The sequence below is a fragment of the Bolinopsis microptera genome, chromosome 11 (genome assembly GCF_026151205.1).
Source record: "Bolinopsis microptera isolate Bmic1 chromosome 11, MBARI_Bmic_1.0, whole genome shotgun sequence".
Classification (NCBI taxonomy): domain Eukaryota; kingdom Metazoa; phylum Ctenophora; class Tentaculata; order Lobata; family Bolinopsidae; genus Bolinopsis; species Bolinopsis microptera.
Genome location: NC_087082.1, coordinates 6519109 through 6647885, shown reverse-complemented (window position 1 = coordinate 6647885; position 128777 = coordinate 6519109). Strand labels below are relative to the sequence as shown.

At 39.0% G+C, this 128777-nt stretch overlaps 10 protein-coding genes and 1 long non-coding RNA gene across 14 annotated transcripts; 4 read left to right on the top strand and 7 right to left on the bottom strand.

Annotated features, from left to right (window-relative positions):
* The first annotated feature begins 9735 nt into the window (after window positions 1-9735).
* On the top strand, window positions 9736-16246 carry LOC134823588 (uncharacterized). Its single transcript, XM_063835122.1, has 9 exons — window positions 9736-9881; window positions 13106-13218; window positions 13544-13634; window positions 13800-13878; window positions 14172-14302; window positions 14646-14829; window positions 14953-15267; window positions 15610-15690; window positions 16071-16246. The coding sequence occupies exons 3-9, from the start codon at window positions 13617-13619 to the stop codon at window positions 16244-16246; spliced, it is 984 nt and encodes a 327-aa protein (XP_063691192.1). The 5' UTR covers window positions 9736-9881; window positions 13106-13218; window positions 13544-13616.
* Window positions 16247-19529: 3283 nt separating this feature from the next.
* Window positions 19530-21623, top strand: LOC134823587 (spectrin alpha chain, non-erythrocytic 1-like). The gene is made up of 5 exons (XM_063835121.1): window positions 19530-19603; window positions 20047-20170; window positions 20786-20884; window positions 21118-21248; window positions 21449-21623. Exons 1-5 carry the CDS (start codon window positions 19530-19532, stop codon window positions 21621-21623), a joined length of 603 nt encoding a protein of 200 aa, XP_063691191.1.
* Window positions 21624-22625: 1002 nt separating this feature from the next.
* Window positions 22626-30525, top strand: LOC134823586 (spectrin alpha chain, non-erythrocytic 1-like). The gene is made up of 10 exons (XM_063835120.1): window positions 22626-22883; window positions 23150-27105; window positions 27216-27323; window positions 27550-27630; window positions 27737-27879; window positions 28037-28095; window positions 28206-28576; window positions 29319-29537; window positions 29799-29967; window positions 30403-30525. Exons 1-10 carry the CDS (start codon window positions 22626-22628, stop codon window positions 30523-30525), a joined length of 5487 nt encoding a protein of 1828 aa, XP_063691190.1.
* A 3567-nt stretch (window positions 30526-34092) lies between these two features.
* Window positions 34093-36119, bottom strand: LOC134823584 (circumsporozoite protein-like). The gene is made up of 4 exons (XM_063835119.1): window positions 36086-36119; window positions 35146-35580; window positions 34365-34996; window positions 34093-34233 (listed from the first exon to the last, which is right to left on the bottom strand). The coding sequence occupies exons 1-4, from the start codon at window positions 36117-36119 to the stop codon at window positions 34093-34095; spliced, it is 1242 nt and encodes a 413-aa protein (XP_063691189.1).
* A 2819-nt stretch (window positions 36120-38938) lies between these two features.
* LOC134823781 (mucin-6-like) lies at window positions 38939-43732 on the bottom strand. Its single transcript, XM_063835343.1, has 3 exons — window positions 42160-43732; window positions 40617-40747; window positions 38939-39472 (listed from the first exon to the last, which is right to left on the bottom strand). The coding sequence occupies exons 1-3, from the start codon at window positions 43666-43668 to the stop codon at window positions 39283-39285; spliced, it is 1830 nt and encodes a 609-aa protein (XP_063691413.1). The 5' UTR covers window positions 43669-43732; the 3' UTR covers window positions 38939-39282.
* An 885-nt stretch (window positions 43733-44617) lies between these two features.
* Window positions 44618-51255, bottom strand: LOC134823583 (uncharacterized). Its single transcript, XM_063835118.1, has 2 exons — window positions 49708-51255; window positions 44618-44671 (listed from the first exon to the last, which is right to left on the bottom strand). The coding sequence occupies exons 1-2, from the start codon at window positions 51253-51255 to the stop codon at window positions 44618-44620; spliced, it is 1602 nt and encodes a 533-aa protein (XP_063691188.1).
* A 14204-nt stretch (window positions 51256-65459) lies between these two features.
* Window positions 65460-67095, top strand: LOC134822786 (uncharacterized). The gene is made up of 3 exons (XR_010161220.1): window positions 65460-65504; window positions 66370-66492; window positions 66691-67095. It is a non-coding gene; the product is annotated as an uncharacterized LOC134822786 (long non-coding RNA).
* Window positions 67096-67115: 20 nt separating this feature from the next.
* Window positions 67116-70319, bottom strand: LOC134822785 (galactosylceramide sulfotransferase-like). The gene is made up of 4 exons (XM_063834041.1): window positions 70184-70319; window positions 69129-69883; window positions 68786-68899; window positions 67116-68549 (listed from the first exon to the last, which is right to left on the bottom strand). The coding sequence occupies exons 1-4, from the start codon at window positions 70276-70278 to the stop codon at window positions 68395-68397; spliced, it is 1119 nt and encodes a 372-aa protein (XP_063690111.1). The 5' UTR covers window positions 70279-70319; the 3' UTR covers window positions 67116-68394.
* An 8375-nt stretch (window positions 70320-78694) lies between these two features.
* On the bottom strand, window positions 78695-97555 carry LOC134823306 (galactosylceramide sulfotransferase-like). 4 transcript variants are annotated; one of them, XM_063834726.1, is made up of 7 exons: window positions 97487-97555; window positions 96966-97037; window positions 89144-89292; window positions 81833-81974; window positions 80778-81532; window positions 80435-80548; window positions 79907-80198 (listed from the first exon to the last, which is right to left on the bottom strand). In XM_063834726.1, the coding sequence occupies exons 1-7, from the start codon at window positions 97495-97497 to the stop codon at window positions 80044-80046; spliced, it is 1398 nt and encodes a 465-aa protein (XP_063690796.1). In that variant the 5' UTR covers window positions 97498-97555; the 3' UTR covers window positions 79907-80043. The 4 variants fall into 4 exon arrangements, with proteins under 4 accessions (XP_063690797.1, XP_063690798.1, XP_063690799.1 ...); XM_063834727.1 differs by lacking the exons at window positions 96966-97037; window positions 97487-97555 and adding an exon at window positions 92253-92513 and having other exon boundaries at window positions 78695-80198; XM_063834728.1 differs by lacking the exons at window positions 96966-97037; window positions 97487-97555 and adding an exon at window positions 90722-90996 and having other exon boundaries at window positions 78695-80198.
* A 1934-nt stretch (window positions 97556-99489) lies between these two features.
* On the bottom strand, window positions 99490-107261 carry LOC134822821 (stabilizer of axonemal microtubules 1-like). Its single transcript, XM_063834085.1, has 12 exons — window positions 107212-107261; window positions 106883-106970; window positions 106677-106733; window positions 105846-105986; window positions 105323-105428; window positions 105015-105159; window positions 104656-104816; window positions 104060-104179; window positions 102291-102408; window positions 101569-101704; window positions 101101-101211; window positions 99490-100051 (listed from the first exon to the last, which is right to left on the bottom strand). Exons 1-12 carry the CDS (start codon window positions 107259-107261, stop codon window positions 99890-99892), a joined length of 1395 nt encoding a protein of 464 aa, XP_063690155.1. The 3' UTR covers window positions 99490-99889.
* Window positions 107262-107487: 226 nt separating this feature from the next.
* On the bottom strand, window positions 107488-110347 carry LOC134823302 (uncharacterized). Its single transcript, XM_063834719.1, has one exon. The coding sequence runs from the start codon at window positions 110196-110198 to the stop codon at window positions 107829-107831; it is 2370 nt and encodes a 789-aa protein (XP_063690789.1). The 5' UTR covers window positions 110199-110347; the 3' UTR covers window positions 107488-107828.
* Between the last annotated feature and the right edge of the window lie 18430 nt (window positions 110348-128777).

Sequence of the window (128777 nt, the reverse complement as noted above, 5' to 3'; positions counted from 1 at the left end):
GCATCACAGACCTACTATGTACACACAAACCAACTAGCAAGTCATTATCCTACGAACTCCTGGCTAGTCTATAAAACACATGAAAAGCAGTGTGCTCCTTACCCTTAGTTCTCTAGCTTTGTTATCAAAACACGTGATTCCATCACGTGATGTTATCTCATTGTAAACAGGGTTTATTTGTTTGATTACGTGTAGTATGGTAAAATATTAACACAAGTTAAGTTTAACTTATAATATTATGTGTATGAGTACAGATTCGAAGTGGACCATCGAGTTCCGTTCTGGCGAGCTGGGAGGAACCTTCGAGATCGTCTGGAAGGGCTAATCTAAAAGTAAGCTCTGCTTAGTATTTATAGCTAATCTAACTAGCCTAAGGAGCTATTTATTTCAAAATTCAAATAAACTTTACATCAATGTATTACAGTTATATTTAGAAAAGACCACAATATTTGGTATCTCTTCACTTCTTCCAACTTCCTGCGGTGACTGCAACGAATCATATGTTGTTGAATTGGATGCTGAAGAGCCACCCTTATTCGATATTCGTTTGCTACACATGCTTCCGGGGATCTCACATGTGCTTCCGGGGATCTCTTTTTGGAATGATCGGTGAGTTTCGCCTAGGTGCCATATTTGATGGTGCGCGGCTTTTAAGATAAGGTATAGCGAAAGGATAGAGGGTGGTTAAGCCGTGAGATGTATAAAAAAAATATAACCATCATCCAATGATGATTAGGAGACGTCAACTCGTCTCTATTGCCCACTTTAAACAAAACAACATTCATCGTACCTTGTTTTATAATAAAACCAATAAATATATGCCAATGTTTATGTACTTGTAGAGTGTAAACTACTCAAGCATCAAGGTAGCCGTTACAATTGGTTCTATAAGAGTAAGGATATCACTGAAAGTCCTTATAAATATAATAAGTAGTGCGCCATCGACAGTGAGCCGCGCATGCCGACTGTAGGATTGTTTTTAGCGCTAATTTTGGCCAGCACAAAATTCTTGAAACAAATGCGGATTGAGTAATCTTCCCTCGATCCAATTTTAACAAAAATTAGTTAGCTTACTTTTAGACTTCCAAGGAAACTGTCCGAACATTTTTTAGCATATCCAATCATCAGACATTATGTTACAGCTAAAAGCAGCGTATTTTGTCCCATTTTGCCCCATTGTAATCACTATATCAACTCTGATATCCACCAAATTTTTCATACAGTTGTGAAAGCCCTATTGGAAGGTCCTCACAAATTTTCAGAATGATCTCATTCGAGGAGCCGAAGATATGACAGAATAATACGACAAAAATCAACGAATTTCATCAAATTACGCGACTTTTACACCTACCTTTGCTTATAGCGACCATGGTCTTGGCGACTGGCTGCAACAGGTGCATATGATCTGTGACACGAGATATCCTTGTGTTTGGCTTGTACTAACTCTAATTGGGTATTTTGTCACAAGTCATGCGAATCGATACTTATACATAAAACCAATACAAAGTTTAAAGACTTTCGGTTTCATTTTTAAAAGCATCCACTTTGACAAAGCATAACTCATTTATCGGAAAAAATGTTCGCGGACAAGTTTTTCACGGACTAAATTTTTTCAAAAAATTGTAAACATTTTTTGTGATCTTTTTAAAAGCGAGGTAAAATGTAATAAATCGTAACAAAATACTATAGCCATAGGATAAATCCGAAAAAAATCCTATCAGTATCCATGATTAAAAGATCGCAGAAATCGGCCTTCTGAACAGCCGTGAGCTGGAGCACTTGCCTCGGGCTAGTATTTTGAGAAGAAAGCGGCGTGCGCTACTTCGAAGAAATTTATACGAGTATCATCCGTCAAATAGTTGTCTTTTACTAATATTCGCTCGCCCAAAAATTTCACGTGACTTTGGTTTTTATGGTTTTGCAGCCGCACAAAACGGTTTTACAAAACCCAAATCCCAACCCTAACCCTAACCCTAAGGCTAACCCCGAAGCTATTCATAACCCTTACCACAACTCTAACCCTAACCCGAGCCCAAAATAAACAATCGAATTCGTGTTTTACTAGCCTGTCACGTGACCAAAACGGTTTTTTGCCCATAACTCTCCAGGGAAGCATTTTACTTTACAAACTGAAACAGGAAACGTGCATTACAATGAAATAGAATTTCACGTGTTCAAGCTAATTTGTAACTGTGTTCAAATATACACATTTGTAAGCTGTATTTCGTCGACAAATCTTCTGTTACACGAAGGGAAGTATTGCAGCTGATACATCATTGACGAGTTGATACGTTTTGACGAGCAGTGTGCATTGTCTTGAGCTAGTAGTAATAGTAATAGTATTACATTTATCTCACGGAGTTGATCCTTTCATTCCTTTGATTGTTTCGACAAATTTTCTCATGTTTTCCATATAAGTTATGATTCACAAAGAAACTGCTGCTAACTGCTGCTAACTGCTGCTCACTGCTGGCGCTGCTCACTGCTGCTCACTGCTGCTAACAGTAACTGCTGCTCACTGCTGCTCACTGCTGCTCACTGCTGCTATGGGCGCGCGCGACAGCAGCAGTTAGCAGCAGTTAGCAGCCTCGTGAGCAGCAGTTAGCAGCAGTGAGCAGCAGTGAGCAGCAGTGAGCAGCAGTGAGCAGCAGTGAGCAGCAGTTAGCAGCAGTTTCTTTGCTAAAATGCACTATAGTCCTCCTAGACCCGTGGATTGATCACAATATGGTAAATTATTAACGTCACTAATTGAATAACATGATCTGTTCTGAGTTAGACCCAGGATATTGCGGGGGCCGACTTATAGGGGCATGAAACATGAACAAAAGTAGTTTCTAGAAAAATGTTGAACCAGATTTCGGTCCGAGTCATTCTCGATGAACAAGGAAAGTGCCTCAATATATAAGTTACTCTCCTTGTCCATCTTGCATAAAATTTGTTCTTTATAAATATAACTCTTATAATAGTTCTTATATAATAATTTTAAAAATTTTGTATTATCACTAGAAGCATCACAGACCTACTATGTACACACAAACCAACTAGCAAGTCATTATCCTACGAACTCCTGGCTAGTCTATAAAACACATGAAAAGCAGTGTGCTCCTTACCCTTAGTTCTCTAGCTTTGTTATCAAAACACGTGATTCCATCACGTGATGTTATCTCATTGTAAACAGGGTTTATTTGTTTGATTACGTGTAGTATGGTAAAATATTAACACAAGTTAAGTTTAACTTATAATATTATGTGTATGAGTACAGATTCGAAGTGGACCATCGAGTTCCGTTCTGGCGAGCTGGGAGGAACCTTCGAGATCGTCTGGAAGGGCTGATCTAAAAGTAAGCTCTGCTTAGTATTTATAGCTAATCTAACTAGCCTAAGGAGCTATTTATTTCAAAATTCAAATAAACTTTACATCAATGTATTACAGTTATATTTAGAAAAGACCACAATATTTGGTATCTCTTCACTTCTTCCAACTTCCTGCGGTGACTGCAACGAATCATATGTTGTTGAATTGGATGCTGAAGAGCCACCCTTATTCGATATTCGTTTGCTACACATGCTTCCGGGGATCTCACATGTGCTTCCGGGGATCTCTTTTTGGAATGATCGGTGAGTTTCGCCTAGGTGCCATATTTGATGGTGCGCGGCTTTTAAGATAAGGTATAGCGAAAGGATAGAGGGTGGTTAAGCCGTGAGATGTATAAAAAAAAATATAACCATCATCCAATGATGATTAGGAGACGTCAACTCGTCTCTATTGCCCACTTTAAACAAAACAACATTCATCGTACCTTGTTTTATAATAAAACCAATAAATATATGCCAATGTTTATGTACTTGTAGAGTGTAAACTACTCAAGCATCAAGGTAGCCGTTACAATTGGTTCTAAGAGTAAGGATATCACTGAAAGTTAAAATTTCTTACTCCTTATAAATATAATAGGTAGTGCGCCATCGACAGTGAGCCGCGCATGCCGACTGTAGGATTGTTTTTAGCGCTAATTTTGGCCAGCACAAAATTCTTGAAACAAATGCGGATTGAGTAATCTTCCCTCGATCCAATTTTAACAAAAATTAGTTAGCTTACTTTTAGACTTCCAAGGAAACTGTCCGAACATTTTTTAGCATATCCAATCATCAGACATTATGTTACAGCTAAAAGCAGCGTATTTTGTCCCATTTTGCCCCATTGTAATCACTATATCAACTCTGATATCCACCAAATTTTTCATACAGTTGTGAAAGCCCTATTGGAAGGTCCTCACAAATTTTCAGAATGATCTCATTCGAGGAGCCGAAGATATGACAGAATAATACGACAAAAATCAACGAATTTCATCAAATTACGCGACTTTTACACCTACCTTTGCTTATAGCGACCATGGTCTTGGCGACTGGCTGCAACAGGTGCATATGATCTGTGACACGAGATATCCTTGTGTTTGGCTTGTACTAACTCTAATTGGGTATTTTGTCACAAGTCATGCGAATCGATACTTATACATAAAACCAATACAAAGTTTAAAGACTTTCGGTTTCATTTTTAAAAGCATCCACTTTGACAAAGCATAACTCATTTATCGGAAAAAATGTTCGCGGACAAGTTTTTCACGGACTAAATTTTTTCAAAAAATTGTAAACATTTTTTGTGATCTTTTTAAAAGCGAGGTAAAATGTAATAAATCGTAACAAAATACTATAGCCATAGGATAAATCCGAAAAAAATCCTATCAGTATCCATGATTAAAAGATCGCAGAAATCGGCCTTCTGAACAGCCGTGAGCTGGAGCACTTGCCTCGGGCTAGTATTTTGAGAAGAAAGCGGCGTGCGCTACTTCGAAGAAATTTATACGAGTATCATCCGTCAAATAGTTGTCTTTTACTAATATTCGCTCGCCCAAAAATTTCACGTGACTTTGGTTTTTATGGTTTTGCAGCCGCACAAAACGGTTTTACAAAACCCAAATCCCAACCCTAACCCTAACCCTAAGGCTAACCCCGAAGCTATTCATAACCCTTACCACAACTCTAACCCTAACCCGAGCCCAAAATAAACAATCGAATTCGTGTTTTACTAGCCTGTCACGTGACCAAAACGGTTTTTTGCCCATAACTCTCCAGGGAAGCATTTTACTTTACAAACTGAAACAGGAAACGTGCATTACAATGAAATAGAATTTCACGTGTTCAAGCTAATTTGTAACTGTGTTCAAATATACACATTTGTAAGCTGTATTTCGTCGACAAATCTTCTGTTACACGAAGGGAAGTATTGCAGCTGATACATCATTGACGAGTTGATACGTTTTGACGAGCAGTGTGCATTGTCTTGAGCTAGTAGTAATAGTAATAGTATTACATTTATCTCACGGAGTTGATCCTTTCATTCCTTTGATTGTTTCGACAAATTTTCTCATGTTTTCCATATAAGTTATGATTCACAAAGAAACTGCTGCTAACTGCTGCTAACTGCTGCTCACTGCTGGCGCTGCTCACTGCTGCTCACTGCTGCTAACAGTAACTGCTGCTCACTGCTGCTCACTGCTGCTCACTGCTGCTATGGGCGCGCGCGACAGCAGCAGTTAGCAGCAGTTAGCAGCCTCGTGAGCAGCAGTTAGCAGCAGTGAGCAGCAGTGAGCAGCAGTGAGCAGAGCCTCCGCAGTGAGAGCAGTGTGCAGCAGTTGCAGCTGTTTCTTTGCTAAAATGCACTATAGTCCTCCTTGGACCCGTGGGATTGATCACAATATGGTAAAAATATTAACGTCACTGATTGAATAACATTGATCTGTTCTGAGTTAGGACCAAGGATATGGCGGGGGGCCGACTTATAGGGGCCGACTTATAGGGGCCGACTAGGGGCCGACTTATAGGGGCCGACTAGGGGCCGACTATGGGCCGACTAGGGGCGACTTAGGCGGCGACTGGGCCCCTACTAGGGGCCGCTAGGGGCCCCGACTAGGGCGACTAGGGGCAGACTATGGGACGAATTGGGGCCGGTCTAAGGGCCGTCTAGGAGGCGACTAGGGACCGACTAGGGGCGACTAGGGGCCGACTAGTGACTAGGGGTCGATAGGGGTTGAGCCGCCTAGGGGCGGAGTCATCTGTCACATTATTTTGTGGTTGGAACCATATATATACCATATATATATACAACATTTAACTATATAAGTTTCTACTTGAGTTCTTTTTCAGCGGCCTCTTCGAATTTTGGTTAGATTGGTTATAAGATTTATGATGTTGTTATCGTAAAAATTGAAACTAATTTCTTGAAACTGGTCTTTTTACAAGTCGCATGAAGGAAAATTAGCAGTATTATAATACAGTAATATTGTATTTGATAGTTAAATGATCGTATAAAATTCATAACATTCTTACGATAGGTAAAGATAGACGACATATATTAAATATGCAATATACATGTATATGTATATTATATATATATTATATATAAAGATAAAACAAAGTAGCAACAACCAATCACCATGTGGCCGGGTCATGAATATCATTGGAATTAGTGAGTATTATTATAATGAAGTGCAGCCGCCAGCCACTAATTTGTGAGCTGCCCACGTGTGGCTGTAGCGCGAACCTCGTGAGCTCATCACATACCACGACTAGTAAAGTAATCATGACACCATTTTAACACTGGACTACCTGATTACTTTCAGTGTCTTTACCGACCGTAACCCTCACGTCTGCTGTACGGCCCTGTCATGATATGATCATAACAGCAGGTAGACTTGGTCATCTTCACCACACCTATACAATCTGGGGGATACGTTTTAGCTTTTTCTACTTCTCAATTCAGATCTTGATATTTTCCTTTGCCCTTTGTGCTGGATAAAATTCCTTTTGTGCGGGTTAGAATTTTTGTGTGCTTGTTATTTTGTTAAGAATGGCGTTAAACATCACCACCAGTCATCATGTCGTCCAAATATGCAGCATACTGGCAGTATGATACTTTCAAGTGACTCTAGTTAGAGAAATACAAGTTTTTTAGATGCAGTGGAGGGATAAGTTGTGTTGCTACTATTATAGTATTATACTTGTTTAACAGTTTTTAGATGCTTTTTTCTTTCATTTCACGATTCCACGAACCTTACAAATCGCGCGATAAACATGAAAAATACCTGAGGGCTTTAACTTGCCTCAAATTATCACCCGACAGTCGAATCTAGCCCAAAATCCGACATTTGTAATTTACGTATTAAATTACACCGACCTTCTAGTCAGGCGTAGTCATATTTGTGGTGCGTAATTATGTAATGTTTTCTCATCAAATGCATTTATTAAAGATTCCAAGGTGCACAGGAGTGGAGCTTCAACAAAAAAATCAAAAACTGTCATTTCGAAAGCTTGGCAGTTTTGGAATGTTGTGATAAAATTACAACAGACTTAGATCTAATTGCACCTTGATAAATCTTAATACTAGTTTGTTAATTACATTAAAGCTGCACAATTTCCGTACCGGAACTAATATTCTCCTTTGTTCTCTCAAAATTATTAACCGGACGAGGAGGGTTTACTCTTGTCTATCTAACGGTTTTACAGCAGGGTGTCAGAATTATTATTGTTCGAAATTGTATGTGTATTTTATGTTGAATTCATATTTTTCAACGGATCATAACTTTAATCTGAATATAAAATTACAAAATTCAAAAACTGGTCTGTAGACAATTGTTTGAACTTTTTCGTAGGTTCAGAATTTTGTGTTGATGTACCAGCTCACAAATCACAACCCGTACTCTTGTCTATCTAACAATCAGCCGTGAGAAGAGCAGTCTTGGGAAATTGGTGTTGTTAACATTCCACATACCTTATCGTTCGTATCAGGTTTCTTAAATTCTTGTAAAATCTAGTCCCTCATCCAATAAAGCCACGGTTTGGTGACATCGTGCTTTCTACTTTCGTGATGTTTGCGTTATTGAGTTAGAGCCGTGGTTGTCAGATTTTTAACCAAATGAGGACATGTTTTATTCTTTGTTGTTAGTTTTACTGATAAGATTTTCAGAGTTTGTGATTGGTGCGATGTTGTTTCAAATATAAACGTATATCACATACCCTCACACTCGCGAATAAACTTGTTACCAAATTAGGGCATGTGCGTTGTTTTTCTTTATTCTGTCATTACTGATAAGATTTGGCAAATGTTCCAGGTTTGCTCCATATATAATAAACAAGCAATCACAAACCCTCACATTGTCGCTGTAGTTTATGCTACAAACTGGTGCTTTTATTAGCCCTTGGTGCCATCACAATATATTACAAACTTGACTTTAAAACTTGTTTCCTTACACAAAAGAATGTATTTCCTTGACAGGTGCAATTGCATATTCTTTAGTGACCGGAATGCGGTATGAGCCCTATATACTACGTCATATGTACTGGTAGTGACGTCATATGTACTGGTAGTGGACGTATAGTACTGGTTAGTGAAGTGGAGTCATATGTACTGTAGTATAATATACCTGTTAATAGATTGGTCCGGGCGTTTAAGTGACATATATTTATTGTAAACAGATGGAGAATATGACATATTGTAGACAGTTTCCGTAGTTTAAAGTAGGTGTTAAAAGGGAGGGGATAATTAATTACAGAGTTTGCATATAACTGCAGGGAGTTGTTGTTTGTCACTCTCAGTCTCATCGTATGTCGACGAAACTAGGATTTTATTAGCCAAGATAATTTGTCGGTTTTGTAATGTTTTATTTTTGGTTGGCTTTGTAGTATTGATTTCGTTTTTGCTATTCGTTAATCGTTTGAACATCGTGCGATTTCATTCTGTCCATGTCGTTGAATTTGAAATGCATCAGAATATGATGAGATACATTTAATCATTCACATTTGTTCTCTTATTTCTATTTTATTTTAGACTTGTTTTTATTTGTATTAGAGACCGTATACCGAATTTTTTCAGTTTCAGTAGTTACAGTACTCTCTAAATCTAAGAATTCAGGTTTTAACGATGAGACAGAATCTTTTTTAGTTTTTTTATCAATACCTTATCGAACTTTAGTTGATAACGATAAGTCAGGTACCCGACATTATAATGCCTCCTGCAGCTGCTTCAGAGTTAAGTCATGAAATAGGACCCGCCCCACCCACACGGCTGATTAAAAAGGCCCAATAATGTATCCCAGCTATAATATGCTAGCCTACATTTACACTGCTTCAATATTTCTTGCAGCTCTTAACTAGCTCTCGCTAAAATTTTTCTGCCTATTTTCTGCCTATTGAAACCTTGATCTTCTAATAAAATATTCACTTTAGCATTAAGTATTGAAACCTTGATCTTCTAATAAAATCTTCACTTTGCATTAAGTATTGGAAACTTGATATTCTAATAAAATCTTCACTTTAGCATTAAGTATTGAAACCTTGATCTTCTAATAAAATCTTCACTTTAGCATTAAGTTTTGAAACCTTGATTCTTCTAATAAAATCTTCACTTTAGCATTAAGTATTGAAACCTTAATCTTCTAATAAAATCTTCACTTTAGCATTAAGTATTGAAACCTTGATCTTCTAATAAAATCTTCACTTTAGCATTAAGTATTGAAACCTTGATCTTCTAATAAATCTTCGCTTTAGCATTAAGTATTGAAACCTTGATCTTCTAATAAAATCTTCCCTTTAGCATTAGGTATTGAAACCTTGATTTTCTAATAAAATCTTCACTTTAGCATTAAGTATTGAAACCTTGATCTTCTAATAAAATCTTCACCTCAGCATTATGGTATGTCGTTAGAGAATTTACACGTGAAGAATATCTATGTTATCGGGGAGAACCTAAAGAGTAAGATAGGACAGGAGTTAGACAGCCAGTTCAGTGGACAGAAGCTTGTGTCGTGGTTACTGGACAACGATGGACAGGTATAGTACATTTTTATACAATTCTACGATGTACGATCGATACACCAAATGTATGTGACATTATTATTACAATGATGTGACTTACTCATTTAAGATTGTAGGTAAAGTTATATATCGCTAGTGTGTTGCCAGTTGCTCGGGTTATACACACGTATTTGGAAAGCTCCTGCTATATAATTTATATGTTTCAATAGCCCGCTCCAAGAACTGTTTGATACAATTACTTTTGCCATGTTTACCGCAATTTGCGAACCTTTTTAAATTCTTATCTTTTTTATTAAATACTTTTCAAATTTTACGAGTACAGCAATGATGAATAATAAAAAAAATTGAATCGTTCATAATATCGCCCCCATCTGTAAAATTTTGATGGGCACCAAACACGGTATACACATAGTGAACTATGTCCGCAGTACACTTGGAACCATTACATCGGAAATTAATCTAAATCCAAAAATTATGGAAAAAATATTTTAAATAACAAACAATGCCATGGTGATTAACTGTGGTTATATAGTCAAAATTGGTATTTTTCATAGTCAAATTCCAGATACATTAGATACAGGTCTGATTGGTCATTAATGTGTGGAGAAGGTGTGCGGGTGAAGGGTGATATGATGTTGTAAGTAGTTAGAAGGAGGATAAACAAGAATTTTCGCCGCGGTTTAAACACGCACGTTAATTTTCCCCACGATGTTACTTGTACCATTAATTCTTTTGGGTGACAATGTGTGACTGGGAAAAAAAAGTGAAAAATATTTACATACTATGGTTTTTAAATGAGTGGGTATTGTGCATGGTCAAAATTGAGATTTAGTTGACCAATGTTAGCGCTGCGCATCAACAATAAATGAATCCAAAAAATTGCGGAAAATAACTTGCGAAGGAGGAAATTACCTGTAATCAATTAACACATGGCTAGCGTTGCGGCCCGCAGCATAACAGTCGCTTTTCCTATTCACCATAATTATAGGGGAGTGGTCTATATTACGAAGGTGCCAGACTTTTGTCATCAACGTAGGACCATCGGGCCACACATATATCTAAACCCGATTACTTATTCCTAGATCTTTTTGCCTTCGGCAAGAGTAGGGAAAAAAAATTAATAAAACAAATAATAATAATAATATGGGGGAGCAAAGAGACTAGGCTAGGCTGTTGTTTCACTATCCAATAAAATTTCATAGATGCTTTGTGACCTCAGCTTTGGAAAAGACTAGTAGGACCACAATCTGTCTTATCTGTAAAGGGGTCATTCCACGTATATGAGTTCTGTAGAAAATTGATTTTGCCAGTGGGGCTATTTGAGGTACATATTATGGTGGTTTGAATCTGACAACTTAACTTAGGTAAAATTGATGACACAATAGACAGGACTGTCGGGTGGCAAAGTCTTAGTCGAGTAGTTGCCCTGTATAGAAAGAGAGATAGTGAGGCAGCGATACATCGGATTAAATTGTTTCAGAACTTGTGGAAAAAAATAGATCATTCAAGTTCAAACTTTTGAGACAAAGGGGAGAAATGTTCGACAAGCTTGCACTTTTTGACATATTTTGCTCGGTGGTTAACTGCGGCCCTCTTTCAGACAGAATCCATTTAATAGCTCTCTTTTGGTGTCTTTCTAATTTATCTCTAATTGATTTATTACAAGGGCGCAGATTATGGAACAATTTTCGAATTGGCTACGAACTAGGGAGAGGTAAAGCGCCCGGCGAACGTTTCAGATCGAATGACAATATGGCCATCTCTTTCTGACCATACCAAGTTGTTGGCATGGCTTAGTATAAATTTCGTCGCACTGGACTATTCCAACTTAGCTGAGGAGTAACATCGACTCCAAGATCTTTTTCTAACTCTACATACACAAGAGGAGAGCCATCAGATTAATGCGAATGGAGGAGATAAAGATGGCTTTCCTGGAAACTATAAGCCACTTTACATTTGCTGGATGGAATCGCATTTTGTTTCTAAGTGCCAGTCAGAGAGATAGTTCCTATTTCCATTGTAAATTGGTATTTCAGAAGATGAATGTATTTAAGCGATTTTTGTATCATGGCATACAAAACAATATCTGTATTATCGAAGGCCAAGAGGACTATCATTGATATACATACAAAAGTAAGGGACAAGGATCGAGCCCTGGGGGACACCAGAATTAACTGAGAGGGTAGATGACATCTCATTATCAATAACCACTCTTTGGTAACGGCCTTTTGAAGGTAATTGAGTAAGAAATTTGAGAAGTGTACCATCAATGTTATATAAGGTCTTTAGCTTATGAAGATGGATTTCATGATTTACAAATTCATTGCTTAGCAAAATCATTAATACACAACATGGATTAGATTAATGTTTTCGTTTAAGAGACAATGCAAGGCTATCACAAAAGTCAACCTATTGGTTTGTGCATGACGTGTGCCTCTAGAAACAATGCTGCCTGGGATCAGAAGGTTACTTGTCAATGACGCAGTTTACGTTTAACAATGCGCTCAAAACTTTCATGACTCTAACAAGTAAGGGATATTGGTCTATAGTTTTCAACCTCACTTTTTCTTACCTTTCTTAGATATTGGGACAACAATTTGCAAGTTTCCATTCTTGTGGAAGTTAGCCATGTTGTAGGATCACGAAAAATGCATGTTAGAGGTGTATAGCTAAAACCCTCGGAACATTTTTTAGAATTTTACCGTGTATGCCATCTGTCCCTGGGCTTTATTTGAATTAATATTTGAAAGAAGCTTAGGGAGAAGAACATTTCTTATAAACCATGAGGAGATAATTACAAAGAAATGTTTGATGTGGAGCAAGCAAGAAATGGATATAGATAACGTGGGCTGTCATGGAGTATAGAGGAATGAATATTAGATTAGGGGGAATAAAGTGTTCTTGGGACCTAGTCGTGGTGAGAAGAATGGGAGAGAAAGTTCGTCATGATGAGAGAATAGAAGAGAAACATATGAGTATGATAATTGTAGTTGATGTGTGGGGGTTCTTTTGTACATGTATGGAGACTTTAAATGTGTGAATTTTGTTTAGGTATAAAACGTGTTGATATGTAATTAAAATTAAATTATAGTGAATGGTTTTGCGATAACGGTGCGCTCTTTCAAACTAAAAGAGTAAAAGATTCTCTCAATGTTTTCATTTGACGTATAACTTTATATGTTTAATCCACATTTTCTGACACACTTAAAGGTTGAGTACACAGGTAAGCACTTGCACAGGTAAGCACGAGAGAAGAAGGGGTGAAGTTAGGGAAACACCTGGTAGAGTACAGAGTTATCTAGCACATTGACGAGAAATACCACTTTCTAGACGATCCCACTCGCATTTACAGGTTTGTTGTCTTGATAATTATCAGGCATTTTATTCTTTTCCACACCGGATAATATTTCCGATTACATAACTGAGTACCACTTGTCAGTGCCAGTGTCAGTGTTGCTATGCATGTGGTAACATAACATTATAAGGGTATGTTGCCTGGGAACCATACCATATAAGGTAATGTTGCTATGCATGTGGTAACACTATCATATAAGGTAATGTTGCTATGGTAACACTACCATATAAGGTAATCAGCTCTCACACGATCACAACACCGTGTTTACTCGTTAATCAACATAATGTAAAACATAAAGTCTAAAAAGGGGTTCGTGTTACAGTTTCTGCAGTGATAACCACGACTACCCGAGAACAGTGTCCCAGAGACAGATATGGGTCCAGGGTCTATCTATTATGAGGCAGTTTACCCAGGTTAGTCAGGCTCACACTCTGTTGATATCTCTTTTATGAGATTTGATTTGAGGCCTCTCAACTTCCCTAGTTGAGTGTGTCCGGTGTCCCACAACCAAGCTCATTCCCTAGAAGTCCTACATTATATATTATAATGAACCTGGACCAAAACCAAAACTTACCCAGGACATTGCTGGGGCCAAGAAACGCAGGACCAGTTGGATTAACTTCAACAAGGGAAGCCAAAGCAATCCCAATTTTAAAGGTACATTTCGTTTTTGTACGGTTTAAGAGTGCTGGTTATTCTACAAGTTCTTAATCAAGTTTAAGTATCGTGATTGTGTTACAGCTTGGATTCAAGTATGTATCTGAGTTGAAACACAGTTAATAAACTGCGGAGTGACTAGAATGCTATACAGAAAAAAAAGAATAATCCTACCAAACACTCCACCTACTGACCCTAACCGCCCTAACAACTCTCTATCTTTTCATCTCTCTCGAACCTTCCTCCCCTCACTCCTTATGGTGCAACCATAATAATGATCGATAAATTTACAGGAAAACATTTACTGGAATGGCTTGAAAATAACACGGACTTTGAGAGCCGTGAAGATTGTCGGCGATTTCTTAAATCTCTTCTGAAGCTCAATTTTCTGAGGTGCAACCAAAATGATTTGCGGTTCGACCCGGTGAGAAATTTTTGACAAGATTTTCAAAATTAGCGGTTAATATATTACCTACAAAACTATACGAATATTACTAAATTTAAAATGAGGATTTTGTGCCCTATTTAACATGAAGTACAGTCTTCCTCTAACTCTGATAATTGCTCTGATTTGGAAACGTTGTGTGTCTCATTAACTCTAGCTCATTAATTAACATTAATTAACATGCAGCGGGATAATATATAAATATACGTGCGGTAATACCATTCATAAAATCCATGTCCATTATACTATAATATTTACTGTAGGTTTAAAAAAGGACCTTTTGATATGAGTATCAATGATTAACAAAAACCGTTTTTTTCAGTCAAGTGAATACTGGTTCTACCTAACCCGACTGAAGGAAGATGTGTCCAAGACGAGAAAGATCTCGAAGACGCTGATGCCTGAGGGAAGAAAACAATCAGTTCAGGAGAAAACCTTGACGAGGAAACAATCAATAATAGGGCTTACTCCTGATCTTATAGAGCAGCTCACTTCATTTCAATCCAGTAAGTTTATCCGTAGCCTCTTAATACGAAAAATGATCAAACAAATTTGGTATCAGGTGGAAAATAATACCGTAAGTTATTACGTGTGCTACTGTTTATCTGACACTCCCCGTCTTACCACAGGTACAGGAAGTGGAGCAGTCCCCCGAGTGGACCGTATCAAGCTAAAAGACACCTGCGTGGTCCTCCGAAGCTCACTCAGTCGCACCAGTCTCAACATAAGTCGCACCAATCTCTCAGTCAGCCAGTCAAGTCTAACACAATCCAGCGTCAGTTTGTCACAGAGTGCCAGTTTGTCACAGAGTGCCAGTTTGTCACAGATCAGGTGTCAGTCCTCATCAGCACTACCTACCAACTACCTTACTCAGAGCACCACGAGTCTCCCAGCTGAAGTAAGGGCAGATGGAGGAGGGTGTGGGGAGAGGGCTTCGTTTTGTGGTGAGCTTACTTTTCCTTTTAACATCCACACTCTTCTACGATCTAGATTATTCTTAATTTTACCAATTTTCACACATGGACTAGGACTGTAAATTGACGCCGAGAAGTTTCTCAAAACATCTCATATTTACAACTTCCGAAATAAGCTTCATAAATCACAGATTAAATGCGAGGTCGTAAATTTCTAAAATAGCATAATTCAACAGCCCAAATCCTGGCAACACTTGAAAACCGTGACCTTATTTTTACCAATTTTAAACCCATATTTTCGGAGATAATTTTAGAAGTGACCTCCCCTTCGAGCTAGTATTTAATAAGATAATAACAAAGTCTTCTCCGCAGATCAAGATAAGGAAAACAGAGAGCTCAATGCCCAGAGTTATATCACGAGACTCAAGGAGCAGTATTCTGCACACAGTCCTAGTAAGTGAAATATTGTGTACTTACTACTTAGTCTTACAATATTAGTGAAATATTGTGTACTTGCTACTTAGTCTTAACTAATATATATATGAATATTGTGTTACTTACTATTAAGTCTTCAATATTAAGTGAAAATATTGTGTACTTACTACTTAGGTCTTACAATATAAGTGAAATATGTTGTACTTACTACTAAGTCATACAATATAAGTGAAATATTGTGTACTTACTACTTAGTCATACAATATATTTTGTTTGGCCTTATACCTACTCAATTATTTTTTTGACAAAGTAAGGATGATCTTTTCCCAGCTGGCAGAAGTCAAGTTTATCAAATATCAACTTCTAGAATTTTATTAATCATTACAATTTTATTTCAGGGCAGAGATCGACCCAAAGTGAAAGTCAGAATGACCCGACAGTTTCAGATCTGATCGAGAGTCAGGATTTTCAGAAACGCCTTCAAAACATCGGAAAATCATCGTCCACGAAAAACCGTGAGTTAACCGCCTTAGCATCACGTGTCAGGTGGAAATTGAATGACTTCATGATATAAGTTTGCAATTTCACCGTGATTTCATACTAATTATCATCAGCTCCACCAATTTCATTCGAACAATTCCAAACTGAACAAAGAATTTCAAATTATGACACATTCTTATTTTTGGTTCTGCAATCTCCACAATTCTAAATCCATGCACCACGCTCATTAGTGACCGTTGGCTGATGTTGTGGTGATCTGTGACCCAATTCCTGAAAATCAGGAATAACCTGAGATTTGTGGAATATTGAAATAATCGACTCAGACCTGATGAATAATAAGCTCGGTACCATGACATTTAACCCTGCTACCAGGACATATAAACCCCTGTGTACCATGAATTTACCCTGTTACCATGACATTTAACCCTGTACCATGACATTTAACCCTGTACCATGACATTTAACCCCTGCAGTGAAGCATGGGGAAGAGCCAGAGAGGCGTATACTGTACCAGCTGACTGAGCGGAAGTTATGGTTAGAGTATTTACGAGGTGAATGTCTCATTCCAGGCTCTGTCCCAATAATCTGGACTCTCTGTTGAAGAGGGACTACTCTACTGAGTCCCATGCCACAAAATCCTCAGGTACTTACACTCAATTAGTATGTACTTATTCAATGAAATATTGCTAGTTTATTATTTGTGGGGGAACACTGTATACTTGATCTGTTTGAAGCTCGTAATTGGTAGGACTTGTTGTCAACCAATCGCCACTTAAACTGAGAAGTTTGAATCATTCGAGCAACTTAATTATAACGACAAAATATAAGTATCAATTACTTGTTATTTGTTATCGTGATCAACCGTACCGTTAAAAAGAAAGCAATTAACATGTGTTTGAAATTTCAAACTCACGTAATATAAATTAACTAATATGTAACATGTGTTTGACATTTCAAAAAACTCATGTAATATAAATTCTAATATGTAAACCTTGTAAATGTGTGTACTAAATGTATTGATTGAGTGTTACCCATGATTTCAGGATACAGTAGTATCAGAGGAAGGTGTTACTCCGTCACCTCACTCTCCTCCGAAAACCTGTCCGTCTCAGGCGGGGAGTCCGTCTCGTCATCACGTGACAGCATTTGTTCAACCCCTACCTCTCAGAACGGTCAACCAGTCAGTCATTCTGGTACGTTGGGATTGGAAGCGAGCCAGCCGCGGAGCACGGAGTCGCGCGACTCAGACACGAAATCAGTATCAGATAAGGGATCATGTTGTTCAGATAAGGGGTCATGTGGTTCAGATAAGGAAGCAGGTGACCCGGTGCCGCCGCCACGTCGTAGTTTGGAAAGAGAACCCTTAAAAACAGAGTCAGATAACGAAATATCTGTGTCTCGTCTGATGTCGAGTGGAGCTATGAACATCCAAACAGCGCATAGTGCGCGTAGAGCGCGGCTTACCCGCACACGAGCTGTTAGTGACGGAGATGCGAAGACCACTTGAGTTTCGCGCGCTACTGCAAGACCACTCGCTACTGCAAGTGCAAGCGCGAGAGGGCTCTGGTTAGAAGACCACTTGAGTTATTGAAATAACTGGAACTTCAACAAAGACTTGAATAAGATATTCATATAGTGTTAGAGAATTAGCTAGCGAATAAGCTAGCTAGCGCGCTAGTGAATTAGCTAGCTGATAATGACAACTTATTGTTTTATTCTGACAATTAGAGACACGCAAGATAAGCAGAACTTTAATTTTTGAAGAATTTGTAACTTTTATATGAAAGATGATTAATTGTGCTACATTTAAATTAAATGCTTTGATTAACATGAAGATTGATATGTAAATTAATATGTAAATTATTAGACTCGAATCACCACTGTGTGGCAACTTTCCTTGATAATGATAAACTAATATTTAAATTGAATTTGATTGACTTTTATAATAATGACTGATTATAATACTTAACTAACGATAGTTTGTAAATGCAAAATAGCAACATATTTTACCCAGATCATATTTTATACGTTAAGAATAATTCTTTTGATGGCTCTGGAAGTTATCACAGTAATTTTAATTTGACTTGATTTTATTTAACTGATGATTAATTAATGATTATTGATTAATACTTTAATAAATTCGTCTATCACTGACTTAAACGCAAACAAACAATTAACCTATTTCACATTGAAATATACCCAGATACCAACACAATGCAGCGTATTAATAACAGTAAAATGTTTATAAGACGAAAAGTGGCGTTGCGTTAGTTTTTAACATTAATTTAAATTAGTCAACTCCATTTTTTCAAAATCAAAATATTTGTGGAAATTTTAGGAATGATGTAAAATTGCAGTCTCATCTTCTCATAAACACAAAATCGGAATTTCCATTTCCAACCAGAAAACCTTAATTTACCTTTGTAACAGGGGGGAGGGGACCCCTTTGGCCTTTCTGCATCAGAACCATCAGAACCAGAGAAACCATATTAAGATTCTTTTAGTACCAGTGGCAGTAAAACCCCGATATGCTGCAAACCCAGATTTACTGCAAACTCTGATTTGCCGCGGCAATTTCCTTGCCCCAAATAAGGGATTAACATACATAATGCAAACAATAACAACCCCAATTTACCTTTTCCCTTTCTCCCAAACTCCGCTGTATAACTCAAAGTGTTACTGTTACTGTACTAGTAGAGCTGGAGATGATGAAGATATAGGGGTATGCAGCAGGGACAAAAGGATTTCGCGATTTTTTGGCCAAAAATCGCGTTTACCGCGCAGAAATTTAACAGGCTATACATTAAAAATATACATAACATTTGGCGCAAAATAATGGGAAAAGATAAAATCGCGAATTTTCGTACATGCGCGATTTCCTTTTTGTCCCTGGTATGCCAACAATCACAGAACACGAAGCAGTCATAATTCCAACTTCAATTAATTTCTAGTTTATGAATACAATTGATGCAAATACTTGTGTGCGAATGGATTGTACTTGCAACCATGGTTTCATTGTGGCACTACCTAGCGATACATAAGCCATGTACACTTATTGTTGTTTTAAGTTGTATCGGCACATTTGGACGTTTGTTTTTTAATGAAGTTTGCTTACATCGGTAGTACTAATAGAGTAATAGCGATGATTTACATGATTTGATTATGTTTATTCGCGCAAACCAAGCTGCATTTTTTGGCTGAAATTTTGATCCTTAGTTTTTTGTATATTTTATATATTTTGCATAATTTTGAAACCGTTTTGAAATCGTTCAAAAGTGATCATGTAACCTGAAACCAAGCTTGTTCAGACAGAAGTGGTATTTGTACAACAACACCCATTATACCAAAAGAAGGCTATGACAGTCGATAAAGACGTTGGTGTTAAAGATAGGAAGGAGGTCCAGCTCATAAGGAATGATGTGACTGGAAGGTACTGATTATCCACTGGTCATACGTCATACGTCATACGTCATACGTCATACGCCATACGTCATACGTCATACGTCATACGTCATACGTCATACGTCATACGTCATTCGTCATACGTCATACGTCATACGTCAAACGTCACACGCCATACGTCATACGTCATACGTACGTATGACAAGTACGGTCCTAATCTTAGTGATTCTAACTTTCTAAGTACTGAGCATGACCATGGTTACTGAGCTGGTTACCATGGTAACCAGCTCAGTAACCATGGTAACCAGCCCTCCTTCAGCACTGACCAGGTGCCGGGCAGAAATAAAGCTGCCTCGTAATCTTGCTGCTTCTAATTTGGCTTGCTCAAAGTTTTGTAAACCTTCACATTGCATGCACCTCATAATTACGTTAGTTTAGGACTGATTTCCATTTTGAATTTTAACTTTGTAGGTGGGAAGACTTTCGTGATTTAGTTGAAAGCCGGCGAAGAGAACTAGAGGAACTTAGACTGGTTAAGTTTATCCTTGACGAGAAACTGACGGAAGTAGAATGTCAGCTCCACGACTTTAAGACGGTGAGGAAAATACAATTTCACCATCGCAAGTATTAATTTACTTCCCAGCGGTGAGCTATCGCTTCCCCTCTTACCGTTAAACTTATCATTATAACTGGAATTTTATTAGAGGAAAGCTCCTTTATTTTTACTTTCCTTTGTTATATTCGTGTACAAAAAGAAAATTTTCGAATCGTATAAAAAAATTGTGTAAACTGTGTTTAACTCCATTGCAGTGCGCCAGCTTTATCCTTCCCGAATTGCATCAATAATATTAATCGAAATTATGACTGTACAAAGGCAAAGTTGCTATTATCTCTTCCTAGTGTTTATGTATTTAATTTTAAGTGGACAAGTTCAAATACATACACAATACACAATATACATGATAAAAAAGATTATTCAGTTCAATCAATTAGTATTGCCACACCACGTGATACTATAACTACTACTAGGTCGGAATTAAATCCGATCTACGCCAGATAACACCCTCCATATATCCTTGTCCCGCAACAGGGTTTGCAGTTCTCTTTGTCTCGGTCCATTGATAACCAGCTCAGTAACCATGGTACCTTGCTCATGCTATGCTCTACCAAGCACGTGATGTATAAGGAGCTAATACACATACTGTTTAAGATATTGACGGGGGAAGATGACACTGACACCAGCAACATCATGAGCCGACTAGAGCGTCACAACAGAGTGAAGGGAGATATTGAGAAGGTTGCAGATAATGTGAGAGAGATAATATTGTCAGTAACGGTATACAGGACCAGTACCAGACCTCAGTGGCGTCAGGTTATCACACTAACACTCATTTCAAACACTAGGAAATATTTTGTTAACATGAACTTATTTTACCTCTTATCTCTTATCTTTTAACTCTTTCTCTTATGTAGTTATAAGTTTGACGATCATGTCACTGAACAATACTGCGACTGTTTTGAATAAATCAGCTGTTTCACCAGGTATTTACAAAGGTAGAAGAGGTTGAGGACATACTGATTATAGTGATTGGACTGGAGCAGAGTAAAGGTGTTAAGCTTAAAGCTCTGAAGGAAAGCGTCACTTTCCTCCGTGATATAAAGTACATCGACAGGTTTGATACAATTTTTATTATTGTAATAACTTGTGTTTAATACGTATACTGCACGTTTTTGAAAATATTACACTATAACAGGATAATTAATGATAAAATCAAAATCTAATGGCAATTCTGTAATGTTAAGGACTCATCATAAAAGGTTGCAATAAAATGACAGACAGAAATTAGGACTAGCTAATTGAACACGTGTTTAGGTGGCTACGGGAACATGAAGAAGAACTGTTAGCAACAGAAACAGGAGAGGATCTAGACCAGAATGAGGAGTTGATACATGAGTTTGAGAAGCTGATGGAGGAGTTCCGGGTCATCAGGGACAAGCTAGACTTCGTGATCGTGTATTCAGGACAACAATTCAACCCCGAAGATTAAGAAGAACTTGAAAGATCTTAAGGGAAGGTTTGATGCAATGGATGCGGCTATTAAAAAGAGAAATTCTGCGTTGAGGTTTGCGGGAATCTTGCACAAGTTCAATGCAGATGCACATTACATTTTACTGTGGATCAAGGAAAAGGAGGGGATGGTAAAGGATAAGAACGTAGGGAGTGATCTCCATTCCTCAAAAAAACTCCTTAAACCTGTCGAGAACTTAGAACAAGAAATGTCTGAAATGGAGGATAGATTAAAGCAATTGCAAGAATTCTATGACACAATAAAGCTAAATTATCCGAAGCAGTCACCAAAAGCCGCGGAGACTTTAGGAATGATCACTAAACTTTGGCCAGAGTTTTGTAAGAATCATAGCATGAGACTTGATGCTCTTGAGCAAGCTGTGGAGACGTTCAGATGCTTTTTGGACATTGAAGAAATAGAAGATGATTTGAGGAACCTTCACAATCAGGCAGATGACGATAGAGATGGTAAAACTGTCTGCAATTATCAGAACAGTTTGGGTGACTTGGAAATTCTTAAAGATAAGTTGCATCTAGTCAAGGATGACATTCTTGACTTGTCTTTAGCTGTACCAAAGCACCTTGACGTAAACCCCCAAATTGACAATTTAAACAAGAAAGCTAAAACTGTCGATGGGATAATAAAGCAGCAACTCAATAAAATAGAAATTGAGAACAAGCTCGCTACTCTCAGAAACCAAATCTCAAACACTAAAGCGTGGGTCGATCTTGAAAGGAAGAAAACTGAATCTCGCAGCCATAGGAGCCTGACTATGCCAAAGGATGCTGTTGAGAAAGAACTACAAGACAACGAATCAGTCCTGGATACTATCAATACAAAAGACGAAGCCCTGGTCTTGGTAGTAGGTGAGCTAATGGCGGCTCCTCCATCAGGGGACGAGAACTGTGTTCAAGACAAGGATTTGATGGAATTAGAACTTATCAAGAGGAGGTCAGACGAGATTTAAAATCAACTAAAGCAATGAAGAGAGACGATTCTGATAAACTGAACTGTGTTCTGGACTATCACCGTTACCTTGAAGACCAGGAGACGTTGGCAGGTTGGGTTGAAGCGAAAGATGCTGCAGTATTGGCTTTGCTAGATGATAGTCCATCCGAGGTCGATGAAAGTCTTTTGTCTGTTGATATTTGGGAGCAAGAAGTTGTCGCGAGGAAAGATAAATTCGATCAAACTGCAGAAGAAATTTCAGTGTACCTTGATGCTTCAAAACTGCCCATTGTAAGTCGAAGAAACCGACTAGAACTGCTCGTCGATGAAAACAGGAGAAATCTTGATCAGCTATTACTTTTTCTTCGCAACAAAAAAGAGTTTTTACTTCATCAGGAAAAAATACTAAAACTAGACAACTCGCAGCGGATCTAAAAAACTGGTTAAACGAAAAAAAGTCAGTCCAAATCGATAATATTGCTATTTCTCCTGAACTGATCCATTTGCAATCCTGTAGTAAAGCACTACGTGAAATTGGCACTCTTCTTAAACCACAGATAAGTAAACTTGAAAACGTGGTGTCAGATATAGACAATCTTAATGTACCCTCAGAAATGGAAGAAGAGTTCACCAACTTGCTGTCAAAATACGTCCAACTGGAAAGAAAACATAAAGCAAAAAGTGACAGTATATCATCGTGGGAAAATGCCTTGACGGTCAAGAAAAAGTTAGAAGGAGTGGAAGATTGGATGAAGGACCATGAGCATAGCATGCTTTGTGGCTATGTGGGGTCAGACTCCAACGAAGCTGAACGGCTCTTGAATAGACACAACACTTTGGAGGAAGATCTTGAAGTTCAAAAAGAAGATATTGCGAAGTCCATGCAAATATTTGAAGGAATTCCTGATAAGATGAAAGTAAAAGCTCTCCCGAATTTTCAGGAGTTTCAAAGCAGATGGAAAGACTTTCTAGATTTAATGGCCTCAAGGAAAGATGACATCAATGACAGTGTAACTGTTCATGGACTTATTACCGAAGGGAGAGAGTTGAAAAGGACTGGAATTGAAAAACTTCAATTCTTGCTGTCTGTCGGAAAGGAGCAAACCCTGGATGCTGTCCAAAAGACAAAAAAGAAAATCGACGTGATTAATGATTTTAACAAGAACCTTCACGAATTTCTAGGGACAGCAGATCAGCAGATCAAGGATATCAACGGTCAAATTATAATTTGTGACCAAGACATGGCTTTACAATTCGTTCTCACGTTACCATACAAAACTCAAAAATTAGGGCAACAAACTATCGAAATTCCTCGAGGAACAAAGTTAGTCCTCCTTAATGCGAGTCTGGACCCAAGATGGTTATTAAATTACACTCAACCTGGTTATGATGAAGCTGAAGAGTTCTCTCCTGACAACATAGTAAGAACCGCTGAGGTGGAGGAGTACAGAGCCAAATTCATATTAGAAAGAATGTTGACTGAATTGGGAGACCTTTACGTGAAATTGAAGGAGATCTTAAGGAAGACAGAAGATCTTCTCGGAAAACTTTATAATAGTTTGCTTCTGGGAAAGAGCACTGAGGATGAGTTGGAATGGATTTGTAACGTTGAGAAGTGGGTTAAAAGTGAACGCCCAGTGTTGCAAACAAAGTCAGACTTTGATTTGAAGGTGGTCATTGGACTTTGTGATGATTTTATCACCGACGGAGAAAAACGTGAGAGTCTTCTTGGGAATATCGAAAATGAGATCATAACTTCCCAATCAAATCCTAGGCATGATCCAGAGTTTAAAAAGGTAAAGAATATTCTAGACCACCTTCGCGGCAGGTACCACCACTTGGCTACCCTGTTGTACCAGCTCAAGATGACAGCACAGGATCTGCTTAAGTTCTTTGATGTCGGTGAGAGGTTACATGACATCAGGAAAAGTATCAGGGCTATCATAACGATGATAAGTCAATTGAGGCTATCTGCAAAGGGGATTTCTCGATATATTATTGGTCTGTTGAACTGGATTAACGGTGAACATTCTGACCACCTCCGCTCCATCTATGAAATCTACGCAAATGATATACCTAAAGCATTAAATACTGAAATTAACGACAGTAAAAAGGACTTGGACAAGCTAAACGATGCCATTGATAACTTCAACGACAGATGCGATGGCCTCCAAACAGTAGATGAATACATAAAACGAGCAAATAAGCTAAACCAGAAAATAGCTGATCTGAATGAGGACCTGAATGGAATTATTGAACCTCTAAAACTCGAAGTTGAAGATCTTCCCCCAGGTTGGGATCCCGAGGAGGCAGAGCTCATGATTGAAGTGGCCGAAGAAGAAGTTGCAGAAGTTCGCAGCGATAAACAAGCTCATTTAGATCCTCACATGACGCAATTTGTTTTCGATGGTATCGATCTAATCGGCAGTGACCATCTGGAAAAATCAAAAGTAAAATGGGCCTGTGAAGATGTCCAAGACAATTTTGAAAACTTAGAGAAAAGGATGAAAGGAATTAAACTTTCCATTGATAGATCAAAAGAAGGCACATCCCGTGAGCCAGATGAGGTGAATGTGTATGTGAAGTATTTATCAGACGTGCTCTACAACCCTCTTCTGCAACGGAATGCAGATCACACAGACGAGGATCTAAAGAGAGGCAGCCTAATCTTGGAGAAAGGGGAATCTGCAATTGAGAAGCTGCGGGAGGCTGCAAGGAGGGCTGACAACGAGGGGAAGCCCGTGGATATGTTCAGAGATAGAATAAATCAGTTGATTGATGATTATGGGAGGGTGCAGGCAGAAATGAATAAAAAGTTACAAAACAATGAGTTTAAGATCGCTGCCAACAATTTCAAGGAATGGTGTGACCAGACGCATAAAGAAATCTCTGATTCGGTCGACAAGAAGCACATGGAAAGTCTTACCCATTCCAAGAAAGTCGCTGATCTGAACATAGAAACGAGAATGCCAGAATACAAAGCGATTTTGGCAACTGGGAAGTTCTTGTCCTTTAACTCAGACAGCGAAGACCCAGAATTCATTCATATAATTGTTCGATTACTGGAAGAGCTCAAGGAGGCGTGGGAACGACTGGAAGACCTAAGAGATTTTCTGACGAACCTCTGGGAAGGTAAAAAGTTACACAGATTTATCAAATCAGAGGTATTTGATATTGAGCTGTGGATAAAGCAAACAAAAGGTAGGATTAACTCTGACAAATGGGAGCTAGATGTCAACCAGATAAAATCTAATAAAATGGATCAAGCAGATTTTCTGCTCCAGATGGACGCAAATGATAAAAAGATCGGTTACATCCAGGAGGGTTTAGAAAAGTTGACTTTTTTAAACTTTGGGATAACAGAAAAGTTCAAAGCTAGGTTGAACCAGCTGGGCACAAACCTTGCTGAACTGCAGGAGCTGCTAGATGATCGTCAGGACATTCTTAATACATGGGGAGAGGTCATTAATCTCATTCCAATACTTGCATATGAGAAATCATGGATTGAGGAACAGTTGATTCGGATGGATATAGACTGGTTACCAAAGTCATACACAGACACTGCTTTCAAAGTTAAGAAGTTAGGGAAGCTTAAAAGTGATCTTAAGAACAGGGGAATGAACGGTGTTCCTAAGAACATCCCTCTGACACTTGAAAAAATTAAATTAGAAATTGAAGAAATTGAGGATTTGTGGGGGGAGCTTATGGAGAAAATCAACAAAGCAAACATACTGGTCACGAAATATGCAGAGTTCTTCAAGTGGAAGACTTCTTGTGTAGTTTTTGTAGATCAGGTCAGCCAGCTTTTGTCGGAAGTGGATCCAAACATTGAAGAAAACTCTGTTCCTTCTCTAACCTCAAAACAAAAGCAGATGAACTTATTAGTGGTAGCAGCAAAAGAGTTTGGAGCTCAATATGATAAGATAATGGAAGATAAAGAAAAACTCACTGAAAATGAAGAATCAGTCGAGGAGGAAATCCAGTCCAACTCTGTCAAGGTCACGGACGTCTACGAAACTTTAAGGTCGGAAATCGGAGAAAACAAGGGTCTTGTTGACAGTTTACTAGAACGAGCAAGAGTAGTTAGGCGGATCGAAGAAAATATCTTGTATGATTCCACAATCCTGAAGAAAATTCTAGTCATTGATCGGTGCCGTGATTTGAGTATGGCTTCACTAAGACTCAAACAAATACGCCCTCTCGACGAAAAGATAAAAGCCTCTTCTGTAACCATAAATAAGTTATTTCATGATGTAGAAGCAATCCAGGCCAGAGACCCGGCAGTTCTTGAAGAAGTCATCCCACTGAGCCATTCCCTCCAGAGAGCCTTGGACTACCACAACCAGCTACGGAACCAAGGACAGCTGACCCTTAACCAGATAAACACGAATATGGACGTCTATGAGAACCAGTTGGATGTAATGTTCTTGCAGTACAGTAATCTAGCTGGTCAGCTGACCAGATGGATTGAGGATGTGGAAGAGTACTGCACTGACGGAGTCTTTTCCAACAGGTTTAGTTGTTTTCCTAATTACTTTATTGTTGTTGATGGTTGTTTGCTGGGGTGGATGATGCCGATATTCACACTTAATTACCATTCGATAACCTGCAATTCTCACTTAGTCTGAAGGAGGCGAAGGAGTTGAAAACTCCTTTGAAGGACATACATGAGGAGTTGAGTGACAAAAGCGGAGTCTACAAGGAACTGAGGGAGATGGACAAAAACATTAGGTCTCATTTCTTTGCACGTTTTATTTTCTGTTTCGTTTTTTTGAAGATTCATTCTTGTATAATTGTTAAGCCAAGAGTGTTAAGGCTCCCCCTGACCAATTTACGTTTAATTCGATTAATCCGAACATTAGGTGTCAGTTGTCACGGACTAATTTACGTTTAATCCGTTTAATCCGAACATTAGTCCGTTTAATCCGAACATTAGTCTGTTTAATCCGAACATTAGGTGTCACGGACTGTACCAAAACCCTTACACCTGGATTACCTTCCCTGAGATCGACATGCTGTGGAAAAACATTCAAAACCGGTTAGAATTCATATTTTACAAATAACTTATACCTTGTCCTGACATCGAAGTTCATCAGCTATCAACCAAATGTAGCTACTGCATTTGAACTCTTTCCACCCGATAGGATCCGGGAACACGGATACGCACTCTCGAACGACCTCCACCGACAAGAAACACTTGACAGAAACGAAAGAACCTACGCTGATTACACAAACCAAATCCACGATCAAATATCTCACCTCCGAGACGACTGCATGAACCTTATTGGTATCGCACCCTAGAAGAAATATATTTTTACTTTACGTTGCCCTTATACTTGTCTATCAAATTCATATTTTGAATTCTTTTTTAAGAATGGAGCTCAATTTTTGCTCGTTCAAACTGAATTAACAAACAATTGTTTGAACTAAAGCTTTTATTACAGAGGGGTACCCCGAAGAGAAGCTAGGGTTCCTGAAGAAAAGGCAAACAGAACTGAGAAAAGTTAAGGAACATCTTCGTATACTGGAGCTTAAACTTGGTAATAAACACTGTTTTTGTAGTCTAATGCCGACTGTTGGGGTTGAAACAATTGATGATATTAAAGACCCTAGCAAGAGGTTCTAGAGGGTCTAGAGGGTCTAGAGGGTCTAGAGGGTCTAGAGGGTCTAGAGGGTCTAGAGGGTCTAGAGGGTCTAGAGGGTCTAGAGGGTCTAGAGGGTCTAGAGGGTCTAGAGGGTCTAGAGGGTCTAGAGGGTCTAGAGGGTCTAGAGGGTCTAGAGGGTCTAGAGGGTCTAGAGTGTTTTATGTTATCACTCAGACAGAGCCTATTCCAACCAAGGTTCAGATTTGGACGCGATGCAGAAGAACAACTACACAGAACACAGTATTCACAGCCTGGAACAGGATCTGATGTCTGTGGAACATTTGGTCAGAACACTGAAACAGCGGGTCCAGCAGGAGCTAGACCTCATGGATACTGCAGGTAACATGCGCCTCATGGATACCGCAGGTAACCATGGCTACTGCGGGTAACCATGGATACTGCAGGTAACCATGGATACTGCAGGTAACCATGGATGCTGCAGGTAACCATGGATACTGCAGGTAACCATGGATGCTGCAGGTAACCATGGATGCTGCAGGTAACCATGGATACTGCAGGTAACCATGGATGCTGCAGGTAACCATGGATGCTGCGGGTAACCATGGCTACTGCGGGTAACCATGGATACTGCAGGTAACCATGGATGCTGCAGGTAACCATGGATGCTGCAGGTAACCATGGATGCTGCAGGTAACCATGGATGCTGCAGGTAACCATGGATGCTGCAGGTAACCATGGATGCTGCAGGTAACCATGGATGCTGCAGGTAACCATGGATACTGCAGGTAACCATGGATGCTGGCTGCTGCAGGTAACCATGGATGCTGCAGGTAACCATGGATACTGCAGGTAACCATGGATACTGCAGGTAACCATGGATACTGCAGGTAACATGCACCTCATGGATACCGCAGTAAAGATTTTGCATTCATTGGCATAGGGCTATGCAGTAACCAATGTCATTTCAGCCTTCCTGCAAATTTTCAGCGCTGATGTTAGCTTAAAACTTGTTCGATGCACAGAAATGTTGATATCATACCATTACCAAAAAAGCGAAAACACAGCTACCAGAGTACATGGTTAATTTAATGGTTAATTAACAACATGCTACTCATTCCAGCTTTTTAAAACTTTTAATATCACTGTCTGCAGATATCACGCAAGAGGAAATGCAGGAGATTCGTTCATCTTTCTTCAAGTTTGACGAGGATAAGTCTCAGCGACTTGAATACACGGAGTTCAAACGGTGCCTCAGAATATTAGGATTCGACGTGGGACCTGAGGAGGGAGTGAATGATGTAAAGTTCCAATCTATCCTCGACATTATAGACCTTGACAGGTTGGAATATTCCTTACTTATCTTACTGATAACTGATTTTGCCGCGATATATCGTTGAACAAGAGGAAACTGATTTAACATTTTTCATTGGATTAACAGGTGAACTCTCTCCAACTTTCCTGATAAGTATATTGAGATTCGTGTAAGATTAGTGGAGGTGTGATTTACACTCATAAAGTCATAATATTCACGTTAAGTATTCATGTGTTGAGCTGTTTAGCCCGGGAATGCTAACTAGTAGTGTAACCATGGTAACCCCAGGTCAGGATTCATTTCGATAGACGAGTATGTTCAGTTCATGGTGATGTCAGCCAGAAAGAGTACAATCGCTTCAAAATCTGAACTAATTAACTCGTTCAAGTTGATGACGACGACAGGGGGCAGAGATTACATTCTCCCGAGAGAGCTCAGAGACCACCTTTCAGCTCAGGCAAGTGTAACAACAGTATTTACACATTTACAGCATGCACAGATATACTTTTTATTTGAAAATTCAATTAATTATTATATACATAAATTAACCGTTTATACATTTCATCCATGCAAAATTACAATGAAATTATTTTGATGTATTATTACAATGAAACTATTTTTATACATTATTACTTATGGAAAATTGGTACTGCAATATAAATTGCATACTGTGTGGCCGGATGAAAACTAACTAAACTAGAAAAATAAAATTAGTTGGTAGACGAATCAGTTCTGCTCGCAGTGCATTAACGTGTAAAACCGAAAGTTAGTTAAACCCTTATAACTAATAAATAATTAAATTGCTCTTATCCTACCTCTTAATCTTAACTTATTCCAGAACGTATTGTTCTAAGTTTTACTAAAGTGTTTGTTAACTGAAATATAATTTCAGGACGCCCAGTTCTGTATAAAAAAGATTCCACGTTACAGTGGTAATAAAGCCCCATATGAAGCTCTTGATTATTTAGCTTTCTGTAGTGCTTTATTTGATAAAGGAGCAATATTTGAGGGTTAAACTTTATTATTCGGGTATTTTAGAGACATGAGCATGATACGCGTGAATATTGCTCGTTCGTTTGTAAATATTAGTGAATTTAAGCAGTTTCTTTTTATCAAGTAGCTGTTATCATGTATAATTATTAATATTATTAGTTAAAATGTAATTAAATGATTTAACCCTCATTCTGAATGTATGATTTTAATTCTTTAAACCAACAAAAGACATTCATCAAAACAAAACAAAAAACTACTAGACATAAAGTGTAATTGAACCACATTACTAATACATTTTTGGTTATTTTAACTTTATAAATAACCAATCCACTGTCAAAGTATAAAACACAAAAATGTCAATTCCAGCTTTTCTCATGGCCAAGTGACACCAAGCTCAGTAAGTATTAAGTATATCTATTCATGACGATACTGGAAACTTCTGGGGTTTACAAGTTATAGTAGGGCCTGTCGTGATATCATGGATCGCTTAGGTTCCACCAGGATCTGTTAATCCTCATAATTCTGCGACCTCTATGTATCGTCATCTCGCACAACTCTTTAAGAATCTTGTGAATTTGGCATGTGAAAATTTGCAGCCTTTCAGACATTGATTGGGTCAACGAGGTGCCGTACGTCACCTCAAGATCGGGTGACAGGGGGCTGATCAGGCCAGAACCCAATTGATTGGGTATAAGGTCACGTGATTATGAACCTGAGGTCACGTGGCTGTGACGTCACCAGAGCTTGCTCTCCGAACTCGAATTACTCGATCAGGCCTTATATGAAATAATATAGTGTATCGCGTGTAATTGGATCCAATTATAGGAGCTGCGCAATCACTGCTGCATATTGATCAGGTATCACCTTCTGAACCCAGCAGAAATCCGTATTCGTTAATCTTAAGCAAATATTTGGATAAATTTCTTTCGTCTTCTGAAATTGAGATCTTTCCTTCATAAGCCCGATTATTAGCTGAGAACAAGTGACGTCGTTGCTTACAATTACTGAGATTCGGCAGAGAGACTGGTGCCACCCGATAAGCCGCTTAGCTTATAATAATATTTATGATATTCAAATGCAATTTTAAAGCAATTTGCCCTGAAGTATGATAATTATAACCAGTTTTATCGTGTTCAGCGTCCTCAAAAACATAGGACGCTGAACAAATAATCCTTCTATTTTCAAATCTCTTATCTGGCCCAGCTCCATGCTGGGTTTCAGAAGGTAATAATAATTGCGCAGCTCCTATAATTGGATCCAATTACACGCGATACACTATATTATTTCATATAAGGCATGATCAAGTAGCTTGAGACGTTATACTTTATAGCCACGTGACCTCACGATGGCACCTGATACAATACAATATTGTACAATGTACCGGTTACTGCAGTGCTGGTTACCGTGTCAGTTACTGTACTGTTAGTGGTTACCACAAATAAATTGAAAACAATTTGATCAAAACCCATAGTTGGGTAGAGTGGACCGCTGCCAGTGTCTCTCTTTCCCAAACAAAACGAAATGGTATCAATTTGAATAATCAAATGCAAAATAATACCGAGAATGAAATCGGTCGCTCGCTTTTCCCATTCATTTACCCATGAGTATGGGTTTTGGTCAAATACCCAATCGATTTCTTGGGACAATTAACAGTCAAATGTCGTAACGCAATTTATTTAATTTCATTTTAAATTGTTGACACTGAGTTTACTGTTTTATTAGAAATTTCTTTGAAAGAATCATCAGTAGTTGGAATTGTAGTACGTTTCTTTATCAAGTAGATCAGAGCAGTTGGAACTGTTGGACTTTGTGTTACCTGGACAATAAGATTTAATCACAGTTATTTTGTGAACTAACACTATTATATATATATATATATATATAGCATATGGACAGTTTATTCTAAAAATGACTAGTGACCTATGTTTATTTCTTTTTAGCTAATTATTATAACTATGAAGACACTCTCCTTCGAATTTTTAAAACTTTAGAGCATCCATTTTGCCATGAAACCCACGATTTTAGATGCATGATTTTATTGACATTGTATCACATATTTTACAATTAATTTTATTGAAATTACTTCATGCTACGTAATTTACAGGTTTTATTCGGAATCAGCGTGAAAAATAATATACATTGGTAATTGGTATAGCTTACTTTCACAATCCTACAGCTTACTCATCACAGGAGGGCCAAAGTGCAAAGTAACTGCTGCTAACTGCTGCTAACTGCTGCTAACTGCTGCTAACTGCTGCTAACTGCTGCTAACTGCTGCTAACTGCTGCTAACTGCTGCTAACTGCTGCTAACTGCTGCTAACTGCTGCTAACTGCTGCTAACTGCTGCTAACTGCTGCTAACTGCAGCTGTCGCAGCAGTTAGCAGCAGTGAGCAGCAGTTAGCATGAGCAGTAGTTTGCAGCAGCTAACAGCAGTTACTTTGCACTTTGGCCGATCCTGAGCCTAACAACCCTAAAACTTATAACGTGACGCCTTCAGCGGGAGCACGCTACTGCAAGCGCGAGCCGCGAGGGCTCTATTTAGAGCAACCGAGGGATGTCTGTCCAAATTTATACTTATTAAACTAATCGTCCTATCTCACTTACAATCAGAAATCTACCATGTATTTTTGGGCCACTCCATGGTTGAATGATGGTGGTAATAAACTCTTAGCATGTTTCCTGATTACAGCTATAAGATCAGGTTGTCCTCTTCAGGTGCATGTTGAATTACAAGCCCCCTAACTTTAGTTAATTACAGCAGAAATCACAGCTGTGAAGCTATAACTAATTATTCTATGTGGGAGGGGGCATGCTGACCGATTAGATAAATCTCACGTGTATTAATTCAATCCGGGACGAGAAGCAGGTGCAGAATATACCAGACACAGAAGCCTTATATTTATATTAAGTTCTTAACTATTTGTTGGCGTTTTATAAATTCTTTAACTTTAGATTTCGTCCAGAAAGAGAATTTAGTTTTATTGGATAACACAACTAGCCTGTTGTAAAGATCAGTTATAAACGAGGTTGAGCTGGTTTATAAGCTTATAAGTGTAACTATGGTAACTAGGAGTGTAACTATGTTAACTGGGAGTGCAATCATGGTAACTGGGAGTGTAACTATGGTAACTGGGAGTGGAATTATGGTAACTGGGAGTGTAATCATGGTAACTGGGAGTGTAACTATGGTAAATGGGAGTGTAACTATGGTAACTGGGAGTGTAACTATGGTAACTGGGAGTTTGTGCCTTAACCGTGCCTTAACCGTGCGTTAACCGTGCGTTAACCGTGCCTTAAGAACCGTGCCTTATGTAACCCTTGTGCCTTAACCGTGCCTTAACCGTGCCTTAACCGTGCCTTAACTGTGCCTTAACTATGCCTTAACCGTGCGTTAACCGTGTTATGCCACACTACTGGATTGCCTAGTAAAGCTATCACATAGTAATTATAACCGAATGATCTGTATCATATCTTTAAAAGCGGAACAACTTACTTTCTTATTTTGTTGCGGTTGCTAAGAAGTTCATTATGTTCGTCAGGTGGAAGATTTGAAAGCAGAGCACCGTTTAAAATCAAATTATGGCACATCACAGTCTCACAGGGGACATGTTCAGTCTTCGGTAGTATACGTGACAGTGACTGTACTGGTTACCGTACCGGTCACTGTACCGGTTACTGCACCGGTTACTGTACCGGTTACCGTACCGGTTACCGTACCGGTTACCGAACTTATGACTTAGTGACAACAAGATCTCTTGCTCTCAACCTGATGCTACTGATTGTTACCTTGTTAAACACAACGTTATCAGTATCTTGTTACTGTTAAATAGCACAACATTATTAGCTTTGTTAGAATCACAGGTGTGCTGTTATCGTACTGGTTACCGTACTGGATACCGTACTGGTTACCGTACTGGTTACCGTACTGGTTACCGTACTGGTTACCGTACTGGTTACCGTACTGGTTACCGTACTGGTTACCGTACTGGTTACCGTACTGGTTACCGTACTGGTTACCGTACTGGTTACCGTACTGGTTACCGTACTGGTTACCGTACTGGTTACCGTACTGGTTACCGTACTGGTTACCGTACTGGTTACCGTACTGGTTACCGTACTGGTTACCGTACTGGTTACCGTACTGGTTACCGTACTGGTTACCGTACTGGTTACCGTACTGGTTACCGTACTGGTTACCGTACTGGTTACCGTACTGGTTACCGTACTGGTTACCGTACTGGTTACCGTACTGGTTACCGTACTGGTTACCGTACTGGTTACCGTACTGGTTACCGTACTGGTTACCGTACTGGTTACCGTACTGGTTACCGTACTGGTTACCGTACTGGTTACCGTACTGGTTACCGTACTGGTTACCGTACTGGTTACCGTACTGGTTACCGTACTGGTTACCGTACTGGTTACCGTACTGGTTACCGTACTGGTTACCGTACTGGTTACCGTACTGGTTACCGTACTGGTTACCGCGTACTGGTTACCGCGTACTGGTTACCGTACTGGTTACCGTACTGGTTACCGTACTGGTTACCGTACTGGTTACCGTACTGGTTACCGTACTGGTTACCGTACTGGTTACCGTACTGGTTACCGTACTGGTTACCGTACTGGTTACCGCGTACTGGTTACCGCGTACTGGTTACCGTACTGGTTACCGTACTGGTTACCGTACTGGTTACCGTACTGGTTACCGTACTGGTTACCGTACTGGTTACCGTACTGGTTACCGTACTGGTTACCGTACTGGTTACCGTACTGGTTACCGTACTGGTTACCGTACTGGTTACCGTACTGGTTACCGTACTGGTTACCGTACTGGTTACCGTACTGGTTACCGTACTGGTTACCGTACTGGCTACCGTACTGGTTACCGTACTGGCTACCGTACTGGTTACCGTACTGGTTACCGTACTGGTTACCGTACTGGTTACCGTACTGGTTACCGTACTGGCTACCGTACTGGCTACCGTACTGGTTACCGTACTGGTTACCGTACTGGTTACCGTACTGGTTACCGTACTGGTTACCGTACTGGTTACCGTACTGGTTACCGCGTACTGGTTACCGCGTACTGGTTACCGTACTGGTTACCGCGTACTGGTTACCGCGTACTGGTTACCGTACTGGTTACCGTACTGGTTACCGTACTGGTTACCGTACTGGTTACCGTACTGGTTACCGTACTGGTTACCGTACTGGTTACCGTACTGGTTACCGTACTGGTTACCGTACTGGTTACCGCGTACTGGTTACCGCGTACTGGTTACCGTACTGGTTACCGCGTACTGGTTACCGCGTACTGGTTACCGTGTCAGCTTGATCTTTGCATTTCCAGTTGATACCCTGACAGTGATATATATACGTAAGTTTCCAAGTTTGTATACGAATACGACTTTCTTATTTGCTTTTCAAAATTAAATAGAATAATTTAAAAAGCTTTTACAATTTCAAATAATTGATATTATTACAATCGTAGGGTTATGGCAGAGCAAAGGAATCGTCACTTAATCCTAGGTCCGAACTCGAAAGCTATAACTTCAGCAACAGTAGTGATTAATCTACTCGTAGGATCAACTGGGGTTTGCCTCAACACCATCGTAGCCTTATACTATCTCCAAAGACCAAACCGTGGGAAAACCGTGCCGTTTCTCTACACCATAATGTCCATCTGTAACATAATAACCTGCACTCTGGCAATTCTCCAAGCAACAGTCCTCATTCTAGACATGAATAGCGAGGACAACATTCTCTTTGACTACGAAAGCGAAAGTTTGATAGTCAGCGGATACGTGATCTACAGTATAGTCACCAGAGGGTCCATGCTCCACAACCTCGTCCTCTCCGTGGTCAGATCAATCAACATACAGAGACCGTTCCAGAGGATCAGCTGGCGCGTCATTCTCTCCGTCTTTGCGGTGTTTTACGCAGTGTGGCTGACTATAGGGACACTAGACGTGGTTCATCTGGGAGGGGAACACGGGAGTGAAATGAGTCCGATAAAGAGGAAAGCAGACATCCGGGAACTATTTCGTTTTCCTCAGCCAGGTCAGGGTACGTGCTTTTTCTTAAACACAAGAAGCAACATGACTCTTTGTAATACTGACACACACCCTGGTATTGATCAGGAGGTTACGTTCAGTTTGATGATGTTGTTCATGATCGTGCCGGCAGTGATCATGTTTGTAGCGTCTCTGCACCAGTGCTGGGTGATAACTAAAAAAGGACGGAAAAGATGCAAGGTAGCACAAGTACGTGACAGCACTAGTGCCAGGCTGACTGTAACCATCCTGATTCTCTCATCGCTATGTTTCATCACAAAGGGTGCTTACGAGACATTTTACTTCTCCGTGTACGTAGCACCAACATCTCAAAAACACAGATTCCAGGCTGTTCGCGGTGCTAAGGTTGTGACCTATTATTTTAGTACAGTGATACATGTAGTCCACGCAGTTCTGGAACCGCTGGTTTTCATTTCTCGGGGAGAGAAACTTAGGCACCATCTCCTGGCTCTAGTGCGACGACTTGAGAGTGCTAAGTCTAAATCTGCAGCGACAAGAGATCTGCAGTTAAAAGAATTATAGTAGGTAATAGGTTAAGTTACAGGTTGTGATGGACAGCGAATAAAGTAACATTTCCCTCAGAACTACATGATAGATTATATTTTCTCATCCGTTGACATTTCATCATGCAATGGTCCATGCCAATCGTTACAAAAGCGTAAGATCACAACTTTTTAAAATGTTTGGGATTGTTCAGTTATTATTTAAATCAAATTTTATTTATTTTAAACCCCTTGATCCTTCCATTTGATCACAAATGCTAAATATAGCGTTTATGGTTTTCATCATGGGTAATGAATGTATAAATACTTTGTCATACGTTGTATGACCCGCCGCGCACGAAGTGCGTGGCTCCCCCTGTATCGTCAAAGACGATAAAGTGAAGCGACAGTGGGGGTCACCGCGTGATACAATAAATACTTATACTATAATAATTATCTATATTGTTTGCTTACTGAGTTACTCAAATACATCCAACTTTGGATCGACATAATCAATTTGTTTACCATCGCCGAAGGTAGGCGGTGCACGATAAAAATAAACTTGCTCGGATTTTCAAAATTTTGGTACCATCGTTTTCTAGAGACTGTGAGAATTTTCACAGTACCAAATTTATTATACCTTTTTGGAATGATCAGTGAGTTTCGCCTAGGTGCCATATTTGATGGTGCGCGGCTTTTGGAGCAAAATTAGGTGTAAAAGTCGCATAATTTGACGAAATTCGTTGATTTTTGTTGTATTATTCTGTCATATCTTCGGTTCCTGAACATGAATCATGCTGAAAATTTGTCAGATCCTTCCAATCATACTTAACTACCGAACCTAATTTAGTTGGGAGAGATTGGCCTTGATTAAGAGGTCTAAAAATGACAAAATAGGTATAAATTCGTTGATAACTCAAATTCTGAGCATCGAAATTGCTCAAACTAAATTAGGTTCAGTAGAACATAAATGTTTACGTAAGCTGACCAAATTTCAACAAAATTGTTATATGGGAAGTATTATAACTTTTCGATTGTTTCCAAAATAATGTGCTGGCCGAAATAAGAGCTAAAAAACCATTCAATGGTCAGCGCGCGCGTCTTATTGTCGATGGCGCACTGCCTACCGAAGGCAAAAACATCGCAGGGAATATGTAATTAGCTGTGGATATATGAAGTGGCCCAACCGCGCTACGATAAGGACACAAGTCTGCTCCTTCAAAATATAGACCACTCCCCTTATTTGTATGTAAAGGAGGCGTCTGTATTGCTGTGCAACTTGCAAGTCATGTGTTAATTAAACAAGAATTGCGCCCGTTGTTTCGTTTTGGCGGACGCTAGATTTCCATTCACTAGAATTATAAATATAGGCTCCAATCAGCTCAGTGCTCACTTGCACTTCATAATATTAATATTGATACACATCAGTACACTATACTACGCATGCCACGTACAAATTGGGCTTATTACCTAATATTATACATTACATAATACATAGTATACAATATACTATACATTAAAATACACTCGCGCCGCGCATTAATTGACAGGCTAGCTTTATACATCACATCTCCGCAAGCAATACTCGCGCGCTGCACTGCGCGCTAGTTGACATGGTTACTAACGGAAGTACGCACCGACGACATATTTAAACCCACCTACTTCGTTCTCCAAAATCCACGTTTTTCTGCAAAAACGTCCATTTGTAACCTTTTACTATTACCTTTTTACAAAAGGGTGAACGGAAAAAATCAACCACACCCGTAGTTGCTAACTTTGGCGCAATTTCTGGAATCATTTATTTTTTGGTGCGGGGCGCTAAAGTAGGGAAAATTGATCGTTCGTGATACTGGTATAATTGCGGCAACATTCTTGATTAGTACAGTGTTTTAAAAAACTGCATAATATTAATAAAGATAACTGAAAGGTCGTTAAACAAAATAGCAATAAAAGTAACTAAACTTAAAGAGAAAAATTATTTGCGGTTCATTTGTAAAAAGCTACAAACAGTATAATTGACTGAACTATGTCTTCAAAGCTACAATATGTATTGTGCGATGTATGTTATTTCAAAAGGAAAGTAACAACCCTCAATCAATGAGAGATAGTTATAAAAAACTAACGAGTATAAAACAAGTAAAAAATCTGTTGAAATTTAGTTATAAATAGTTCTTTACTACGATAGTTTAACTTTTATATATAGCCTTTCCCACCCTCTCTAGTTCTCAGGAGAAACACACCCCACTTTAAATACTGCCTCTCTCCGACCCTCTCTAGCTCCACACTCCACTTTATCCTCCCACTCACTGTCCATCCTCTCGACTCCACACAAATTAGCTATAGCTTGTCCACTGTAACACACGTTAGAGTAGCCTTTTAGAGGGTCCTCTCCATGACACGCGTCATACCTGCACAATCAAATGTTACTACCTGGTTACTAGGTTACTGCCTGGTTACTAGGTTACTACCTGGTTACTAGGTTACAACCTGGTTACCACTGTAACACACGTTAGAGTACCCCTTTAGAGGGTCCTCTCCGTGACACGCGTCATACCTGCACAATGGTTACTAGGTTATTACATGGTTACTAGGTTACTACCTGGTTACTAGGTTACTACCTGGTTACTAGGCTACTACCTGGTTACTAGGTTACTACCTGGTTACCCCTGTAACACACGTTAGAGTAGCCTTTTAGAGGGTCCTCTCCGTGACACGCGTCATACCTGCACAATCAAATGTTACTACCTGGTTACTAGGTTACTGTCTGGTTACTAGGTTACTACCTGGTTACTAGGTTACAACTTACCACTGTAACACACGTTAGAGTACCCCTTTAGAGGGTCCTCTCCGTGACACGCGTCATACCTGCACAATCAAATGTTACTACCTGGTTACTAGGTTACTGTCTGGTTACTAGGTTACTACCTGGTTACTAGGTTACAACCTAGTTACCACTGTAACACACGTTAGAGTACCCCTTTAGAGGGTCCTCTCCGTGACACGCGTCATACCTGCACAATCAAATGTTACTACCTGGTTACTAGGTTACTGTCTGGTTACTAGGTTACTACCTGGTTACTAGGTTACAACCTAGTTACCACTGTAACACACGTTAGAGTACCCCTTTAGAGGGTCCTCTCCGTGACACGCGTCATACCTGCACAATGGTTACTAGGTTATTACCTGGTTACTAGGTTACTGCCTGGTTACTAGGTTACTACCTGGTTACTAGGTTACTACCTGGTTACCACTGTAACACACGTTAGAGTACCCCTTTAGAGGGTCCTCTCTGTGACATGCGTCATACCTGCACAATCAATAATCACTTATTACTATTTCGTGTTCTAATTATTTTTTAAATCATACCTAGAAATTGTATTTATGACTCATTTCTTGTAAGATTTTTAAGTATTCATAATCTTTACTCATTCAAAATCATTTCTTTTATTTTTAGTACTATTACTGAATTTGGTTGAATAATATTCTTTTAAACTTCAGTTTTGATCTGATGCATGTATTAAATTGTAAAGATCTTTTTAATTTCTTTCTTACCTGCACGACTCGTAGTAAAACTTAAGTTCCTTAATGCCGACACACTTAGCAGAGAGGTTTAGTTTGAACAACTTCCTACACTCCCTCAGAGTCTGCAGCCGGAGGGGGTCTCGGGTGCAGGTGTTGGATACCTGTAATGTGGTTACTAGGTTACTACCTGGTTACTAGGTTATTACCTGGTTACTATGTTACTACATGGTTACTAGGTTACTACCTGGTTACTAGGTTACTACCTGGTTACTAGGTTACTATCTGGTTACTAGGTTACTACCTGGTTACTAGGTTACTACCTGGTTACTAGGTTACTACCTGGTTACTAGGTTATTACCTGGTTACTATGTTACTACATGGTTACTAGGTTATTACCTGGTTACTAGGTTACTACCTGGTTACTAGGTTACTACCTGGTTACTAGGTTACTACCTGGTTACTAGGTTACTACCTGGTTACTAGGTTACTACCTGGTTACTACTGTGCAGGTGTTGGATACCTGCAGTATAATTAGTGGTTACTAGGTTACTACCTGGTTACTAGGTTATTACCTGGTTACTATGTTACTACATGGTTACTACCTAGTTACTAGGTTACTACCTGGTTACTAGGTTACTACCTGGTTACTAGGTTACTACCTGGTTACTAGGTTATTACCTGGTTACTATGTTACTACATGGTTACTAGGTTATTACCTGGTTACTAGGTTACTACATGGTTACTAGGTTATTACCTGGTTACTAGGTTATTACCTGGTTACTAGGTTACTACCTGGTTACTAGGTTACTACCTGGTTACTATGTTACTACCTGGTTACTAGGTTACTACCTGGTTACTAGGTTACTACCTGGTTACTAGGTTACTACCTGGTTACTACCTAGTTACTAGGTTACTACCTGGTTACTAGGTTACTACCTGGTTACTAGGTTACTACCTGGTTACTACCTAGTTACTAGGTTACTACCTGGTTACTAAGTTACTACCTGGTTACTAGGTTACTACCTGGTTACTACTTGGTTATTAGCTGTGCAGGTGTTGGATACCAGTAGTGTAATGTGGTAAGCTGGTTACTAGGTTACTACCTTGTTACTAGGTTACTACCTGGTTACTAGGTTACTACCTGGTTATTAGGTGCAGGTGTTGGATACCTGTAGTGTAATGTGGTAAGCTGGTTACTGCAGTAGGGGATTAGCGTAGTAATCATTTCTTTAGGATCTTGTAGTTTAGATTATACTGAGTGAGTGCAGTGTGTAGTGTGAGAATACTTGTGAACAGGCAGATTTTATCACAGGTACGCCCTTGTAGGACTAGTCTGGTTGGCCGCCCCTGTTTTACACTACCTGCTTGTTGGCTAAACTCTTGATGATGCACCCAGAGTGTAGTGAGGTGTAGTGAGGTGTAGTGAGGTGTAGTGAGGTGTAGTGAGGTGTAGTGAGGTGTAGTGAGGTGTAGTGAGGTGTAGTGAGGTGTAGTGAGGTGTAGTGAGGTGTAGTGAAGGTGTTACCATGGTAACTAGGTTTGATCGTAGTCTGGTTGGCTTATTTTACAATACCTGCTTGTTGGCTAAACTCGTGCTGGTACACCGGGAGTTAGATCGTAGTTTCCAGGACTCCGCGAAGTTCACAACCTCTGCAGAAGTCTGGTATTTCTTCCTCCCTTTCTCTATGTCATTAGCTTTAACACGGTCGTTGTTCCCACAAAGACCACAAGTTTTAGCGTTGTCAGAAACATACACCTGAACCAGGGAATAGCCATCAAATCTGATGTACACCCCGTTTTTAAGAGCCATGGTGAGCTGATCGTCCTGTAGTATTCCGGATATTCCCTTCACCACAAAAGGTGTGTTCTCTTTATACTGGAACTTGTTACCGCCATCATTGATAGCCCACCCTCTGGAGAGAGCAATGTGGTTGCCACTGTCGATAATATCAACCGTATCCAAACATCTGCCTCTGTCGCACTCTTTGTACCTCACGTACACATACCAGGACGCGAAGAAACAGTCCATAGCCAACACATAAGAACAGAAACCATGGAACTGGTAACTCCAACCGTCAAATGTCGACACGTGGGACCCCCCAATAATTGTACAGGATCTCATATCCTCCAGTTTAGGGAGGGTTGTTAGATCAGCTGGTGAGGCTTCAGTTGTTAGGGGTTGAGTTGTAGTAGCTTTATTTTCTACTGTTGTTATTGTCTTAGTTGCCAACTCCGTCGTAACCATAGCTATCAGCTCCGTTAACGTCTCTGTTACCTTGGTAACGGTAACCATGCTGCTCTTCACTCGGCTAGTCAAACAGTTGACTGCCTCCCCAAAATATACCCCTTCCTCGTAGACCCTTAAACTAGCCCCTTCTCCGACTTTAGTGTGGGAGTGGAGGAACTTGTCTAGGATCTTGTACCAGGTAATGCTGGGTTGAGGGTAGCCTCTAGCAGCAGCACTGATAACACCACCCTCCCCGGGTACCAGGTGCACCTGCTTCTCTGATAGGATAATACTCGGGGACATTATCTTACCGTTACACAGTCCTGGGTGCAGTACAGTCAGAGGGGTGTCCAGCTCACAGCTGACCTGTTCCATACGACACTTGTTGAAGTAGGTCTGACAGTCTGACGCACAAACGGGTGAGTAAGTGGAGACACACCCTCTCTGACAGGAGCACTGTCCTTCTGAACAGGTTCTGGGGGGTAAACATGTAGCTTCACAAGGGTCCTCCACTCTAATGTATGCTTCTGAAACTGCAATGCTGCGCTGGTTGAGTGCTATGCAGACGTACCATCCCTCATCTGCTGTGGTGATGGGGTTAAAGACCCTCTTAGTTTTACCAGACCCCTCTACGTCTTGGTGGGGTTCAGGGAAGTAGAGGCCTTGGTGACCTGCTTCTTTCTTGTTGATAACAACCACTGGGGCAGGGGTTCCTGTAGCTGAACATTTCAGCTCAAGTTTATCTCCTGGTTTTACGGTTTGGTTTGATATCCCTGAGATAATCTTAGGCTTTTGATGTCGGTGTTCTTTTTGAGGGTGGCCCGGGACTATCAACAACATCAAAAACAGCAACATAACAGCAACTTGTGTGATAACTAGTAACTGTCGTATGTGATTTAGCAAAAAGTAACACCTATATAGCTATAACAAGGTAGCTAGATACTCTTATAACATAGCCACATCCTCTTTTTAGCCACATCCTCTTTTTCACATCACCCATCGACCAACCACTAACCAGGAGTCACGTGATTTATCTCGACCAATCAGCGGACTGGGTTTAAGTCATGTGGTTTATATCGACCAATCAGCGGGCTGGATTTAAGTCACGTGGTTTATCTCGACCAATCAGTGGGCTGGGTTTCTGTTACGTGGTATGGAAATACAGTCTGCAGGCTCCGTGGCGGATAACACTCGTGTATAAACTAGTGGAAAGCTCCCATCACCTGAAATAGTGCTGATGGAAGAAGTAAGTTACCATGGTTCTGAGCAAGTATGTGTCACGTGCAAGTAGGTGTCACGTGCAAGTAGGTGTCACGTGCAAGTAGGTGTCACGTGCAGAGTGTTTTCAGCCGAGTAGCTCTCCAAGTAAATATGGCATCCACCTGACTTAAAGTTAATTTTGGGTTATAATTCATTCCTTCTCGAACGATCTATCAACCGCATGACATTCGCATGAAATTGTCCATTGTGAGCCTGTGTGTAGTGCGTACTCTAGTGTTAGCTACTACTAACACTACTAGTGTTAGTTACACTACATTGTGTGTAGTGCGTACTCATAAAAAACATGTATAATACAAAGTTGCAGTACACTGCATACTGTTAGATTAGTAATAATAACACTGGTTGGAGACCTGTGTTTAGTTAAAATTCTTTCAATAGTGGTTGCTGATTGCTGAATGTGACCCTTTTAACTTTTTGAGATATTGCAGATACGCGTAATCTCGGCACTTAATCAGTTATCTCATCGGGAGCTACAATGAGCCTCATTAGGCGGTAACGAATAGGTTTAGGTTACCTAACGTTATTAGGCGTTAACGAGCATGTTGGTGGATGACGATCTGATCACCTTGAGTGAAAACTGATAGTGACGTTCCTTAAAACCAAAGAAATTCGCCTTATAGCGCTAACCCGGAAAAGGCTGCAGACAGACGGAAGATTAGTCTTTGGGAATTATAATTCACCAGGTTATAACGGGCACCAATTCGGAGGCATGCTTTTTAACTTTAATCTGTATTCTAAAGAACTGACGGCTACAGAAGTAGCTACCCTGTCTTCAGCTGGATTTTGTGCAGAGATTCCTGAGCAGTTGGAGGAGTACCGGGCACTATCCGTCGTGGAGTAGAGCCTGCGGCGGAGCCGCCGGACTCCGGCGGAGCTCCGCCAAAATGTATTTCGTTTGGACTCGAAACTATTCTGGCGGACTCCGAGCGGACCCGAGCGGACTCCGAGCGGACTTTAAAGTCCGCCGCGGACTCCGAGCGGCTCCGCGGCGGGTCGGTGGAGTGTCCGCCGCGGACTAAGCCACTAGGCGGACTCCGGCCCGCCGCGGACTCCGGCGGAGTGGTCGGCGGACTCCGAGCGGACCTCTCCGCCGGACTTGAATCCGGCGGAGTCCGGCGGAGCTCGGCGGAGTCCACCGGGCTCGGCGGAGTCCGCTCGGAGTCCGCCGGCTTCCAACAGAGTCCACTGACTTCCGACTTCCGACTTCCGACCCTCGGCTAAATTTGTCACGTGACATACAACATAGCATTTTGCGATATTGTGCAAGCGAGAGGGCTATAGTTAGAGCAACACATCGCGCCACAAGCCAAATATTTATCAACATCTTGACTAGCTACGCGGTCCTTTTCCGCATGCGCTCGCGCTGTGCTCAAAAATTGACGTTGTCAATCAATCAACATCAAGATTTTAGTTTTACATTTGACCTTTATGTCAAAAAATCTCTGAATCTTCAATCGGTGGTCGATGTTACCTGAGGACCTCAGGCTTCGTCCTTACTTCGTCACAGGACGATCGGAGCTCGAAGAGCGTAGAGAGTGCTCATGGCGTCGTTCTGTAATGGTCGACGTATTTTTGCTTGCTGGGATCCGGCCGAATGACGCCACATGCAACGTGCAGTAGGGTAAAACTAAAAACGCTTCCCTATATGAGATAATATGACAACAATTGTTTTGGTCACGTGATCAGTCAATAACATTGATATTTCGCTGCTGACGGTTTGGTGGAGGGTTAGGGTCAACGTTTATACATTATAGGGTCAAAGTTAGGACTAGAGTTGTACACTATTGACATTGTGAGGGTAATGGTTAAGGTTTCTCACTAGCGACCTTTTCATCTGACCACAATATCGCAAAATGCTATGTTGTATGTCACGTGACAAATTTAGCCGAGGGTCGGAAGTCGGAAGTCGGAAGTCAGTGGACTCTGTTGGAAGCCGGCGGACTCCGAGCGGACTCCGCCGAGCCCGGTGGACTCCGCCGAGCTCCGCCGGACTCCGCCGGATTCAAGTCCGGCGGAGAGGTCCGCTCGGAGTCCGCCGACCACTCCGCCGGAGTCCGCGGCGGGCCGGAGTCCGCCTAGTGGCTTAGTCCGCGGTGGACACTGCACCGACCCGCCGCGGAGCCGCTCGGAGTCCGCGGCGGACTTTAAAGTCCGCTCGGAGTCCGCTCGGGTCCGCTCGGAGTCCGCCAGAATAGTTTCGAGTCCAAACGAAATACATTTTGGCGGAAATCCGCCGAAGTCCGCTCGGAGTCCGGCGGCTCCGCCGCGGACTCTACTCCACGACGGATAGTGCCGAGTACCGAGTAATAAAGTGGGAAGATATTCTCAAACTGAACCGAGCTGGTGCTGTGTTGGATATAGACACTAGATGTGCTGCACTCGTTGTTACTACCGATAACTCGGAAAAAGCTGTATTATGAAGTATAATATTAAGAAGTGTTCGAGCTCTCTGCATGTGTTCACATAACGAACGTGAGCCAGGTCCGAAAGGGGCTGGTTCTCGTATCAGCCACTGCGATACCATATTCACCGTGATTGGATCTGCCTATTGATCATTCGACTGCTTTTGGACGGTTATAGTTGGGTTAGCTATTTAGAATAAGATGTCGGCCCCCTATAATTGTTAATGATATGGTTTAATTATAATTATACATGGTTTGTTATAGCTGTGGTCACTGGTCAGTTTACTACCGCCCTCATCAGATAAACATTTCACGTGTGGCAGTACAATTGTTTCTTATTCTAGCTCAAATTTAGCTCTCCTTCAAAGTTTTGCTGGTTTTCAAGACAACAACAATTTCAAAGTTTGGCACCGGTAGTCTCTTAATAAGTTTCACGTCTTTGTGTTTTCAGTCAAGACTTTCCCTCATCGCATCATGACTAATATGTATTATGCACGGAGTACTATAGGAGTATAGGGCTACTGGGGAGGAGTTTGTTGACATACCACCACTATTGTGCACCAAAGAAATATATCCATTATATTGGTTCCGATGTAATGAGGGGCAGTCTAAACTTTGAAAGTTTGAGAACTGGAAGATTAAACAATTGGTTAGGTCGTCACTTTATTACTCGGTACAAAGAGTTCTCTGAAACTATCCTTGGATAAAGTTCAAGAACGCTTCAACTCAACCCAAGTGCCAAGAGGAACTTAGACCCACATTCACATTTCACAAGCATACAAGCTCACCTAGTCGTATGAACGGGAAACGGAGATCAAGCTATGGTGACGTCATAGTCACGTGACCTCAAGCTCATAATCACGTGACCTCAGATTCAATCAACTGGTTTCTGGCCTGGTCAGCTCGGTGACAAACAAATAAGAACCTATCATTCCGGGCTCCCACAGGTATCACATTCAAAGCAGAGGATGAAATTAGTCAAATATCTTTCTCAAATGCCACTTATTGAAATAAGCACTGAAATCACCGACTCCAGCAATATCAATGAAACAAATCTCAAAGACCATCTTATGGAAATGTTGTCTCCTTACTCAACTGTAATTCCTCAAAATCACCAGAGCCTCCATATTCACAATTTCACTGCCACCGCTCACTTAATATTCAACTAAACACCCAACAGTATATTAAATTTCAAGAAAGGCGCTCCTATGCTGTCAATTGTGTGTGCACTTATTTCCTTCGCTGCTCCGAAGAGCGAAATAGCTTCACCGAAGATATACGTCAACGTAACTCAAATGCACGAAACCTAAACAATTTTACTATTAATTTGGTGAGAACCTCGCAAATTAGTCATAATTAAGATTTAAGGATAACCTTGGCCCTGACTTCAAACAAAGATGATTGTTTTCATTAATTTCTGTAAACAATTATGACGGTCCATGATAATGGATCTATAATTTATCTATAATCCTGTGTAATCCTGTGTAATCCATCACATGGCCCAATCAGTGACGTATCATTTGTGATGTGATCCATATTCTAGCCATCCTAACAGCCGGACAATCAAAAACCTGGGTAGTGGGTAGGGTTCACATGACAGTTTAGTAAGTAGCTGTGTATTATGAAGAAAGGAATGTTTGAGCTCTCGGCATGTGTTCACATAACGGGCTACTAATATGCACGGAGTACTATAGTGCTACTAATATGCACGGAGTACTATAGTGCTACCAATATGCACGGAGTACTATAGGGCTACTAATATGCACGGAGTACTATAGTGCTACTAATATGTACGGAGTACTATACGGCTACTTATATGCACGGAGTACTATAGTGCTACTAATATGTACGGAGTACTATACGGCTACTTATATGCACGGAGTACTATAGTGCTACTAATATGTACGGAGTACTATAGGGCTACTTATATGCACGGAGTACTATAGGGCTACTAATATGCACGGAGTACTATAGGGCTACTTATATGCACTGAGTACTATACGGCTACTTATATGCACGGAGTACTATAGTGCTACTAATATGTACGGAGTACTATACGGCTACTTATATGCACGGAGTACTATAGGGCTACTAATATGCACGGAGTACTATACGGCTACTAATATGCACGGAGTACTATAGGGCTACTAATATGCACGGAGTACTATAGGCTCAGACTTGCAGGTCATGCTCACCGACATCCGGAGCTGACACTGAACAAACTGATCCTCTGGAAGCCAAGTCATGGGCATACTAACAGGGGGCGACCTTACTTAACACTACTAGATAACCTAAAAGCAGATACTGGGCTGAAATCAGTAGATGAGATAGCTAGACTGATGGAGGACAGAAAGCCGTGGAGAACTGTTGTCAATGGATCTCGGGAATACTACCCGCCTTAAGTCAAGTAAGTCAGTACTATAGGGCTACTAATATGCACGGAGTACTATAGGGCTACTAATATGCACGGAGTACTATAGTAGTAAATCTTTCAAAGTACGAAATATCTCTTTAAAAGAGCATCCTAGGCACCTTATAGATATCAAAACGCATAAAAAAGAAAACAAAAACATCAACCATCTTCTAACTTCTTCCACTCCTCCCTATCTAAAGCTAAAAATCTAAGGTCTTCGAAATCAGTCAAATTCTTAAGTCTAATATCAAGATTTCTACTAGTCAAGTCTTTTCTAATAACATCTAATAAGTTTAAACATGGTCTACCCCGTCTCCCTTCCATAAAAATATCAGAATTTATAGCAAATAACATAGAGGTGTATGCTGGTGAGTCTTCCTGTCCTCTTAAGATATGTCCTAACATTCTCCATCGAAACTTAGAGACTCTCACAGACAAGGGAGTGACATAACAACGAGCATAGAGTGCCTCATTAGAAATAACCCCAGTAGGCCATCTGATGTTGAGGATTCTTCGGAGGTGTTTGCGATGAGCAATATCAAGTTCATTCAACGAAGCTAGTGGTGCAGCCCAGGAGTTGCAGTTGTAGAGTAGAATAGAGACTACTTGTGCCTCGTAGATTTTGATCTTCCTATGGACTGAAATCTTGCTCTTCATCCAAACTTTCTGAAATTTACTAAAGGCAACATTACCAAGGAATATTCGATTCTTGATATCCTTAACAGTGCACATCAACGATCCTAAAGTTTTGTTAGAGCGCCACTCTTCATCACCTCTATACACTTTTCCAACAATCACCTTGCGTTTAACAGTGGGTTTAGGATCTGCTAAATAAAAATGGACAAATTCAGTCTTGGAAGAATTGATATGAAGGTCCCACTGCTGGAATATATCTTTAGCGATAGGAAGCATTTCTTTGAGTGGAGCAAGTTCAGTGTTATTAAAGTCAATATCATCAGAGTATCCTGTTTCGAGTGGCATGAATTCTTCTGAGATAGGAGGATTAGGGATTGGATGATTCACTGGGTAAGGTGTTGATGATACTTGGGAGAGTACAGATCTGAGGTGAATAAGTGCAGCGGCTTCAACAACAGTAAATAGATTACCTGATAGTGCATCTCCTTGAAATGCTCCAGTTGTGCTTTGGAACTCAATTGATACAGTATTATTGACTTTTACTTTCAACACTGTGTTTGATAGTAGGAGCCGTACCATCCTAATTTCATCACTAGTACAGCCAGCATCTTCAAGAACATTGAGTACTGTTTCTCTGCTGATGGTGTCAAAGGCACTTGACATGTCTATACTCATTCTGTGGTAGCTCCAATGCTTTCTAAGTACCACTGAGGTTAGCATACGTTGAGACCAAATTATATCGCCACAACTTCTACCTCTCTTGTAAGCACTTTGTGTAGGACCGGTGTACTGATCTAGCTTGCCTTGGATACGTTTTAGGGTAATCATTGACAGTAATTTTCTGGAGCAGTTTGAGAGGGTGAGAGGTCTGATGTTTGCTGCTGGACCAAGTGGTTTCTTAGGCTTTTGGAGTGGAGTAATGTTGCCTTTTCCAATAGATGTTATGGTGGTGTTTGTTTCAAATGCGGTATTTATACAGTCTGCATATTTCTGAAATACACTTCTGTTTGCATACTTAATCAATTCACTTGGGATATCATCAGGCCCAGTGGCTCTACCATTCTTCAAAGCTTTAGCAGCTATCTCAACTTCAATAGCAGTAATAGGGTCAGCGAGAGGACTAGGTTGATCAAAGAAAGTGTCAATAGGCTCAACTGTATGTTTTGCAGTGAACTTCTCTTCAAAGTGGTTCTTTAGTGTAGCAGCTTTTCCAGTGTCTGTACCTATGAAGTTAGAGTTTTCATCATGCACACTTATGGTTGGAGCACGTTTGATACCTGCTAGTTGGCGAGTGGCTGCAAAGTATGCTCTAGAACTATCAGTTTCGTTTATCTCTTCAGCAAGAGTGTCTGCATGCTCTTCTTGAAGGAGCTTGATTCTCTTACGAGTGTCATTTTGAATACGATTGATTTTGGTACGTATAACTGATCTATCTTCAGAGGTGTTGTTCTGATTGAGTAGAGCTTGTAGAACTTTCTTTTCATCAGACATCTCTCGAATTTCAAGGTCATTACAAAAGTTTTTAGGGCGTTTCCTAGGAAGGTATCCAATACTAACCTCAGCAGCTTTATGTACATTGTGAAACAAACTATTCATTTCTTCCTCAGGGTTAGGATTAACAGGGCTGTCTGTTAGAATATCATTCAATGTGTTGTTGTAATGCATTTTAGCAGCAGGATTACTGACAAGGGTTGTGATATCAAAATGCATTTTAGGTTTCTGTTTGGGGAAGACAAGGTGAGCGTCACTGAAGTTGAAACGTGTAATAACAATTTTGTGATCAGATTTAACAAGAGTACCCCCATAACTTCGAGAATTCACTAAAAGTTTCTTCAATCGACTGCTACATAGGACATAGTCAATTTGAGAGTAGTAGGGCAAAGTGCGATGTGAGTTTTTAGGAGCTGAGTAGTCTTTCATAAAACCAATTCTTGTTGTTATATGACGGACAGGGTGCTGGAAGCTAGTGTTGCAAGCAAAAAGTTTTTTATCAACAAGAAAATTAAGAAGATGCTCTCCATTTGAATTCCTCTTTCCAGACCCATACATACCCATAAAGTCATTATACCCGAAAACAATATCTGAATGAGACAATTTACCGAGTCGAGAGTTGAAATCTCCAAGAATATATAAGTCCCAACTTGATGGAATATCAACAGCTTTGCCAAGAAACTTGTAGAAATAATCACGTCTCTGCGGATACTTATCACAATTTACTTGAGTGTGTCCATAGGCATTGATAACACGGCAAAGTCTTGGTTTACCTGATTTACTTGGTATCTCAAGATCTAGATAAGCAACCCTGTCACTGATACTGTTGTAACACTTGATGTAGTTGGTATAGACTGAATTTACAAGAAAACCAATACCTGTACTATAGGGCTACTAATATGCACGGAGTACTATACGGCTACTTATATGCACGGAGTACTATAGGGCTACTAATATGCACGGAGTACTATAGGGCTACTAATATGCACGGAGTACTTCAGTACTATAGGGCTACTAATATTCACGGAGTACTATAGGGCTACTAATATGCACGGAGTACTATAGGGCTACTAATATGGACGGAGTACTATAGGGCTACTAATATGCACGGAGTACTATAGGGCTACTAATATGCACGGAGTACTATAGGGCTACTAATATGCACGGAGTACTATAGGGCTACTAATATGCACGGAGTACTATAGGGCTACTAATATGCACGGAGTACTATAGGGCTACTAATATGCACGGAGTACTATAGGGCTACTAATATGCACGGAGTACTATAGGGCTACTAATATGCACGGAGTACTTCAGTACTATAGGGCTACTAATATTCACGGAGTACTATAGGGCTACTAATATGCACGGAGTACTATAGGGCTACTAATATGGACGGAGTACTATAGTGCTACTAATATGCACGGAGTACTATAGTGCTACTAATATGCACGGAGTACTATAGGGCTACTAATATGCACGGAGTACTATAGGGCTACTGGGGAGGAGTTTGTTGACATACCACCACTATTGTGCACCAAAGAAATATATCCATTATATTGGTTCCGATGTAATGAGGGACAGTCTAAACTTTGAAAGTTTAAGAGCTGGAAGATTAAACAATTGGTTAGGTCGCCACTTTATTACTCGGTGCAAGACCGACGATAATGAAACTTTTTGATAATTAAACAATGTAGTTGAGATTTGAATGTTAATGATGGAGAAATTCAGGGCAAATAAAAGAGCGAGGACTATTGTTATGCAGCTGTTACGTACCGATCCAAAAACGGCTGAAAGAACTCATCTCACAGTTTACTTAGCTATCAATTACTTCGACTTGGCGATTCAAATTTGTTTACTCCTATCAACTTAATCCTCTTTAGCAATGAAACATTTCTGCGCATCTGTAGTTTTGCTAACACTTTTAGTGTTAATCGTTACTTCGTACGAGTGTCCATTGAAGAAGAAGAAGCTCAACAAGAAAATCAAGCAGTACAACAAGAAGTGCCTACAGAAAGGTTTCCGGTCGTCTCTGGGCTGTGAATCCAGCCCTGGTGGGTCAAAGCGAAAGAATAACAAACCATGTTATAAAATTGAAGGCGTCCTGAGATTGTGTAGCTACACTTGCAACTAAACCCCCTCTTCAGCTGCATACCCCCTCTTCAACTACATCTGGGAATAGGATGAGGGGTCATGGACATTAGAATTAAACCTTGAACTGATCTTGGAAGGACCTTGTTACCACATGGTTACCTTGTTACCATGGTTACTCTGTTACCATGGTAACCTGGTTACCATGGTTACATTGTTATCATGGTTACATTGTTACCATGATTACCTTGTTACCATGGTTACCTTGTTACCATGGTTACCTTGCATGATTCCGAATGATCTTATCTCTTCGTGTGAACTACATCGTAAAATAAGAACTTCGAGTGCACTTAAATTTCTAATTTACATTTCAATTTATTTGGAGCCGAAAAGGAGGCTGCTACATTATTTTCAACAAAACCATGTGTTCGAGGTTGGTTTTGCAAATCAAGGGGTATGAGATACCTACCGTTTCACATAAGTAAGAAAAGCAGCTACAAGAATTTGGTTTTTAAATCTGAAAATTGCCTTAATATGTTATGAAAAGGAAAGAATGCTTAATATTAACATTCGAAATTTGAATTGCACCAGAATGTTTAATTTTACGACGGGTTCTTAAAACAAAGCAGTGATTTGGATGTTTTTTTTAGCGGACAATGAAAGATCTTGTTTTAAAAAGCGCATATAATTGTTGTTGTTTAAAAAAATAGAAAAATAACCTTTTTTAATCTTTGTCCGCCTTTTTTCCATCCAGTTGCTGCCCTCAAAGGAGTGTAGATATAGATATATATATATATATATCTACACTCCTTTAACTCTATTCTTGTATTCATTTATTAATTATTTTACGAAGATTTGTGCTCTATTTGTACTGTCTCACTTTATGTCGATGAAAAAATTAGGCGGAGCTTGTGGAAGCCACGTGGAGAGTGGTCCGACATCACTCACTTATAAGTAGTATTTGTGAAGGAGCACACAAGTAGTAGAACTTGAACGTTCCAGTGAACATTTTCTATGATATTAGTATTACTAGAGTAGTTGATATCTAGAATATCTAAAATAAGTTGCTAAATTGTACAATAATTCATAATCTTCTGAAGTTGGTTTTGAATTAATGTGGTCATTTTTGAATTACAGCTAAAGATTGAATTAATGCTTATTGTAGAACTGAAGACAAAAAACAACCAAAGAAAACCAAAAGAAACCTGAAATAACCAATCCCTTAGAAAAAAAAATCGTCAGATTGGATTAAATCTTTTGGGTTTTTGGGTTACAATTACAAACATTTAGTTGGAGCAAATTTGTGACTTTCGGAGATCTTTGTAAATTGACAGGTTCTTAGTTGTCCGTCAGCCGGTCAGCTCCCTGTTACCCGATCTTGAGGTGACACCTCGTTGATCCCATCAATGTCTGGAAGGCTGCACATTTTCACATGACAAACTCTTAAGATTCTTAAGGAGTTGTGCGAGATGACGATACATAAAGGCCGCAGAATTATGAGGGCTACCAGATCCTGGTGGAACCTACGCGATCCATGATATCACGACAGGCCCTAAGTCTAACCACTGCTACTAGTTACCATGGTAACAGGCCCTACTTGCAGACTGCGGAGGTTTTCCTCATCAGGCGGGAGGGAGGTAGCAGCATGTTTACCTAAACCTGTATTGCTTTCCCAGATATCACGTGAAGTTCAAGTAGAAGAAAAATTCAGTCTGTAAGTCTGGAGAATTTCTGACCAAACCCCTGGCCCTGTATGAAATATGAATAATGTGAGAACATGAATTAGGTAGGTTGATGAGACTGTTGGTGCTAAATAAATCTCAGTCTCACACTGACATCTAATAATCCTGATTTGTACGTCCCAAACCATAAAGCTAATTGAAATATTGGAGAGTGGAGACTGTCAGTACAACCCGTGCTGACAGTAAAGGAGTGCTGTCTGTCTCTTTTATATTTCCTGCTCTGATATAATGTATTGTTCTTTATAACAAAGATCTCATCAAGTACATCCTAGATTTCCGTATGTACAAAAAAAGTATCTTTTTCAAATTAATCATGAGATTAAGAATGATCAAGAAAAATGTAAACGAAAAATATAATCATCTGGATTGCAAAGATCGAGATTGTGTAATCAGTGCTTTGCATATTATAGTGTATATAAATACATGTTCAAGTTGTATAAAACAGAAGGCCTCATTTGTTACTATGTACATTGTGCGGTGCTTGTGATTGTCATGTAGTTTAATAATCTGATGATACCCTAATCACCCGAATGAGGTGAGTGTCTCTCAAATCCCATTTATTTTAGAGACGTTTATAAACACAATTTTATATTTTCTTGAAAATTCGTGCATAATTCTTGATATGACTTGCCGCGGTCTATCAAACTGACTTGTATCATTGAATTTTCAACGTTCATAAAACAGTAATCGATAGCAACATTCTCCTTATAATTGTAATTGAAATGGTCCTCCAAAACCATCGCAACATTCATCAACCAGAGACGCTAGCTCATCACCATGGTTACTCCTCTTCTCCCTCCTCTTCTATCTCCTTCCCCTCCTTCATGCTAACTGTGGACCTCCTCGTCCCCTCCCCCTCCGGTCTGACTACCACTTCTGTGACTACCCTTACCAGGTAATGTTTCTGAATAGACTCAGTTATGACAGTCTCTGATAAAAGTACAGAAATCACGTATTGTATAATAGTATAATGCTTTTGGACACGAAGGGAAACACTCAACGTAAGGTTTGAAAGTGACTAGCACTACTTATCAAACAAAAATGCACTTATCAGACTTAAAACTGCTGTGTCCTATTACTGTATAATCATCACATAATCATCAAGTATCGAAATTTCTACGTCAGGATCATATTATTAGATTATTTGTTATAGTGTTGAAAGTTAGGAGTTATTAAGTAATTTGGGCTACTTTTTTACATCAATTTTGTATCTACGGTATAATAATATATATTTGAAGTAAACATTGTCCAGTAAGCAACGCTGGCCCCCAATAATAAAGTATTAAAAATGAGACTATCCTTATCAGGGCCAACCCAGGAGGTTGTATTACGTGGGAGAACCTGCTTTTAGAGGGGATGGGCTACCTGACTGTTCCACATACTGTTCTCAGAGGTTAGCAATAGAACGATTTGTTGGAATTGAAAATCAAGCTTTGCAGCATGTAGGGTAATGTTTTTCATAACTAAACAATGAAGCAATCACGATATGTTCGACAGGTATGAATCCCTGGGAACTACTAGGATCCTAGTGTACCATTTCACCTCTCCAGCTGCACGAACAGTCCCAACCCCTCCTCCTCCTCCCCCTTCTCCTAGTGTTAAGACTCTCCGCCCCATCACTCAATATCAGACTACAAGAAGGGATCCTGCTGGCCAGCAGATCTACGCACATCCTGTAAGGACGCAACAAACTTCATATCCTCTCTATAGCAGGTCAGTGTTTAAATCAAATTTCTAACGTTGAATAAGCGACAGCTGGCGCCACTGGTACATAAATGGGCTTCACCGGTTGTTTAGTGTTTACCCCTGCTCCAATCAATTTCTAAATGAGCTATTTTAACCGGTTACATTCTCCTCACAGAGTATACATCAAGCCGTCTGGTTGCTCGTACGGTAAGGAACACATAGCCTACGGGAGCAGCTTCAAACGGGGGCCCTGTACTACGTGTAACTGTGACAGAGGAGGCCTGTACGGGAGTCTGGTGTGTCACAGGGATGTTACATGTATGGGGCGACTGAGGCGGTGGAAGAGGACTCATGGTCCGGTGTATGGGCTCCAGGAGCAGGGATGTACCTACAAAGAAAGTTTCATCCCATTCGGATCAGAGGCTGCTGTAAGTTTGGCTTTTCTTGACTGATTATTCAAAATAATTTTCCAAGTTGTCACCTAAGATCTCTTCGCCTCCGCCTCGACTTTTTGTTAACTTCAATCTATCACCTCAAACTGATGAGTTTTTATCTCTTGCAGGTGAGCAGGTGTCAGTCGTGTAAGTGTCTGGGAGATGCTCGGACTGCCCATTTGAAGTGTCGTATGGACATGGCATGCAGCAGAGGGGGCTGCATGTACAAGGGTATCCTCATACCACACCACCATTCTGTTAGAGTTGGATGTAAGAAGTGTGCGTGTATAACTTACAAGGCTCGTAGCATGCTCTTCTGCAAAGATGACGCTGTTTGTGTGAGGAGGCAGCTGAAAGTGGTGATCCAACATGTTAATACAAACTCTTCAGCTGTGGTTATAGAAAGGAAAGACATTAGTGGTGATGCTAAAGAAAAGATAGCCAAGTCCAAAACAGATGGAAATGAAAAACCTCAGAGTGAGGTACAGGAAGATAAGAGCAAATCCAAAAATACATCCCCTGATAGAAAAACTGATGATAAAAAGGACAAAACCTCAGGCAAGGCATTTGAAGTGAAAAATTCTAAAAGCGCTAAAAACGAATCAAAAACATTGCATAAAAATTCGGATGAAATAAAAGACAAACACAGTACAGGAGCAAATGCTCAAGGGAAAGCTAATAAAACTTCTTTTGCAGAAAATAAGAAAGATAACAAAAAGTCTTTAAAAGATGATAAGACCTCCTCAAAAGATATTAAGAAGTCCTTGAAAGATGATAAAAAGTCTTCGAAAAATGATAAGAAGTCTTCAAAAGATAATAAGAGGGGCTCGAAAAACGACAAGAAGGCTTCAAAAGATACCTTGAAAGATAACGAGAAGGACTACAAAAATGATAAGAAGTCCTCGATTGATAATAAGAAGTCCTCAAAAGATGATAAGAAGTCCTCGAAAGATAATAAGAAGTCATCAAAAGATGATAAGAAATCCTCGATTGATAATAAGAAGTCCTCGAAAGATGATAAGAAGTCCTCGATTGATAATAAGAAGTCCTCAAAAGATGATAAGAAATCCTCGATTGATAATAAGAAGTCCTCGAAAGATGATAAGAAATCCTCGAAAGATAATAAGAAGTCCTCGAAAGATGATAAGAAGTCCTCGATTGATAATAAGAAGTCCTCGAAAGATGATAAGAAATCCTCGAAAGATAATAAGAAGTCCTCGAAAGATGATAAGAAATCCTCGTTGGATAAAGCTCATGTATCCAAGGACGGAGAAGGTGCATCAACTGACCAGGTTCTTAGTCCTAAGAAAGAAAATAATAGCTCCGCTGATTCAGCCAGTGGGAAATCAAATGGCACTCAAAAGGGGTCGCAAGCTACTAAAGATGGACACACCTCCAAAAAGAAAATAAATAATTCTAGTCCAAAGAATTCAGATCCTTCAGACAAGAAAGAAAATATTACTGAAGTCAAATCTAATTCTTCAAAAGAAAAACCTAACTCATCCAAAAAGAAGGCTGAATCACCTAGAGAACCAAAAGACGAAAAGGATTCGTCCAATGAGAAAGAGCCTAAATCTGACGATGATTCTTTTGAAGATGACAGAATAGCATCCAATAACAACAAATCTGAAGAAGATGTTAAAGTAAAACCTGCTCAAGGGAATGAAAAGAAACCTAACCCAACTGAGAAAGGGAATGAAAAGAAACCTAACCCAACTGAGAAAGGGAATGACAAGAAACCTAACCCAACTGAGAAAGAGAATGAAAAGAAACCTAACCCAACTGAGAAAGGGAATGAAAAGAAACCTTACCCAACTGAGAAAGGGAATACAAAGAAACCTAACCCAACTGAGAAAGGGAATGAAAAGAAACCTAACCCAACTGAGAAAGAAGCTTTGAATAAAAAAGGTGGTGATGCCACAGACAACAGCTCAAAATCGAATGATGATGATTCTATGACGGATGCAAAAAATACGAAACAACCAACACCCAAAAAAGGTCACTCTAATTTGGTTAAAAATATTGTTGATAAGGCAAAAATTTCCATGGGTAAAACAAAAGATAAGAGTCCTTGCTTGAAGTCCCAAAACGCTCCTCGTATTTCCATGATGTGTCACTACAAAAAGCAATTATACAAAAATGGAGAGATCATGAAGCTAAAAAACTGCATTTCTTGCTCTTGTTACGTGGGTAAAAAGGTTGTTTTCAAATGTACTCAAGATAAGACATGCCTCCAAAAGAAGAGCAGACCTAAACACAACACAGTTGTCGATGAAGAGAAATGCTATTTTAGGAGCAGGGTTTATTCTATTGGTAAAGGATTCTTTATTGAAAATAGAAAGTGTACTTGTACCCAGCATACAACTGGGCTGATATTCAGGTGTGTAACCACACAATTGAAAACAAAAATTCATAAAGCCAAGGACAGAGCAGTTAAAAATGATAAACAAAAAGGATCTCAAAAGAAGGGGAATGATAGCAACAAAAATAAAACTGTTAGAGAAAAGCGGAAAAGTGTATATGACAAAAATGAAAATAATGTGGAGGAAAATGTTTCCGACAGGAAAAGTGTTGAAGCTACAGATAAAAGTACAGATTTCAATGCAATAAATACTCTTCTTAAGGATATCGCTAGGGACAAAACCGTCAAGAAGAAACATTCTAAAAAGAAAACCAAAGAAAGCAAAACCAGCGCAAAGAAAAATGCGATCAAAAGTAAACACACGACCGAGAACAAAAAACAAAATCATGTTAACTTGACTCCAACCAGAATCGTTTTCAACATTGAACGCTCAACCAAGGGATGTTCAATGGCAAACAGTTTCATTAAGTTCCATCAAGCAATTGAGCGACCGTGTTCTAGATGTCTCTGTACTAAAAATCCAGATCACGTGTTCTTTTGCAAAACCAGAAAAAGTCAAATATGCTCAAACAGAAAAGCCAAGTGCTTCTTTGAAAAGAAAGCATACGACATAGCCGATTCGATCAGTAAGGGATGCAATCGTTGCATCTGTGACTTTGATCAGAATTTCAAACCAGTGGTAAAGTGTTTCAAAGATCCATTATGTGTTGAGGAAGGAAGAGAGTTTTGCTGGAGGAATGGCAGGAAGATTCCTTTAGGGTTGGTTTACAGGGACGGAAAATGTGACGAATGTGCTTGTCTGCTCTACCGAGGTAGTCCAACAGTGAAGTGTGAAGAAAACCAGGCCTGCCGTCATCTTAACAAGCTGCCTCAAGCTACAAATAGTGGTGACACGCGTAATCACATGACACGTAACCACATGACGGTGATCAAAACTAAACACTGTTCTGTTGACGGTAAGGTAATTCCACTGTTAGAGGGCATCACAGTGGGGAATTGTAAAACTTGCGTATGTTTGAATGTGGGTAACAATGTTGGGTTTTACTGCAAAAAGACTTCAGGTTGTATTGATGTCTTTAATCGTCAGACCAAGAAGTCAGCCAAAACATCAAACACCAGAAAAAACGACCATTCTTCAGATTCAAAACCAGGGCTAAATATTCAAAAAAGTAATAATTGTCAAATAAACACCAAGAAAATCCCAGTAGGATCAAAAATAAGGATTGAAGAATGCACAGCCTGCCAGTGTAAAACGGACTCTCAAGATAACGCTTATCTTGCCTGCAGATACTACCCATCCTGTGCAGCTAACCAGAAGTATGCTCCTGCTCCCACATACTCTGCCTTCACTCATAAGACACAACATCACAACATGCCACAACACACACAGACACAACAGGTTATAAGGGGGTGTCGGAGAGGGGGCCTGGTGATCAGGTTCGGTTCAGACTTAGCGTTGAGTAAATGTAAGGTTTGTACTTGCAAACAACTCCTTTCTGGGCCTGTGTTCATCTGCAAAAACACGTGTAAAACACGTGTAAAACAGAACACGTACAAAGAAAGTCCCATGATATCCCCTACCGCTTCAAGTGCAGCAAAACAAGACAAACCTCAAACATTGCCCACACATGCTAGTAATTACAAGGTTACTATGGTTACGGCTCCTACTAAAACTAAACCTAAAACAAGGCCTGCTTGTGTGTATCAAGGCAAAGCAACACCACTAGGAAAATATAGGACAATTCCTGGAGGTTTAGTGTGTTCTTGTATCAAGCAATCATCAGGGAGCCTTGTGTTCAGTTGCACTCGAGGAGAGGAGGATGGAGAGGAGAGGAGACGTAAAAAGGAGCAGCTTATAAGATTCCTCAATCATGAAACTGTATCAGCCCGCAAGGACACAAAACAGTCCAAAAACTCTCACAATAATGAGGAAGATAGAGAAGAATTGGAGAGGAGAAGGCGTATAAGAGGAAAGAGGAGTAAAAAACAAAGACGATTTCCTAAGTTAGAGAACCCCTCTGTAGAGGTTAAATCCTCAGTAGTCCCTCAAACTACAGGCAGACATACACCGCAATGGAGTGGAAACCATCAGATATATGTTCCGAAGCAAGAAAACCTTCCTGGTGCCCCTGAAATTAGCAAGCAGTACGAATCTAAGTAAGTTGTGGCCTTTTTATCTGGAAAATTAATAAAGTAATAATAAATAGATTTTTTTGACAAATTCTACGTGTTGCCTGAACTTTTAAAATGAAAGTGAACAATTGCAATAGAAATATAGTAACTTCATACAATCCATCTAATTTTAGGCTGTTTTCTGCACCGGTCAACAAAGAAAACTACAGATGTCACAATCTGCAATCTGGTAAAGTGATATTTGGTACTGATGACGCGAACAGCGGGTGTTTTTATGAAGGAGTTGTCGTGCCTTCAGGATATTCAATTTACATCAACAGGTCAGATATAACGAAATTTTATAAAATATTTTCTTTCTCGTGACTTCAAACACATGTTAGCATGTTGAACTGTACAATCAATATTTGATGTGCTCTGATTGAGTGTTTAGGGGTGGTTCACATGTTACGTAATCACCTTTTTAACAATTTTTACCCCCCCCTTCCATAATCCGTTTTACACATAGCAATTGTGTCAAAATTACATTAGCGTAATCATTTGGAAACCCCCATCCCCCTCGGCTGATTACGTAATATGTGAGTGACCCCCCCCTCCCCCCTCGGCTGATTACGTAATATGTGAGTGACCCCCCCCCCTCCCCCCTCGGCTGATTACGTAATATGTGAGTGACCCTTTCAACTTCAAGGAAACATCCTGCTTCATCCCGTTTCTGGCTTCATTCCAACCTACAAACATAGTACTAATAAATAATATCTCCTCCTGATCCAGGCAAATCCTGTGCACGTGTGAGAGTTCCCAGTCGCGTGACCAGCTGGTTTGTGGGCACGTGGACCCCTCAGCACAGCCCCTCACTGGTTGTAATATTGGAGGTGTCATGGTTCTACCTGCAGGTGTTATTCTCGCTGGGAGCTGCAGATATTGCAGGTATTGTTATAAGAGTCAAAATCCCAAATAAAATTGCAAAATCATATTGTCCCAATCTCTGTCCCATTTTCAGTTTTTGAAGATGAAATTTCCAGGACCGAAATTTTACAGTTTTCACTGATATTTTCACCCACAACCAATTAGTAAGTCAACTATAGATGCCAAATGACGCGATTGATGTGCTGGAATTTAGATTGAGGTCGGAGGAAGTCCGCAGCAGAAAGCTTAACAAAACGAAAAGTTGTATTTTCAAAATCCTGTCCCATTTTCAAATATGAAATTTTCTGAACACAAATTTGACAGATTGGGTGCAATTTTTGCCCACAAACCAATTAGTCAGTTAATTGATGATGCTATGAAACCAAATTGAGGTACTGGTGTCTGATAGTCAAAATCCCGAATAAAATTGCAAAATCATATTGTCCCAATCTCTGTCCCATTTTCAGTTTTTGAAGATGAAATTTCCAGGACCGAAATTTTACAGTTTTCACTGATATTTTCACCCACAACCAATTAGTAAGTCAACTATAGATGCCAAATGACGCGATTGATTTGCTGGAATTTAGATTGAGGTCGGAGGAAGTCCGCAGCAGAAAGCTTAACAAAACGAAAAGTTGTATTTTCAAAATCCTGTCCCATTTTCAAATATGAAATTTTCTGAACACAAATTTGACAGATTGGGTGCAATTTTTGCCCACAAACCAATTAGTCAGTTAATTGATGATGCTATGAAACCAAATTGAGGTACTGGTGTCTGGTAGTCAAAATCCCGAATAAAATTGCAAAATCATATTGTCCCAATCTCTGTCCCATTTTCAGTTTTTGAAGATGAAATTTCCAGGACCGAAATTTTACAGTTTTGACTGATATTTTCACCCACAACCAATTAGTAAGTCAACTATAGATGGCAAATGACACGATTGAGATGCTGGAATTTTGATTGAGATCGGAGGAAGTCCACAGCAGAAAGCTTAACAAAACAAAAAGTTATATTTTCAAAATCCTGTCCCATTTTCAAATATGAAATTTTCTGAACACAAATTTGACAGATTGGGTGCAATTTTTGCCCACAAACCAATTAGTCAGTTAATTGATGATGGTATGAAACCAAATTGAGGTACTGGTATAGTAAAAATCCCGAATAAAGTTGCAAAATCATATTGTCCCAATCTCTGTCCCATTTTCAGTTTTTGAAGATGAAATTTCCAGGTCCTAAATTTTACAGTTTTGACTGATATTTTCACCCACAACCAATTAGTATGTCAATTATAGATGCTAAATGACGCGATTGGGGTGCTGGAATTTTGATTGAGGTCGGAAGAAGTCCACAGCAGAAAGCTTAACAAAACGAAAAGTTGTATTTTCAAAATCCTGTCCCATTTTCAAATATGAAATTTTCTGAACACAAATTTGACAGATTGGGTGCAATTTTTGCCGACAAACCAATTAGTTAGTTAATTGATGATGGTATGAAACCAAATTGAGGTACTGGTAGTCAAAATCCCGAATAAAATTGCAAAATCATATTGTCCCAATCTCTGTCCCATTTTCAGTTTTTGAAGATGAAATTTCCAGGACCGAAATTTTACAGTTTTGACTGATATTTTCACCCACAACCAATTAGTAAGTCAACTATAGATGCCAAATGACACGATTGAGGTGCTGGAAGTTTGATTGAGGTCGGAAGAAGTCCACAACAGAAAGCTTAACAAAACGAAAAGTTGTATTTTCAAAATCCTGTCCCATTTTGAAATATGAAAATTTCTGAACACAAATTTGACGGATTTGGTGCAATTTTTGCCCACAAACCAATTAGTCAGTTAATTGATGATGATATGAAACCAAATTGAGGTACTGGTAGTCAAAATCCCGAATAAAATTGCAAAATCATATTGTCAATTTGTCCCAATCTCTGTCCCAATTTCAGTTTTTGAAGATGAAATTTCCAGGACCAAAAGTTTACAGTTTTTACTGATATTTTTACCCACAACCAATTAGTAAGTCAACTATAGATGCCAAATGACACGATTGAGGTGCTGGAAGTTTGATTGAGGTCGGAAGAAGTCCACAGCAGAAAGCTTAACAAAACGAAAAGTTGTATTTTCAAAATCCTATCCCATTTTCAAATATGAAATTTTCTGAACACAAATTTGACAGATTGGGTGCAATTTTTGCCCACAAACCAATTAGTCAGTTAATTGATGATGGCATGGAACCAAATTGAGGTACTGGTAGTCAAAATCCCGAATAAAATTGCAAAATCATATTGTCCCAATCTCTGTCCCATTTTCAGTTTTTGAAGATGAAATTTCCAGGACCGAAATTTTACAGTTTTTACATATTTTTACCCACAACCAATTAGTAAGTCAACTGTAGATGCCAAATGGCACGATTGAGGTGCTGGAAGTTTGATTTAGGTCGGAAGAAGTCCACAGCAGAAAGCTTAACAAAACGAAAAGTTGTATTTTCAAAATCCTGTCCCATTTTCAAATATGAAATTTTCTGAACACAAATTGGACAGATTGGGTGCAATTTTTGCCCACAAACCAATTAGTTAGTTAATTAAGGTGCAATTATATTGTCTAGTATCAGTTTGTTGAATTGTATATCTCCTCCTATAACACCCTAGTAACACCCTAGTAACACCCTAGTAACACCCTAGTAACACCATAGTAACACCCTAGTAACACCCTAGTAACACCTCCTGCCCGGGTGTTCCCTATCTGAAGGGAGTCAGCACCAGCACTCACTGAGCTAGCAACACCCTAGTAACACCCTAGTAACACCCTAGTAACACCCTAGTAACACCCTAGTCACACCTCCTGCCCAGGTGTTCCTTATCGGAAGGGAGTCAGCACCAGTACTCACTGAGCTAGCAACACCCTAGTAATACCCTAGTAACACCCTAGTAACACCCTAGTAACACCCTAGTAACATCCTAGTAACACCTCCTGCCCAGGTGTTCCTTATCGGAAGGGAGTCAGCACCAGTACTCACTGAGCTGTCACGACCAGTCAGCAGAGAGGTGTGCTCCTGCTAATAGACCACCTTCCTTTCTCCCCCCACATAGTTACACTGATAGTACTCTTCACGCAGGTTAGTATTGCTAGTCTTCTTGTTACCTTACAAGACATATTTATGGCGGCTTAATTTGCGACGACCGAAATTTTGGCGGTCCGAAAATATGGCGAAATTGAACAAAAACCGTCAAATTTCGGACGTCACAGAAAATAAGGGTATTTTTCATCATTTTTTGTGACAGTAAGCAGTAAGGAAATTTCTGAAATTCGGTAAAATCATGTTCAAACTTAGTCTGTATTAAGACTGTAAGACTTTCATGTTAGCACATACATGTATTTTAATGCAAATTTAAACTGTATTGCTTGACATTCAATTCGTCATTGGTGTGGTAATAATTTGTCCCAAGATGCCAGAATTTATTTATTTATTTTACTTGATATTACTTTTTAAAAACAAAATAAAGCAGTGAAGGCACAGTCATTGAAATAAGCTAAAAGATAATGCGACGGATTCTATTACGACGACCGAAATTTTGGCGGTCCGAAAATATGGCGAAATTTTCGGAAAACCGCCACATTTCGTACGTTATAAATATGTCTTGTAAGGTATTTATTGTTATTTAATCTGTTTAAGTTTAACTGAAGGGTATATCTGTATATTATTATCATGGGCCTAAAAAAGCCCCGAATCAGAGACGTTAGGCAGCGACAGACTCTTCTACTTGTTATTAAATGGTTTATAACCAGTTTCATAGTGACCTGCTCAGCTTATAGTCAGCTAACTATACCCCAGGGTGCAGTATATCGTACAACATGGTAGTCCTGAACAGTTCCCTAGCAACACCCTAGTAACACCCTAGTAACACCCTAGTAACACTCTAGCAGCACCCTAGTAACACCCTAGTAACACCCTAGTAACACCCTAACTAATTATTCCCCAGGGTGTAGTATATCGTACAACATGGTGGTCCTGAACAGTTCCATACTCTACAATAAACAGCACTGTAAATCCTGCACGTGCAACAGAGGACACCTTCGCTGCAGCAGACTTCATCCAAAACAATGTGAGTACTCAATTACTTACTAACAACTTTTGTGGCCTTCGATTCACCATTTTAGTAATAGTAAAGCAAAAATTTGCGTAACACATAGAAAGAGCCAGGTAGTTAAGTATACAAGTAGAAAAAGATCACAGAGAACTAGAAAGGTAGAAAAAGCCAGGTAGCCAGATATTTGGTAGCTAACCGAATATTTATTCTCAGGTGCTGGGTCCCTAGTTTCTGGCTGCTACACCGGAAGTAATTATCTAACACCTGGGAGTAGAGTGATGCGCGGCTGTAGAACTTGCACGTGCAAACAAGACAATACTCTCAAGTGCACAGTGGATAATAAGTGCGTGAGTCGTCACGCGTGAGAATATAGGAGGTTGTGGAACAGTGGGTGATGTTGATTTTTCGGAAACAGACAATTTATTTTAGTAGCTTCCTCCTTTTTGCTAACTTTTCTGTCGATTTACTCATTGAAATGTAATGATGGTCCGTGATGATGTGGTTGATACAAATATTATTGCCGAAAGACTGCATTTCAGACTGAGACATAAAACGCTGTTCTGAATTTTAGGACAAAATATCGAATCATTCAATATCTCAATAATTTAAAAACGGAGTTCTCCTTCACACTTAAGTCCTAGTTAACACTAGGTTAAACTTTAGACAGAAATTTAAAAACAGCATGAAATACTGTGATCTTCTTGCTATAAAGACAGATATTAGTAATCAAACATTATCCAGCGAATCTGTCACTCATTTTTCTTCAACAGACACTAACCCAGACAAAAACTTTAAAAACATATTTCATTAATCAGAACGCCCTGTCCAACGCTCACCTTTTGTGGTGCCATAGTTACTGCAGTTACCATAGTTATTGTAGTTACCATAGTTACTGCAGTTACCATAGTTACTGCAGTTACCATAGTTACTGCAGTTACCATAGTTACTGCAGTTACCATAGTTACTGTAGTCACCTCAGCTTTTGTTGCGGTTTTGATTCAACTCGATTCCCAAACTTTCAACCGAAATTCAATTAAGATGGACCTGAAAACCACAGGATTTCCCTGTGATTTTATTCTAAAAGAACCACCGTGTATAGATATTTCGAATACTAATTATATTAAGATTTAAAGTTATCATGTTACAAAGAGATTCTTTTAAAAATAAGTTAACCCGCAAAACCTTCTGCCGTTACCCTTCTGTGGTGATACTAAGTTTACAAATGAAAACAATACTTTCGTTTCTTACTTAGTTACTTACCTCTGTAGCAGCCATTAAACTGAATATTTAAATAAACTGAGTCGTTAAACATTCAGTTTAGCAAGTCTGATACGCTTACTGAATATTTTCATATTATCTTTCACGGCTTAGTGGCTCACACGGCTTAGTGGCTTTTCACGGCTTAGTGGCTCAGTTGGTTAATCCGCCTGGTATTGCTTGAGGTACCAGGTTCGATTCCCGACTCTGTCACTAGCCGTGGGGTGAGCGTCGTCGACGCTCAGCTAAAGATCCTGAGTGGTCTATGCAGCCCCCCGGTCCACTCAGCCAAATACTCGAGAAATCGGGTGTGAGGGTTAAATGAGGAGCTGCCCATTGCAGCAAAGTCTCGGGCGAAGAAAGTATGGTACACACTACCTTAACCGTCACTGGCCTAATGTATAATTGAATCCTTCGGCTTCCTGTAATTGGCTGGTTACACACTTGTGTAACAATGTGGCTGTTGGAATGTCCGAAGTAAAATAAGTGTTGAGATTATTATTCATTAAAATGCTAATAATTCACGAATTATGCATTTATATAAAACTCCTATAATCTATATTCAACTTCTCGATCAACGAGAAGATTTTCATTAAAAAATTCTACCCATTTAAGAATCAATATTATAACTAAAGATAAACCTAAAATTGTCTACAAGAATCAAAACCTAAATCTATTTTTGTAAGCTAAATCAATGACGTTATCATTTCTGTCCATATGTGTAACTTGATCTAGATTTAAACTGTCAGGATCAGTGTACTTAAGTGAAATCTCCTCCATATCTTCATCTTTAACCGCAATATCATCTCTTGCTTCTGTCATGGAATGGAAAATGAATAAAAACGATAATTGTTTCGGTTGACGTTTTAAAATTGATTTTATTGAATCGTTCGGTTTTAGAGTATTGATGACTCATTGAAAAAAAAAGAAAAAAAAAGAATCAAAGCTTGTCAAGCTGCAACACAATTGCAATACGTTTTTGATATCGAAGTAGAATACCAAATTAGTTTTACAAACGAGTTTAATAAAAATCATTGCTCCGCCGACTAACCTAGTAATCTGATGAAGTTTAGACATCTAGTGTTCATAGCAACACACTGGAAGTTCTCCTTCCCTTTCGGGGAGAGGACATTAGCGTACGTTCCCTGGTATCCAACTCTAGAACCTGTGGCACGAGTTTCTTTTAAAGAGTAAGTTAGTTTTAAACTTTTAAATTAATCATTCAAAAGTTTGCTAAGCAAATTCCGGAAAAATCCAAACCCTGGCGAGGATCTTTAAATATTCAACCTGCTCAAGTTTCCAATTTGTTTGCAGAATCTACACGTTACGTTTACATAAATGAAAACTTTAAAACTTTGACTAAGATCGTGCAGAGGAAATCCAGCTCGTCTTACCTTGAACACAAAAGGACTGAACTTGTTTATTCAGTTTTTGGAAAATAGCCAACTCCTCAAAAATTCCCTCCTCTTTTTCCACTTCCCGCCAAAATGTAGCGTTGAAATAGTCATAGAGCGCTATATCCAACTTCTGCATCTCTGCAATCTTAGCAAGCGTGTAGGGCTCCTCTACTGTCTCTTTCTTTATCCTCTCCAGAGATCTCAGATACAAGATATCCTCAAACTGAAGACAGAACCGTCTCTTCAGCAGAACTAGTGACAGATCAAAGTACTCGGTTATCAGCACTAAATCCCACGTGCGCGAGGCTTCCTCCAGAAAGTCAGACATGTACTTTTCCTGGTTCTCTGTTGTGACGTAGCCCTCTGTGTTGAACCCCATGTCCATGCTGTTGGCGTTCACCAACATTCCACAGTTTTTACAGAACCAGGAATCAGTGAGGTACTTGTCGTGACCGTGACTCTTGAAGAAGAGTTTGATGCTCTCCTCGAAGGTATCTGCTGGATACAGCCGGGTCTTCTCGAAGAAGCTGAACGCTGATAGGAACTGTGAAACAGGGGAGCGTAGGATGGTAAAAGTTTTAGAGGTGTTATAGATGTGACGTTTGAGGAAACCCTGGTCGAAATTGGCATGCTGCGCGAAGATGTTGGCCGTAGAGCGACCGGTAAGAAGTCGTTCAGGGACCAGTTTCTTGAACTCCGTACTGGAGGGGTACTTGTACAGTAGCTGGGTCCTGTTGTTACCTTCCCCGTATCTGAAAAAAGGGTGTTACTACTTTACTAGGGTGTTACAATGATGAGATGCTAATCTCTGGCAGTATGTTTTATCGAAGTTCTAAACATTTTCGGCTCCAAGTTAATGGCACTTAAGATTCGGCCGAATTTTGAAAGCTTTAATACGTGATCACTAAAATTTCAAGTTTTGAAATGCGTCGAATAAATACAATACGACGTACTGCAGTTACCATAGTTACTGTAGTTACCATAGTTACTGTAGTTACCATAGTTACTCTAGTTACCATAGTTACTCTAGTTACCATAGTTACTCTAGTTACCTGAGAAGTATGTTGGTGATGGTGCTACTGCCTGTTTTGTGGGTTTTAGTGAAGATAATGTTCTGCTGAGGGGAGCACTCTTGACGGAACTCCATCTGTATCGAGGCAGCAAAGCCAGGGTGTCTTCTAGTCACCGGAAATGCTGAAATAGTCCTAGTTATAGAGTTGTCCCCAGCTATAGACGATGAGGACATACAGTTGTCTCCAGCTATTATAGGCGATGAATATGATGACAGACAGTTGTCCCCAGCTGTTATAGGCGATGATGACAGACAGTTGTCTAAGAGTCTAAGATGCATACTGCAGACTTGACTCATTATCGGGAAGTTGGTCGTTTAGCTCCGGACAGTCTATGCAACGTCTATGCAACGTCCGTGCAACAACAAAAGAACTGTCTATGCAACTCTTGCATGGACGTTGCATAGACGTTGCATAGACTGTCCGGAGCTAAACGACCAAGTTGCCTGTAGTACCCTATAATATAATTGAGTAATTGGATCATATCTTGTTTCTACAAAATGGTGCGACTGATACGTACTTTGCTGCCGATAATTTCCCTTAGCAATTACTCAAATAAGATTCCAAACTCCGCCCTTCACCGCCTGGTGCAGACAGGTAATACAATATAATCAGTTTGAACTCGCACCCTAGCCCTGTAATAAGGCAATAGTCTTAACACCGACAGCACTAGGGTGTTACTAGGGTGTTACTAGGGTGTTACTACAGTGTTACTAGGGTGTTACTACAGTGTTACTACAGTGTTAATAGGGTGTTACTAGGGTGTCACTAGGGTGTTACTAGGGTGTTACTAAGGTGTTAGTATGGTGTTAGTATGGTGTTACTAGGGTGTTACTAGGGTGTTACTACAGTGTTACTAGGGTGTTCCTAGGGTTTTACTAGGGTTTTACTAGGGTGTTACTAGGGTGTTACTACAGTGTTACTAGGGTGTTCCTAGGGTTTTACTAGGGTTTTACCAGGGTACACCTACAGCACTAATTCGAGCCTCTCTTTCATTAAACCTAATTTTCAGAGTTGTCCAAATATCCATGCCAAAAAATGTTACATAATCGTGAATATTTGCAGACAGTTTAAGATACAACCTAAGGTAATTAATAAGTATGTTTATCGACAAGTAGTTATAAATAGAGGGCACTATTTTCTACACTAATCAGATCAAAATACCAGAAACGTGTAGTCCCCTAAGTTTATCGGACTCTCAAGATAGCGCTTATCTTGCCTGCAGATACTACCCATCCTGTGCAGCTAACCAGAAGTATGCTCCTGCTCCCACATACTCTGCCTTCACTCATAAGACACAACATCACAACATGCCACAACACACACAGACACAACAGGTTATAAGGGGGTGTCGGAGAGGGGGCGTGGTGATCAGGTTCGGTTCAGACTTAGCGTTGAGTAAATGTAAGGTTTGTACTTGCAAACAACTCCTTTCTGGGCCTGTGTTCATCTGCAAAAACACGTGTAAAACACGTGTAAAACAGAACACGTACAAAAACAGTCCCATGATATCCCCTACCGCTTCAAGTGCAGCAAAACAAGACAAACCTCAAACATTGCCCACACATGCTAGTAACTACAAGGTTACTTTGGTTACGGCTCCTACTAAAACTAAACCTAAAACAAGGCCTGCTTGTGTGTATCAAGGCAAAGCAACACCACTAGGGAAATCTAGGACAATTCCTGGAGGTTTAGTGTGTTCTTGTATCAAGCAATCATCAGGGAGCCTTGTGTTCAGTTGCACTCGAGGAGAGGCGGATGGAGAGGAGAGGAGACGTAAAAAGGAGCAGCTTATAAGATTCCTCAATCATGAAACTGTATCAGCCCGCAAGGACACAAAACAGTCCAAAAACTCTCACAATAATGAGGAAGATAGAGAAGAATTGGAGAGGAGAAGGCGTATAAGAGGAAAGAGGAGTAAAAAACAAAGACGATTTCCTAAGTTAGAGAACCCCTCTGTAGAGGTTAAATCATCAGTAGTCCCTCAAACTACAGGCAGACATACACCGCAATGGAGTGGAAACCATCAGATATATGTTCCGAAGCAAGAAAACCTTCCTGGTGCCCCTGAAATTAGCAAGCAGTACGAATCTAAGTAAGTTGTGGCCTTTTTATCTGGAAAATTAATAAAGTAATAATAAATAGATTTTTTTGACAAATTCTACGTGTTGCCTGAACTTTTAAAATGAAAGTGAACAATTGCAATAGAAATATAGTAACTTCATACAATCCATCTAATTTTAGGCTGTTTTCTGCACCGGTCAACAAAGAAAACTACAGATGTCACAATCTGCAATCTGGTAAAGTGATATTTGGTACTGATGACGCGAACAGCGGGTGTTTTTATGAAGGAGTTGTCGTGCCTTCAGGATATTCAATTTACATCAACAGGTCAGATATAACGAAATTTTATAAAATATTTTCTTTCTCGTGACTTCAAACACATGTTAGCATGTTGAACTGTACAATCAATATTTGATGTGCTCTGATTGAGTGTTTAGGGGTGGTTCACATGTTACGTAATCACCTTTTTAACAATTTTTACCCCCCCCCCCCCCCTTCCATAATCCGTTTTACACATAGCAATTGTGTCAAAATTACATTAGCGTAATCATTTGGAAACCCCCATCCCCCTCGGCTGATTACGTAATATGTGAGTGACCCCCCCTCCCCCCTCGGCTGATTACGTAATATGTGAGTGACCCCCCCCCTCCCCCCTCGGCTGATTACGTAATATGTGAGTGACCCTTTCAACTTCAAGGAAACATCCTGCTTCATCCCGTTTCTGGCTTCATTCCAACCTACAAACATAGTACTAATAAATAATATCTCCTCCTGATCCAGGCAAATCCTGTGCACGTGTGAGAGTTCCCAGTCGCGTGACCAGCTGGTTTGTGGGCACGTGGACCCCTCAGCACAGCCCCTCACTGGTTGTAATATTGGAGGTGTCATGGTTCTACCTGCAGGTGTTATTCTCGCTGGGAGCTGCAGATATTGCAGGTATTGTTATAAGAGTCAAAATCCCGAATAAAATTGCAAAATCATATTGTCCCAATCTCTGTCCCATTTTCAGTTTTTGAAGATGAAATTTCCAGGACCGAAATTTTACAGTTTTCACTGATATTTTCACCCACAACCAATTAGTAAGTCAACTATAGATGCCAAATGACGCGATTGATGTGCTGGAATTTAGATTGAGGTCGGAGGAAGTCCACAGCAGAAAGCTTAACAAAACGAAAAGTTGTATTTTCAAAATCCTGTCCCATTTTCAAATATGAAATTTTCTGAACACAATTTTGACAGATTGGGTGCAATTTTTGCCCACAAACCAATTAGTCAGTTAATTGATGATGCTATGAAACCAAATTGAGGTACTGGTGTCTGGTAGTCAAAATCCCGAATAAAATTGCAAAATCATATTGTCCCAATCTCTGTCCCATTTTCAGTTTTTGAAGATGAAATTTCCAGGACCGAAATTTTACAGTTTTCACTGATATTTTCACCCACAACCAATTAGTAAGTCAACTATCGATGCCAAATGACGCGATTGATGTGCTGGAATTTAGATTGAGGTCTGAGGAAGTCCACAGCAGAAAGCTTAACAAAACGAAAAGTTGTATTTTCAAAATCCTGTCCCATTTTCAAATATGAAATTTTCTGAACACAAATTTGACAGATTGGGTGCAATTTTTGCCCACAAACCAATTAGTCAGTTAATTGATGATGCTATGAAACCAAATTGAGGTACTGGTGTCTGGTAGTCAAAATCCCGAATAAAATTGCAAAATCATATTGTCCCAATCTCTGTCCCATTTTCAGTTTTTGAAGATGAAATTTCCAGGACCGAAATTTTACAGTTTTGACTGATATTTTCACCCACAACCAATTAGTAAGTCAACTATAGATGGCAAATGACACGATTGAGATGCTGGAATTTTGATTGAGATCGGAGGAAGTCCACAGCAGAAAGCTTAACAAAACAAAAAGTTATATTTTCAAAATCCTGTCCCATTTTCAAATATGAAATTTTCTGAACACAAATTTGACAGATTGGGTGCACTTTTTGCCCACAAACCAATTAGTCAGTTAATTGATGATGGTATGAAACCAAATTGAGGTACTGGTATAGTCAAAATCCCGAATAAAGTTGCAAAATCATATTGTCCCAATCTCTGTCCCATTTTCAGTTTTTGAAGATGAAATTTCCAGGTCCTAAATTTTACAGTTTTGACTGATATTTTCACCCACAACCAATTAGTATGTCAATTATAGATGCTAAATGACGCGATTGAGGTGCTGGAATTTTGATTGAGGTCGGAAGAAGTCCACAGCAGAAAGCTTAACAAAACGAAAAGTTGTATTTTCAAAATCCTGTCCCATTTTCAAATATGAAATTTTCTGAACACAAATTTGACAGATTGGGTGCAATTTTTGCCGACAAACCAATTAGTTAGTTAATTGATGATAGTATGAAACCAAATTGAGGTACTGATAGTCAAAATCCCGAATAAAATTGCAAAATCATATTGTCCCAACGGCCAATCTCTGTCCCATTTTCAGTTTTTGAAGATGAAATTTCCAGGTCCTAAATTTTACAGTTTTGACTGATATTTTCACCCACAACCAATTAGTATGTCAATTATAGATGCTAAATGACGCGATTGAGGTGCTGGAATTTTGATTGAGGTCGGAAGAAGTCCACAGCAGAAAGCTTAACAAAACGAAAAGTTGTATTTTCAAAATCCTGTCCCATTTTCAAATATGAAATTTTCCGAACACAAATTTGACAGATTGGGTGCAATTTTTGCCGACAAACCAATTAGTTAGTTAATTGATGATAGTATGAAACCAAATTGAGGTACTGGTAGTCAAAATCCCGAATAAAATTGCAAAATCATATTGTCCCAATCTCTGTCCCATTTTCAGTTTTTGAAGATGAAATTTCCAGGACCGAAATTTTACAGTTTTGACTGATATTTTCACCCACAACCAATTAGTAAGTCAACTATAGATGCCAAATGACACGATTGAGGTGCTGGAAGTTTGATTGAGGTCGGAAGAAGTCCACAGCAGAAATCTTAACAAAACGAAAAGTTGTATTTTCAAAATCCTGTCCCATTTTGAAATATGAAAATTTCTGAACACAAATTTGACGGATTTGGTGCAATTTTTGCCCACAAACCAATTAGTCAGTTAATTGATGATGATATGAAACCAAATTGAGGTACTGGTATAGTCAAAATCCCGAATAAAGTTGCAAAATCATATTGTCCCAATCTCTGTCCCATTTTCAGTTTTTGAAGATGAAATTTCCAGGTCCTAAATTTTACAGTTTTGACTGATATTTTCACCCACAACCAATTAGTATGTCAATTATAGATGCTAAATGACGCGATTGAGGTGCTGGAATTTTGATTGAGGTCGGAAGAAGTCCACAGCAGAAAGCTTAACAAAACGAAAAGTTGTATTTTCAAAATCCTGTCCCATTTTCAAATATGAAATTTTCTGAACACAAATTTGACAGATTGGGTGCAATTTTTGCCGACAAACCAATTAGTTAGTTAATTGATGATAGTATGAAACCAAATTGAGGTACTGATAGTCAAAATCCCGAATAAAATTGCAAAATCATATTGTCCCAACGGCCAATCTCTGTCCCATTTTCAGTTTTTGAAGATGAAATTTCCAGGTCCTAAATTTTACAGTTTTGACTGATATTTTCACCCACAACCAATTAGTATGTCAATTATAGATGCTAAATGACGCGATTGAGGTGCTGGAATTTTGATTGAGGTCGGAAGAAGTCCACAGCAGAAAGCTTAACAAAACGAAAAGTTGTATTTTCAAAATCCTGTCCCATTTTCAAATATGAAATTTTCCGAACACAAATTTGACAGATTGGGTGCAATTTTTGCCGACAAACCAATTAGTTAGTTAATTGATGATAGTATGAAACCAAATTGAGGTACTGGTAGTCAAAATCCCGAATAAAATTGCAAAATCATATTGTCCCAATCTCTGTCCCATTTTCAGTTTTTGAAGATGAAATTTCCAGGACCGAAATTTTACAGTTTTGACTGATATTTTCACCCACAACCAATTAGTAAGTCAACTATAGATGCCAAATGACACGATTGAGGTGCTGGAAGTTTGATTGAGGTCGGAAGAAGTCCACAGCAGAAATCTTAACAAAACGAAAAGTTGTATTTTCAAAATCCTGTCCCATTTTGAAATATGAAAATTTCTGAACACAAATTTGACGGATTTGGTGCAATTTTTGCCCACAAACCAATTAGTCAGTTAATTGATGATGATATGAAACCAAATTGAGGTACTGGTAGTCAAAATCCCGAATAAAATTGCAAAATCATATTGTCCCAATCTCTGTCCCAATTTCAGTTTTTGAAGATGAAATTTCCAGGACCAAAAGTTTACAGTTTTTACTGATATTTTTACCCACAACCAATTAGTAAGTCAACTATAGATGCCAAATGACACGATTGAGGTGCTGGAAGTTTGATTGAGGTCGGAAGAAGTCCACAGCAGAAAGCTTAACAAAACGAAAAGTTGTATTTTCAAAATCCTGTCCCATTTTCAAATATGATATTTTCTGAACACAAATTTGACAGATTGGGTGCAATTTTTGCCCACAAACCAATTAGTCAGTTAATTGATGATGGCATGGAACCAAATTGAGGTACTGGTAGTCAAAATCCCGAATAAAATTGCAAAATCATATTGTCCCAATCTCTGTCCCATTTTCAGTTTTTGAAGATGAAATTTCCAGGACCGAAATTTTACAGTTTTTACATATTTTTACCCACAACCAATTAGTAAGTCAACTGTAGATGCCAAATGGCACGATTGAGGTGCTGGAAGTTTGATTTAGGTCGGAAGGAGTCCACAGCAGAAAGCTTAACAAAACGAAAAGTTGTATTTTCAAAATCCTGTCCCATTTTCAAATATGAAATTTTCTGAACACAAATTGGACAGATTGGGTGCAATTTTTGCCCACAAACCAATTATAGTTAGTTAATTAAGGTGCAATTATATTGTCTAGTATCAGTTTGTTGAATTGTATATCTCCTCCTATAACACCCGAGTAACACCCTAGTAACACCCTAGTAACACCCTAGTAACACCCTAGTAACACCCTAGTAACACCCTAGTAACACCCTAGTAACACCCTAGTCACACCTCCTGCCCAGGTGTTCCTTATCGGAAGGGAGTCAGCACCAGTACTCACTGAGCTAGCAACACCCTAGTAACACCCTAGTAACACCCTAGTAACACCCTAGTAACACCCTAGTAACATCCTAGTAACACCTCCTGCCCAGGTGTTCCTTATCGGAAGGGAGTCAGCACCAGTACTCACTGAGCTGTCACGACCAGTCAGCAGAGAGGTGTGCTCCTGCTAATAGACCACCTTCCTTTCTCCCCCCACATAGTTACACTGATAGTACTCTTCACGCAGGTTAGTATTGCTAGTCTTCTTGTTTTTTATTGTTATTTAATCTGTTTAACTGAAGGGTATATCTGTATATTATTATCATGGGCCTAAAAAAGCCCCGAATCAGAGACGTTAGGCAGCGACAGACTCTTTTACTTATTATTTAATGGTTTATAACCAGTTTCATAGTGATCTGCTCAGCTTATAGTCAGCTAACTATACCCCAGGGTGCAGTATATCGTACAACATGGTGGTCCTGAACAGTTCCCTAGCAACACCCTAGTAACACCCTAGTAACACCCTAGTAACACTCTAGCAGCACCCTAGTAACACCCTAGTAACACCCTAGTAACACCCTAACTAATTATTCCCCAGGGTGTAGTATATCGTACAACATGGTGGTCCTGAACAGTTCCATACTCTACAATAAACAGCACTGTAAATCCTGCACGTGCAACAGAGGACACCTTCGCTGCAGCAGACTTCATCCAAAACAATGTGAGTACTCAATTACTTACTAACAACTTTTGTGGCCTTCGATTCACCATTTTAGTAATAGTAAAGCAAAAATTTGCGTAACACATAGAAAGAGCCAGGTAGTTAAGTATACAAGTAGAAAAAGATCACAGAGAACTAGAAAGGTAGAAAAAGCCAGGTAGCCAGATATTTGGTAGCTAACCGAATATTTATTCTCAGGTGCTGGGTCCCTAGTTTCTGGCTGCTACACCGGAAGTAATTATCTAACACCTGGGAGTAGAGTGATGCGCGGCTGTAGAACTTGCACGTGCAAACAAGACAATACTCTCAAGTGCACAGTGGATAATAAGTGCGTGAGTCGTCACGCGTGAGAATATAGGAGGTTGTGGAACAGTGGGTGATGTTGATTTTTCGGAAACAGACAATTTATTTTAGTAGCTTCCTCCTTTTTGCTAACTTTTCTGTCGATTTACTCATTGAAATGTAATGATGGTCCGTGATGATGTGGTTGATACAAATATTATTGCCGAAAGACTGCATTTCAGACTGAGACATAAAACGCTGTTCTGAATTTTAGGACAAAATATCGAATCATTCAATATCTCAATAATTTAAAAACGGAGTTCTCCTTCACACTTAAGTCCTAGTTAACACTAGGTTAAACTTTAGACAGAAATTTAAAAACAGCATGAAATACTGTGATCTTCTTGCTATAAAGACAGATATTAGTAATCAAACATTATCCAGCGAATCTGTCACTCATTTTTCTTCAACAGACACTAACCCAGACAAAAACTTTAAAAACATATTTCATTAATCAGAACGCCCTGTCCAACGCTCACCTTTTGTGGTGCCATAGTTACTGCAGTTACCATAGTTATTGTAGTTACCATAGTTACTGCAGTTACCATAGTTACTGCAGTTACCATAGTTACTGCAGTTACCATAGTTACTGCAGTTACCATAGTTACTGTAGTCACCTCAGCTTTTGTTGCGGTTTTGATTCAACTCGATTCCCAAACTTTCAACCGAAATTCAATTAAGATGGACCTGAAAACCACAGGATTTCCCTGTGATTTTATTCTAAAAGAACCACCGTGTATAGATATTTCGAATACTAATTATATTAAGATTTAAAGTTATCATGTTACAAAGAGATTCTTTTAAAAATAAGTTAACCCGCAAAACCTTCTGCCGTTACCCTTCTGTGGTGATACTAAGTTTACAAATGAAAACAATACTTTCGTTTCTTACTTACCTCTGTAGCAGCCATTAAACTGAATATTTAAATAAACTGAGTCGTTAAACATTCAGTTTAGCAAGTCTGATACGCTTACTGAATATTTTCATATTATCTTTCACGGCTTAGTGGCTCACACGGCTTAGTGGCTTTTCACGGCTTAGTGGCTCAGTTGGTTAATCCGCCTGGTATTGCTTGAGGTACCAGGTTCGATTCCCGACTCTGTCACTAGCCGTGGGGTGAGCGTCGTCGACGCTCAGCTAAAGATCCTGAGTGGTCTATGCAGCCCCCCGGTCCACTCAGCCAAATACTCGAGAAATCGGGTGTGAGGGTTAAATGAGGAGCTGCCCATTGCAGCAAAGTCTCGGGCGAAGAAAGTATGGTACACACTACCTTAACCGTCACTGGCCTAATGTATAATTGAATCCTTCGGCTTCCTGTAATTGGCTGGTTACACACTTGTGTAACAATGTGGCTGTTGGAATGTCCGAAGTAAAATAAGTGTTGAGATTATTATTCATTAAAATGCTAATAATTCACGAATTATGCATTTATATAAAACTCCTATAATCTATATTCAACTTCTCGATCAACGAGAAGATTTTCATTAAAAAATTCTACCCATTTAAGAATCAATATTATAACTAAAGATAAACCTAAAATTGTCTACAAGAATCAAAACCTAAATCTATTTTTGTAAGCTAAATCAATGACGTTATCATTTCTGTCCATATGTGTAACTTGATCTAGATTTAAACTGTCAGGATCAGTGTACTTAAGTGAAATCTCCTCCATATCTTCATCTTTAACCGCAATATCATCTCTTGCTTCTGTCATGGAATGGAAAATGAATAAAAACGATAATTGTTTCGGTTGACGTTTTAAAATTGATTTTATTGAATCGTTCGGTTTTAGAGTATTGATGACTCATTGAAAAAAAAAGAAAAAAAAAGAATCAAAGCTTGTCAAGCTGCAACACAATTGCAATACGTTTTTGATATCGAAGTAGAATACCAAAGTAGTTTTACAAACGAGTTTAATAAAAATCATTGCTCCGCCGACTAACCTAGTAATCTGATGAAGTTTAGACATCTAGTGTTCATAGCAACACACTGGAAGTTCTCCTTCCCTTTCGGGGAGAGGACATTAGCGTACGTTCCCTGGTATCCAACTCTAGAACCTGTGGCACGAGTTTCTTTTAAAGAGTAAGTTAGTTTTAAACTTTTAAATTAATCATTCAAAAGTTTGCTAAGCAAATTCCGGAAAAATCCAAACCCTGGCGAGGATCTTTAAATATTCAACCTGCTCAAGTTTCCAATTTGTTTGCAGAATCTACACGTTACGTTTACATAAATGAAAACTTTAAAACTTTGACTAAGATCGTGCAGAGGAAATCCAGCTCGTCTTACCTTGAACACAAAAGGACTGAACTTGTTTATTCAGTTTTTGGAAAATAGCCAACTCCTCAAAAATTCCCTCCTCTTTTTCCACTTCCCGCCAAAATGTAGCGTTGAAATAGTCATAGAGCGCTATATCCAACTTCTGCATCTCTGCAATCTTAGCAAGCGTGTAGGGCTCCTCTACTGTCTCTTTCTTTATCCTCTCCAGAGATCTCAGATACAAGATATCCTCAAACTGAAGACAGAACCGTCTCTTCAGCAGAACTAGTGACAGATCAAAGTACTCGGTTATCAGCACTAAATCCCACGTGCGCGAGGCTTCCTCCAGAAAGTCAGACATGTACTTTTCCTGGTTCTCTGTTGTGACGTAGCCCTCTGTGTTGAACCCCATGTCCATGCTGTTGGCGTTCACCAACATTCCACAGTTTTTACAGAACCAGGAATCAGTGAGGTACTTGTCGTGACCGTGACTCTTGAAGAAGAGTTTGATGCTCTCCTCGAAGGTATCTGCTGGATACAGCCGGGTCTTCTCGAAGAAGCTGAACGCTGATAGGAACTGTGAAACAGGGGAGCGTAGGATGGTAAAAGTTTTAGAGGTGTTATAGATGTGACGTTTGAGGAAACCCTGGTCGAAATTGGCATGCTGCGCGAAGATGTTGGCCGTAGAGCGACCGGTAAGAAGTCGTTCAGGGACCAGTTTCTTGAACTCCGTACTGGAGGGGTACTTGTACAGTAGCTGGGTCCTGTTGTTACCTTCCCCGTATCTGAAAAAAGGGTGTTACTACTTTACTAGGGTGTTACAATGATGAGATGCTAATCTCTGGCAGTATGTTTTATCGAAGTTCTAAACATTTTCGGCTCCAAGTTAATGGCACTTAAGATTCGGCCGAATTTTGAAAGCTTTAATACGTGATCACTAAAATTTCAAGTTTTGAAATGCGTCGAATAAATACAATACGACGTACTGCAGTTACCATAGTTACTGTAGTTACCATAGTTACTGTAGTTACCATAGTTACTCTAGTTACCATAGTTACTCTAGTTACCATAGTTACTCTAGTTACCTGAGAAGTATGTTGGTGATGGTGCTACTGCCTGTTTTGTGGGTTTTAGTGAAGATAATGTTCTGCTGAGGGGAGCACTCTTGACGGAACTCCATCTGTATCGAGGCAGCAAAGCCAGGGTGTCTTCTAGTCACCGGAAATGCTGAAATAGTCCTAGTTATAGAGTTGTCCCCAGCTATAGACGATGAGGACATACAGTTGTCCCCAGCTATTATAGGCGATGAATATGATGACAGACAGTTGTCCCCAGCTGTTATAGGCGATAATGACAGACAGTTGTCTAAGAGTCTAAGATGCATACTGCAGACTTGACTCATTATCTAAAGATTGTATGCTTGTCCCCCTCTATGGGGTATGACAACACCCTAGGAACACTCTAGTAACATGGTCACCTTGTCCGTCCTGGGGGTTCAGCCAGATAATTTGCCGACTAATTGCCATATATTTCTGATCCTTGAAAATGATCTCTTGGGATCGTCTTCATACTGTGTTCGTGTTAGAGGCGGGCCCAAATGTTTTAAAGGCCCCTTCCAGCCATTGCCACTGCGAATTTAACCTAAAACCTGCCCAGTTAATAGCGAAGACTGCGAAATTACCACTCCTGCCTAGTAATCTAATTTATCCTGTCAAGATCAGCAGTATATTACACTAAATCCGCAGGTTTTCTCTTAATTTTTTATGTCAAAACCTGCCTAATTAACTAGTGATCCTGCATCAACAGCGCAGGTATTTGTTATTTGGCAGGTTTTCTATTAACTTGGCAGGATTTGCTATAAAATTATTAATCCTTTCCGGATGGATTACGGCAGTGATAAAGTTAAATCGGCAGGTTTTCCATTAACTTGGCAGGATTTTTTATAAAATTATCAATCCTTGCCGGATAGATTACGGCAGTGATAAAGTTAAATCGGCAGGTTTTCCATTAACTTTGCAGGATTTGTTATAAAATTATCAATCCATGCCAAATAGATTATAATGCTATAATCTTATTATGGCAGCGTTAAATTTATAAATTGGCAGGTTTCTTTTATCTTTCTTTTAAGTTCTTAAGTTATTTGGAATTTTGCTAATTTGGCACCAAAACTAAAAGTCAATAAAACCGAGTTGATTAGCGCAGTCAAGAAATTGGCCGGAGTTGATAAAAAGCTGACAACCATGGCACTGAATCTCCAAATGAGAGGTATAGTACGCTATATACTTATATAGTACGGTACCGCAACAATTGACCCCCTCCCCCCCCCCCCCCCCCCCCTCCGACAAATGACCCCCTGATGCAATCTACCCCCGACAATTGACCCCCCATGTAATTACACTGGGGTCAATTCAGGGTTAGGGTAAGGGTTAGGGTCAGGGTTAGGGTCAGGGTTAGGGTCAGGGTTAGGGTCAGGGTTAGGGTCAGGGTTAGGGTCAGGGTTAGGGTCAGGGTTAGGGTCAGGGTTAGGGTTAGGGTCAGGGTCAGGGTCAGGGTCAGGGTCAGGGTCAGGGTCAGGGTTAGGGTCAGGGTTAGGGTTACTGGGTAACACGACTCCTGTCAGCGACATCTGTCCGACAGCGACATCTGTCCGACTCAGGGTACCAGAAAAAACGACATTTGTCCGAAATTGTGATCTGATTTCAATACAACACATTTCCAATTAGAGACGTGATCTGAACTGTTAATTTGAATACGTAACATTCCCAATTTGAGATATGATCTGAGCCATAGTGTACTACTAGTTTATTTTCGACCTAGGCAGGCAGGCATGAAGCAACTGCATTGTGAATGGCGAGCTCGTAGTCCATGAGAATGTATTGTGGTTGGTAGCCCCAAGGCCTCAGAAGCCCAGGTGTCTATCTCCTCGAACATGTTGCGGTAGAGGGTCGTCGATTTTCCAGGAATGAGTCCTTAGAAGAGGGGGAGGTGCCAGCCGTCAGGGAAGAGTCCGTGGACTGTGAAGAGCTGATGGAAGAGATTAGGTGCGGATTTGAAGGTACCGTTGGGCGTTGACTACGCAATGCTCCGCGTCCACCATATGATCTTCGTTCTTAGGAGTCCCCCAAAGGAATGATCGACGAGTCTGTTCGTCCCATCCAGAGTCCCAGAGCATCATTGGACTGTTGTCGGTAGAGAGGATTTAGTTTGCAGGAATGGATAGCGTTTCCAGATCTCTCGGGTCTGTTTGCTGCAGATCTGGGTCTGTTTACTGAAGATTGGTTGCCATTGTGGATTGCGATAACTGATCTCCATACGGCTGCTATCCTATATGTACCATGTAGGCTGTGTCCTGTGATGTGATCGACAGCTTGTTAGTGTACGGCTAGCACAATCCTGTCATTAAATAGTCAATCACGTATCGATGGATCAGATCTCAATGGATCAAATCAGCATTCGAACAATGGGAGCAATAACGTCACGAAATTACCCGTGAGTTTGTGAAATACGAATGTGAACCGAAATTACAATATGATCCGAAATTCGGACAGATGTCGCCAAAAACGACTCCTGTCCGACAGCGAAATCTGTCCGAAATCCCCAATTCGGCTGTCGGACAGATGTCGCTGTCGGACAGATGTCGCCCAATCGGGTTACTGTTAGGGTTAGTATAATAAATATATTTGTTTGGTCAATTGTCGGGGGGGGGGGGGGGGGGGGGGGGTCAATTTTCAAGTATTATATCACTTGCACCGTTTAGCTCCACGTGGTTTCTTAAGCTTAAATACTTAACTGTCCTGTCAAGATAAAGTAAATCACTATCACCTCTCATTCTTAATAAGTTAGTAAGCAAGCATCTGATCATTTTAAAACAGTCACCTCCCAATTTAGCAAGTTCTTACATCTATATTACAGTCTACACCCTTCAATAATGAGATAATATGTTTGGCCGGTAGAGGGTCCGCAGTAGTCCCATTACAGCATTACCTCATTACCTTAGCATTGCTGTACAGTGTACAACTACTATAAGAGTATAAGATATACATCCTTCACCAAAACTGGTTTGTCCGCTTTCTATTACTAATTTTCCGCTGAAAGTGCCACATCAGTGATCAATTAATATTGGTAAATAGCAATAATTTGAGTTATAGGTTGACCTCCCACTTAGAGCATATGTGGGAGGTCAACCTATAAATTATAGTACGAGCTATTTCCAATTCGTGAATACGAATTTCGATTAAGGTCCAACTTATTAAGTGTCACTTTAAAGTGTGACAAATTTCCGATCAAATATCTCATAATCTGAAAATAACTGCATATTTAGAACTATTATATTAATTGTAATTGAAGATTCTTTCAGAATCACTTCATTCACTAAATCTTACAATGTGAACAATGAACAGGTAGAGGCACTGCAACTGAAAAAGTGCTGTCCTCACTACTTAAGAACATAGCAATCTAATCTAAAAATGGCAACCTAAGAACTGAAGTTAAGCAAACAGTTATTTTCCAATAATCGGTTTTTATACAGGGTGGGCCAAAAGTCAGTGTGCAAACGTTGGGTCTTATACCTCCGCTGAGTTTTATATTTGAGAGCTGTTGCTTTGCAGATGGCATACTGTACTTACTGGTTCGAGGATTCCGTCGTCAAAATTTGAAAATTCGAATATTTTAGACCACGCCCATTCAATATTAAAACACCTATATTATTTTCTCTGAAAATCCTGAACGCCTAATTTTTTAAGAGACGATAGATTATCAAATGTTGCATATGATCTGAAAAAATGAGGCAAAACGGATTAGAAATGACGAAGTTAACAAGCATTTTGTGTATCTCGTTAACAAATTGACTGGGTGATTATGTGACACCGTGACACGACACCTTAATTGGGCACCCTTAACAATTCCCATAATGTTTAACGGGGTAGTTAACGGGGTCACCTTATCACGTGATTAGGTAAACCAATCACCTGATCACACGTAATGAACAAGCTTGTTATGCTTCATATCTCGGTCATCTGAGAAGCTAGAACTCTCATTCTTTCAGGGCAAACGTAATTCGAATGGCCAAACACAATTCAATAACATTTAGCTTGATCCGATTATCCAAACTATCAAAAAAATGTGAAAATGAACCTCCATTTGAAAAAAATGAACGCGAATATTTTTCGAGTTGACAAATTCCTCGAACCAGTGGTGGTACTAAGTCATACCAGAAGGAAGTATTTCAATTAGGCACTCAGTGACTGAGCTATTAAGGCCAACGTTTGCACACTGACTTTTGGCCCACCCTGTACTTTTATACTCAAACTTATCATAGACCCCGTGTTGGTAACAGTGGATAATATGCAGTGGCGAAACGTACCTAAGAGGCCGCAGCTGCACCCCCCCCCATCCCCTTCCGCATAGCAGGGGTTGCCGGAGTGTCGGGCGGTCGTTTCGCCACTGACTAGTGACTGCATGTATAAAAGTATAAACTATAGAGCCATGTAGGCATGTAGCATTCTGTACTTCTGTAGCTTTGCACAAACCAAGTCTCAGTCCTACACCCTACCTAGTAATAAGGTTATACGATCATTACAGTATTCCACATTGTACACTCAAATTATCCAAAACCCCTGCCAATATAGGTTTAATCACGCCACAAGTTGATTCAAATTATCTCAACTTACGCAGGATTTGCGTTAAATCTGCAGCATTCGACTTTATATTTAACGGAAAACCTGCCAAAATAGAGCAAACCTGCCGAGAGTAGGTGAAAGGTGAGGCAGGTTTTGTGTTAATTTTGCAGGCTTTTCTATAAATCAACAACTCGATTAAATAATTACGTGAGATAAATCTCTGCACGAATACGATAAATAGGCAGGTTTTCGGTTAATTTTGCAGGAATCATTTTAAGACTTCAAATTGATTATCAGTCTTAATGTAAAACCTGCCAAATTAGGTGGCAGGTGGCAATGGCTGGAAGGGGCCTTTTTAATGATCTGAACTCTCCAATTTGTTTGTCATTGGTCTACAAAATCTGAGAGCGCTTAATGCTTTAATGGCTGGCAGACTTCTGCAACCCATTAGCCTTTGAGAAGTTGATGTGATTTTAGCCGATGGCTTCTAGGAGAGTAAGAGCTAACTGCAATCAGACTTTTAGTCTAATAATATTACAGGTCATCACCTGAAATAAGGGTGTTACTAGGGTGTTACTAGGGTGTTACTAGGGAGGGGGATATGTGAAGATAATGATGAGATGCTAATCTCTGACTGTTTGTTTTATTGAAGTTTTAAACAATGTTGGCTCCAAGTTAATGGATTATAAGGGCTAACTGCAATCAGACTTTTAGTCTATAATTATTACAGGTCACTACCGAAAGGAGGGATTATGTTGCCATTTTTATTTAATATAATTTCAAGGTTATAACTCTTTCAGCGTAATTACGAGGAATCCAAATTGGTTGTTTTATGATCAATGGAATTAGGATCGATAACTAGATTTATATCATGGTCTATCCTATGATATGTAGTACCCTATAATATAATTGAGTAATTGGATCATATCTTGTTTCTACAAAATGGTGCGACTGATACGTACTTTGCTGCCGATACTTTCCCTTAGCAATTACTCAAATAAGATTCCAAACTCCGCCCTTCACCGCCTGGTGCAGACAGGTAATACAATCTAATCAGTTTGAAGTCGCACCCTAGCCCTGTAATAAGGCAATAGTCTTAACACCGACAGTGTTACTAGGGTGTTACTACAGTGTTACTACAGTGTTAATAGGGTGTTACTAGGGTGTCACTAGGGTGTTACTAGGGTGTTACTAAGGTGTTAGTATGGTGTTAGTATGGTGTTACTAGGGTGTTACTAGGGTGTTACTACAGTGTTACTAGGGTGTTCCTAGGGTTTTACTAGGGTTTTACTAGGGTGTTACTAGGGTGTTACTACAGTGTTACTAGGGTGTTCCTAGGGTTTTACTAGGGTTTTACCAGGGTACACCTACAGCACTAATTCGAGCCTCTCTTTCATTAAACCTAATTTTCAGAGTTGTCCAAATATCCATGCCAAAAAATGTTACATAATCGTGAATATTTGCAGACAGTTTAAGATACAACTAAGGTAATTAATAAGTATGTTTATCGACAAGTAGTTATAAATAGAGGGCACTATTTTCTACACTAATCAGATCAAAATACCAGAAACGTGTAGTCCCTAGTATATCGCAGTTATTGATTTAGATTTAATTATAACTATAAGCATATTTTGTAAGTACGTGATTCTGTGAACTTGCCGGACTAGCAATGAGTTTTGTTTTTAGATGGAACAGGAAGTTAAAACTTTAAAAAAGTTGAAGCAGATATATAAAAACACTGCAGTATAAAATACAAACTACATAGAGCCTGCAGAGTATTATAAACATTACAAATACATAGAGCCTGCTGAGTATTATAAACATTACAAACTACATAGAGCCTGCTGAGTATTATAAACATTACAAACTACACAGAGCCTGCTGAGTATTATAAACATTACAAACTACACAGAGCCTGCTGAGTATTATAAACATTACAAACTACATAGAGCCTGCTGAGTATTATAAACATTGCAAACTACACAGAGCCTGCTGAGTATTATAAACATTACAAACTACACAGAGCCTGCTGAGTATTATAAACACTTGCAGGAACCCGTCTAACCCTAAAATGGTGTCAAGACTGAAGAGACTAAAACAATTATTACCTATTTAATTCGCGTTTTTGACACCACTTGGGGTACCAAATTTTGGGCTCTAAAACTCCTATTTCTTGGCCTATTTTTTATTTTTTCATGCTGATTTGGAGGCCATTAAAGCATTTGACCCAGTCAAAAAAGATTCAGTTGTATATCTTTGACGGTTTTTGAAGAAATTCGCGTTAAAGTTGATGCCGTGGTGTCAGTAAAATGGCACAGATAAATATATATATATCGTCTCGCTTTATATATAACTAGCAGGAACCCGTCAAACCTTTAAGACTGGTGTCAAGGCTCTTTGGTGGCCGGATCAGTTTCCTACCCTAAAGTCTCCCAGTAAAAATAATTATTACCTATTTAATTCGCGTTTTTGACACCACTTGGGGGTCCAAATTTTGGGTAATAAAATTCTTATTCCTTGGCCGATTTTCGATTTTTTCATGCTGATTTGAAGGCCATTAAAGCATTTGAATCAGTTAAAAAAGTTTCAGTTTTATATCTTGTACGGTTTTTGCGGAAACCCGTGTTAAAGTTGATGCCGTGGTGTCAGTAAAATGGTGCGGATAAATAAATATATATATATCGTCTCGCTTTATATATAGTAAGATAAGATTACAAACTACACAGACCCTGCTGAGTATTATAAACATTACAAACTACATAATATAAAGAAACTCACAAGCCTGCTGAGAGATGAGATGAACTGTCATAACATCCCTGACCAGATACAGGACGAGAGTTGTGAAGGTTATCAGGAACATGCCGTATGTTAGACACTTTATCCTCCGCAAAACCTGTAGGATCTGGTTCAACGACCGCTCGTACATCCTGAAATAAGGGTGTTACTAGAGTGTTACTGGGGTGTTACCAGGGTTTTATCAGGGTGTTATCAGAGTGTTACCAGGGTATTACTACTACTAGGGCGTTACTACATCCTGAAATAAGGGTGTTACTATGGTGTTACTAGGGTGTTACTGGGGCGTTACCGTTGTATAACCATGGTGTTACCGTGATATTACAATGGTGTTACCACATGGTATTACCATGGTTCTTTTAGGCGATGAATAACATTTCAGGCAATGAATAAAAATATGCCCTAAGGGCTTTGATTATTTATACATCTTTCCTCGGCGGTTTGCATATTGCATATCATTTATAATAGGTAAGGAATTTCCAAAATTCTCAAGTTGCTTTGGAGGAAAGAAAATAAATAAAGTAATGTGTATGTTATGGGGTTAGGGTGGAATTTTAGTTAGGATTCCGTCTGAGCGAATGGTCTGGGTAAACATATTCATTATTCACCGCTCGTTGACGAGTGACGAGTGAACAAGCGGGTTTGTGCTTATACTTCCGGATTTTGAAATACCTCCACTTTATATTTTAAGTGTAGTGACTGACAGTTATTTTCATAAAGGTATTACTTGTAACTATCCTCGGAATATTGCAACAATATTTATATTGTTGTTTATAAACGAACCTGCACAAGTCACAACAAGTTATCCAGCAACCTAATCACTAATCAGGCGCTGCAGTGTGTTACTAGGGTGTTACTAGGGTGTTACTAGGGTGTTACTAGGGTGTTACTGGGGTGTTACTAGGGTGTTACTAGGGTGTTACTAGGGTACACCCTAGTAACACCCTAGATACAATATAAACGAACCTGCACGGCCAGTTACCCAGCAACTTATTTAGGCGCTGCATTGTAGGGAGACTAGTGGACATACTGAAACTGGAGATCATCACGACCAAACAGGCTGTTTAGACAATGTCATGTGTTACTACAGTGTTACTAGGGTGTTACTAGGGTGTTACTACAGTGTTACTAGGGTGTTACTAGGGTGTCATGACAGATAAAACTGTATAGAAATAGCCATTATGCAGAGCTTTAGTTCCTGTGCACAAAAATTAGCAACTTTCATTTGTCACAATTTGAGTGTAAAAAACGTATTGAAAAATCTCAAATTTTAGCGAAGAACGGACTTAAAAAGATTGAATATGACAGATTAGTCTGAAGGATTTGCGATGGAGGGGTGCTGCCAGTACACGAAGGTAAACAGAACACTATTGCACGCATGGCGGGGTTCGTGGTTAGAACTGGTGTCGTAAAAATACAAAATTTTTATTCGAGGTTAATGCTTGACGCTTCAATTTGATAACACTCCACCGTAATCCAGTTGCTACTATCGACGCAACGGAGGAAATCCACCCTAACTATTTATGTATGCATCCGACTTCATAAATAATTCAGTGAATTTACCCTTTGACAGTGTCGAGAGATGGAGCGTGGAAACCTATCTTCATAGACATTGTTCACACAGCAAGCAGGGTCTAATTCCAAGTCAGTCAACCACAGCAAACATAGAAAAACAGCAGACTGTACAACCGGCGACTTCACACTATAACAGGTCTGTGGTGTTCAGGACACGGAGACACACCAAACAGTAAGACAACTGGGGGTAAAAGGGAATTCTGTACTGATAGCCCGGCTGATATCAGTGCCAGATACACCTCCTCTCCACTAGGAAGTATTGTAGTATTTATGAAGGAGCGGGCACGATCCTACAGAGTTTTACAGAGTAATTCAATTATATTGTTGTTATCAGACTGATCATACTGAGGTGAAGTTTGTTGAAAGTGGTGGGGAGAGTCTTGGGATTGTCCTGGGATTTCTCTGTACATTCATCGTGTGGGAATCTAATTTGCGGGTTCTGTCTAGGGAGCAAATCATTATACATGTGCTGCTGCAAACCATCACTGTGCAAATAAGGGGTGCAAACGGGAGGTTAATTCAGTTTGTCTCGATTACATTGGCCATCAAATTTATGTGGATAATGCGATTTTAACTATGCTAAATATTTCTCCTAATTGGGTTTGGGTATCCGATTTGGAAATGTAGTGAACTGTGTCTCGGAAATTTCATGTTTCATCCGGGCACCAGCTCCAACATCGAACTTAAAATAATGATCGCAAATTTTTAACAACTATTATCAACTACCTACAAAACTGCACGAAATCGTAATAAAGTAATAAAGACCGTTTGAAGGTTTGATAAGTGCTGAAATGTATCATAATTTTAAAGCCTTATTGTATTAAAATCAACTCGAATCACTCACAAAGAATTTTGATTTATCATTCGTCTTATTTTGATATCACGAATCTGAAATCAGTTACCTTATCGGTCATAATTATCACGGACATTACTTTCACGCTGAATACCTGAGCGTGACTAATTTAGTCCGTGAAAATAATGTCTGTGGCATTAAGGTCTGTGAATAACAAAGTTCGGTAGTTATTTCCATTAATTTTAGTGTGTGTGTCCCTACATATGCGTAGATATGTGTGTAGCCGATTACTATATTAGTTTATTAGTAAGTTTGTATACTTGGACAAATATAATCACTCCTCAGTTACATTCTAGAGTTCAGAAAAAGAGTAAAGCACTTATTAAAAAATCACCAAACATTCTCACAATTTTTTGACATTTTTGGGCGGTCATGAGCGTGAATAATTATGTCCGTGAAAAACTTATCCGTGACAATAATGTCCGATAAGGTATGCAAGATACGAAACATAATATGCTGTTTCAAAATTTCGTCGCCATTTTGAGACTTCTATGGATAACAAAATCTTTGCTTCCTAATTTTATACAAAATTTGAGCAAGTCTGAGATTTATTAGCTAAAATCCTACCTTGAATATTTCTTAAAGCAAACTCAGTTACAAGGTCTACCTTATATTCAATAAAATTAAGAAATTCTGCAGAAATTAGTGATAATATAATAAACCCACCTCGTCTGACCAAATGTCGAATGGTTGCCATGGTGACTAACTCCTGGTAGCATGAACCAGGGGGCCCCAATCTGCAACTCCCTAGACTCCTTAGTCTCCTTAGTCTCCTTAGTCTAACTTTACCACTACCTTTAGCAAACACACAAATAACAACTCACACAAGCAATATATACACAAGCAACAAGAGGAAGATAAAAGAAAAGGCGGGCCTTGTTGCTGTGACCCAGATGACAAAACCCCAGTAGTCTATTGTAGAAGTGTCAGGTGACGGGGTCCTATTGTGTTAAAAGTCTTTGTAATGTTAGCTAGTGTTATAATAGCATTGTACTTTTAGTAACGACCTGTTTGTTTATTTATTACACACAATACTTACTTTTACTTTGGGCGGTCCTCGATCGAAATACAAATATATATAAAAAAATATTAAAAAATACACACAATGGTGGGTACCTAATTATTTATTTTTTTTATCACAAAAAAAAAACTTTAAATTTGGTATTTTAATTGACAAAGGCGTGTATCAGACTATTTTGTAACTATTTACGATGTACTTGGCAAGATTTATAGGATTTACTTAAATTGACAGTTTGTTGTTATTGTGGCGGAAATAGCAACATAATTTAAGGCAACTATTACCAATAATAATATCGTTATAAACGTAAACCCGTGACTAATGAAATCCTGGTGATCGTGTCATGCGTATTATATTATATAAACAGTTAAGTTTAGTCATCTTTATATCATACTCATTATGCGCAAGAATTGTTATTTTTGGAATATTTGTTATCCTCAACATATAATATGACCAACAATTGTGAAATGGTTTCTAGTATTGTGTAAATTGTAAAGTATTTGCAAAATGTTGTTTAACTTTTATTAAGCGGTCGTTCACATATTAAGTAATCAATTTTTTGCAGTTCTTGTTGTGATACAAGTAAAGCAGAGCGACGACAAAATTAACAAACTTTTATAAAATCATGAAATCATGAAATAATGAGCATATTATGTACATATACATCTCACATCTTACATGTACGACTTACCTAAATCTCTAAATGTTCTAGAGTTTCCTCAATCTAAACAAACGAACTTTGGTGAAGCAGACGTTAACTACCAGAATATATAATTATGTGTTCTAACATCAAGTTAACATCGTGTAGGAATAGAATTAAACCACAATAATTCTATGGAATTTTATGGGGGAATGAGTGGTCGTAACCTTGTAACCATCCGAAATAAAAGTTCGCTAAAAGTTTGTTTCTCGCCTCCACAGTCCACTCAAGTTTTACAGTTTCATTAAAAAATAGCTATGCTGACCAGAAAACGAGAAATGTGGCCACTAGTCTTTCTAAAACCCAACTTTATCATTTTCACATATTTTAACTCACAAAATCTTGCAGAGTGGCGATAAATACTTCTGTTCACCTCAAAACCACTTGTTTTTCAAAAATCCGTCTTAATCATTCCCTCGAAAAGCTAAATTTACTTTCTTACACCATATTCCCTTTGAATAACTTGCTCATGAATAAACTTATATATTAAGTTAGCTCATGAATAAACTTATATATTAAGTTAGCTCATGAATAAACTTACTTTATCGGACCTTATTTGGACGGACATTACTTGAACGCTGGAGGCCCTAGCGTCCATCTGAATGTCCGTTCAAATAAAGTCCGTTCAATTAATGTCCGTCCAAGTTAAAGTCCGTCGAAATTTTTTCAAAAATTTTTCCATTTCGAACTTTTTGTCCAGAATATAACAACTTTGAGAACTTTATTGTGCCGTAAGTCAACGACGGAAAGGTTCTCCTTGGTCTGCCGGAGGCACAGAAAACTCTACTACTACTACTACTAGTATATGATGTTTTCAAGGGTCATTTGGCGGAAAAAAGTCAACGAAATTATGGCACTCAACAACATAGTTCATGAACTAGTCCCCGCCAACATGACAAACTTGTTCCAGCCTCTAGATATTACGGTAAATCGTGTTGCCAAGGACATTGTCCGACGTTGTTATAGTTCATATTACTCGGGGGCGGTAATGAAACAGTGCTAGGAAAGCTCCACGTGATGTTAAGGTTGACCTTAAGTTGTCTAAGATAAAACCACTTCACGCCGAATGGCTTGTAAAAGTTAACACTGAAATGCAGGACCGGGCTAGTTTGATTTAAAAAAAAGGTTTCCATAAAGCTAGAAATCACTGATGCTTTAAGCATGGACTATTTCATGCACAAAAACCCACTGATCATGTACACATATTTTAACATTTTTACTGCTTAATGACTGCTTTTCTTACTTACTGTATAAAAAATGGATTTAAAAATCATTTGCTGAAATTTAAAAAACATCAAAAAATATTGAAAAAAATTCGGATTTTTGATGGTTTTGAATGCCTTCGAGCGTTCATATTAATGTCCCTTCATAATTGTGTCCGTTCATGTAATGTCCGTCCAAATAAGGTCCGATAAGGTATATATTAAGTTAGCTCATGAATAAACTTATATATTAAGTTAGCTCATGAATAAACTTATATATTAAGTTAGCTCATGAATAAACTTATATATTAAGTTAGCTCATGAATAAACTTATATATTAAATTAGCTCATGAATAAACTTATATATTAAGTTAGCTCATGAATAAACTTATATATTAAGTTAACTCATGAATAAACTTATATATTAAGTTATGCACCTATTTCCGGGGAGGAGTTGAAATTTACTTTAGCTTTTCAGGTGTGAAATACAAGGATGGTGATAACACTCTACACTGGACTGTCACGTGGCTAACTTCAACACCTTCTCTATGTAGCTCTTACGAATCTAAACCCTAATTGATTTCCTTTGATGAATGTTGTTGACGAAGTGAGAATCTCCACTCAGTGTTTTGAAAACAAATTATTTGTAGACGTTTCGGCAACATGCCTTTGTCATAGACAGGACGTTATAATAACTTACATAGCTCAATAGTCAATATATGTAATAGATTTGTAGTGTTGTAATTAGTTTAAATTGATTTCCTTTTAAGCAGATCGCTAGGTCCCCAGTGTAGAGTGGTCGGGAAAGCAAGAAGTTTACTGGTGGTGTCCATAAATAGAAGCTAAATCAAAAACAAGTGGGAACAAGCGCGTGTATACAGTAAACAAAAGACCTTTATGCTTGCTAAAGTGTAAAGAACACATATGAAGGTGGAAAAATCCAATTTTATCATTCTGTCGAAAGGTTGAATTTTCATTCGTACACCACATTTTGAATAAACTTGATACCTTTACGTGGTACCTGCATAATATGATCCTAAGAGTAACAACTCACATTTTGCTGAGTTTCTGTCTCATTGGTTACAACGTCAAGTTGCTAGATTACAGCGTCAGGTTGCTAGGTTACAGCGTCAAGTTGCTAGGTTACAGCGTCTCACTATAGTTCACTACGAAACAAAAGACAGACGAGCCAGCAGACTGCAGAGTCTACAGAGTACACACAAGAAGTACAGGAGGAGAGGGGGAGTGGGCTTGACGGTAATAATATTCACAACAGACAGGATCAAACAGAGTTGCCGTGGGGTTGCTGCTGCAGGGGGCCTTCCTTAGTGGCCTCCACTCTCCCGCTCTCTCACTGTGTCTCCTACCTGTGCTATTACCGATCTCTAGATCTCGTGTGGGTGTGTGAAATGTGGTTGGAGGTCAGCTACTCATATAGGATGTGGTTTATCTTTGTCTCAGTTTCAGTCAATTTTCAGTTGTCAACTGGCAGCATGATTCACAGCCAATATGCAGCAGGAGGGTATATCTTGCAATATACGCGTTAGGTTGCTAGGTTACCGTCAGGTTGCTGGGTTACCGTCAGGTTGCTAGGTTACCGTCAGGTTGCTAGGTTACCGTCAGGTTGCTAGGTTACCGTCAGGTTGCTAGGTTACCGTCAGGTTGCTAGGTTACCGTCAGGTTGCTAGGTTACCGTCAGGTTGCTAGGTTACCGTCAGGTTGCTAGGTTACCGTCAGGTTGCTAGGTTACCGTCAGGTTGCTAGGTTACCGTCAGGTTGCTAGGTTACCGTCAGGTTGCTAGGTTACCGTCAGGTTGCTAGGTTACCGTCAGGTTGCTAGGTTACCGTCAGGTTGCTAGGTTACCGTCAGGTTGCTAGGTTACCGTCAGGTTGCTAGGTTACCGTCAGGTTGCTAGGTTACCGTCAGGTTGCTAGGTTACCGTCAGGTTGCTAGGTTACCGTCAGGTTGCTAGGTTACCGTCAGGTTGCTAGGTTACCGTCAGGTTGCTAGGTTACCGTCAGGTTGCTAGGTTACCGTCAGGTTGCTAGGTTACCGTCAGGTTGCTAGGTTACCGGCAGGTTGCTAGGTTACCGTCAGGTTGCTAGGTTACCGTCAGGTTGCTAGGTTACCGTGGAGAGTTCCCGTTTAGCGGTTAGACACGGCTTGTTAGGCGCTAATGTAGGTTTGTTTTCAGAGAGTTGTGGTATTATATTGACACGGTCGGTGGAAAAGAAATCAATTATACTGGGGAATTCGCTTTTATCTTACCACGGTCACTTGAAGAACTCCCGCCACAGCCACTGCAAATATTTCCTGCCTCCCGGCCTCCCCCCTCCCACTGTGCTCCCCTTCCCCCAATCGCCTCTAACATGCCATGCTCTGTAAGAACCCTGTGTATAACAGAGGTATAATGGGAACAAGAAAACAACTAAACAACTAACTGACAGTTACTGCTGACCTGTAGTGCAGTGGTGATTTTACTGGCAGATCCCAGGAAGCAGCTACAGACTCTATCAAATGTTCAATGTTTCTGAGAGATATTTCTATTACTTCCAACTCTGAACATGAGCACCACCTTTCAAAACTAGCAACTTTTATGCAACCACGGGAAATTTAGCTTCAGAAACCGCGTTTATGCTCATTTGCAAAACGAATGATTATCGTTTTAAAAACGCTAATGAGTAACCTCTCGACTGCACAATTGACAATACTGATAAAATAATGGTTTACTCTCTGACTCAAGGTCGTTTAGTGAACTTAGGTTTTGGGATATATATAACGGACTGATAACATATTTCAAACGTTAAATAATTTGAATTCCGAATTTCAAGAGAATAATTTAACAACAACTTACCAAAAGGTAATTAGAAACTAAGTCGGAAATACAGTTAATACTAATCTAATCAAACAGTCTCATTAAAACGCTTAAACTTGATACTTGATAACTTGGTTCAGATTTCAGATAACATGGAACATTACCTGTAAACCATGACAGAAGTGACATCATATCAGGAGTCCAGTCTCACAAAAGGCTGCAAAGGAACAAACTCACTAAAGGGACACAGAACCACCTTTCTCCAATCTTATTACTTTATATCTCTGATCACGTGTAACTATGGTAACTAGTAGTGTAACTCTGATCACGTGTTCCTTTAATCAGGAGAATCAGGTTACTTTCTGGGGAATCCCGTGAGATTACTTTTAGGGATGGAAGATACGAGAACTTACGGTTTTGTTGAGATGTTAGAGCTGGAGCTGGCCTCGCCCGAATCGGAATCAGTGGGGAAAGTAGGATTTGTAATACAGGGTGACGTAGTAGAGCATCAAGATGATGATTTTTGCGGAGTAACTGTGCCGCCCTACTCAGAGTTAGTGCCGCCAGACCACTCGATTACTATTATTTACAGATTAATGCAGGTTTATATAGTTAACACACATAGTAGTACATTGTCAATCAGTTGAGGGCATGGATTGTAATACTGGTGATTAAGTTAATTTACATCGTTATTACTTAATATTTGAGCAAGGATCAAGGCAACAGGCTTTTAATATCTGATTATAGAAGCTCGTTGGATTAGCCGCAATACTACTACTACTACTATGTCGGAATTAAGTCCGATCTAAGCCAGATAACCCCCTTCATATATCCCTGTCCCGCATCAGGGTTCGCAGTTCCTCTTTGAGTAGCTTTGTCTTGGTCGGCCCTGCTGTGCTCTTCCATGCATAGACTAAATTACTGGCAAGTAGCTTAGGATGTTTGATGCAGTGTCCTGCCATTTTTAATATCCTGCTTCGTAACTTGTTTGACAGCCTTGGTAGGCTACCATACAAAGTTATTAGTTATATTGATGACCTTGTCCTTCCATGAGATACCCAGCACCATACGCAGCATCTTTGTGTATGTCCCGTCCCAACTTTTCTCTTGAGCCTTTGTCAGTGTCCAGCTTTCTGATTCGTAGAGCAGTACTGATTCACAAGCCGCTATGAACAATCAAATCTTTAGGCTCTTTGAGAGTTTGGATTTCCAGATATCCTTCAGTCTATGTAGGGCATCCCATGCTTTTCCCTTTCTAACCCTTATCGCTAGATCGATCCTCCATATTCAATGTCATAACCTTGGTCTTGCCTTCGTTTATGTGTATCCCCACGCTCGCTGCCACCGATTCTACTCGCAATGGAGTTGAAATTTGTTACTGAATTGATTATAAATCGTCCACTCCAGATTTGAAGTTTCAAGCCAAGATCAAGAGTCTAATCTCAAAATTTACTTCTCATTATGTTCAACTTCTGGTCTTAACCATTGCCTGATCCACATTTCTGCTGGACTCTACGATTGCTATCAAATAGTGTGCGAAATATTTTAGCTATCAAGTAGCGCACTCCGTAATTTTAAACTGGTCCACTCATAATGTCATGTCCACAAAATCCTCTGTTTCAAATATCACTGCAGTGCTCTAAATCTATCACAAGAGAAATACGTTTTTAACTCCTATAATGGAATGTCCTTGACTAAAACAAGGACATGACAACATGACACGTGCTAAGTTGCTTGCTGTAATAACATCCCGCTATTGCACTGCATAACCTGATAAGCACTGTGTAATCTAGCTCTGTGAAACGTGCCGTGCACTCGGTGACCTCACCTTACCATTATTTATTTATTATTAGTTAAAATCTGTGTCAGCGTTTACTCACGAACTGAGCTCGCATGTTAACCATTGACTGTGGTCAGTTTTAAAGGTAGCTAATGTAGTGGTAAGAACAATGAACATGGTATAACATGTATAAGGTATACCTGCCACCTGATGTAATAAAGTGCTATTTCAGTCACATGGTATAAGCAAACCACGTGGTAGACCTGGTATCTATAGAAACCGCGCACGTCAACCAAAATATTAATATTGTTTCTGTGCCGCGCGTTACCACAATAACTTATTTTAGACGAGACTGCCCCACGATGGAGTGAGAATTAAAATATCAGATTATAACCATAATATAAACATCTGTAAAACATAGTCATGAGCACATATAAATTAGTTTTCTTGATCACATTCGTGATAAAAATAAGCAAACTTGATAAGAAAATCAGTGGCAGGAATCAGTTCAAAAGTGACATGCAAATAGTCATGTTACTCCGCATGCAATCATTAACATTTTAGAATAAAAAGATTTAAAATGCTGTCAAGAATAATATGTAATTGGTTAAAGAAAGTTCACGCTATCACACAGCACCTACAATTAGAACAATTGCCGTGGAGTAATACATTGTGTCAAAATAAAAGTAATAAATGAAAATGTGAAAATGGCCTCTAAGCTCTCTAAGTACACTGTACAGTGTTAACAGTGTTAACAGTGTTAACAGTGTTAACAGTGTTAACAGTGTTAAGCACTGAGCTTGTGTTCTGCTTGACTAACTAGCATCTCAGCTAATCTACACTTATTCTGGAGTCCCTTGAATTCCAGCATGTAACTAGTGAGGCAGTCCAGGGGAAGGTCACTTCTTATTACTTTCACTTGGGGGATTATTGGCTTGGCTCTGTCCACCTGAAATAGTAATGGTGGAATTAAGTGAGAGTGAAAAGTAGTTGGTGCGAAATGTGTTAATATTTATCAGACTAAATGAGCCTATTTTCCTTAGATTAAGCGAGTTGGAAAATGGTTCTTAAAATGAGTAAGAATCCGACAGAATTTTGTCTTGGAATATTCTAGAATATCTAGAAAGTCTAGACGACAAAACAATTCTACATTTGTGAAGCATTGAGCATTTGTCAGGTTATGAGGTTATCGAAATGCTGACACAAAACTTCAAATTATTATATATAGGTACATATATTATAGAGCGCATGGAAACTTGTTTGACAAGCAATATCATTATTAAATATTCGGCTTGTCAAAAATAGGCAAGTAGTATTCAATTTCATTTATATAACATTTCATAATTCACCTGAAATGAGAATGTACCTCTTGTAAAATTTCTACAGAAAGCCGCCAATTGACAAATGCATTTCTAGAAATATCTATTTTTAATATGAGACACCTTGCTCAGCTGAGAAGTAACCATAGCAACAAGCAATAAATGTGGCACATCATGTACATTATAAATGTGTAGTGTCAGGATACGAATCAAGCACACTATCAACTCTGGAGGATTGCCTATTCGAGCGGGGTAGCTTTAGTACATAATATGGGATAGACTATCTAGTCCTACTAAGTCTTTTTTAATTTATTGACTATCAATCTTTTCTTAACATGCAAAAGGGCACATTCATATTAATAGGTCACTGAAGATTTAGATAATAGTAAGGTCATCAACATTTATTTTTCTGACAGGCGACAGCGATGAACAGATTCCAGCAGCGACCAATAAAATCCTCACATAAATTAAGTCTAAAAACCGATTAGATTGTCATTGTCACGTGTCGAAACAAATGTTTGTATATTAGGATGCAATGAAACTATCGGACTGCGATGAATGGGGACTTGCCACCCCATGGCATTAAAATATATCGACTGTGTTACATCGTTTCCTCAATAAATGTAATAGATTTGTAGTGTTGTAATTAGTTTAATATCTGACAGTACATACTACATACCTTAGCACCATCGTAAACGAAGTCTCGTTGCTGCATTGTCCTGGTTTCCATGGTACCTATCCCTACTTTCAGCAGCCGTGGCGGCTCACTGAACGCTTTCTGTTTCTCAATCTAGTGCGGGGGATAATGTTACCAAAACAAATATTGTATTAACAACTTAGTTATTACATAAGTAATCAATGCATTGTTTTAATGATGGTTCATCTCAAACATTTAACTGTTGATTAATGTACAGAGGTGTAAGTTATTGTCTATCTATCGAATACTTACTTACTTACTAATATATCATTATATAACAACTGGAGATGTACCTAAAGATATTAAGCAAAGTGCTTTCTTTGACATCTCCGTCCAAAATATCTCAAAGTAAATAAACTCCTCCATCCTAATCTATCTATCTTCTGTTAAGTTCACTATATTGATAAAACAACCCATTAAAAATAATAAACACTATATCCGTGGCCGTACCGTCCAGCGTTTAAACTGTTCTTTATGCGTGGTCCTGCCCTGGAACTTAGGAACTGGGGCGCTGCTTTTCCTTACTACAGGATCTAGTGGTGTTAGCTTGCGGCGGCGCTGCACGGAGTGGGGCTTGTAGATATCTCTGTTATTGAGAGACAGAAGTGTTAGTCGTTACTAAGGTGTTCCAAGCGTGTTACTAGGGTGTTACTAGGGTGGGGCTTGTAGATTTATCTGTTATTGAGAGACAGAAGTGTTAGTCGTTACTAGGGTGTTACTAAGTTACTAGGGTGTTACTAGGGTGTTACTAGGGTGGGACTTGTATATTTCTCTGTTTATTGAGAGACAGAAGTGTTAGTCGTTACTAGGGTGTTACTAGGGTGTTTCTAGGGTGTTTCTAGGGTGTTACTAGGGTGGAGCTCGTAGATTTCTCTGTTATTGAGAGACAGAAGTGTTAGTCGTTACTAGGGTGTTACTAGGGTGTTTCTAGGGTGTTACTAGGGTAGAGCTTGTAGATTTCTCTGTTATTGAGAAGTGTTAGTCGTTATCAAAAACTTGGTATTGGGGTTTCAAAAATGAAACTTTGTACAGAACTTGCTGAGTAAAAGGTAATTGGAATATTGGAAAATTATATGGAATAGCTCGTAACATTTCCGAATGTCTGATATAGAAAGAAATAAACATTATTATTATATATATAATCATACGCATCAATAGGTTAATACTCGTACCTGTGAACTGAGGTAATGTCCATCTTTTCAGTAGGTTTGTTATATTTCTCTTTTTCTCTGGGTTTGGGTCGATCTTGTGGGGGGTGGGCTGGGTAGGTTTCCGAGTTTGTAGTCTTACCTGATAATAAAGTAACGCTATTCTAACCGGGATATCGTATTCAACTTACCTGATAATAAAGTAACGCTATTCTAACCGGGATATCGTATTCAACTTACCTGATAATAAAGTAACGCTATTCTAACCGGGATATCGTATTCAACTTACCTGATAATAAAGTAACGCTAACCGGGATATCGTATTCAACTTACCTGATAATAAAGTAACGCTAACCGGGATATCGTATTCAACTTACCTGATAATAAAGTAACGCTAACCGGGATATCGTATTCAACTTACCTGATAATAAAGTAACGCTAATCGGGATATCGTATTCAACTTACCTGATAATAAAGTAACGCTATTCTAACCGGGATATCGTATTCAACTTACCTGATAATAAAGTAACGCTATTCTAACCGGGATATCGTATTCAACTTACCTGATAATAAAGTAACGCTATTCTAACCGGGATATCGTATTCAACTTACCTGATAATAAAGTAACGCTATTCTAACCGGGATATCGTATTCAACTTACCTGATAATAAAGTAACGCTATTCTAACCGGGATATCGTATTCAACTTACCTGATAATAAAGTAACGCTAACCGGGATATCGTATTCAACTTTTCAGTAAAACTAGTTCATAAACTAGTCTATAAACTAGTCTAAAAATTAGTCTATAAATTAGTCTATAAACTAGTCTATAAACTAGTTTATAAACTAGTCTATAAACTAGTCTATAAACTAGTTTATAAACTAGTCTATAAACTAGTCTATAATCTAGTCTATAAACTAGTCTATAAAAGGCTATTATATTCCTCAGACACTGTTTTCAGTACTCCACTCAGAAATACAGTCCAACTGCTAGTTTTAACCAACAAGCACAGTACAACAGCTAGATATTGGTTAAAACGCTTTTCTGGAGAGCTTTGTTGTTACAGGCCACACTTGTAGCTTGTTGGCTTCCAACCACAAAGCTAGCTCACACGATATAAACAAGTTATCTCATGATTGTTGTAATTAGACAGCTATAAACTGAGCTTACTTTAGCTGATCACATAGCTTACAATTTCTATTCTCATCTTCACTCCATTTGGAAACTAAAACCGGGACAAAAGGGTACCGTACAAAAGAGTATCGTACAAAAGGGTACCGTAAAATATGTTACCTTATAAAAGGGTACCGTACAAATTAAGGATACTGTACAAAAGGGTACCGTACAGAGCACACAACTTTACCGTTAAAATCAGCGAGAGGTTACCGTAAACAACGTGTACAGTAAAAAATGGGTACCATACTGGGTACCGTACATCGTACAGGGTACCGTATAGTTTACCGTATAGGGTACCGTATAGTGTACCGTATAGGGTACCGTATAGTGTACCGTATAGGGTACCGTATAGGGTACCGTACAGGGTACCGTACAGGGTACCGTACAGGGTACTGTACATGGTACCGTACAGTGTACCGTATAGAGTACCGTATAGGGTACCGTATATATCGTACCGTATAGGGTACCGTATAGTGTACCGTATAGTGTACTGTATAGGGTACCGTATATTGTACCGTACAGGGTACCGTACATCGTACAGGGTACCGTATATCGTACCGTAATTCGTACGATATACGGTACCGTATATCGTACCGTACAGAGCACACAACTGTACCGTTAAAATCAGCGAGGGGCTCTCTAATCTCTTGAGGGATGATGGGGTGTGATCTGAGGGATGCCGAGAGAGCTTTGTTACTGTAGTGCGCTTTTGTTGTGGTCTCTGTGTAGAACTCACCTGTATCAGGCTTAATTAATTAAACCTTATTTAAGTTAATTAAACAATTAATTTATTAATTTTATCCCTTTTAGATCATAAATGAGCTTACCAAACATGCTAACGATACAAAGTTCGTTACCATAATTGTTGATCGAAATTTTCTTAGTTGCAAATGTTTTAAAAAGAACTTAGATTTGAAATCGATAATTCACATTGTTCTTGGATTACACATTGTAATCGAAGAACAATGTAGGGTACATATTACCTTACAGTTTATGTTCAGACATTCTTACAATTCGCAATTTGGTGCTACATTTATCATCTGAAATTCAAAGCGTGTCGGAATTTCAATTGCTAAGTGCTACATATTTAGGACCCGGAATTATAGGTACCGGTAGTTGTCATGGTTACAGGGTACCGTATCAAGGTACCGTACTAAGGTACCGTACTAAGGTACCGTACTAAGGTACCGTACTAAGAGTAATAATATGTACCTGTAGGTTGTTTGTAAGTAGAGGGGTGTATGATAGGTTGCATAGCACCGGCACCTTGCACTCCTTTGTAGTTGTCATGGTTAGTTGTTACCCCGTAGAACTGTAAACCACTCTCAAACTCTTTCTCCACTGGTTTTATTGGTAGTGTTCTGCTGTTTCCTCTGAGGAAAGAAGATAGTCAGAACTGATATTACTATAAATTAGTAGGTTTAAAATAGTTACATCTAGTGAAAATGGATCGGCAAAGGATTTCTACACTTCGAAACTCAAAATAATAAGTATCTAGCTGTAACCTAAAGTTAATACCCTATTTAACTATTTATTACCCATTCATTACCAATTCATTACCCTTAAATTACCTGTAAGCAGGGTAGCTGTGTCTAGCAGTGGTGACCCCCTCGAACTTGTCTGTATTCAGTGTCAGATTAACAGGGTGCTCACTGTACATCTTCTGTCTTTCACATCCTTCGTACGCCTTGTAGAACGCCGCTGAAGTTGTCTCACCTGAAACACATTGCTTTAAATCTTGCTTAAATCTTTCATTATCTTTAAAAACGTGACAATATCTTCTAGAAAGCAGTTGCCAGATAACAGCACAAGTAATTGTATATTTGATGATGCTTGAGAGTATACCTTGAAAAATATTAAATACTAAAATATACACTACCTTCAAATTGAGGAAGTTGTTTCGGCCTATCAGCTTTGAGGTTGGGTTTGTAAGATTTCTGTTTTATAAACGGTTTAGCGGTGTAGTCAGCGGACTTTGTTGTGAGCTAGGGAAATATGTCATTAGAGTGTAGAAGAAGGTTAATACAACTTCAGTTTATTACTCCTTGCATGTCTTAAAACTGCTCTATTTTGGCTATTTCATGTTGTTCAACCATATAATAGTAAAGAAGTAATTTCCTAGCCACTACTATTATACGTCGCGTCAATAAATAATGTCTACAATTATTTCATTAAATTGGCTGTTAGAATTAGGTAACCTAGTAACCAGGTAACCTAGTAACCTAGTAACCTAGTAACCTAGTAACCTAGTAACTAAGTGAAATAGGCATGAAAATATTTGACAACTCCTCACAGTTTTCAAAGCTAAACCTTTTGGCCAGCATATTACATATGAAAACAAAAAAACAACTAAATCAGTAACCTACCTAGTAACCTAGTAACCTAGTAACCTAGTAACCTACCAAGGCCATACAGCCCTCCGGCTTCTCGTACTTTTCCTTCTCCTTCCTAAACTTGAGAGGTAAAGCCTTCTGGTGGAAAGCTTCCTGAGATTCAGTTGACCCTTCAAACGGGTGCTTCTCCGGACTTGGAGCCTGTTTGATCTGAATTGTAAGCATCAGTCATCTGATTACGTAGTGTAATGAATTGACTTTATCATTTATTGATTCTTATTTGATGATTCTTTTAAGAAAATTTCAGATTTTTTCTGAAATTGAATAGACTCAGTGATGACAGTTTCTAATGATTTAGGTAAATGGATAAAGGTTTTTGAAAGAAGCATCAGTCATATTAAAACACGTGATTGTGATTTGCTGCGTGTTTATAATCGGACTCTGTAAATATTTTGGAAGTTCAATGTAGTTCAATAGTTTAAACGTTTAAAAGTGAGAAAGTCCGAGGTAAGAAGGATCGTACTTGTGAAATCAGTTTCTGAACAATAAAAGAGAAGCACGGATAGGTAGTGCTCTGTAAAACTACAGTGCATTGTTTAAACTATTAAAACTTTTAACATTTGTTGTCTATAGTTGAAGAAACTGGAAGCTTCGAATTTTATTTAAATATATAAATATGGTCTTTGGTCAATTGAATGATTGAATGAATTGGAACAGATGGAAGGCTTGTACCAGAGCCTCCCACACAATTAACAGATGACAAACTGATTATTTAAGATTCAACGATAAACTATTTTCACAAATACGATTAAATAGATTTATTGAGAAAGCGATGTAACAGAGTCGATATATTTTAATAGTTTCACTGCATCCAAATTATAAAATAATCGGTAAACTTACAAGTACAGGTAGGCAGGGCTTGGGGGGTTGGTGGCCAGGCTTTTCTTTAAACTCCAGCTGAAAAGAGGACTGTTAGTAATTTATTATATAATTGTTATAATGTATAAAGATATAACATATTGTTTACAGGTCTTAGTAACTCAATAAAACGCGCTAACAATCGAATTTGCATAGGAAATATCCAGCTGCTAAATTGTACAGTAAACCTGATAGTGTGTTTTGAAGTTCTCGGGGTTGCCTGGCAACGGGATATATTTCTCTATCTTCTTTCCGTGTAACTGACATTTGTGTTTCCTGTGATAAGACATATAATTTGTTACATGCTAAGTGCTAACGATTCATAACGTCACACAAGACAGTGCAAGAATAAATATTATGTGGTCAGTGTGGTTCACAGAGTCGTCATATTGTTTTCATCACATACTACACATCTTATTGGAATCTCCATGGAGATACACTCCTGCGTTTTGTTTTAGTAATCATCTAGAGGCTAAAAACAAATTTATATTTTTGTTGAAACAAAGAAAATATTTACCCGCAGTCACAGAGGTTACATTGGCATTTGTCTTTAACTTTAACTTTCATAACTTGCGTTATGGGAAGATATTTTGTTAGTGATCTGTAATTTTGTCTAAAATATATCATTTTGTCTGATGCATCAGCAAAATTACAAAATTGTTTAAAAACAATACAACTGTAAGTGTGACTGACACACCTAAATTTAGAAAACAAGAAAACATTAGACAACTTTTTTTGGTCTAATAAATTGCTTGAACTGATGTTTTCTGCGTGTGAAATCAAACTCAAGGAGGTATATTAATAGGTTAAAAGAGGAAAAAAGATGTACAGTATTTTATAAATTATAAAACTTGTCAAATTTGAATATCCTGACACCCAGAATCGAAATAACAAACCCAAATATAGGTCATCAAAGACTTGAACATACAGCGACCATTATCAGGAAATTAACCTGTAATTCAAGGTTCCACTAAACTTTAAGAACTAAGATTAAACATTTTTTGGTTGAAAAATACATCTAAGTAAAACCGATAATAATCATCAATAATTAATCTGAATAATCTTGATAAGTATCCAAAGTTTAACTACAGACAAGTTATCACTGAGCTTGCTAACAATTAAAACACCAGAAACTCAACGCTTGGTTACATCTTTACAAGTTTTATACAGCCATCCGGGTCCATTCCGGACGACGTTTTTCTGTGAAAGATCGAACAAATTGAGCACAGGTGTTTTACTCATGTGAGGAAGTTGAAATACAGAGGGAGCTTGAGATAACCGGGGTTCTTTACTGCCCGGGGGGTGAAAGTATCTGCAAGCTTTTGGAGAGAATACAAGGCCTGTCTTTTTAGGCATGAAAATAGCGGGCAGCGAGAGATCTTGGGTTGCTTCATTAATTCCACTGTCAGCACTGTCTGCGCTGGTTACACGATGTGATAGCCTGTGCTGTGTTGCCATGGCGCTTTCAGCATGTGCTCTCACTTCATCCCTTACTCTCATCACTAGGTCCTGTTGTCTTGAGAGAGAGTTGCGTGTGAAATATTCCATTCTCTCGAAGAAATCACGGGGTAGCACTTCCCTTTTTCTCATGCTCTGCCTCCTCCTTTTCCCTTCATTTAGAGTTGTCACCGATCTTTGCTGAGTTGCAATCGAGGGTACATCTACACGGCCTGACTTTTGAACGACATCTGATGTAGAGTTAGGTCGAGTTTGATTGGAGAAACAGGAAACCAATGACATTGGTGTTTGAGAATATTCCGCTGCAGCTCGAGATTCTTCCTGATCTATCTTCATCATTTCCAAAGCTTTTGCCATTCCTTCAAGCCTTAGCTCATATTCATACTGAAGCCTTTCGATCTCTTGAGCATGAGCTATAGCCATCTCCTGAGCATTTGCTCTAACAATTTCATCTACCATCTGATCTGTTTCCTTTTTAGAGGGCTGGTTAACAACGTTAGGCTCAGGAGTGGCTGGCTCTGATGGAGGCTTAGGTGTTGGAATCTTCACTGAAACAGACTTCTTGGATAAGGCTGGTGAAGTTGATGACACTTTGGTTAGAGACAATTCATCATCAAGATCCTCACCGTCTTCATCTACTAGTTCTATTTGCATATCATCCACTTCAGTACCAACCCCCACATCGTATCGCTTCTTTCTGACTTTCAATTGCCATACACAAAATATGGGCAAGTAACCGCAAGGCGCAGTGACATCACCCTCCAAAGCATATATCGGGAATGGTTTGGGAACAACATCGTCTTGGTTTATCATCTCCCTTACTTCTGGTTGAGAATCTGATATATCCTCAATAGGAATGGTAGATATAGCAAAGATTTTCCTATCTTCCCCATGATGTATTGTTATCTCTAATTGTTCTGACACTTCTTCCTCAAGCATTGCGCCCAGTGAAGTACCACGCTTATAACCCAATGTTTTATACTGCTCACCTTCAAACAGAAAACATATCTCATCATAACTCCCTTCTTCAGTATAGTCCAAAATTTCGCTAGTACTGGTCTGTTTCAACAAAGTAAACTTGCATGAAATATCTGTGTGAGCTAATTTGAATCCTATCGGATTGAAAACCTGAATTTTCAAAATCTTATCATGTTCAATATCTTCAGTAGATACTGCAGTGTCTTTAGTTTGCACCTTTTTCTTTGGTGGTAATGCTGGTGATTTGGGAGTGGTTGGAGAAGATCGAATATGTTTTGTGGGCATCGGCTCAGTGTCCTGTGTGTCCTCATCTTCTGTATCCCCAGAAGTATCTACATTTAGACTGGAACTCAACAGGCTACTTTGCACTGCACTGCTTTGCTTAGTAGTACTATTCGCTGAAGTTGTATAATGACTTGTGACGCCACTTCGTTTAGTCATTCCTAGTGATGAGTTTGTTGTGCTACCATAAGTAAAACGAGGTGCTACAATGCCAGCAGTCATTTCCTCATCATCAGAAACACTATCAAGCATGGGGTTAAAAACAGATAGACCAAGTGCTGCTCTTTGCTTTACTTTACTGATAACAAACTTCCATCTTCGACCATGAGTTCTGTTCAAAGCTGCTTTACAAAATACTCTTTCCCAGTTATTCAATGTATGATCTCGACGCCACTGCTTTTCATAGTTGTAAGATTGCTCCAACTTTTTAACTGCGATATCAAGTTCTACTTTGCGTCTCTCATTTTCCCCATCAATCCTTTTGAGAGCAATACTCTTCTCTTCTAAAGATTGCTTATAAACAGTCACTAGCCTGACCAACTCACGCACAGGAGCCATTAGGTCAGCCTGGCTACGATATAATTCTGAATGACAGAGGGTATGTTTCAACATTAATGAGGGTGGAATCGGATGCTTGAGGAGTTCATTCTTTAGACTAAGTACATTTCCCAAGCATTGATTCCAATTATACTCTTGACTAGTAATTGTGTTGCACAACGATTCAAACTTGTTTTCCACAGCTTTTCGCTGGCTGTCTTCCTCCAATTTTTTTTGAGTATTTCTCATCCTTTAATCATTAAAATATCCTGAAAAATTCGATATTTCAACAACAAATCGATATATAGTTGAATCAATCATGCTTCCTTTATATTACAATTTCATTAGTTGAATGAATATCATTCAAGAGGTGATGGTTAAGGGTGCCCTCTAAGAAGGTTAAAAAAAGCCGTACAGGCACTTGGGTCCTTATCCTTGTCACTAATCTCAATTGGATTCGGTTTACACAAAACATGAACATTTACACGTACACAATGACACGATATCTATTAGAAAGCAAAAAGTATAAAATAATACGTGCGTGCACGGCTTGAGCCGCGCCGCATAAGAACGGATGCGTGTAGGGGCTGGAGTACGTTTGTTTATAGATAAATGAAATGTTGTATTGTAAATATTTAGAATTGACGATATATTATGATCTAATAGTTATTTCTATTTGTCGTATAGTATAATTATAAACAAGTTAATCCTGTTTTCATGAATGCGTGGCTTTGGCGGCCAGTTATTGACTTATACATTAAATTGAATTTTAAATAGAAATGTGAATATATTAAAATTTAAAACTTTCAAAACGGAGGCTTATAAATATTATTATATTATGATTGTAAAATAAAGGATAAAATTTTAAATTTGTTTCACTAAATAATGCATAAATATTCAAGTTACAAATGTATTTCAAAAATCTTGAAAATTGACGGGATTGTAATTGGGGCTATCAAATATAATAATGTGATTTTAAAGGGAGGGAGGGGAGGGGTGGGGATAGCTTCCAGACTTTCTTTTACCTTAATTCCCAAAAATTTGGGCGACAAAAAATTTGAGCGGGCCTCTCGCCCAAATTTGTTGCAGACCAAATTAATTGCATAAATCTTTTCCGTCTGCTAAATTTTTTGCTAACCAAACTTTTGGCATTTGGCCTGTGGCCCTGAAATTTATAGAAAGATGGCTTTTTCTTCATATCCAAGTGAAATAATATTAGTAAAACAAATTTTTTTTAGTAAAACAAATTTTATTTTATACCCACAATCAATTCATATTTAGTTCAAATATTTAAAGTCAAAATAACCATTTCACATAAGTGGTTATATTATAATAAAATAATTTGTGATAAATTAATAAATTAATTTACACTCAAAAATGAACAAAATATACACAATTTTTACCTAGTGCAACACTGGTTCAGCGCGCGGCTGATCGAAAAAGTTTGATTTGATTTACTAACTACAGTGTACAGCGTACATGAAAAAATTACTTACTGAATCTTTTAATACTAGACACATTTTAATTCAGATGTTGTTCAATGAGTTAGCCACAAAAATGTTCAAATTATGTAGGAGGGTAAAGGACACAATTGCTAGTAGTGCTTCTTTGTGCCCGTTGACTACAATGAACATTTTGCGGAGTTTCTCCAGACGGCTTTTATCGGAGTGCGTGTTATTTACTTAGTTATGCACAAGCCAGGCCAACATTTTGTTTTTGTGTCAGCCGTGCTACCAGGTTGCAGAGTATTATAAACACTAAACAATTATACACTATACAAATTTGCTAATACAATATCATGCAGAGTCCGATCTAGCTGCAAACGTCAGACACCACAGTTCAGCCGCCAAGTACCGTTTAAGTGAACACCGAAACACGAGGTTTAGGTGTCATTTTGTAAATCACTTTATGGATGGATAATTCAGTAATTGTTGAAGAAAATTACAGTCACTGCCACCTATAGCGTTATGTCATGGGTCTGATTAACGACCAAGAATAAACGTACGTGCGCGCTTAAGAAACCCGCGCAAATGTTGAGGTAGGGAGTAGCTGCGGCGCGCTTTTAACATATATTACGTATAGCGCCGTACGGAAACGGCAATATTTAAGTAATTAAGTATTTGTTTACATAAATTCCACGTTTTTATCAATAATCTAGCATGGTCCAAAACTGTTAAAGTTATCATTATGCCACTCATTATCGAACCTGCTTTGGGCATCTAGAAGAGATCGGTTCAGCCTTGATTTGATTGAGTTACAGGATGTGTTCACAAAGTCAGGTTTATTCTGTGGATTGGAGTCCTTGAATTGATTCCAAAGCCAAGAAGATTTATAAATAAAGTTATGGCTTGGCTTTGGTGGTATTAGACGGTCATCCCTCAGTTCAGACATGTTAAGTAAAGAGTAGAGAGATATGGGTACCCTATATTTCACTATTTTAAAAAGTTCAGTTATAGTACGAAGTTTGTAAAGATTATGAACAGTAAGGAGTTTATGACTGTTAAATAATGGTTTGGTTGATTCCTTGGAATAGAATTCAGCTCCTAGTTTTTGACAACATAAGGGTCTAACAAGTTTATTATGAACTACCGATTTAGAGCGGACACACTTTGCACATGGTTTAATACGTGGATTAACAGAGTTTATATTAACATTAGACTCATATTTGCCCAGTATTTTACATCGAATAGGTCTAGAACGAGCACATGTTTTGAATTTGTTTTGGTATGAGTTTGCATCTCCAAAAATTATTCTAATACATCTCTTCTGTGTTAAGAATACAGGGTTGATAACTTGGTTAGAGACACCACCCCATACTGAGATGGCGAACGTAAGGTGTGATTCAAATAGTGTGTGGTATATCTGCTTGTGCAGTTTTATAGGTAGACAGTTTTTTATGCGGTAAATACGTCCACAAGCACTTCTTAGTTTCTTATTTAGTGATTCGACGTGAGCTTTCCAGTTCAGTTTATCATCAATCAGCACACCTAGAAACTTAGTTGTTTTAACACGTATTATTATGGAGCCGTCTATGGAGAGATTTAAATCATCGGGTGTACTGCATGTAGACGATTCATTTACACGTTTGTTTGGGGAGAAATACATATAACAGCTCTTCTTAGCGTTAATATGTAGTAGATTACATTTCATGTATCTAGAAATAGACGAAAGAATATCGTTAGCTACATTATAAACGTCTTTTTTCGAGTCTGCAGAAACGAATAGGTTAGTGTCGTCAGCAAATAAGATAAACTTGCCTTTATTAGATACGTTGCATAGGTCATTTATATACAGGAGGAATAGTAAGGGACCAAGAACAGAGCCTTGGGGAACTCCCCACTCAACAGGAAGTTTATCGGAGTTTTCATTTAAGACGTGAACATATTGGCTCCATTTTTTTATTTTAAATTTTAGTTTTCTAATCTGTCATTCAAGGCTTGACCAACTAAAAAGGCTTATATTTTAAATGAATAGAAATAACTGGAATAGCTAACAGCTACTAATAAAACAAATGGCTAGAGGTACGGATAGCTAGAGATTTAAACAAGATCTGCAAATGGATTATCATCCACCGTAAAGTCTGATCTACAAGCATCAGTTATACCCGACTTCTCAAAGCCTTTCCTTATGTCATCTGGCCTCCCTTTTAAATATACAGGGTGGGCCAAAAGTCAGTACCCATACGTTAGCCTTAAGAGCTACGCCGTGTTTTATATTTGAGAGCTGTTGCTTTGCAGATGGCATACTGTACTTACTGGTTCGAGGAATCCGTCGTCAAAATTTGAAAATTCGAATATTTTAGACCACGCCCATTCAATATTAAAACACCTATATTGTTTTCTCTGAACATGCTGAACGCCTAATTTTTTCAGAGACGGTAGATTATTAAATGTTGCATATGATCTGAAAACATGAGGCAAAACGGATTAGAAATAGCGAAGTTATCAAGCATTTTCTGTATCTCGTTAACAAAATTGACTGGGTGATTATGTGACACCGTGACACGAGACCTTAATTGGGCACCCTTAACAATTCCCATAATGTTTAACGGGGTCACCTTATCACGTGATTAGGTAAACCAATCACCTGATCACATGTAATGAATAAACTCGTTATGCTTCATTGACAAATTCCTCGAACCAGTGTTGGTACTAAGTCATATCAGAAAGAAGTATTTAAATTGGGCACTCAGTGACTGAGCTATAAAGGTCAACGTATGGGTACTGACTTTTGGCCCACCCTGTACAAAAAGTTCGTTGATCCAACGAGCGTGTACTTCACGGATCACTGTCAAGCAGGTATCAATTTTCACATTGTCTGATGAAACTCCTCCATTGAGCTGACACACTATGTTTTTCGCGTACCAATATAGTGAATATTCGTACTTATTGCGCATGAATTTCTTAGCCAGTTCATTGATAGATATGTCCAGGGGCTGTAGATCATGGGTCATATTAGCTGGAACTTTCTGTAGGATGCAGTTGTTGGCTGTCATCAGATCTTTTAGTGTCTGTGTGCGTTGGGCCAGAAACACATCTGATATCAGTAGCGCTTTCTGCTCAGGGTTGTTGATGGAGGTTCGAACTGATTCTATGTGGGGAAGAAGGATTTTCTCAAAGAACTGGACACTGGTCAGGGTATTAGAAAGCAAAATGACTGGAATAATAAGGAATAATAATGAACTAAGGCAAATATCTAACTGAAATTTTAGTGGAAAATCGTTCGTTTTTCGAAGAATTTGTGCCCAAATTTTCGGTCGCCCAAATGAGTTCAAATTTTCTGCCCAAATTTTTCGGGCTCAAATAAATTGTGCTCAATATAATGGCACACAAATTTTTGGGAACTAAGGTATTTTTAATAAGCAGCATTTATAAGAGTACAGTATCTATTGATGTCCTTATTACTACACTATTTGTAGCCGAAGGGAACTTTCATCTTCGGAATGGCTATCATTCAGAATGTGTGAGCTCAGTCTTTGGTTTGCATACAAACAAGTTTGAACTTTCTCCTTCTGCATATCGCTAACAAGGACTCTAAGTTGCTTCGGTTACACCTGCATAGACTGCATCGCCTTCAAACATCTTAATATATTTTTAAAATATCTTACAGTAAAACATCTTATATTATCAAGATCGACTCATTTTGTGGTGAAATGAGGGCACCTTCAAGCTTACAATATTTACCTCACTGAGGCAGTCAACCAACGTGCGGCTTTATTTTTATGATATGATATGTTTTGATTGTTATTAATAAATCATAAATACCAAAATTTAAATTTTTTTTTCCTAAAAACAAAAAATTTGTTTTCCTAACAAAACACCATGGATTCAGGCCAGTAAAAGATCAAAAACAATAAAGTGCAAATTTCTAGCAACTTACTTCCCCACCCTAAACCTTGCTACAGAAACACTACATAGTAACATGAAAAACTTTACCTGGGGACCCCAGGCTATTATGTTCATAAACATAGCCTGGCGTAATTGAACTCTCTAAAACGCGTAAATAGGCCCGTTTATGCGATTTTGCAATCAAATAATCAGATTTTACAATCTAACTCAGCGCGCGGCTCTTGTAGCGCATAGCCATAAGTAACTTATTTCTTATTTGTTATTGGTAGTTGGCGTGCACGTGATCTGTAATTGGTTCTGAACGATCACGTGAATGCTAGTCACGTGCGCTCTAACCGTACTAACATCCAATGAGCATTCGCACTTTTTTTCAGGGCGATGGAAGTTGTAATTTATTGTATCACGTGGTGACCCCCACGGTCGTTTCACTATAGTGAGGGGGAGCCGCGCACTTCGTGCGCGGCGGGTCATACAACGTATGACAAGTAATTCACTCAGCCCAATTTAAAATTCGCGTTCGGCGGAATGACAGACTAAGCGCCGCCCAGTAACAAAAACTGTGTGTGGCTCTCTTGTCTCTCTCTTTAGCAATATAACGTTCTTATGAACAAGAATTCACATAGATCAGAGCAAATATAATACAATTATTAAAAGCTCATGTAGTACTATTATATTATATGGCACAGGGGAATTATATATTTTAAAACTTGGTCCTTTATTACCTGACACGCCAATCCCTATGCGCGTACCGTTCTTTATCATTTTCGAGCTTCTACATGCAGGTGCAAGGTGGATAAATTAAAAAATCAAGCTAGGTAATGCTTTATTTTAAGCCACATTTAAATTTCCGGGAAGTAAACTTTGCGACAAATAATTTTTAAATATTTGGCATAATGTCAAACACAATCGAAAAATTAAAATGCGCAAAAAACACGTGCAACCAATAAGTGCGCGCGATAACAAACGTAAATAAATTTTAGTATCATTTTTAGCACGTTTAAATTTTTATGTTTTAAATTTTATGTTTTGTTAATGGGTTATCCAGTTTCAAATTGTTTTACATTATAAATACGTACATTTAATTTGACCAAAACCCATAATCATGGGTAGAGTGAACCGCTGCCAGTGTCTCTCTTTTCCAAACAAAAGGAAATGATATTAATTTGAGGAACCGTCCGCAAATGCAAATTGATACTGAGAATGAAATCGGTCGCTCGCTTTTCCCATTCATTCACGGCTTACGAATTGTAATAAAGCTTATTAAATGGGAAAAGCGAGCGACCGATTTCATTCTCGGTATCAATTTGCATTTGCGGACGGTTCCTCAAATTAATATCATTTCCTTTTGTTTGGAAAAGAGAGACACTGGCAGCGATTCACTCTACCCATGATTATGGGTTTTGGTCAAATATCATCTCTTTTTGATTATAATGTCAGGATAATTTACACAGTCGAAACTTCATTAATAAAGAGGTAATTTCAACAATCTCGAAATTCTGCCTTTGAAAACGTTTCCTTGTGTTTAGGTAGGTATATCTGTCGATAACCGACTTAATATGGCACTTTTTACTCATTCAAGTTGGCATTAAATTCATATATAATGCCATTTAAATATCGTGGAAAGCAGAATATATTCGAAATCACGAATGAGCAAAATTCTCACCTTTCGCACGTGCAAACTTTGAGCGGACGTTGCGTGCGCATATAATATTGAATCACCGTAAATTTTTGCATAGTGGTATTTAATATATAGTTTGATAAGCATGCAAAGTTTCAGAAGGTTTCAAAAAGAACTTGGATCACAACGGGACTCCAAAGTTGATAAAAATCGTGAAAATCAAAATTTTTAGTGATTTTAGCTATTTTAAATGAATTTGGGCGTGTCCCCACGTGTGCAACTTTTCGATTTTTAACTTTAAAACTAGCCTATAACACAATTTAGACCTTTAAGAAGCAAAATTGAGCTCCACAACCCAAGGGATGGCCCAACACCAGAGAATACTAATTCACAACTTTTGTGTTTTTATAAAATTATTCTTCAAAAAAGCACTAACTTCAATAGCAAATATTTTTATGAAGAAGCAAGGTAGGAAAATTTTCCGGTAGATTTTCGGAATGCTTGAACAATTATCTAAGGTGAAAATGTCCTCAGATTTTGAATAAAATTACTCCTTAATGGTGCAAAATCGATTTGAAAAGTTCTTACTTTGTCAAAAATCAAGTTTTAAAAACACTTAATTTGATGACGTCATCAAGTGATGATGATGACGTTAAATTATTTTTCAATACAATGTAAACTAAAGCTTAAACAATTATCTTTAAAACCTGTGGTTCGAGATGACTGTATCGTTTATACTTTTGAATCTACGGACACTTAAATGTAGGCTACAATTTACTGCCAAAGCGTCTATATATATATATTTGACCAATATAATATATATTTGACCAAAACCCATAATCATGGGTAGAGTGAACCGCTGCCAGTGTCTCTCTTTCCCAAACAAAAGGAAATGATATTAATTTGATTGACCGTGCTCAAATGCAAAATGATACCGAGAATGAAATCGGTCGCTCGCTTTTCCCATTCATTCACGGCTTATAAGTATAACGAATTGTAATAAGTTTCAATTGATTACATCAATCAGATGCTGTAAAAATCTCTTTGGGTTGCGTTCGGGTCGATACCTAGTATTTCGGGGTAAGGGTGGTAGTTATTAGTATTACTTATTGAATAAGCTGAAGTTTATTGAATCTTTATTGCCGAGTACAGCTGCCTTTGGATAGTTCTTCTTAATCTATTACAATTGTAAATGAATGGGAAAAGCGAGCGACCGATTTCATTCTCGGTATCATTTTGCATTTTATATCTTCATTAATAAGGAGGAAGTTTCAACGATTTCGAAATTTTTCCTTTGAAAACATTTCCTTGTGTTTAGGGAAGCATATCGGTCGATCACTGACTGAATATGCCACTTAATACTCATTCAAGTTGGCATTAAATTCATATATAATGACATTAAACTGTCGTGGCAAAGCAGAATTTGTTGGAAATCACGAATGAGCAAATTTTCACCTTTCGCACGTGCAAACTTTGAGCGGACGTTGCGTGCGCATTGAATATGGAATCGCCGTAAATTTTAGCATGTAATTGTTTTATATATAACTTGATAAGCATGCAAACTTTCAAAGTATTTCAAGAAGAATTGTAATCACAACGGGACTCTAAAGTTGACAGAAAATGACGAAAACAGCAATTTACAGTGATTTTAGTAATTTTCTATCAATTTGGGCGTGTCCCCACGTGTGCAACTTTTCGATTTTTAACTTTAAAACTAGCCTAATGCACAATTTATACCTATAGGAAGCAGAACTGAGCTCCACAACCCAAGGCATGGCCCAACACCAGAGAATACTAAATCGCAAAATTGACGTTTTTATAAAATAATTCTTCAAAAAAGCACAAACTTCAATGACGAATATCTTTATGAAGGAGCAAGCTAGAAAAACTTTCCGGTAGACCAGTGCGATAAATCCTGCATGATCAAAAACATTTGCTACCAATTAATATGCCAAATATGTAATAAGTCCTACATTGGGGAAACTGGTAGGTTTAAAAGAAGTAGAGCCTGGGAACACTACAAATCAGTAAGGGATGGCAACAAATCTACGGCCATGGGGAAGCACTACCTAGAGGAGCATGCAGACATTTCAATGCCAAACATACCGTTTCGGTTTATAGTTCGAAAAAGATGTAGAGACTATGTGGACCGTCAATTGTGGCAGTCGGTTCTAATAAAACGTGAAAACCCAGAAATAAATACTCAATTGTCTGAGTCCGTAAATGAAGGTGATTGGATAAAATATACTTGGAAGTTAATGTAATATTGAACTTATAAACCTAGATAATTTTTGATAAATCAGTTTTATGAAGGAGCTATCTTGGTAAAATGTTTGTAGTAGTATGAAGAATTGTTCACGGCTTGTTGCGATTTGGATTCTTTTAGCCGTTTTATTTTATGTTTCTTTTGGAAAAAAAATTTGTGATTGTTGTTGTGTTTCAAAATGTTATTTGTTGTTGTTATATTTCGTAGTATTAATAGATTATTTTAACATTGTATCTTTGCAGCTATGTAAGTTTTCAGTACGTCCTGTTTATGACAAAGGCATGTAGCCGAAACGTCGACAAAGAATTATGTTTTAACACACTGAGTGGAGACTCTCATTTCGTCAACTATAATTAAAAATAAATGATTGACCCACTCATAAGAGCAAAACAAGATTACCAGATTTTCAGAATGCTTGAACAATTATCTAAGATGAAATATTCCTCAGATTTTGAATACAATTACTTTTTAATGGTGTAAAATCATTTTAAAAAGTAATTACTTTGTCAAAAATCAAGTTTTAAAAACGGTTAACTTGATGACGTCATCAAGGGGTGTTCATGACGTCAAATAATTTGTTTATAAATGTAAACTAAAGTGTAAACAATTATTTTCAAGACCTGTGGTCGGAAATGGCTGTATCTTTTATACTTTAGAATCTATGGACAATTAAATACAGGCTACAATTGACTGGCAAAGCGTCTATCCCTGAATATATGTATGTATGTATGTATATATCACGACAATCTATCGTAAAACAGGGGTTCTAGAAAACCCACTTCCCGATGCTCCTGAAACCTGGAACTTTTTTTGCAGTCGATTTGGTCAACGTCTAGACGCCCTGAAAAATTTCAGATCTCTAACTCAATTTTAACATGGTTTTTAAAGCACCTGAATATGGCGATTTTGGGTTTTTTACCGAATTTCGTATAACACTAACAGTGCTGGCGAGTATTTTATGCAAATTTCTTAAAAATCTCAACATAACTATTTTTTATTCCTGTCATCTTTGACATCAAATTAGAATGTTTTGACCTAAAAATAAATCTGCTGAACGACTTCCGATGAGTCTTAATGCCTGAAAAACTCCTGCCGGAGGCGGCGGCCATCGGCCGCCGCCTCCGGCCGGAGTGCACGCTTCGCGTGCACGAAAGAGGCTTGTAACGTGTACCAAAGGGGGTATAACTATAATAGTATTAGTAAAGGGGGTATAATAGTAAATGGGGTACATAGTATACCCACAATAAATGCAACGGTCGTGCTTGCCAGCACTGTGATATACTTCACGACAATCTGTTGTAAAACAGGGGTTCCAGAAAACCCACTTCCCGATACTGCTGAAACATGACAATTTTTTACAGTCGATTTGGACGAGGTCTAGACGCCCTGCAAAGTTTCAGATCTCTAACTTAATTTTAACATGGTTTTTAAGGCACCTGAATATGGCGATTTTGGGTTTTTTACCTAATTTCGTATAACATGCTGGCGCGTATTTTGCGCAAATTTCTTAAGAACCTCCGCATAACTATTTCTTATTCCTGTCATCTTTAACATTGAATTAGAATGTTTTGAACTTAAATATACCTGCTGAACTACTTTCGATGAGTCTTAATGCCTGGAAAACAATAAAGGGGATATAATAGTATAGGGGGTAAATAGTGTTGTGAATATAAGGGCAACGGTTATGCTTGCCAGCATTGTGATGATGGAGGAGCTTTAGCCTTTTAACAGGTGATACTCGTATTTGTTTTGACCGTCGAAGACTCCAACTGGCCAACTCGGCGCGCGTCTTGGTTCGGTAACAACACACACAACAACACACTGCTGCTGTCGCGCGCAATTTAGCAGCAGTTGGCAGCAGTTTCGTTACATTTAGGATAAATCCCTTTGTTAATTATTTGTGGTTTGTACGTAAGTTATAATTAAACCTACAAAATTAAAAAAGCTGGTGAACGAATTACACTTCATAAATTAAGAATACGTTATTTTAACGCAGGTTCGCCATTTTAAAAACGCGATTTATTATTTTTCAAAACGGTTTAAGTTCTTTTACAATTTGTATTTTTGCTTTCAATTTGTAATCTGGTGAAATGTTGTATTACGTCGCGTCATAACCCCCATTGCATTGTCGTTTTACTAAGTATCGACGTTTCCAGTTTCGTGGCCACGATACAGCCGCGCACTTGTGCGTGGCGCATGGCAGGTTTGATTCACGATGTCAATCCTTCGCTATTTCGCCGATCTGCATACGTGGTTGCGAGAAGATGCGCGGCGCGGCCCCTAGTATGTAGTAGTGCATCGCGCTACAACATACAAGTGGCAGGTTTACATTTACAAGTACAATGTATGACAATTGAAGTGCAGTATAAATTGTAAATGGGTAATCCAAAAATATTAACTATACATTTTTCATTGTCAATGGTCAATAGACTGACACAGTGCGCATTATTTCTTAGTACGCAACGTTGCCTCGAGAAGAAAGCAGCAAGTAAGTTAAAGCTTCGAAGAAATTTAGACGAGTATCACTTGTCAAGCGAAACGTACTAATACGTACATAGTGAGATATTACTGGACCGCGCTCAGCCTGTCATTCCGCCGAATCTCTATACTACTTTATTTATGAACATAATAGCCTGAGGTCCCCAGGTAATAAATCCAAAATCGCAGGGTGTTTTTTTTAAACATTACCAATTACGCATATTTGATATTTAATACTTACAAAGCCTTATTCGAGGAAAATGACCGCGGTAAATAGTATAAATCATTAAATGTATGCAAATAAACGATGGTCGACTGAGTTGTGAGTTATTTTGCATTTTGTGGCAGCGGTTTTACTCGAATACTTTAAGTAAAAACTTGATTCATCAGTTTTTTAAAACGTTAGATATTGGTTACTCTCAGGCCAGGCCAGGGACGCTGATAAAACCGAGAATTAGCTGAGATCGTTGTAGCGCGATGCACTACTGGGCCGCGCCGCGCATCCTTCGCAACCACGTATGCAGATCGGCGAGATGCGAAGGATTGACATCGTGAATCAACTGAGATCGCAGATTTCACTTATTAATATACTATTGTATTTGTATATAATTATAAATATATTTTTTCTTCTATCAGTTGTGACGGAATTGTAATGAACAAAATCCATATAATTATTTATGATATGTTTGATTTCTTGTTATTGTATGTCATTCAAATTTGGTAGACGGCCCCAACGTTAATGTGGCTCTTGCTATGTGTTAGTTCAGCCGAATTAATTATTATGTAATCAAGTTTATTTTTCTCTTTTAGTTAGTTGTCATCCGGCCAAACATTAAGCAACTTATATAATTGCAGTACCATTTATCATTTAGTATATCAAAATATGTCATTGTAATTTTGCATGGCTGAAATGTAACGCTTGATTTATATTTGTAGCGCGATGCACTACTGGGTCGCGCGCGCATCAAATAATGCTTCTCGCAACCACAACCTTCGGTAGATCGGCGAGATGCACCACTGTGCCTCACCGAGCTGCGAAGGATTGACATCGTGAATCAAGATTTATATATATATGATAATTAATTGAATTTTCAAATAAAATAAAAAAAATACGTTGTACAAGAATCCCAGTTGGGAATTGCGTTTCAAATTCCACATGTTTCAACATTTTACAGTACACATCACTGCTAGTGCTTGTTAAAAAGTATGATTGTCCTAACCCAGCAAACCCTACCGACTGGTGTATATCTCCAAAAGTAAAATAAATAGAACCTTCCGGTTTTCAACAAAATTTCCGTCTCGTAAATTTAAAGTTATCTCCCCAGGAGCCAAATTTGGGACAACTTTGATTCTGAATTAAACCGAAAAGTTTGATTTTGGGCTAAATAAAAGATCATAGCTTTTAAACTTTGCAAAGCAATGTCGTTGTCATGACTACTTGGCTAAATGCAGCGTGCGAAAGGTAAACTTGACGTGACGCGCGACGACAAACGTGCTGTTGAAAATCTATAGCCTCTAGCGAGCCCAGCAGGCGGTAAGGTTTTCTGGGAATAACTCCTACATAAATATAATTTGACAATATACGTTGACGAAGTGTGTATACTGTAATACATAATGGACTATTGTTGTCCATTTAGTTTTACACTGTTCCGATTTGAAGTAAAAGAATGGTTATAAGCGGGAAAGGGACCCTTTACCCCTTAGCTGTTTACAAAGCCTCGCGGGCAAACCTCAAACCTGAGTGGCACCCAACATGATAACCCACGTGTCACCCAGGCCACGTGAATGCTGCGCGCGATTTGACTGGGCGAGTCAAATAGTGCCGGCAGGAGTCCGACCCCGAGGGGCTCCCGGGCTGTTATAGCAGCTGAGTAGGACCACCCTTAGATCTCTCAACTGGCCTTATCTTATTCCGATAAGATTACATTGTTTTATTCGAAATCAGATAATCTTGAACATTCTTCAGTGGAACTGGAATATACGAGGATTCGGTTTTATAGATCCTAACCCTAACCCTAACCCTTTATAGATCCTAATATGGTTATATACTTCAGATCAGAGGGTTTTTTGGGGATAAAATCGGCGTTTTACTGAAATTTTATTTCTAAAGAGCTCCTTTAGAAAGTTTTCCTTCTTGTAGGAAAACTTAAGATGGATTGAAGACAAATAAAATACTTTTCATCTAAAATCAGCAATCTAAAAAAATGTATGTTTCTATTAAAACTGTTCAATAATTCAAGGATCACTGCTGTTAACATTTGTTTATTTAACGTTAATTATATTACATATGTAAATTATAAATGTAGGTACAATACTGTATAATAAAAATACTTATTTTGAGTTAATTAACAACTGATTTTAACTAATCACAGATTGAAAATGTAATAATATACGAAACTTATTCATAGTTATAATTTCACAATTAGGTCAAATAATAATCGTTAAATATCAATTATCATGCACTTATAATCATCTGAGAAAATTGTTAAATTGTCGTATCACGTAAATCTCGGCACACTCCACGTATAGTTTTATGAAAGTATAAACTTTCATCCAAAATAATTGTTGGACATCATGGCTGACAAAGACTAAGCGATTTATCAAAGTTCAAATTGGGTTTTATCAGCATTCCGAATCAGAATCAGAATAATTGATAAATATAAATGATAAAACTTGATATCTTATGAAAACATACATTATATTAAAAACTGATATCTTATATGATATTACTATTTCTGGTAATAAAAGTCAATTGTGCTGTTCAGATGTCTGTACTCTGAAAGTTAAATAACAATAAACTTACAAATCTGAAGAAAGCCTGTGAATAATTGTGAAGTGTAAAACTAACTTAATTAATAATAATTATCTACAACACTATTTACACGATATGTCCATAAAAATCGATACGAATACTAAAACAAACTATATAATGGCAGCGAGTCCTTTAACAATTCATCTACAAAACTATTCATCTTATACTTCAAGCATTCCTGCTTCTACTTCTGCAGTGAACATGATGTTCGGCCCAGTCCTTATCAAGACAGGGCTTACCGCAGTACCGGGGTCCCGAGCAGATAGGACACGGCCACGTTTTCTTCACTTCTTTACAACTTGCACATTCTGAGGAGTAGAGAGTGGTGGTTAACGTGGGCAGGAGTGCACTATTGCACGTGGACAGGAGTGCACTATTGCACGTGGGCAAGAGGGCACTATTGCACGTGGGCAGGAGTGCACTATTGCACGTGGGCAGGAGTGCACTATTGCACGTAGGCAGGAGTGCACTATTGCACGTGGGCAGGAGTGCACTATTGCACGTGGGCAGAAGTGCACTATTGCACGTGGGCAGGAGTGCACTATTGCACGTGGAAAGGAGTACAATATTGCACGTGGGCAGGAGGGCACTATTGCAAACTCAAGCTATATATTATATTTAATAATGTGCTTTGCCTCCAAAGTCCCAATGGAGGGCAATATCTCGAATTAATAAATGAATATGAAAAGTTCTTGAGCTAATAAATGTGTTTGCTAATATGCGCTGGTAAGTTTAAATAGCTGAATAAATAGGCTGCACGGCATTCAATAATATTGTAGCAATTAAACAAATTCAGCTACAGCAGTTAAGCAGTTAGCAGTAGACGTTGACATCACTAACACATATAAAGCAGCACGAGTTACAATAACATGAAATTTAGGAGTTGTAGCCTGTACTAGGCTGCAGTGTGAGGGGTTAATAACTTTCCAGATATAGTTTAGCAAAATATCCCTCCAGGAAGGCTAGATATATAAATGTCCGCAACATCAGAGTCAGACCAAAACTATTGGCGGCCAAGTCATACCAAATATCAGGAGATATTTTGAGTAGCACCATTTTTACAGAGAAATATTGATAAGCATGTGGCTGTGTTGATGAAGTAGAATGTAGCCTTATATTTGTGTATTATACAGTGTATAGTGTATAAGTAAGCCTGTTATACCTGTGTAAGAGTTACGACGTTCCCTCCAATTACCCTCGCTATCCGACGTGCCGGGAGTAGCAGTATCCAAAGTATGGTACTTACTCAGCTCCGCAGTCCCCGGCCTACTTTCCTTCTCGATACAGATCTCGTCCAGGTGGTCCACCATGGGATTATATTTGGGGTCATTGACCGCTTCTTCCAGACGGTTCAGGGCTTGCAACGCTTTTTGTATCGCTAGAATTATTACGGTTGGACGAGGAGGAGGGCTAGGTCATGCAACATGCAGTCACGTGGGTGGTTATAGTAACAAAATGCAGTGATTCATCAGAACTTGGAGAATCAGGTAGAGATTGCACAAGATTATGTATCATTTGATTGGACCACTTGATGTAAATACAAAAATCGTTTAATCTTGATCGTCATGACGTCACGTCAGTCAATTATTGAAATTGAAAGGGAATCAAGGTAAGGTTGGAAAGATTTGATAGAGGATCAGTTTTGATAAGAATCATAAGATTGTTGAAGGAGATAAGTAGAATTTTAGCGTGGTAGGGGAAAGTAGCTCAGTACCGATATAAAGACAATCCGATTTATTCATCGCTAAATCAGGGTTAGTGATACGAAAAGCTGGCCTCGACCTTTTCGCGGCCACATTTTCGCACTTAGCAGCCACATTTTTGCGGCCGTACTATCGTCAGTATTAATTCTTTAATTGTAAAAAGCTCTGTTGAGTCTATGGGTATAACACGCAAGAAATCTACATACTTACAAAGGCAGTGTCGACCTTCCGGCCATAATAAATATGTGTCACGTGGGTTGTTATAGTAACACCTTGTGTCACGTGTTATAGTACCTTATTTGGGCATGTGATTTGAGGAATGCTAGATTGCTGTTAAGTTACTGCTAAGCGGGTAAGTGCTGTGATTTTGCTAAGGCCAGATGTGCAAACCTACTTCATTGTTGATTGAAGAGTAATCAAATGATTCAATTCCATAGATCAGTATTGAAATATTCTGCAAATCAAGGTTGCTGGTTATAATAAATAAAATTAGGATCATTTTCTTCTATTTTCTACTGATAATTATATTTTATCCAGAGAGCCATGCGATGTGACCTACATCTTCTACGAAGATTTGTCAGGCTGTCTTGCCGAGTTTTGACGGAGCCTGATAATTAGCTGATGTATAAAAAACACAAAAAACACAGATTTTGCCAAAAGAAGGCGTGCTTCACAACGACACAAAACACTTAGAGCTCAGTATCATGAGCATGGACAAACAACAGATAACACTTAAAGCTACACAGAAAGAATAGCGCAAAAACCTGCTATTTTTGACAGCGGCTCTGTAGCAACTAGCGGTCCCTGGGCGGTACCAGACTCACAGGCAACGTCCACTATTTTGTTGGAGTAGATGTTCTCCCCTTCCTCGTGTCTCCTGGGGTGGTACGGTTACAGGTGAAACACTTGGCACTGTGCCAGGTCAGGGTGAAACACGTGGCACTGTGCCAGGTCAGGGTGAAACATGTGGCACTGTGCTAGGTCAGGGTGAAACACGTGGCACTGTGCCAGGTCAGGGTGAAACACGTGGCCTGGTCAGGGTGAAACACGTGGCACTGTGTCAGGTCAGGGTGAAACACGTGGCACTGTGCCAGGTCAGGGTGAAACATGTGGCACTTTGCTAGGTCAGGGTGAAACACGTGGCACTGTGCTAGGTCAGGGTGAAACATGTGGCACTATGCCAGGTCAGGGTGAAACACGTGGCATTGTGCCAGGTCAGGGTGAAACATGTGGCACTGTGCTAGGTCAGGGTGAAACATGTGGCACTGTGCTAGGTCAGGGTGAAACACGTGGCAATGTGCCAGGTCAGGGTGAAACATGTGGCACTGTGTCAGGTCAGGGTGAAACACGTGGCACTGTGTCAGGTCAGGGTGAAACACGTGGCCTGGTCAGGGTGAAACACGTGGCACTGTGTCAGGTCAGGGTGAAACACGTGGCATTGTGCTAGGTCAGGGTGAAACATGTGGCACTGTGCCAGGTCAGGGTGAAACACGTGGTATTGTGCCAGGTTAGGGTGAAACACGTGGCCTGGTCAGGGTGAAACACGTGGCATTGTGTTAGGTCAGGGTGAAACATGTGGCATTGTGCCAGGTCAGCGTGAAACACGTGGCACTGTGCTAGGTCAGGGTGAAACACGTGGCACTGTGCCAGGTCAGGGTGAAACACGTGGCACTGTGTCAGGTCAGGATGAAACACGTGGCAGGGTGAAACATGTGGCACTGTGTCAGGTCAGGATGAAACACGTGGCACTGTGTTACTTCGCTTTTTAAACTCAACTTACTTGCGAACATATTTTATACTGTCCACAAAAGTCAAAACTAGAAACGCTTATGTTCGGTGTAAAAACGGGAAGATCTAACAAGAAAGTTACATTTATTAAAAAAGAACTAAACTTACGTGAGGGTTGGATCACTGTCGACGTTCTTCACTTTCGACATGTGGATACTTTCACTGACCTGCAGTTAGTTTAAATATTAATCTTGAGATATTGTATTTAGTGAAATTGTGCAGTTTGCCCTGGGAAGTGAGGTCAGGAAACAATATTGATACTGTTGGGTATTATTTGATTTACTAGGCATCTATCAATGATAAAAATACGGTCACCAACACGAGAGATACTTAACATTGATACCACTGGACTGAGCAATAATTCATTGATATGGCTCGGAGAATAACCCCAAACACAGAAAATAATCCCGCACATTTACTGACCCTGATAGTTGGATAATATCTGGTTGGAAGAGACAAGGACAAATGAAACAGGAAGTAAGGAAGTTAGGAAGTCCTGTTTCATTTGTCCTTGTCTCTTCCAACCGGATATTATCCAACTATCAGTATTTCAATAATGAGACTAACAAACAGCGAACTACTCCATCATTTAATATTTACTGACCCTGTTTTGCTTCTTCTTGTAGAAGAGGAAGCCTCCAGCAGCGAGCCCACATAGCATTAGTACGATAACGATAGGGACTACAATAGCCACTGTGTTACTGCCGCCACCATCACCTGAGGGAGAAACTGGGTCACGTGGGGGAGAAACTGGGTCACGTGGGGAGAAACTAGGTCACGTGGGGGAGATACTGGGTCACGTGGGGAGAAACTGG

Coding starts and splice junctions, on each gene's coding strand:
- LOC134823588 (XM_063835122.1), top strand. Junction 13,879..14,171: donor AAGCAATCCCAATTTTAAAG/GTACATTTCGTT, acceptor ATAAATTTACAG/GAAAACATTTACTGGAATGG. Junction 15,691..16,070: donor GTATTCTGCACACAGTCCTA/GTAAGTGAAATA, acceptor ATTTTATTTCAG/GGCAGAGATCGACCCAAAGT.
- LOC134823587 (XM_063835121.1), top strand. CDS start 19,530: ATGACAGTCGATAAAGACGTTGGTGTTAAAGATAGGAAGGAGGTCCAG. Junction 20,171..20,785: donor AGCTCCACGACTTTAAGACG/GTGAGGAAAATA, acceptor ATACTGTTTAAG/ATATTGACGGGGGAAGATGA. Junction 20,885..21,117: donor TTGAGAAGGTTGCAGATAAT/GTGAGAGAGATA, acceptor CTGTTTCACCAG/GTATTTACAAAGGTAGAAGA.
- LOC134823586 (XM_063835120.1), top strand. CDS start 22,626: ATGAAGAGAGACGATTCTGATAAACTGAACTGTGTTCTGGACTATCAC. Junction 22,884..23,149: donor ATGCTTCAAAACTGCCCATT/GTAAGTCGAAGA, acceptor CTTAAACCACAG/ATAAGTAAACTTGAAAACGT. Junction 29,538..29,798: donor GACATTATAGACCTTGACAG/GTTGGAATATTC, acceptor TGGTAACCCCAG/GTCAGGATTCATTTCGATAG.
- LOC134823584 (XM_063835119.1), bottom strand. CDS start 36,119: ATGGTGTTGAGGCAAACCCCAGTTGATCCTACGA. Junction 35,581..36,085: donor AACCCCAGTTGATCCTACGA/GTAGATTAATCA, acceptor CGCGGTAACCAG/TACGCGGTAACCAGTACGGT. Junction 34,997..35,145: donor TAACCAGTACGCGGTAACCA/GTACGCGGTAAC, acceptor CGCGGTAACCAG/TACGCGGTAACCAGTACGGT.
- LOC134823781 (XM_063835343.1), bottom strand. CDS start 43,668: ATGTTGCTGTTTTTGATGTTGTTGATAGTCCCGGGCCACCCTCAAAAA. Junction 40,748..42,159: donor CGAGTTTAGCCAACAAGCAG/GTATTGTAAAAT, acceptor ACCACATTACAG/GTATCCAACACCTGCACCCG. Junction 39,473..40,616: donor TTTTACTACGAGTCGTGCAG/GTAAGAAAGAAA, acceptor TTGATTGTGCAG/GTATGACGCGTGTCATGGAG.
- LOC134823583 (XM_063835118.1), bottom strand. CDS start 51,255: ATGCATTTTGATATCACAACCCTTGTCAGTAATCCTGCTGCTAAAATG. Junction 44,672..49,707: donor AACCCACTGTTAAACGCAAG/GTGATTGTTGGA, acceptor CGTCACTATCAG/TTTTCACTCAAGGTGATCAG.
- LOC134822785 (XM_063834041.1), bottom strand. CDS start 70,278: ATGGAGTTCCGTCAAGAGTGCTCCCCTCAGCAGAACATTATCTTCACT. Junction 69,884..70,183: donor ATCACCAACATACTTCTCAG/GTAACTAGAGTA, acceptor CCCTTTTTTCAG/ATACGGGGAAGGTAACAACA. Junction 68,900..69,128: donor TCAGTCCTTTTGTGTTCAAG/GTAAGACGAGCT, acceptor CTCGTGCCACAG/GTTCTAGAGTTGGATACCAG.
- LOC134823306 (XM_063834726.1), bottom strand. Junction 89,293..96,965: donor AAATCACCACTGCACTACAG/GTCAGCAGTAAC, acceptor CCCTTATTTCAG/GATGTACGAGCGGTCGTTGA. Junction 81,533..81,832: donor ATCACCAACATACTTCTCAG/GTAACTAGAGTA, acceptor CCCTTTTTTCAG/ATACGGGGAAGGTAACAACA.
- LOC134822821 (XM_063834085.1), bottom strand. CDS start 107,261: ATGAAAGTTAAAGTTAAAGACAAATGCCAATGTAACCTCTGTGACTGC. Junction 104,817..105,014: donor CACAGCTACCCTGCTTACAG/GTAATTTAAGGG, acceptor TTCTTTCCTCAG/AGGAAACAGCAGAACACTAC. Junction 104,180..104,655: donor TACTTACAAACAACCTACAG/GTACATATTATT, acceptor AGCCTGATACAG/GTGAGTTCTACACAGAGACC.
- LOC134823302 (XM_063834719.1), bottom strand. CDS start 110,198: ATGAGAAATACTCAAAAAAAATTGGAGGAAGACAGCCAGCGAAAAGCT.